General features: G+C 43.6%; 1 protein-coding gene and 2 long non-coding RNA genes across 12 annotated transcripts; 2 read left to right on the plus strand and 1 right to left on the minus strand.

Annotated features, from left to right (window-relative positions):
• Window positions 1–1,084: 1,084 nt before the first annotated feature.
• Window positions 1,085–118,789, minus strand: PPARA (peroxisome proliferator activated receptor alpha). 9 transcript variants are annotated; one of them, XM_039386583.1, is made up of 22 exons: window positions 118,669–118,789; window positions 101,643–101,748; window positions 89,893–90,001; window positions 77,884–77,965; window positions 70,285–70,362; window positions 60,482–60,573; window positions 56,861–56,927; window positions 55,393–56,022; window positions 53,053–53,157; window positions 50,959–51,057; window positions 44,913–45,057; window positions 40,535–40,687; window positions 37,606–37,762; window positions 31,095–36,988; window positions 29,862–30,021; window positions 27,486–27,612; window positions 12,508–12,752; window positions 10,689–10,849; window positions 9,205–9,343; window positions 6,906–7,108; window positions 3,650–4,097; window positions 1,085–3,472 (listed from the first exon to the last, which is right to left on the minus strand). In XM_039386583.1, the coding sequence occupies exons 17-22, from the start codon at window positions 12,713–12,715 to the stop codon at window positions 3,225–3,227; spliced, it is 1,407 nt and encodes a 468-aa protein (XP_039242517.1). In that variant the 5' UTR covers window positions 12,716–12,752; window positions 27,486–27,612; window positions 29,862–30,021; window positions 31,095–36,988; window positions 37,606–37,762; window positions 40,535–40,687; window positions 44,913–45,057; window positions 50,959–51,057; window positions 53,053–53,157; window positions 55,393–56,022; window positions 56,861–56,927; window positions 60,482–60,573; window positions 70,285–70,362; window positions 77,884–77,965; window positions 89,893–90,001; window positions 101,643–101,748; window positions 118,669–118,789; the 3' UTR covers window positions 1,085–3,224. The 9 variants fall into 9 exon arrangements, with proteins under 9 accessions (XP_039242517.1, XP_027598312.1, XP_039242514.1 ...); XM_027742511.2 differs by lacking the exons at window positions 55,393–56,022; window positions 56,861–56,927; window positions 60,482–60,573; ... (3 more) ...; window positions 101,643–101,748; window positions 118,669–118,789 and having other exon boundaries at window positions 27,486–27,608; window positions 53,053–55,383; XM_039386580.1 differs by lacking the exons at window positions 55,393–56,022; window positions 56,861–56,927; window positions 60,482–60,573; ... (3 more) ...; window positions 101,643–101,748; window positions 118,669–118,789 and having other exon boundaries at window positions 53,053–55,383.
• Window positions 97,559–101,855, plus strand: LOC113999270. Of its 2 annotated transcripts, none has more exons than XR_003544795.2 (4): window positions 97,559–97,856; window positions 99,860–100,105; window positions 101,577–101,657; window positions 101,729–101,855. It is a non-coding gene; the product is annotated as an uncharacterized LOC113999270 (long non-coding RNA). The 2 variants fall into 2 exon arrangements; XR_005565543.1 differs by having other exon boundaries at window positions 99,949–100,105.
• Window positions 102,416–107,634, plus strand: LOC120324322. Its single transcript, XR_005565545.1, has 3 exons — window positions 102,416–102,650; window positions 103,205–103,373; window positions 105,895–107,634. It is a non-coding gene; the product is annotated as an uncharacterized LOC120324322 (long non-coding RNA).
• Window positions 118,790–144,179: the final 25,390 nt, after the last annotated feature.

Here is a 144,179-nt window from a genome sequence, read left to right on the forward strand (position 1 = left end):
TCTCTATCCATCTGCTGTCTCTTGGCTTAAGCTGTTTGTGGTGCCTGGTTGCTAACCCGAGCTCTTCTGTGCTATGACAGTAAAACAAGTTATGTTGGTAAGAATCTGATCCAAACTGTACCTTACAAGACAGTAATTCTTTAATACATTTTAAATCCTAAAATCTGATTACTTTATTTCCCTCCATAGAAGGGGTATTTTAAAATACTAGATGATCTGTACACAGGGCAAATGCTGAAGTAATAGATCAGAAATAGATCTCAGACTAGTTCAGATTCCAAACTTTAAAAAAAAGGACACAAATTGAGCAATGTTAAAATCTGCTTGGCCAAAGCCTGCTGCAGACACCTCCTGAAGGAGCAAATGCAATTCTTTAAAAGCGTAATGTAGAAATGAAGAACTTCTTTTGCCCCTTAATGCTCAGGAAGGGAATTGTGTGCCCTGTGTCACTCTTTAAAGTGACTGTGGGAATGTGCACAGGGCAGCAGTGTGGGCAGTAGAACCCACCCAGAATTTTAGGCTGTGTTAACATCTCGTTCATATTTCTGTAATTCAGAGATGTGTTCTTTCTCTTTTTTTTCTCAATAAAGGTCTGCAATTTAATTTAAAACAGAAATAAAACTTCAGTGTCCAAGGAACTAGTCAAACATTGCTTGCTGGTTTTCAAATAACAAAAAAATTATGTGCTTTTCTAATGCTGATAATAGGACCCTGTAACAAGCAGCTGCTAAGGTAGCTAAATGTTAAGTCTTGAACTGAGTTATTCTGTTTTCAATTCTTTATAGCTTTGCTGAGAATTTAAGTATTCTTAAATTATTAGGTTTTATTATTATTATTAAATATTTAAATTATTAAATTTTCCACGTTTTTCAAGTGTTTCACTAAAGTGTTTTAGCCACCTTTGAGAACAAGAGCAGAAAGAATAGTTGTTGGCCAGACTGACTGCGTCTGGTTTTCCTGAGGACCTTCAGTACACCCAGACTATGGAACACAACTTTGAAATCTGCCCTTTGCAAAAATCGAAGCTTTGTGGGAAAAAAAATTCAAGTTACCCTTTTTTTTTTTAGAAGATAAACTTAACAGCTGGCTGCTAGAGTTTCAGTATGCCAGCCCAGAAGGGCTGATATTTGACAATTTTTTGCAGTAGCAATATTGTGTATCAATTCTTTCCACGCAGGATGTTGTAGGCCTAGAGCCCATAGCTCCTCAGTGCAACGGGGCTGACTGGGAGGATGAGGCAGCAGCTTAGCTGAAATCCTGTCTGTGTGTCTGAGGGCACTCTGCCTGCTGCTCTGAGACACAAAAGGCAGCCCTTTTCCCATCCACGGGTTCCTGGCAAGGCCAATGGCCTCTCGATGGAGTGTCTGGGGCCTGTTCTTCCTGCTGCTGGTTGGCAACAGCCAAGGGGAGGAAGTTTTGTGCACATGCATTTACTCTTCCTATCCTGCCCTAGATGGTCACAAAATTTGAGGCCTATGCTTCAGTATTTTACACTAAATATACCTGACACTAAAGCCTCTGCTCATGACCCTCTCCCAGATAAACCCCAAGTTGCCTTTAAACCTGTAATTTATCCAGTGTCCATAGGCCTGGACAGAAACAAGCATTGCCACTGAGATAGGGATCACACTGTGATGTTCTCACTTCGTCAGTCTCACTCAGTTCTTGCAGTGAAGACTCTGGTGTCTCCAAATGTGTACAGTTAAACAAAAACAAAGTGTCCTCCTGTGCCACTGAAAGCTCAGCTGTAGTGAAAATGCTCAGGTTGACTCCTGAGACCTTGGTGCTATGAAACAGAAAGTAAAATTAGGAAATAATAATGTGCAGTTACCATATCAAAGAAACAAAAAGGAACAGAAATAGCAGTGCCTTGCATGCAGCTGTCACTTCTGGGCAGTACTGTCTGAGGAAAGAACCCTTAAAGAAATGAGGACATTTCCTTATGGCTTATTTTGTATCAGGAGTAAGGTGCAATTGTAAAAATCAGCGTTTATCTTAGGAACACGATAGACTTACTCTCAGCTGTGCTGTCTTTCCTATTATCACACAGTCCGACACCTACAGACACTGTTCTTGGTAATATTGTCACCTTATCCCCGAGGACAAAACTACGGAGCGAATGCTTCTATCAACAAGGCCTAAGAAGGAATAGAAAGTAATATATCCAGATGGATAATTGGAAAAAATGAAGCAGTGTATTCATCAGAAAAGCAAACAGGTCCAAACAACTATAATACACTTGTATGTATGTATGAGAAGGTGCTTTTTCTATCTAATCATTCCTTCACAGTCAGCAGGAATCACTGCAGCAGAATGCTGTGGAGGTGAAATTCTCTTTTTTTCTGGGCTAGGATCAGATTTTTCAATCTCTCCAAAACTCTTGCTAATTCAAAAGAGTGTTTCTAATTCAAAACTGCATCTTGAGCTGTAACAAGTTCTCCAAAATATACAGGGTATATGATACATTTTACCTCAGGGACATTTCCACATTTCCTTAAAACACTTCTGAAAAAAAGAGTTCCATCACTTTATCACGTTTACTCTTCAAAGAAACACCCGTTGGAGCAGCTCTGCAGTATTTTAGATAACTATTTGGATTTTGTTTCATTTCATAAAAGAACCATCTTTTAAACATGCTAATCCTAAGGTATGCCAAGGTAACACTATGTGAAGCTGTGCATCATCTAATAGAATTAAAGCAGCAGTGGATCAAAGGTCTTTCCAATCTTTAAGAAGTGTATGGACAGTAATATCCAGCCATTTGGTACACCTAGACTAGGAAAAACTGTTAGCTGGTTTCAGTAATTACCATTAAGGCAAAAGTGCATCGTCTTTCTGATTGTGCATACACCTGGAGGGAGATGGCTGAATTTGTTATATTAATTCTAAAATGACTAAGCCAAGAGGAAATAAAATTTTGTTCATTTCTGTTACTTAATATTCTGATTTATTACACAAATATGTATTCCTTACCAATCTTCAAATTTCCAAATAAAAGTACCATTGTAAGACACTTCATTGAGCACTCTGACCAGCACTTTTTTGCAGAACTCTTTCAAAAGAAGGCAAAAGATCCCAAACCAAAAGAAGTGTAACACTCCAGTTCCCCAGTCTTAGATTTTTCCTGCTCTGGGCTGAGTGAACAGCACGTGACTGTGCAAGTAGTTTTGCTCCCATCTGTATTTCTGTGTCTTTAAATATTGTGAAAAAAATTCTAAAAATCCTTAATACATATCCCTGTAGATTTCCTGTAGTAAAGGGTGTAAATGTGCATCAGATTCAGTCTTCTTGATTATCTGAACGAGCTGAGCGTGCTCTGTGACAAGCTGTCGGAGGTCAGCCATTTTCTGGAGAAGTTTTGGGAAGAGGAAGGTGTCATCAGGATGGTTGGTCTGCAAGTGAAGTTTCAGTACGTGCACAATGCTCTCCTGCATTTTTTCAATGTGTCCTACATTTACGAGACCGGGACGATCTGTTCTCAAAACAAGCAAAAGAATACATGTCATAATGTTATAATGACTCATGAAAGTACAGTTAGAGGCAGAAGTGATTCTTCAAGAAGGGTAGAAGCTTTTCCATTAAAATTATTAATTCATGTGAGGGAAATTGTAAGATGTACTGCCTTAGAGAACAAATATGTAATGCTTACCTCCACAGCAAATGATGGCAGCAACAAAAAGGGATATATCGCTGTCATCCAAATCCAGTGCATTGAATTTCATTGCAAAATCAAATTTTGGCTCCATTATATCACAGAATGGCTTTCTCAGGCTTTTCAGGAACTCCCGGGTTATAAAACCATTCCCATAGGCCACCAGCATCCCGTCCTTGTTCATCACAGAGGCCAACATGGCAAATATGGCTTCATAAACCCCGTATTTTAATAGCGTCACTTGATCGTTCAAGTCCAGGCTGGAGAAGCCAGGGATGGATTTGGCAAACTCAGTGAGTTCGGTGACGGTCTCTACAGACGTGCACTGGCAGCAGTGGAAGATTCGAACTTCTGCTTCCTTGTTCTGAATCCCATTGGCTACCAATTTTGCCACCAGGGTCTTCTCTGCCATACATAAGGTGTCCATATCATGGATAACAAATGGCTACAGAGCAAAAAAAACCCCACTAATGTAGTTATTAAATAAAGGCTATTAATCATTGGCTTCCTAAAGAGTAGGAATTTTGATGAACTTTGATTTACGTGCTAATCTTTCCTATTTCTGCATCAAGAGAAACACTGCATGACAGAACTACAAACTGCAATACCTAACAAGTCTGCTCTGCAAACAACACTGCAAAGTGTATGGCCTGTCTTTAATTTAGTTTGATCTAACAGTTATAGTGAAGCTCCAGCAGTCCTGGGCTTAGTATGCATATACCCACCTCAGAGCAAGTCCCAGAAGGTTCACAAAAGACTTGTATTACCTTCTCCAGAAGCCCAGGCTACTCTGTCTACACTCCTATCGATTCCTAAACTAACTACACACCTGATGCACATCATGATGCTTTCCTGAGGTATCCTAGGGGGAATACAGACAGTCATTTCAATAGAGGACCGGAATGTGAACCCTGCATTACTCCTGTGTTTCGCTATCAGATTTTCAGAAACCATGTCCCAGCTGTCCCACCTTTCTAACTGCAGCTGGTGCTGCGTCATCTCTAAACACAGAATCCCACCAGAATGTCAGACAACACAAAATTTGGTCTTTTCCATAGCCCCCTTTGTTTAGAGAGGTATGTGCATTACAAACTGACGAGCCGCTCTCTCAAAACATCCTATCAAAAGCAGCATTCAGCCTTTCTTCAGAATAAGCAGAACTCAAAAATATTTTGATACAGATCTGCAGAGCAATAATCCAAACAAAGGGCAATCCACTAAAGAAAAACAACAAAGCTCAAAGCTTCCCAGCCTAGTAGAGTCATGGCAACTGACCTTGAACAGAAATCTAGTTCCGTACACACCAAGCACCTTTCCTCTGCTGTTCTGCTCATCTCAGATTAAACACCACGAGAAGCACTTGGTGGTCTGTTAGAAACTCATAGGATTTATTTATTTCACTCAGCAAACTGTCAAACAGGTGAGTTTCCTATGGTTGTCCACTTCTGAAATGCTTAACCCAACTACATATTCCATCTCTCACTAGCACAGAGCAGAACTTTCTTTGGGCCGATGGATATGAGTGCAAAGTGACAAAGCAAGAAACCCAGCACATCTCTAAATCCTTTCAAAGATGTACACTACCTTACACACAGTTTTTGGAATTTATCATCATTTCACTATGCAGAAAAAAGGTATGGCCAAGGACTTAGGAGCTAAATTTAAAAAAATTACACCTTAGTATCACGAGAAACGCTTGTTCATTCTGAAATTAATTGCAGCTGTGCCATAAATTAGGCTTACTGAAATCAGCTGTTAATGTACAGCTTCAAAACAGGTGGGTTGCTAATTACAAGCAACAAACCCCTTCTTTCAAAATTTGTTTTTCTGCTAAAAAGTCGAAAGAAAATTAAAACGTTCGTTTTCTCAAGAGATGATGAAATAGGTTAAAAACCCTCTCCTTTTCCCTGCACATTGAAAAATTTGGAAGCTTAACACAGTAGGTCTGATTTCTCCCTAATTGTTCTGTGTACATTCCCCTGACACGTGAGGCACCACGGGCTGCTCTGGCGTGTGGCTGTGACCACACACATGCAAACACAAGGGCTGGGCTGCAGTGCTCTGGGACCCAGCCCTGCATGTGTGACACACCTTGTGCCTTATGGTTCTGACAGCTGGGGACAAGCAGGAAAGGGACTTTCTGCAGAAACCCACTCAGTGAGCTGTTAAAGGTGGTATTTGCTGTAGCCTTATGGCAGCTTCTACCCCCTAAAATGTTTAAGTCTGTGCTTAATTTTATACATCTCTTTAATCCAATGAAAAAGCCTGAGATAATTCATGTGTCTCTCTTTTAATGCAGAAAGCTGTAAGCTTGGCTAGACTAGACTGCAATATGCCAAATTCCATAATGTAGAAGACAGCTTGCTTGCAATTTTTGTAACACTCATCCCCACACTTACATGGTTTTCATTATGGCATACAAAAACCTCTTCCCTGCAAGTTTTTACTGAAACTGAAGTTGTTGGTAAAATAAGATACTTATCTTCTACATATAAGTAACAAAAACCGCAACCGAACGTAATAAATATGCAAAAAGTGAAACAAGCCAGTCCTTACAATGATTATACACTTTCCTCTGCTACAAAACAAAAAGCAGGTGGATAGCATTAGGTAGACCTTGCCTATATTATCCTGAAACAAAAATAACTTCTACAGCATATGTGTCTTCACAACCTCGCTCCTGCCTCTCAAAGTAACTGTACAGTAAAGAGCAGGAGGGCTGGGGGAGGAAATGGCCAGCACTGGAAACAAAAAACTCACAAACTCATTTTCTTTCCCCTCCTGCTATTAATATGGTTCTGATTACAATAAAAGTCATGCAGAGCTCCTGTACAGCCTACAATATAATAGTATTTATTCTGGCATTTGTGACAGAAAAACATTATAATTTTTTTTCCCACTGTCATAATAGGAAATTAATTTTGAGCCATTTCCCCCCTATCAAGAGCTATTCACATTCAGATGTCACTTTATTTTTTGATTAAGAATTAATTTTCATTCCCTTGTGTATCTGTTACAATTTAATATTATGAGTTTCCACTTACAACTCAATCATCTGACTTTCCTAAAGCTTCTTACTATTCTTTTAGGGGTTAAAAACAACCATATTAGTACAGGTATTCTTTTTGAATATTTCATGTCTGTAGGAGCGTGATATTTATTTTCAAAAAGATTTGCTAAAGAGCTTAACAAATTGTTATGATCACCTTATGTACTTGCTAGCTTTATCCTAAAGTAACAGAAAAGTACTTACCGGATTGTTATTGGTTTTCCCTGCAAGGATGATTCTGGCTTTAACCTTGTTCATATTGAAGTTTTTCAGGTAAGCATCATGAATTCTTTTGGCAAGTGATTTAAGATCTGCCATTTCTGAATCTTCTACGTAATTTTCACCTGTTAGAATTTCTGCTTTCAGCTTGGCCTTCTCAGACCTTGGCATTCTTCCAAAACGTATTGCTGATGGGAAGATACAATTGTAAAACAAACTTCAGTTATAAAGAAATTAAAGGCTTTTACCATTGCTGATTAGAGTAGTGAGACTTCCTGTCTAGAAAAACTGAGGTGGAGGTGAAGAAATCTCCTCCTCTCCAACACAGTTAGTGGTGACTAATACAGTAGGTTAGTGTATTAGGAAATGAGACGTTTGAGCACACAAACTGGTATCTGCAGTGAGGTAGAACACATGCCTTTTCCCTCCTACATTGCCTAGGTACTCGTATTTTGTTTTCTCCTTATTGTGTTCTACAGCTCCCAGCGTGAAACTCAGAGTCCGCGCTGGGAATTGTAAGCAGCTGAGTGAACTCCTGGCAGGAGTGGCAGGGAGGACACACCCCAGCTGCAGAGCTGCAGCAGAGCCCGGCCCAGACCCGCTGCTGGCTCCCAACACGCCTGGGTACGGACGTCTCCTGGTTCTTGGCCAAGTGCTCTTGCCATTTAGCTATAAACCAGGTATGTCCACCTCCTTGGGTTTCAGTTTCAAACCAAACCAGCTCCACTTTAGAAAGGGCCTTACCCTTGGGAGGCGTGCAAGGGTTTGAGATGGCTCATACAGCCAGTGACTCGTTCTGCATTTCAGCACCCAGGCTGGGACCTCGCTGCTTGGACTGAGCCATTCAGGGCACGGGCAGCACTAGGCCTTACACGTGCCCAGGGCATCTTCTCACGAAGGAGGTGACTCTAGACATGATCTGACATATGGTTGTGGACTTCAGTGGAAGTCCAACATGGAAGGCCTGTTTGGAATCTGGCTTAGGTGCTTCCTTCCCCTTAGGGGTGGGTCATCACAGCAATCTAATGAAAAGTGGAAGAACACCTGCTCTAAACCCAAACGTACAGTTTTAAGGTCGTGGCTGTAAATTTAGTTCTAGCTTTTTTCCTGAGAAATATTGCCAGTGTCTTAGTAGAGTGAAACAGCTTCAAATGGATGTCAATGCCTGCCAACTGGCACAGCTCCCTGCTCAGCTCCCGCCCCTCTGCTGGCTGGCACGCTCTCCCCGAGTCTGCTGCTTCAGGATGGTTATCACCAGTCTTGCAGAGACTATCAACCACCTCCCAATGGACCTCAGTCTCAGTCAGGACTCACCACAAGGGAGCAGAACCAGAAAGTCAACTCTCCTGATGCCTCCTGCTGGGACTCCTGACTACAATGTCATAAGCAGCTTCCCCAACCATGTTCCCACCCCAGCTATCCGGACTGCATAGTTTCCTTAGAAGTTTGTCTCCTAACCCACAGCTTGTCACCTAGCCCAGCATTTTCACTCACTTCCAAATTGCACCTGCCCCCAAGTTCAGCCCTGGCAATCCCTGACCTATGTAGGAAAAGCAAACTACAGTCATCTGGCCAACAAAATGTGCTTTCTCATGGCTTGGCCTCTCCCATGTTGCTCAACAAGCTGTGTCCTGCCTCGTGGGTTGAAACTGGCCTGTAAGCCACAGGCTTACCACCCTTATCTTGAATCACTAACACAAACAACAATATAACTTTTAAACTGGCTATCTAAATGCTCTGAATTTTTACCATTCTATTTATCAAACAACCTACTGGATTCTTGTGCCACAGCCAGCACAGACCTTCACCCTCCCACCCCCTCCCCACTTTCTGAACCATCTGCCCAAGAGCTTTTGCACTGTAACCTGAAAAATAATGAAGTCTGCTTTCTACAGATTTCTATCCTACGTCATTCCCTCTCACAATGAGCTAGTTGTTCTCCTCCTACTCCTCTACAAAGCCCTTGATCAGAATTCTTCCAGTACTGAAATTTGTTTCAATTGGAGTACTGGTGCCAAAGTTCTGGGTGAAGAAAGCAAATAAATGAACATTCATATGGACAAACTGACATCCAGCACAACTGTGTAAAGCTCGTAGTGGCACATTTGGCAGCTCTGTACCAACTACATGAACCCACCAGGGAAACTGGTGTCCCCTGCCGCAATCTGTCCCGTAAAAAACCTGAGGTTCAATCCACGTGTATGAGTAAAAACACTATCCAAGTGCCTGCTTCCAGCAGCAGGCTCTGGGTGGGAACAAACAAATTAAGGGCACTCTTACCTACCATTATGTGACATTCCAACTGAAAGGCACTTTTGAAAACGACAGTACTGGCACTTATTACGATTTTTTTTCTGAATTTTGCAGTTGCGATCACATTTATCATAGACGAGTTTTAAACGAATTGTTCTTCTAAAAAAGCCCTATAAAAAGTTTAAAAAAACAATATGTAATGTTAAAGAATGCTGACTATTAAGCTTCAATCATACAGGTAATTTTTTTTCTTTCATTGTTTATTGATGTGACTCGCAGAACAATTCCCAAGGTGTAACCTGTCTAGAAGCACGAACACACGCAGTGCAGTGGCGGTCCAAGGGCAGGTTCAGAGTGGAGAACACGAAAGGAGGGAGCAGCTCTCAGCCCTCTCTCCTGGGGGAAAGAACCAAGAACCCAGAGTACCTGAGCAGATTTGCACTTAGGGATGAAGCAAAACAGTCACATTTTGCTTTTGTTTGTGTTCTCTCAGTGTCCTCTGCCAGAAATACCCTTCATCTTCCACAGTGTAAGTCACATACACACACAAAATCACCTGGTCACAAAATCACCAGGTTTTCTTCACCCAGCACATGTGAGGGGTATGAGGACACAGCACAGGGCACAGAAGTGCCAAGGACACACAGCTGAGTGTTGCAGCACAGCCTCTACCCCAACAGCTCTCACCACGACGTCTCAGTGCTGCCTACAAACTCTGAAACCACGGGGTCAGCAAACCCACAGCCAACCCAACCTTGTGTGTCACATGACAACAACACGGCATTTAGGCTGGGGACACACCTGGCTGGGGACTGGTCCCCCACCTTGAGCAGATATTCTGCATTATTCCCTACCATTTATATTCACGTGATCATATTCTGACATGGTGCATGAAAGAAAACTGTACACAGTATTGTAATGTATTGTAATGCAGAAAAAAATCAAAAACTAAAACATCAGATGAAAAAGAAAATAATTTTATAATTCATGGGCCATATTATCCCAAAAATGATACATTAATGATGAGAGTAATTTGCCCCAGAGACGTGCCCTGGCCCCAAAACTACAAGAGGCACAATGCCAAGTGATTCAGGCACAATGTGGCGGAGATGAGAAATTCGGGACTTGTCACTGTTACAATGGAGCCTAGCAGACTGGCACGCTCCTTGCAGCCATACTGCCAACACAAACCAAACACTAGAGGAGCAGGAAGGCTTTCAGTTTTGGTCACAGTTTGGTGTTTTAAGTTGTTTTAGTGCTTAACTAACTATATCCAGAAAAGCAGTGTTAAAATGACCGTTGCAAGTCGCTCCTACTTGACAAAGGGCTGCTATTGAGTTATGGTGTCTGAACAATTTACTTCGGAAAAAAGATCACAGATATGTTTATATTTAAATAATTGTAATGGCTAGAACTGTCACAATCAAACATTTCTGTGCCAAATGTTTATGCTCATATTACCCCGTAAATAAAGCAACGTGATTTAGGTTCTTAAGAAGAAAATGATGACTGTACCTTACAGCCTTCACAAGCATGTACTCCATAATGGTAGCCTGAGGCTTTATCCCCACAAATTCTACATTCAATGTTTAATGCTCCACTGGATGATTCATCTATGCTACCTGGAGCTGTGGCAAAATTAATGGATGAAGGACTGGATGCTGGTGAAAGGGTGTCTAAAAGAAAAAGGAACACTTCATAAATACTATACTATCCAGGTTGATACAATTTCTAAATTAAATTAAAACCACACAAAAATGAGCTTTTTCTAAAAAATAATCTTGAGTTAACAGTCATTAAATGAACTAATAATTTAACCATAAGTCTTTGAAAAATAATTCATATTACCAGTGCAAACACACACAAAACACAGGGTGTACCTTGCTAATTTTGATGGGACATACAATGTCAACAAACAAAAAGCTTTGCTGAAGTGACTCTGGAAACAAGAACTAGAGGGGTGATAATGGACTCAGTAAATACACACCACACTCAGATATTTTATGTTTTGCTTATAATGGGAACAGCATTTCTTGAATTGTACAATGAAATAAACTCTCCAGATGTGTTACTAGTAGATGAAGATGTTACAAAACTAACAAGTTCCAACCTTAATTATTTCAATTAATATTTCCACCTTGTGTAAGGAAAATATTTTCTGAGGCCAGGATTTCTTCTATCTTCCATCTTGCAACTTGCACCACAAGACTTCGGCAAATTAATGGGTGTGTTATTTTAACAGACAGATTAAGAAACACTCACGAATGTAGGTCAGCAAGTATTATGTTGGAAAAAACCTTGGCACAGAACTGAGAGTCGGCATTGCCAGTGCTGCCAAGCCCACAGGCATCAGAGTCATCAAGAACAGCCTAAGCCCCAGAATTTTTTTTAAAGTGTGGTTTCTTTTTACTTGCCTTATGGAATTTGAGCCTTGGAAGTTTACATTTTGCATCTTCTTTAATCACAAAAATAGAACATTTTGCAATGAACACTGAATACTCAAATGAGAAGGTGACACTAGAAGGTGATCTAAATCATTGTAGTAGGGCTTGTACAGACTTAAAAATAATTGCAAAACCTCCTGTCTGAAGGACTAGGTTATAAACACATACAGACATACATAAAGCACATCATAACTCCTCCTGTCCAAGGAACCCCTCTAATGAGAATGTCTGCAACCAAAAGGGAACCAAATCATAGTTCTACAAACATCCCTTTGGCCAGTAGTGCCAAGAGGCAGCTCCCCCTGCTCCCTTCCAAACTCACACAGCTCTGTTACTGCAGGTATTGTAAGGTGGAACAGGGATCACAGGCTGGGAATCGACTGCAAGTTAAAAACCCCTAAAACCAAACCCTAATGTCAACCAACCAGAAGGTTAATTGTAAACTACTTCAAATGGCTCTACAGCTAAAAGGTTTGCAGCCCCCCAGGTTTAACAGGAACACCTCACTGACATCATCACAGTGTCCCACCCCCTGCAGTGATTCCCGTGCTGATCTCTCCAGCAAAGCCTCTCACAAAGGTTCTTGACTCTGGACTATGTAATGTATGAGCACTGAGACTGCAACTGGCTACTAATAATGATTTTTAAAAATTATCTTGAAAAAGGTGTTGATAATAATGGTAATTTACATCAGAAACTTCATGCTACAGTCATTTTTCAGTGACATTTTTCTAACAAACTAACTTAAACTTAAATATTGAAAGACAATGCTAGAATCAGTTTATATATTTCTAGTGTCTCTTCATCATAAAAACCAATTTAAATAAGTTTTTAATTTCTATCACTATATTTATAAAAGAAAGGTTTGTGATAAACCAAAATTCTCTTACCTGTTATGACTGAACCATCAGATCCTGGACCATTTCCCAGTGACTGGAACTCTGTTAAGCTTAAAGCACCAGAACTATCATCACCTAGAGACTGGGAGAGGTCTTGAATGTTCTCCATATCTTGTAGGAACTCTCCAGATAAAGGGCTGTCTATATCCTCCTCCTCCAAGGGAGTAAGGGGATAGAGCTGGTTTTCAGTGTCCACCATTTTGATCAAGCAGAGCAGTCACTTAAACTTCTTCACACTGGTGAAAGAATAATTTAAAAAAAAATCAGAATATTAATTTTTTTCTAAACACTTGAACCAGTTGCAGCACACTGGATACAGGAATTCTAATCCAACAGTGGAATATTATACAACATTCTGTTGCTCTGGAAGCTTTATGCAATATGAATCATCAACAACACAGGGGAAGGGGGAAATTCCCCAAAAGACTTCAATATGAATGAAAGTTATGACAAGATCAATCTGTAGATTGTTGTTTCCTCTCTATTGCTGAGAAAAGTTACAAACTGTGTAAGAAGGCACTATGCACTTCCCACCAAAAATTTATAACAAACATCAATATTCCACTCACTCTTCTTGAGTAGGAGAAAAAATGAGATGCTGTCACTAACTTGCCATCTCATACTACAAAGACCTTAGTACCAATCTATTTGCCCAACTTCTTGGAAACAGGGTAGTTTTAACTAGAAAAGGAAAATTATTCTGTATCACACAGTGCAGCAAACAAGAATATCTAGGAGACCAATGAAGGGAATTTATCTGTGATTCCCAACATCAGTTACAGACAACAGGTATGTTTCTGTCCCAGCTGTGCTGTCAGTGAGAAGCTTCACACGCCTCAGCACCCCCCGTGCCCTGGGCTGATCCCACGGTTTGGGCAGAGTGAGGGGGGATCCTGCCCCTCTGCCCCCAGCTGAGACCCCCCTGCAGAGCTGCCTCCAGCCCTGGGAACAGCAGCACAAGGACGTGGAGCTGCTGGAGCGAGCCCAGAGAAGGCCCCGGAGATGCTGCCAGGGCTGGAGCCCCTCTGCTCTGGAGCCAGGCTGGGAGAGCTGGGGGGGTTCACCTGGAGAAGAGAAGGATCCAGGGAAACCTGAGAGCCCCTTGCAGGGCCTAAAGAGGCTCCAGGAGAGCTGGAGAGGGATTTGGGACAAGGGATGGAGGGACAGGACACAGGGAATGGCTTCCCACTGCCAGAGGGCAGGGTTAGATGGGATACTGGGGAGGAATTCTTGGCTGTGAGTGGTGAGGCCCTGGCACAGGTTGCCCAGAGAAGCTGTGGCTGCTCCATCTCTGGAAGTGTCTGAGGCCAGGTTGGATTCTTCAGGAATGTATGATCACATACCCAAGGCAAGTGGCACAGATTACTGCAGATAATCTGACAAAGATTTTATGGCTAAGCCTTCTGCATGCATTCAGAACAACGCCTGCAATCTCACCAAGACTCAAGATACAGAGACGTTTGGCAGATGAAGAGTCCTTACAAAACGTTACTTTGACAAAGAAAGAAAGAAAGAAAAGGAACCAACTGCAAACACTCCTGGTTAACATCACCAGTTATTCTCTGGCAATACTTTCAATCTCGAACATCTTTGTACCATTTCTCTGTTGAGGCAGCATGAGTAAGCCCAGTCACACCTGGAACTAGCTGTGCTGTTTGCCCTTGGTTATCTATCAAAGTCCCTGACATAGGCAGAACACACTCAAACTGAGAAATGAGAAATCACCTGTATGGACCTGTGAAAACAAAGTTACATTGCCATCCCCGAGATGGAGCTATTTTGTGACCAGGGAAAAGCACAAAGAAACCTCGATGTACCTTGGGTTTGTGATGATAGCTGAGAACAACTGTTCTCCAGCAATCCAAACGAGACCACCGCATTTGTCTCCCTAAGGAGGCATCAACAAAAAAGGAAGGAAAGGAAAGGAAAGGCTTGGGAGCAGAACTCTGAACATGGCAACAGCTGCCTGGTATCGCCCAAAGTGCACCATCCTTTTCCACATTTACAGCCAGTATGAAAAATTCACCAGCCTTTTGAGCTAAATTTATATAAAAACAACCTAACAGCTAGTGAAACATAAATTAGGTGCTTCTTGTTTTAACTATTACATACCCTTTTGTACTTTCAAACACTACAAGTAAATTACAGCTGCTTAATCATTACAGCTCTTGTCAATGATTAACTGGTACCTTAGCAAGCATACCCATTTCTGAAGACTGTCAAAATACACTCATATTTTCATTACTGAAAAAGCCATAACTGATTTTTTTTATAAGCACAGAAAAACTTTAAATAATATGTCTAGTACTCATGCAGTAAACTGCCTTCTGGCTTCTCTGTGTTTTGGGCATGTTTCCACATGCATATGCTTTCCTTGGCAGGTTTCACATAAAAGGCATTGATCCTTGCTTGTATGAAAATAAAGCTTCTAAAATAAAAGGGGTAGTGAGTATGAAGCTCATGTAAGTAATATTCCCAGAGTGTTTTGCTTTACAAAAACCTGTACGTATTACAACAGTAGATGTGGTAGCTGCAGCGTGATGATTCCACTCAGACACTTGTGTCTTTTAAGTCTTTACAAAAATTCTGTGTCACAAACATATTCCCAGAGGATTTACTTAGTTTCCCATATAATACTTTAGCCTCCATAACCCCTTTCCTACCCCTACATAAAACATGCACAAAGTAAACTGAAAACAAGAGATCAGAACATAGAAAAATAAGGACACAATTTCATGTAATTATGGTTCTAGGGTTAAACAGGCTTTACTGGTGCTCTCTCACATCCCGTTATCTCTGAAATATGCCTATTTTCAAAGGAAGCCTTTCCCACCACCACACTGCAAATACCCACTGAGTAACTTACCTATAAACCTGGCACAGGTCTCACAGAACTCACAGATTATCCCAGAAGAGCACCTAATTGTGCAGCTATCGGCTCTTTGCCTCAATTTTGGAAAGGGATGGAGGGACACTGAATCCCCGGCCCTTCCACATTTAATACTTGCCCCAGCAGGGGTAATCCCTGTAAGGAAACAGGTCTCTGAGATGCAAAGGTCTCTGGGGAGCAGTGCCAAAGTCTGAACTTATTGCATACACAAATTGATCGTGTAAAGGGCTTGCGTGCAAATAGCAAGGTTAAAGTTGAAACAATCATTACCTCCAGGTCACTTGGAGAATGCTGGGGCTGAAAACAGCACATGTAAAACCAGTGATTGCAGTAGATACTTCCAGAAAATTAGGCGAATAGGAAGAGCCCTGAATATGTAAGCTGCAGGATATTTCCAATATCCTGATACAACACATAAAAAACAACTGAAAATAAAAAATTTGGCACCTAAAATGTGACACTCACACTTCTATCTGGGAAAGGATGCACATTTTTCTTCTCTATCATCACATGACAATTGATCCAGTTTCCATACTCTGTAACCTTACATACTAGTAATATTTTATATTTTACAAAGTATTAAGAACCTAAGACAAAGAGAATTTACTATGCTTGTGATGAAAAATTTTCCTAAGCAACCCCTTCATCAAGACTGCCAGTTCCACACCCCTCTCCTGAAAGAACTCACACTGGAAAACTTTGTCTTTGCTCCAAGACAGCATATGCAACTTACAAGTACCCTTGCCTTTAAAAGAAACCAGAATTCACATACCCTAATTTTGAAAATTGATAGTAGAACTGTAAAGGTAAGATCTTAAAAGCTACGTGAGGAAAAGTTCCATCAACTGTGATTCCAACTCTCTCCCCAGTCCCACGGCAGGGCAGGGGGGAAGAGGCTCCGTGGGGCTCGGTTGCCAACTGGGGCAAAGCCACGACAAAGTGCTAAAAACAAGATGGGAATATTTCTTTTTTGGTTTTATATCACTTAAGCAAACCCAAGGAAAACTTATGGAGACAGGAAGTTGCGTTTCTTTGGTCCCAGGATTTTCTGTCCCCTTGGATTTTAAAAGACATTGCCTGGTGTGTATTACAGATCAGTGTCTCTGAACAGGACCACTCATCCCCCTTTTAAATGCAATCTTTCCGCTTTAACTATTCAGCTGCATTCCCAACCCGTGATTACATATACACAATTTCCTCCAATACTTTCTTTTACTTATTTAACACGTTCGTTATACACTAAATAGTTCTAAAAATTGTTTGTTTTGCCAGGATTACTGTTTAAGATGTAACTAATAACAGGACAACAACAAAACCATGCAGGAGATAATTAAACTATTTATTTCAAATATCATATCCTCTCACTTTCGCACAGATGCAGTTACTAAGGGAGCAAAAAACGACAAGGCGGAAATTAATTTTCAGCAAACAGAAATAAGAGAGGTAATTCAGCTCACCTAGTGTCAGACAGCTCACTTAACATGTTTGGGTTGAGCGGAGCTCAATGGAATTTCCAGAGCCGTGACTAATCTTCCAGGCCATGATTACATACTAAAGACGTGGTACTTTTCAATGAGGTCCCTTCCCTGATCCAGTTCACGGCAGAGCCTTACAAATATTAGTGCTGGCTCAATGCAGGGAGCAGAAATAAGCAGCTGGGGAGAGGGATACACGTGCTGCATGGCCAACAAACAAACGTGCATGCGCAGGCTGAGCCTCCCCTGCAGGATGCAGTGATGGGTCTGTAACCCTGGCACCCGCACTGCCTGCAGGAAAGAAGCCAGTGCAGGCTGAGCCTCCCCTGCAGGATGCAGTGATGGGTCTGTAACCCTGGCACCCGCACTGCCTGCAGGAAAGAAGCCAGTGCCTCTTCAGGCCCCGGGGAGAGGTGAAAACTGCTTTGCAGATCAGGCAGCATCTTTATTAGATTAAGTGGTATTATCATCTTTTGACAGGGGCATGGAGGTCAGGATCATGCAGGCTGGTATGGGCACATCCCCCAGATACTCATCATCCTTCCAGCACTAAAACTCCCACAGAAACTGAGTAAATGGAAGCTATGGGCATTTACTCTGAGTTGAAACAACATGCTCCAATAAACAACTGAAGTAAAATAATAGTTCCAATGCTGGAAACTCAAGATGAGACTAGAATCTAGCTCAAAGAAAGTCTTCAGCTGCTTGTAAAGAATAAAACAACATCCTAGCAGCAAATGGCTTTCTAAGAGAGAATTTTAAATTCAACAAGGCCCTCAAGAACCTGGTAACTAGGAACCCAGCTCAGAACTCTTTACATTTACACTTTCTTATTAGAGCAGAAATAGATTTCATCACATTTCATCCACAGCATTAGACTAGTAACTCCAGTCACTCTAGCAGACAGCTCAACTTCAGATGTAAAGGCAGACCACAGCTCTGGGTTATTGGCACACTGAGATCTGAAGCCTGTACTTAAATCAGCCCCTGCCATCCCCCTTAACAACAGGAGCCAGATTAGGCTTCATCAGCAATGGGACAGAAAGGTTGTGCAATCTTTGCCTCCAGGCTCCAAAGACAAGACTTACAGGTCTATCACCTCAAATCTGCACCTCTCTGCAGCCGTGCTTGCTCTCTTCCACACAAACGGCCACCAGATGTATCACACACGGCATTGCTCAGATCTGCAGCGAGCTCCTTTCGGTAACAGAAACATCTTCTTCCTACCTCACTTCTGTAAAGGGTGGAGATGGAGTTGTTGCTTGAACTCAAGCTCAAATAGGTCCAAGTCTGCACAGAACACCAGTAGGACTTGGAGATTTTTTGGTTAGTATTGGGTTTTTTCCCCTCCTCTAAATGTGAGTTTTCATCCCAAGAGTAAATGTTTTGGAGGTTTCTGCAACTGGGAATAGGAAGACTTGACTTCTCTTTCTAATGAATGCTGAACTGAAACTAAAGTCAGAAGGAGTTATATGCCAAAGGAAAGCTTTCAAATCTCTTTTAAATCTGTGTCTGCTGAATTCTTTAAAGAGTTGTCTAGTCAGGACTTCAGTATAAGTCAATAGTAATATTAGTTAACAAACTATATAATACTATATTAGGGTTATTGGCCACCTATAATGTTCTCCTTCACTTTACTATTTTCTTCAAGAATTGTTTTTGGAGCAGTCTTTGTTGCACTTTTTTTTTGTTGTTGGTTGGTTGCTTTGCATTTTTTGAGTTTCTGGGCTTTTGTATTTCTTTAACTACATTATAACTCAGTCTAATCTTTAGATGATTCAAAAACCAAGCAAACACTGTAAAAGACTTAAGTGGAAAACTTTCTGTTAAAGTCTTTCATCTTGCTTCAACTTTTAAAATCCAGATGCATAGAAGTCCTGAAAAAGTGGCAATTTGTAATTGTGTGCCTCTGTTTCCATTTTTATAGTCAATAATGAGCTCTGACACATGGGTCAGAATTGACTAGAAGCTTAATCTATAAATCTATAGAATAAAGATACTATTTTTAACATGGCTTTAGAAAAAAATCAGCCTGGACAACAGTATGAAGGAAGATTTTTCAATTCATTACACTAGTTATTTGCACTTAATGCAAATATTCATATTGGAGTTCATAACATCCAATATTTTTGAGGCACGACCATTGAAGAAAGTATTTTATTAACAAGAGATTTCAAAAAAAGCAACAATCATTTCTTTTCCGCAAGAAACTAAGCCATGGCAACATTGTAGTAACCAGTACGGTTTTGAGTAGTCCGTGTTCTCTGTCATGGGCTGTCTTTGAACTTCAGTTCCACCAGTACCTCTCAAAGCCCACCAGAGTTTCTAAAGAACACCCTTCACTGTTCTATAAACTTTTACACCTGCAACACACTCTCCCTTTTTCTTTCCCCTCTCCAAGGAATCTCCATGTCCAATCTCCAATTTGCATTTCCATGTCAGTACCTCAGGTCACAGTGACATTCCACTCAAATCATTCCATACCTGAGGAGGATTCGAATGGTTATACGTGTTAATCATATCAGCCACGGCAGTTTGTGCTCCAACCTTCTCCAGACTCTAAATCCTTTGTGACAAGCCCTTGTGGGCTGTGAGGCTCCCAGCACACCGCTCAGCACACAGATGCTGAACATGCACACGTGGGGACCACAACTGCTGAGAAGCCAAGATCGGGGGCATCATGTAGGGCTGTTCTCCCTACACGTACATCGAAAGCTGGGATTTGATTCATGGTTGATATTTGAACCAAGGCAAGGTCACATTCAGACAAACATGACATACATGTATTTGCTATTTGATCCAAGACCCAAGGTCACGTTCACACAAATGTGTCATCTGAGTATTTGCTATATTTTTATTACCCTGCTGATGAACTCAAAGCTCTTTCACTTTCCCCATGTATCCCAAAAAATCCTTACCCATTTGTTTGGTGTGCCTGAGAACTCCTCACCCATTTATTTGAAAGTCACCTCTTTTTTCTAAGTTTTGCAATACTGTACAAATGTCTGACAAGCTAATTACATTAACCAAGATTTTGAATTGATTAACAGTCAGGGACACCTCAGCTTCAGAGATCAGTGCTCTGATTGAGGCTAAATCTGGTTGCATGTTATGGCCAGAACTAAGAGAATTAAGAAAAAGGAACAAACCAAACACCCCACAAAAATTGTCTTATAAACTGTACGCACAGATTAGATGCCCTAAACCATTATAATTTTTTTTCTAAAAGTAATATACAAAAGTAAGTTTGAGTGGTGAAGTCAAAGCTGATTGTGACACGTACAGGGTTTACAAACAGCCCACGCGTTTGTCCCAACATGCTGCTCACTGGGAACCAGATCCTTAAGACTGAATTGGAATGTTGCAATTGTTTCCTTACACATGTGATTACAGCATCTCAGATTATGAAAAGTGCCTGCTCAACAACCTTCTAACTATACCCTGATATTCTACAGAGACCTCATTTGTTGAAGGATAAAGACATTTGAGGGTAAAAGGCAAACAAAAATTGTATTTCAGTGTGGTAACTAAATGATTATCTCCAATATAATCAATTTTTGAAGCAAATAAAATGTAAACCCCTTGCTAAGTCTCCTGCAGAGAACATTTTACTACATATGGTAAAAATAAACTTCATAGGATAACAAATTAAAGACATCTGTGCAACTAGAATTGTCAATTAAAATTATAATCTAATACATACAGAGGCAGAGCCAGGCAAAATTTTTGGCCATTTTCCATTAAACATATTGACTGGGCTGTTACATAAACCTCTCACTCAGAAGTTTTACTTGCTCACATGCTTGATTAAAAAAAAATAAAAACAAACAAACCAACACAAGAACATTTACATGACTGTTCTATCAAGAAAGACATCATAATTTTTACAAGCACAGCTGTCTAGTAACTCTTTCTAACAAATATGAAATTTCAGACATACTGTATTTATGAAAAGACATAAAAACAATTGTCACTAACTTAGAGTCAAACAAGGCCTTTAATGCACTTTCTGACACTTAATACTATTTCATCAATCTTTAGGGTTCATGTAAATGTATGGATAACTTAAAATGAGTTCTTATAAACTAGGAGATAAGAATCCCTTTTGTTTTATATCTGCAGACCTTTATGTGTGACAGCAATTGGTATATATTGCTGATAATACCTTATTGGCAGCAACATACTCTTTAGAACTTAGAATCCTTGCTGTGTTATAAATAAAAATACCTGTCTTCAGCTGAAAATTACAGTAAAATGAAGGATAAGAAATAATTACCTAATCTTTTGTTCTCTGAGCATATTTAATATTTTGGTATGATTTCAACCTTGCTTATTTGACAGAAGAGCAAAGGACTGATCCTGTGAAAAAATACTTTAGCTAAATACAACCTAATTCAAGGCCACATATCAGACAGGTGCCAAGTAGTTCTGAGTTTACTGAGCAGCAGTGAAGTTTTTGCAATTGTTTAAACAGCACGATAAAAGCTGGAGAGCATCGAGACAGTACCCAAATTCAAAAAGCAGCATTCATGGGTGTTTACTACTGCCAGCATTAAAACACTGGGGAAAGGATAAAAAGACAAACAAACAAAACCTTAAATTAAATTAAAACTTTGGGGAGAAGGATAAAAAAGCTTTAATTTCTATTCTTTGCTCCCAGAGACACCACATTTCCACAGCACTGGCACTCCTGCTGTGCTGGGATGCCTCCCTGCTCCCCTCCCTGTGCCCCCTCCCCAGAGCTGGTGCAGCCCCTGCTGCTGGGGGCTCCTTGTCTCCTGTGCTGGTTGGCACAGGACAGGCCAAACAGAACCGGGAACTCTTGAACTCCTATTGCCTCATTTCCTCAGGAGGCTCAATAACGGGTTCTCCTTTCTTCTCCCAAGCTACCAACTTCCATAACCATTAGAGGACTTTAATGCCTTTGCAGCCATTCTTGCTTTCTCTGATTTGCCAAGGCTTGCAGGTTCAGAATTACTCTGTAGAGGGAGAGGACAGCAGACCATTCTGCATATACCTGACAGGTAACTAGTCCAAAAGACATGAGAAAACAACCCTGAAAACAGCTTTCGGTATAGCACTTTTGGAGCATAACTCTCTTCCAAGACAGATCTGGACTTTTGCCTTCTTCCCCCCCAATTTTTTTTCCAGTTCATTTTCAGTATTTGTTTTATATTTACTAGGTTTTGTAGAACACATAAGTGCTCAACAGGTGCCTGAAGTTATGTCAGTATTGGATTATTCTACAATTTCCCAGACTTGGAACTCACTTGGACTCCTAATCACATACTTCATTAAGAAAAAGATAATTGGCTTCCTTGAAATAGTGGTGAAATATTCACTTTGGCTGAAAATTTCTGACCCGTGAGCAAAAATACTAGTTCTTACAGACATCTTAATGGCAACATTCTTCCTGAATAAAGAGCTATTGTTCTGGAACAATACTTCTAAATCTAAAAGGAGAGGGGAAAAAAAGAAAAAGATAAGTTAAAATTACTTAATGCAAAAGGCTGAAAGATGGTTTGGTGTGTTTCACATTTGATTTAAGATTGTGAAAAGCTTCAGTTGAGTCTTATCTGCCTTTTAATGATAACTTAGGCCTTGCAACTCTCCATTGTTAGTCTGCCTATTCAGATACAACTTCTCCACCTCACAAACTCCCAAACTTTGCAACCCTGATCTCGTTACACAGGTCATGCTTAGAAAAATTGAAATAAAAAAGCCCACAGCTTTGCATCTGTACCTGTCCCTGCAACAGCTCTCCTACTTACGACCAGCATTCCTTTAAAAGGGACACGAAGTCTCTTAGTTTTCTCTTTTTGTTTACAGCTTCAATTGCTACATCTAAGCTCGGGCTCCTTCTTGTTTTGGCTCGGGACAAAGTCCAGTTACTTTGGTGTTTCATGCCGCAACTTTCATTTCAAAGACCAATAACAACGAAAAATATCTTTCTGCCTCAAGAGTGCCCCCTTTCCGTCTCCCCATCCCAAATCTCAGGTTACAGTTTGGGCTTTGCCCTGGCACGCTCCTTCCAATACTCTTTCATCAGCCATATCAGCCAACCCCAAATCACCTCCTATCACCCCCTGGGGCCCTGCAGTCTCCCACCCCAGCTCCTGCAGCGCCTGCACAGCTGCACCATCTGCAGCCCCCTGCATGATTCATCACCCACCACAACAGACCGGGATTATTCACTGTTTGAAAAGCTACAGAGCAATTTACATCTGTTTCTGGAAGAGATTCAAGAAGCCTGAATTCGCCTTCTTAGCAGAGAACACCACCACTGTGTATTTTCAGTGGTTTTATTTCACTAATAAACTCTATTCCCTTGCCCAGACATAGTAACATGACTGATTTGATAAACTAAATTCAGCTTAACAGAAGAATTTATATCCTATCAAAAAGAATGACCCTCAGACAAGGTATAACAGATTTAGGCCCCTTCTGCTTGCAAGTGTACTTTTGCAAACTGAGTCATTCCAATGGGCTAGCTTTCACATTCTTCTACTAGCACAAAAAAAATCTAATGTCTTCTATAAACAGCACCTGGAGTTGTGTAGTTTACTTGTTCTTCATTGTGCTACTATTTCACTCATTCCTTCAAAGTATTTTTACAGGCTCTTGTTGCTCAGTTATTACACTTAAATAAATACAAAAATAAAACCTGCTAAAAATAAACTAACTTCAATTTAATGCCATGTCACAACTCAGAGCACCCAAAGTGGAATGAGAAACAAAATTCTTTCACTTTTTGTTTTGTTTGCTTGTTTGGGTTTTGTTTTGGATTTTTTTTGTTATGACAAAGGCCTTCAGTTTTAGTCTGATAACCTAGACATCCCTACCTTAAAAAGTTTTTCTTTGCAATAAATGTATCACACAAAACCAAAGTTTACAATGAATTAGCATTGCTGACAAGAGCCTTGGCAACTGGCATGAATGCAATTAATCTACATTTTTTGGCAAATGGACATCAAGTACTTGTACTTGCAAGCTCCTGACACGACAGATAGAGGATATTCTTGGGACACATGACTTCACAGCTCTAAATCAGGTCACTCACTACAGCATGGAGATCACAAGCCCCACGCTCCTGCGAGATCCAAAAGTGTTAAAACATAAGCGATTATTTTCCTGCCATTATTTTCCCGGCTCATCCTCCCCATGCCACGAAGGGTGTCTGGTTACCAGTTTAACGGCAGTACCAGCATTGCCACCCCACTCCATTTAACTGAGGAAGCATCTGAATTGCAGAAAGGTGGAACTAAAACATGAGTCCAGGGAAAGAGCCAGGATAAGAAAGCCTGTTTAAAAAGCAATATATGTACTTTCATATTCCAGTTTTACTTCACTTTGTAAGGCATTTCAGCTGGCTTGAACCACACTTTGAAAGAGCAGTTATGGGGACGCAGCATTTCTCTGCAGAGCCAAACTGAGTCATTGATTGCAAAATAATGTTACCTTAAGGGTACTTAGACAAGCTTAAGTAACGTAAGAGCTCCCTCAAATCACAAGGACATCCCTTCCACAGGTCCCCGCACCTTCCCTCTCGCTCCTCCCTTCCCAGCCACGCCACCACCCCCCGTGCCTGCGCTGGCTCCCGCCCTTGGCCACCCTGCACTAGTACGGGAGCCCAGAGCGGGGCCGAGCCGAGTGTCAGCGTCCTCCGGGACACCACCCTGGGCACACCGGCCTGGCCCGCTCCCAGGAAAACCCCAGGCCAGGAGCACAGCGCTGTGCCCGGGAGCCAGGGGCAGCCTGGGGAGGAGCACGGCTGTGTCCAGCCCCCGAGAACAGTCCCTGGCACGGGTTATTCCCCGGGCAGACACGGCCTCGGTGAAACCATTCCGTTCACTGAGTAACACGGGAAAACCAGCCAGAGATGGTTGAACAGACCCCCCGAGGGGCTGCAAAAGGAGGGACAGAAACACACGGGTGGTAGATGGAAAGAAGGGGCCTAGATCAGACCTATCACGCTCTGTAACCACATTTCTTGCTGTAGTCTATATCTGCAGGGCTATCAGGAACAACAGAGAGAGAAGACATCCTATTTTCTGTCCTTTTTGCATTTATGTGCTCATTCATACACACACACACACCCGCCATGTAAAAGAGAAATCGAATGAATGAAAGCTGCAAACTGAACAATTTTATTCTTAAAGGCTAATCACTTCTACATTTCCACAGGATTTATTACAGGATTTATAATCTTGAGAAAATGCAACTCCTTGTAAATTCAGCTGGAATTATGGCAGCTCAGTATGCTGAGAATCAGGTGCCCAAAATGTACATTTAAGTTGAACATTTGACAGTGTTTTGAAAACATGGGCATGTTTATGTGCAGTTATGTCTGTGTGGCAGCACAGAACACAACAGGTACAGCTGCTGCTTTTTTCAAAGGCAGTATCCTGTGCTGCTTGTCTCTTACTTACAAGGTACCAAGGCTGCTGCCTGATTTGATCAGTCTGGCCTGCTTAATTGCACACAGCAGTCTTTTATCCTGAGAGGGGTAAGAATAAATAAATTTCACTATATATATATATATATATATATATATACACATATTGTAATCTTCCCCTGAAAATTGCCAACGAGGCAACAATAGTCACTATGACCTCTGGGCTGCAATTAATTTTATTTTAACATCAGAGTGAGTGCATTAATGGACATCTGTGCTGGAGCATTCCCCAGCCCTAGGCCAGAAAGCCACCAGGCACTGCCTGCTGATGAATGCAGGAGTCTCCAAAGAAGTCTCCTGACACGAGGCCCACCTTCCCCCTCACACATGCTGCATAAAGATGGGGGGGAGTTCTTTTGTTCAATGGCACCCTGCCCCACGACTCCAGTGTCAGGTACTTCATACCATTCTTGCTGAAGCAGTAACACTAACAGCAGGTTAGGACATATCATCACTAATTCAAGTCTTCACTTCCAAATAGGTGTTGCAAACAGACAAAAGTTCTTCTTACCTTCCGAACATTCACATTCAGTGGTTTGTTCTGTGATTTGTTATATCAATCATTTCCAGTAAATAATTATTTACAACAGAACAGGCATATAGCACTTATTTGTGTAACAAAAAAAAAGAATGGCAATACAAGCCTGTATGCAAATAACAGTATTCACTCAGCCTAACAGCGCTGGCTGCATGGATATATACAACAAAACAGTAATCCTGCCTCCAAACCTTAATCACAGGCTGTGAAATAGTTTCAAATGATCAATTTTTATGATCCTTTTTTTTTTTGTTAAATATAAATAACAGTAAGTTATTATGGTACCATTTTTTAATGTAAAATACATCAAACTCTAAGCTATCCATAATGATACATTCTCTCAGCTCCAGGATATTATACGCTCACAGATGAGTAAGGTGTTACTCAACCTGCACTTCATTTGCACACCAAACAGCATTTCTGGTTTCCTTCTATGTACTTACCAACAAACTGAAAACAAACTAATGAGATACCAAAAAATGAAATATGAAAATATTGGACTAACTCGCTTTCACATGTATTTCATCTGCCTGGAAACAACTTCAGTAGCTGCTCACTCCTCTGAGTTCCTCAAGGCAGACACATTTTTGAACAAGTTTATTTTACTATTTGGAAAGACTGAGTAATTTCTCAGTTTATATATTTTTTAAAAGCCATGATAGTATATCAGCATTTCTAGAAAGGAATGGGTAATTTGCCAAATGCTGGCCACTCTACTTCTAGTGTCTCCACAGGCACAAGACACATTGAACTTAAACCAATAAATTTAGAGGAATATCGTACCAGAGAACAAACTCTGCCTCTTTGGTAATTTGCATCTTTCAATCTCCAAAGTAAAAAAAAAATTCAACCCCATGTGCATTTTAAGACACAGCAAAGACCCACACAAACTACTCACGTAACAACTCAAGCCTCAGTCAGCATTGGAATGCCAATGAGTTGTATTTTATAATTTGTATTAATCTGTGCACGAGAAGCCCTTCACTGGACACAGAAATTACACTTCCTAGATATTTAAAGACACATGCAATGCACTTATAAATAAATACTGTTTCATAAGCAGAAACTATGAGAACTGGTATGAGGAAGTGGAGTCAGACTTGGCAACATCTCAATGCCACATGCAATCTGGTCACACAACAATCTTCTCATATCAATTCAATGTTTTTAAGACATGCCAAATATCACACTCTTTCAGAGATTTTAGTTTTATTTTGATGATTTAGAGCCTAACCCTACCAGATAAGTACTTTTTAATTCAGTGAAAAAAATCAGCATTCTGCTTCATAACAAGTTGTTCAATATTTAATTTGACAGTGAAATCCTGATCACTCTACTTCTAAAATATTAAGAATTCAGAATTCTAATAACTATTGCCTAAGACCATAGTAGATATCAGAACATAAGGAAGTTTTATTTCCTCTGCTCTCCTGATTGTGCTACTACTTTCTGTTTATCAATTATTTATTGGCACTGCTTGCTCAGATTTCTTTCCTTGTCAGTTGACTATACATTCATCACTCCTGACAGTGATTCTACCCCAAATGTTTGTTCTTCCCTAGCTGTTCAAGAACAATGCCAGGACAGCCTCCAGCCCACATATGTACTCACCACTTCAGGTAGTATCTTGCAAGGCTGTAACAGAAGTTGTTTTCCAGAACCTGTTCCCTTTCCATTTCATGTGCACATTGGTGATAACAAGTGGTTCTTCATCAATAAAAAGCTGCTGACATCCTTTCTTAAAAAAATAAAAATAAAAGAGTCAACAAAATTTCCCAAAGCTTACTATTCTGATTTTATATTGAGATGATGTCATTTAAGGCTTTTCAAAAAACATTCCTTAATGCTTCTGCAGGAAAAAAAACACTGTCATTTCACTTGGGCTAAAATTACATTTTAAATGATTGAGGCTTTTAATACATCACTAGTTTTACAGCAGGACCACACTGACATCTAGCTAACTAGGGAATATGACTAGTATATCCCAGTATCATTCTGATCTTTTTTCTTCATACTAGAAAAATTCAAAACCACTCAGCTAAGAATATTATAGTGAAAGCTCTGTGCTATTTTAATTATCTGTTCTAAAGCAAAATACTTTTACTCATAAGGAGCATTCCCAGAAACGTCCAAGTCTTTCAATGGAAAAACTGTTATGGTTTCCAAGGGGCATAAGATGTCTTTGCAATGGGCCTTTTAAGTACCATTTACACCCCCAAAGGTACAGATTTTGCTTTTATATACTTTACAAGGTCCATTAAAAACAACAACAACAAAAACTATACATACCTCTAAAATGCAAAAAATTAAAGATTTGGGGAGATTTTGAAAGAGCAGTCAGATTAAAAGAAAGTTAAAATTCCAAAATTCTTTAAGAAAGTATGCTTGAACATATAATAAATATGCATTAATTTATCTTCCAAAACAAGTATGGTGTCCCCTTTTTTCCCCTTGCAAAAATATGCAAGAAAAACAGAACTCAAATCTCAGCAGGAAAGCTACAATAAACTAAAGAGAAAAATAGTGCTGTTTGCAATTTTGAAGTACAAGCTGTTCTAAAAAGAAAAAATACTAAGAAAAATTCCTTTGCCCTCCTTGTCCATCTTGGGACAACAGTGAGCATTATAATCCATAGTCTAGAACAAGATAAACACCTTAGGCCATATATCCTACTCTCCTGTAGAACATAATTTCCCCTTGTATTTTTATAACACTCCACACATGAAATATTAAAAGCATAACTGGATGAAATCACAACTGAAATGTAACCCTCTCTCCCATGGTTTAAAATTCATTATAGCATTTATGAACACTACAGGATTAACAGGAAATGAAGACCTTAAAGAACCACTGAAAAGCAAGTGACAAAACCACCAGGTGATTGGGATGTGCAGGTTTGCAGTAGGTAGCCAGAACTCCCTGTGCACCTGACTGCAGAGGATGACAGTCAATATAAAGTAGCAAAAGACTGATAAGAATTTTTTTTGGACCACACTAAGAGTTCCTTCCAAACATGGGAAAAGGGAGGGCGCATGCTGCCTGCACAGTTCCACAAACCTCTGATAAAGTCTGCACACCCTCATCCTTCCAAAACACCACATCGTGTTACTCAAAATCCCCAAATCTGCCACTAAATGAACTAGGAGCTGATGGCCCCTTGGCAGCTCACACCAGCTAACAAAGGTTATGACACTGGTTTAGCTTTGAGCAGACGTGTGACCACATCACATGAACCACAACTGCCCTTGGTTCCAGCATGAGACCAGGTAACCTCAGTGCTCAGTCAGGGATTCAGAATTCATAAAGGAAACAGTTTTTATAGCTGATCGGCTTTGCTGCCTGCAAAGCAAATATCTAAAAGTGATCAGTGCAGGATGCCAATGAGAAAATCTGTGCATGTTCTGTAACACAAGTGCAGTTTGACCACCACTTTCCTTCACAACAAAACTTATGTGACACCCCTATTAGCGCAGTACTACTAAGACATCCAATGCCACCAAAGTGCCAGACATTATCATTCCAGATAATCGTGTCTGATGAATCCTGTACTCATACTACTTCCCTCAGCGAGCTTAGGAACAGCTACCCGTGTTACTGAGACTGTGCCAATCTTAATATAAATACAAGGCAATACGTCTTCGCGCTCTTTTCCATCAGTACTTCTGGAATGCCTTCTGAAGAGCAAGTGGCCAGCCCCGGAGGGACAACAAGAACTCACCCAACCAGAGAGCCCCCACTCCTAGGACAGAGGGCTCCCCTCCGAGCGGCCGACCGGGAACAGCACAACCCGCCTGGCCCAGCCAAGCCAACAGCGGGAACCTCCAGGCTCGTACTTTCTGCCCAGTGCCCGAGTTCATTCCAGGTTAAGGACAATCCAGATGTGCCCCATTTAGGACACATGACAGTTGCCAAGCAGCACCCTGTGTGACGGGACATCACACCCCCCCCGTTCCCCGTTCCCCCGGGGTTCCCAGGCTGGCTCTTTACCTCCGCCCGCCCGCGCTGGGCCGGCTCTGCCCGTCCCGCAGCCCTGGGCCCGGTCCCCGCAGCCGGCGGCCGGCGCCGAGCCGAGCGCGCAGCGGGAGCCGCTACAGCATCTCCCCGGGCCGGCTACCTCCGCCCGCTGCCTCCGCCGCTCCGCCGAGGGCTTCGCACCGCGGGGCGAGGGAGATAAGGAGCAGCGAATAGCGAGGGAGGGGAGGAGAAGAGAGGACAGGTCATTAGCAAAGCCGCCGCCGCGTTAGCGAGGCGGGGCCGTCACCAGCCCCGGGCGGGCGCTCCCGCCTCCTCCCCGAAGCCCCGCGGGACTCGGGCACGGCGGGGCGGGGGACGCCCTTAGGGCAGTACCGTGCATCGCTGCCCCTGCGGGCTGCGCTGCGCCGGGCCGGGCGGGCACCGCCGCGTCCCCGGCTGCCGGCGAGGCGGGATCGGGGTCGGGACCGGGACCGGGAACAGGGCGGGAGCGGCCGGTGACAGGTCCCGGAAGTGAGGTCGGCACACACCTCCCGCCGCGGCCGCGCGCCATTGGCGGGGCGGGGGCGGCCCCGCTCCCTTCGCACCCCGCTCAGTCGTCAGACCCCTCGCACCCATTTCAGTCCTCACACAGTCCTCAGACCCCTCGCACCCATTTCAGTCCTCACACAGTCCTCAGACCCCTCACCCTCATCTCAGTCCTCACTCCCCTCACAGCCGTCACAGTCCTCAGACCTCTCGCACTCCTCACGGGCCCCACAGTCCTCAGACCCCTCACAGTCCTCAGATGCCTCACACCCTCCCCTCAGACCCCTCACAGTCCTCACTCCCCTCACACCCTCCCGTCAGACCCCTCACAGTCCTCACTCCCCTCAAACTCCTCACAGTCCTCAGATGCCTCACACCCTCCCCTCAGACCCCTCACAGTCCTCACTCCCCTCAAACTCCTCACAGTCCTCAGATGCCTCACACCCTCCCCTCAGACCCCTCACAGTCCTCACTCCCCTCACACCCTCCCGTCAGACCCCTCACAGTCCTCACTCCCCTCACAGCCTCCCCTCAGACCCCTCACTCCCCTCACTGTCCTCACACCTCTTACGCTCCTCACTCCTCTCACACCCTCCCCTCAGACCCCTCACAGTTCTCACTCCCCTCACATCCTCCCCTCAGATCCCTCACAGTCCTCACTCTCCTCAGACCCCTTGTTGCCTAAAATGGAAGAAAAGAACTCTCAGACCCCTCACTCACCTCACATCCCACCGGCCTTGGGTCCCTTTGCGCCGCTGCAGCTTCACTGAGATCGGGGCGAAGGTAGGCGACCCTGAGGCACCAAGACTTTTGATCAAGTGTGTGCCCGCCTGCCTGAGGGCAGGCGAGGGGGGACCCATCGCTGCACAAAAACACTGCTGGCTTTCCAAAATCATGGAAGCCCTTGTTCGCCTTCACATTTGCACTTTGTTCAGGGAAAAAAAACCCAAAAAACAAACTTACAAGAAAACCCACTTTATCACTGACCTGAGTAGTCAATGGCACAGTGCCGGGAAGGTGAAACATGATGAGTCGCTTCAGATGTTTCCAATGGGAAGTTGATTGAGGCCCAGAAGGGAAAGGAGAGCACTGTCCTGAGGGCTCAGCGCCCCTACTGCAGTGAGCACCACACTAAATTCCACAAATGTCTCATAAATTTAAGCACATGGCCCTGGACACCAGAGCACTCGGTGGAGGAACAACAGTAACAGCAGAGGCTCAAAACCCCCAAAAGCATGGCTCATACCAAACAGCAAAAGGCAACAGAAACACCCCAGAAAACAAAGCTAATGAAAGCCCTCACATTTATTTTACCTTTTTAAGACTATTTCAAGCTGGTTCTGGTCACAGCCCAACTTCTCAATCACTAGTGCTCCTCCAAGGTCTGCTCCAAGCTGGGACAACACCCAATGCCACAAGAATAATTTGATTTAGTTGGTAAATTCCCAATTTTAACACCTATGTATTTCCTCCCAGTCTGTGTGTAGCAGAGATCAGCTGATAACAAGCATCAGGGACTATTTCCATTAAAGATATTATCTGAGAAGACAAGTTTTTCATTCAGTTTGGTTCCTTCCTTCCTTCCAACCTGTTTCCCCTCATGTGTGGGCAAGGAAGCTGTGGAAACTGAGGACATTTGTATGAGTTTCCATATTGAACTTTCCGATTGGGTTTAGGAGGTCTATTTGCAAGCGTGCTCGTATTGCTGGTCCCGGAGGTGACATGGCACAAGCACTGCAGTACAATTCCCCAAAGTAATATCTTGGCATGGATGCAGGCTTTTGCCTCAGGAATATACACATTTTATGGATTCACCACTGTTGCCAGTGAGAGGCCTGCCAGGCTGGCTGAGCTTTATGCTAGCTGCTGAGCTCATCTCGTCCTGACTCACGAACAAGCACATCCAAGGCAGTAAAAACACAAAATATTTATTGGAATTTAAAATGAGTTGTGGGCTGTTTCCTGTTTATGAGCTGTGGGCTTCTCGTCCCACACCAAATGTGTAGCAACCTCCGTCTACAGCACGGTCAGCAGGGAGGGCTGTGTTACCCCAGACATGGAAGAGAGCTCTCTTAATCCCTGTATTGGAAGTGTTTCTTCTGAAGAATTTGGATATTTTTCGTCCATAAAAACTGCTGATGTTGCAGAAAGCATCTGTAGTGAAGGAGTAGAATCTATTCTGCACTTAAAATATTTATACAGGAGACTGTACTGATTCCTTTTTTACTGAAAGAGCTTTTAAAGTGTAGATTACTGACTGGATTGTGTAAATTTGTATCACATTTCGAATCTTAATAACATACTAAATATCATAAACATCCATTAGCTATTTAAATGTGCAAGCTTTTAGAAATCACAAATTAGATTACTTACTAGGCTTTTAGCTGGAATAAGATATAATTAGTGTTATATTCTCTTAATATGCAATAACCTTATTGCTATTGCCTAACAACTCGACAGTTGTGAAACAAGCAGCCAGATTAGTGCAGTAGTTGATTTTCCATCTTTCCAGTAGCCAGCCAGCTTTGCCAGAGGTCTGCACAGCCACATGCAGCATTTCTGTCACAAAATGTTTTCCTTTGCAGAACAAAAATTCCTTTTCCTTTATTTAAAGGCCAGACATGGAGCCTCTCAAAACAATTCTGTGGGAGCAGATGAGCAGATCCAGTCAGCACAGACTCATTCAGAAGCCTGGGAGAGAGACTACACCAGGAAAAACTGCCAGCACCTTCATCACCTCCTCCAGCTACAGGTAACACACGGGAAGTGGGCTGACCCTGCACTCAGATGGTTGCTGTGGTTTCTCTTGCTGCTTTGATGACAAAGGGTTTAGCAGACAATGGGGCCTTGCTTATGCTGGGTCATGACGAAAGATTTTCCCAAGAAGGTGGATACAGCCACAGAGCCTCCCCATTCGGGTATTTGTTTGAACAGGCACTGCAGGCACCCAGTATCGTAGCCAGCCCTTTATCAGCTGAAACAGCAGATATACAGTTCTGTTTGTCCTTGAGTGATTACTGAAGTTTTACAGAGCTAACATGTGCTAAGTGAAAATTAATTTAATACCACTGAATTACTCTTCTTAAATGAGTAGAAGAGGCTGGACCATCACGAGGCAAGAAGTTTTATGAACAGAGGTCACTAGCAGAAGTCTAGAAAACTATCCAAGCATAATTTATGCCTTTTATGTATAATTTTGTGCACACTGAATCCTGCCCATTTGTGCCTCGTCAAAATATGTCAAAGCCAAAAGTCCCATGTGATAATGAACAGGAGATGGTTACTTCTGATTCATTTAATATACACAGTATGCAAATTATTGTTTAAAGAGCAATTCTCTCTAACCAGACCAACCCCCTTAAAAAAAACCAACAGCCAAGAAAACTGTTGGAGCAGAGGAGATCTGTGAGATGTATCCACCCTGAGCTTTCCTTAGGAAGCTCTGCCCCAGTAGAGCAGTTTGGATACAGAAATGTCTGTGCTGCTTTGCTTGGCTGTTGGTTTTAGGGCAGGCTGGATTTGCAGGTTGGCTTTTTTTCAGATGCACGTCTCTCTCCTGGATTAGAACAAAGCTCTAAGACTAAAGGTGATAAATGAAAACATTTAGATAAATCACAGGAGGCTCATCTGCCTCATTTGAATATGACAGGTTTTGGATGGAACCAGGATTCAAGTTACAGGTTTACACAAGTCTAGTGTTCCGCAAAACTATTTAGACATTCTTTCTGTTTTGTTTTGTTTTTAAACCTGAGATTGTATTTCCCAACAAAAGAAGCAATTGAAGTTGTTACTTATAAATTTTCGTTAGAGATGTTTACCATGCCATCAACGTAAGGTATAGACTCAGTCACTCAGATAACTTCTATCTGTATTCGAAAGTTACTTTGTTCAGTACTTCTTCCTTATTAAAATAATTCATTATTTGTCAGAGTGTCAAGATCAAACGTTCCAGGTGTCCATACGTCTCTTCCTGTGTCCAAAAGCCTTCAGACAGTTGCATGTAAGATCACAGTGCTTTGGACTTATTAACGCTTCCTAAGCCAGAATGTTTGGCATTCCTCTCATTGCTCTTCTGGAGGAACCAGAGGGGAAATGAGTGACTTGAAAACAGTTTATGGGGCAAAAGCAATTACTCTTAAAACTCAACTGTGGCTTTTCTTCCCCCAATTTGCCTAACCTTCTCATCTGAGTTATTTCTTCCTTCAGTGTAAGATTCCTTTTCTATATGTTTCTTTTTGTGCTGGACACTACATTACCATATTCTGCAGGATTTAGCAGATTTATTTGTGGGGTTTGGTTTTTATCTCTGAGAACTGCTAAAAATCAGCTAGACTTAATATAATAAAATTACACATTTTTAGAAAACAAGTCACTGCTTGGTATCTTGAACTGGATAGAAGTTTTGTTATTCTGTTACTGGGGTTGATTGCTCCTTCCTTCAATGCACATGGTACATGCCAGAGTGTGACTGAAGGGATAACAGTTTCCTCCTATTTTGAAGTTTTTTCCTATTATCCTTGGAAATAGATGCACTCTTAATTTAATTGCTTAATGCATTTTAATTTATTGATCCCTGTATTTCCAGTCCTTTGAACTGAATACTGTTTGAATGTTTCCTATTTCAAAGAAAGAGTTTCTTTCCTTATCCAGGCTTCTCACTGGCTCCTACTTTTGTTTTGTTGGCTCTGTGAAGTCTTCATTGCCCCTTTTCCCCAGTCTCAGTTTCCCATTTGGTGTTTTATCTGTCCCACTGAGATTCTCTTGGGCAACATCCTTAAAATCTGTCCCTGTTTGTCCCCACCATAACTATTATGATTTGTATCTTACAAGCTGACTATTGCAACATCTCTTTTGGCCTTCATTCTACCCCCTCTCCAGCCAAAGCCATCTTTCACTGCCCCCTCTCAAGTCTCTTTACTATTTACGTCAACTCTGTGCCCCCCTTTGATGTCTGTTTCCAATTCCCAACCCTTCTTTCCTGTAACACCTGTGTGCTCTCTACTCTCCTCTAAGAATCCTGCAGAAAACCTGCCCTTCCCCTGCAGAGCTTGTACGTGAGCATGACCCAGCAGAACACAGAGGGAAGGTAGAATGTTTGGTGGATCGTGTTTCTTAATGCAATTATTAGTAACTTCTTGGTTTTCTCTTAAAAGTGTCTTCCTCTATTTCCCTGCAGTGTGTGTGTTCCCTCAAATGGCTCGATCAGCTTGAGCTGTCACTGGTAAATACTCCCAGCATGCTCCCAGCAGTGCTTATCTACTCTTGTCTGGCTTTAGTTGTAGCCTTAATGGAAGCTTCAGAAGTCTCTGTTTATGCAGATTTCAAGAAGGAATTGCTGTGAAAATGTCAGCTTGCTGCGATCTCATCTCTTTGTAAATAATTCAGTCCAAGTGCAGAAATTAAAACTGACGATGCAACTTCTGTTTGCCAATGTACTCTGCACACCACAGGCCAAGTTCTTCGTGCTCCAAGCACATCTGCTTAGGAGGGAGATGCAGTGATGTTACAGGCTGTGCTGCTGCCAGAGCACCCAAAGAGAGGCAGTGCGAATCAAGTGCTTGTGTGCTCGTTTTGGTGCAAAGTCCAGTGGCTCCTGAGGGCAAGTTCAGAGCTAAGCTGCTGTGCTTTGGTTTGGAGCAAGGCAGTTAAAGGAAAGGACAGGTTGCTGCTGTGTCCAGAGTGGTAGCACGTGGCACTAGTGCCATGTGTCCACTCAGTGCATTCCCAGAGCTCACCCAGTCAGTTTGGCAGTCCTCCAGGATCCTTCATACGAGCAGTTTCTTTGCCTTGTACTCACTTGCACTACTTACCGCTTGTACTACTTCCCCCCAGAGGAAGGGCAAGTATTGTCAAGTAAAAATGTTGAGTTTAGGTGCTTAGGGTGTGTAAATGTGAGACTTAGTCAAAGCAATTAGCTGAGTAACTTCAGCTTCAATTATTTTCCTACCCTGTTTCCAGGCCATGACTAACACTTGCAGTGATACACACCCAGCCTTTTCCAGCGTTCACAACCAGTACACTGAGCGTTGGCCACAACGGCCTGGGATGAAGAACAACCACAGAGTCCATTTCTGAGCTCTTTGCTTAATCATTGCACATCTACAAGTCAAATTTTAAAACAAAAGCAACACACGTATAAATGCTTTGTCGGTACCAGTTTTTCCTTTAAACTTCGACTGTCCATGTTCTGATTCAAGTATTTCTCACTGTTCTTTACACTTACCAGCTTTGCTGTGGGAATAGGAGCTGCCCATAATTAAGTCCTAGATTTTTTTAAAACAAGTATTTCTAAAATTGTTTTAAGTGTTTGATAAAAGAATTTCTAAACAAGATGTTCAATAACACAGAAGAGGGAGGTCAGATGAGACTTGAAAACATATGCAGATTGACTGTGCTATAAAACAGATTAACAAGATCATTAGTGCCTAGAAATTGAGGCTCGCCTCAGGCTGGCAGCAGAAAGGCCACAGTTTTCTGATCCTGTGGCCTCAGAAACATCCCAACACCCAGTTCCACCTTTTTTGTCCTCATGCCACATTGCATCACTCCTCAATCTTCCCAATTCCAGCTCCTGGCAGGGCCATACTGTGAACCAGATCAGGGGACCTGTTCCACTGAAAAATAAGAGAAAAAAGCATCAGAAAATAAAAATCATTTCGCAATCTAATTCATGGCACACACCCCACACCATGGAGGTGGCACAATGTGATGGTGGAGCTGCACCACCTCCCAAATCAGCCTGGCATCAAACCCCAGTCCAGCCCAACCAAGGACACAGAGAAGGTGACTGTAGTAGCAGGGGATCTGAGGGATAAGGAAAGAGGGCAAAGGGCTTGTTTTGCTTAGGAGATGGCTATAGGGAACCCTGGAAAAACAGGCCACTTTCAACAGGATCATGAGGAGCAAAGCCAGAGGATGTCTGTAGGACTGGAGTGAGGACAAGTCCTGATTGTTTGGACATGAGGAATGTAAGCAGTGGCAGGAGCCTTCTGAGCTTGCAGAGCTGGGGAAGGACGTCACCGCAGCAACACCAAAGCATCAGCTGCTAACACTGTATTTATCCAAACCGTAAGGAACAATTTTAAATAAGAAGAGGTTTCAAAGCTGTGTTTAGCTAGAAGATCTGTGTGGGAGAGGGGTGGATACCTTTGGACTGTGTTAATAATTAAGTGGAGGAGTGTGTTAAAGCCTATGGAATGGACAGCATGGTAGTAAAAATACTGTGACTCACCGAAGCTGGAGGTTAGCAAACAGGCACAAGTAAACACAATTGCACATGACAGATCCTTGTGCACCTAGGCCCATCTCTCCTTAGCAAAACCAAGGCTGAGATGCTCCGTTCACTGCTGGAAACCTCACGACCTCATGGAAATCATTTGATAATGAACCTGCAAGAAATAAAAATTGTCTTGTTCAGAATTAGATGAAAATCCAGCATGTTTCCCAAAGCTCTCCTATAGATTTGCAATATTCAGTGTATTTTCCACTTTTTTTCTCTTAATAATCCCTGAGATAATGTCTTGCCAGTTAAAAAAAAATACATGAAGAAACCTTCTTTTCTTGGATCATTTCACTCACTCTAAATGCAGTGAGAGCCAGAAAAAAAATCTGGATACGTGGTTTGAAAGCAGCAACTGCAAGAACTTTTCTAAGCAGCAGGCCTGTGAAGTCTGCTTTTCTGTATGCTCGTGTCATCAGAGGTTTAGTTTTTAACTGAGTTATTTTAAAGGGCTTCCCCCATACCTTAAAAAAGTTATCAGCTTTTGCATATATTAATATAATTCTCTCCCCTTCTCCCTGTTTACCTCCTGTTTATGGCTTGAGGTACATTTGGCTCTAGAAACTGGCAGACAAAATCCATAAGGTCTGAATGTACAGCAGCAAATATTCCAAAGCTGGTCTCCTGCCAGCTGACCACCTCTGGGGGTGCACATACACTGGTTGTCTGGGTTCCCCATTCCTATAGCCAGGGCTGGAGACCCAAGGATTCCCAAGGCACCGGGAAATGCTGAGGACAGGACAGGCAGATCACTGATGCTGTTCCAAACGAAGCCCAGTACGAGCAGCATCACACAAGAGCAGTTAATTAGAGCTATATCACAGCGTTTTGCATCCATTTAGAGTTATGTTACCAATTGCAGTTGCTTTGATTACCTAACTCATCTGCGTGTCACTTTCCAAATATTTGTTAGAGAACACAAAATATTTGCTGTTTATCCTGGGGTTCAGCATTACAAATGTTTGTTTGATGTCCAAACTGGGATTTTCAAATGTATCTGATATCTCAGTATACCTTCAGTTTATTTCTATTTAATCTGGAAAGAAAAAAGGTCTTGTCAGTATATACCTACCCTGCCTGTCTCATCCTGAAATGTTTACATTCTGGGAGCTTGCCTGTTGGAGCTGTGTAAAAGGTAAAGTGCCCTGTCACTCTCCCACGTGTTGTCAGGTTTGTCATCGCACACAGACATGCACAAAAAGCCTCTGATGCCCCATACCCAGAGACAGGTACCTCTGCCACTGAAAACAGGGCTGAAGGCACAGCACTGTTATGCTATTACAGGGCAAATGAGGGCAGATTAACTGGGGGTGTGAGTGTGCTGACATCACCTAATTACTCAGTGGTAGAATCACAAGTGCTGTCTCTCCGCTTTGGATTGTACAGTTAGATTAGCTATTACCTATGACTGTGCTCTAAGTAAAAACAAACCCAAGCCTTTTTTTTTTTTTTGACCCAGTAAAGCTTCAATTACAACACAAAGTGAAAAAACGTCTCTTTTTTTCTTATTAAGGGCAATGCCACAGGCTAATGTTAGGAAACTGAGCCAGGAAGAAATCCTCAAAGTGAGGTGTCACAGGCTACAGATCTGCACTTTAAGGTGTTCTGGCAGCAGCTCAGCACTGCTGAAAATGGAAAATCCCACTCCCTCCTCCTACCCTTCCTTCAGGCACAGGCTCCACCATTTACCTTCTTTAGGCTTTGGTGTATTTGGTTTTTTCAAGCCCCCGAGAAGACTGGCCAGTTGTCTGTAGGTGAGTGAGTTGTGCTGCCTCACCTGGGAGCCACGGAAGACCAGAGGTGGCACAAGGGCGAGGAGAGGACACTGGAGAGGGCAGGAGGAACCCAGACCTTCCCCTGGCAGTTGCAATGTGTTACCTCATTTCACCTGTTTGTTAAACCACAGCTTGGAAGAAGGTGGTAAAGGCCACTCACTTTGGATATTTAAAAACAGATCAGAGTGGTTGAAATCCCTCCTGGGTCCTTTGGTTTCCCACTGCACCAATATTGGTTTTATTCCTCTTTTCTTCCCCCATCTTCAAACCCCTGACTGGGGCAATGTCTCTCTTAACAAGTACCCTCTGTCCTTTCCTGCTCTCTTTCTATCAGTCCTTCAAGCTCTATTTCTTTTGCAAATTTTTTTTTTCTAATTAGTCAACTCTTCATTGACTGCTATAAATGTAATTATACTTGAATTCTTGCTCCTGTTTACCTCACTATTCAGTTCTTTGGGGCTAGATTTTAGCATTTCACTCAATTTTATACAGTGCTGTTTGCCAATGCATAGATAAACATCCTAAGACAGCTTTGCAACTTTCATTTGCTCTTAGACAAAAAATTTGAGTCAGTCATTATCCCACTATCAATCCCATGAACTATATGCAGAAAAATATGATTTATTACATAAATAAAGGTGAACTGTACATTAAAAAACCAGACTGGAATACTGGAATCAAACTGTACTTAGTCCAGGCCTAATGAATCCCTGATTAAAAATAAAATACAATGCTGATTTTTCCCCCCTAAATTCTGTAAAATCCTAGAAGAGCCCATTTGGAACAATCAACAGTTTTTCACCGTTTTTTCTGTTTCTAGCTTTTACATTTTTTCACTCCAGAAATAAGAACTTTACAGCTGGCACGTATATTACACTAATGATGCTTTGATTTAGAAATACAACTGACAGATGTTGAATTAATCTAGTCAGATTTGAGTTACCTTTGAGGCCTAGCTACAGTGTTTGCTTCTGGAAGGTATGCATATTCTTTGTGTCCCCACAGTTGGTGAAAGTCAGGCTGCCTTTCGACAGTGATGTTTTACTCAGGTATCCGCTCCCATCCCTGAATTGGAAAGATGTGTATTGTTCTATCGGAGAATGTACCTTGAAATCAGTCTTAGATTTGGTTGCTAATCTGGTGGCCGGGCTTTTCTCTTCTGTAAACAGTGATAAATAGTTTCCAGTGGGCCCAAAACCAGCAAGGCTCTTCACTAAATAGTCTCCAGGCAGAATTACTCTGTGTTGAAGGGACGACCCCTACATTAAAAGAGAAGTTTGATAACACAAACATATGAAAACACTGAATGCTTCCTGCAACATACCCTGTGTGCAGCTCTCTGAACTGGGACAGCTGAACTGGACACCGCTCCAGCAGGAACAGCAGGTTGTACCCAGGGCAGCCTGTACCTGGCACGAGCTTTCTGATAAGCTCCTGGATACCAAAAAGATTATTGAGCAAATATGTTTGATACAGTAGGCTACTATTTTATATTGTTTTTTCCATTCCTGATCACAAGTCATCATAGCACTAGTAAAAATCAGGTTATTCAATTCTTTGTTGCTTCAAGAGAATGAAAACATAGTTTTAAAAGATATTCATGTACCTTAGGAAAAACCTCCGCCTTTATTGGCTGGATTAATCACTTGGAGCAATGTGCTAAATACACTGAGCCGTTCTTTTTGTGGAACACGAGGATCGAGCCTTGGTTCTTGGCAGCCACATCGTTCATGCCGAGCATACTGGAAGCCACCGCTGTTAATTTTATTCCTCACGGGACAGCAGAGTGCTCCACAGCAAATAAAGGGACAGCTCCTCCCAGAGGGGCTTACGCTGCAGCAGCAGAGAACTCCCAGGAACTGGGGGACACAAGGGTCACAGTAAAGGTCACCATGAAAGCTTGATGTGGCACCTATGTTTTGAACTCTGTGTGAGACCTGGCACGCTGCAGCCATTTTTATGGGTGGTGTTCAGACTGAGGCTCAGGAAAGGAAAATAATGGACTGCTGAGACATACCAGATGCAGAGACATTGCGGAGGAAAGAAAGGGAGACCTTCAAGTTGTACTCTTTGGACACTGAGGAACTCCGAGGGGGGACGGCTATCGATATTTCCACCCTTTTGTGTCCATCAGTACCCTGCAACCTGTCCATCCAATACCCAGGAGCAGGTTCTACCTACTTTTGGGAGGGATTCTGGGACACAAAAGTGTTGGGGTTATTTCTGCCTTGCCAGATTCACTGCTGTAGAAGAGCCTAAGCCAGAAAGCTATTTTATAAAACTATAAAAACCAGCAAAATTCCATTCTTGCTGTCCTCTCATATCGCTGCCAAAAAGTATCCGTGGCAGCAAAACTGCAGCTGATGGGAGGTCAGTTCTCCTGCAAAGCACATAAACCAGTCATATGTTACCCCTTTGTCCCGAGTAACACATATGGATGCCTGTATTTCTTGTATATATTCACCTCTGACTGATGAGCCTCCCCCAGCAACTGGGCGAGAACTTACAGAGAGAGGAAGGCAGAAGCAGGGAACACATTGCTGCATATTAACCCTTCTAGCATTACATGCATTAACAAAGCACTGTTTTCAGAAAAAGAAGAAAGACTAATAACCACCTGCAGTGGCTTAGCTTTACAAAGTGCAGCCATCTGGTGTGAACAGAGCTACTCTTCCTACTTGTCAGCACGCACGGACGCCGTGCCCCGCTCACCCCAGGACTGTACAGTCAGCAGCAGGGTTTTTTAAGGATTCAGCCCTGCAGAAAACAGCTGTAACAAGTGCAGTTCTTTGGTACTCTTCCCTGTGCTGTTACTACTTTCCTTATCCGAGGCACCTTTTTGCCAAGTTCATAGAGAGGAGGGAAAGGGACTGTCTCTTCCTGCCCTCCTGCCTGGATACAGAGAAGGTCACAGAGCGGTTTGGGTTGGAAGGGACCTTAAAGAGCATCTAGTTCAACCCTGCTGCTGTTAGGAAACAAAGGAAAGGTTGTCCATGAGGATAAGCCATTGTTGCTATAAGAGTCCAGGATATACCAAGGTGCTTCTAAACCTAGAAAAATGTACTATTTAAAAACCCCAAACAACCAACCCAATTACAGGGTGTATTGCAGAGATTTCAGGCCTGATGACAAATTAGTGGGAGTTTCATATAACAGGTGATATTTTAGACAGACATCTTAACACTCAATGTATTTACATGACTTTTTTGTGAGCACCATCTGCGTGAAATGAAGATGAGTGCCTACCTACTGCAATTATATTCACCCTTACTGGATAGAACCATTTTCTCTTGTTTAAAATATTTCTCCTTGCATTTGTCTTATGGCATTACAAGAACACAAATAAGTTGTTTCCCATAAACTGATTTTTTTTTCTTTAGTCCTAATACAATTTTGTCTCTACAAATAAAAAATGCCCCCCCGGAAATTATTAAACCTAAAAATGAAATATTTTCTGTTTAAATTACTCTCTGGTTGGAAAGAAATGCTGCAGTCCCTCTTCTGAGCAGACAGAGCTTTAAGGCACAGCAGATCTGAGCAACGTAGTCATCAAAGCCACTAAAGCAAGCCCTAAATCCAGTTTTAGCAAACCATACAGTACTATTCTGAAGTACTCTGGGAATAGTTTCATATTACCAGCAGCTGGTTTAAAATAGTAACTGGACCATTGTGCCATCCTCTAAAATAATGATTCTATCATAACAAAAATATTTGCGTGAAGTAAATGGACATTGGGTAACTGTGGACTTTTGTCCCAACGATTGCACTGTGTGAGGCCATGTTAAAAACAAGGTGGAGAGAATACAAAACGGAGATAAAACTACTTGCACCCCTTTTCCATACTGCTGCTTAGCAGAGTATCCATTTATCCTTTGACCGAAGATAAAAAGACTTATTTCTATTACCAAAAAGAGCCCCCAAACCCACCCTCCCAAGCCCAAATAAACATACTTCTCCCTTATTCCTAATGCATATGACTGGTACACTAAGCTTTGAGAAGGAGCTTAGTGTGTGCTGGGAACTTGAGCTGCTCACCTCCTCTCCCCTAGTTCCCTTAGCTCTGTGTCCCTTGTTTCCAGCCCTATACTGAGCACTTCTTCAGCATCCCTCATCTGGGGCAAAGTAGCTGATTTGTCCCTATGCTCATGCTGCCTGCCCAGCTGGCACTCACTTCAGTGGGAAGAGACCATGTCAGCAGGCAAACACTACCTGTGTTTCTCTTGACTATTCACTTGCCAATTTTAATGTAATTTGTGAGGACTTGATTTCCTTGACACTAATATCCCCCTGGCAATTTTGGTTTAAGTCAGACTGTGGAGCTGCTGGGTGCACATCATCCCACTGTTCACCTAACAGGACCCAGCCTAAATGCAAGGGACAGGAGTCCCCACCACCACGTGAGAAGCACAATCACCTGCTTTGGGCTGGTACAAGTTACAGCAAAAAAACACCCTATACAATTCAAAATCTGCACTTACTGCACCTAACAATTATTTTCATCACCATTACTGACAGCTTCTCTATTGGCTTTGGTGCAGCAATAACTCAAATCAATGAATGTCTCTTTGTGTGTTGAGAAATTCCATCTTTATACAGAGCACACTAAAACCTACAAATTTCTCACACGAAATCCTAACCAAATGTTCTGATTTGTAAAGAGCACATAAGCGTGGTACAAATCTGCAATTCAGCTTTGCTCTGATTTCTGATTTGTACTTCTACCTGCATACAAACACACAGGTCCAGGCGGTGTGCAGGGAGGTTGTTTCCTCAGCTGCAGCTCAAGGGGTTATTTATTGCCAGCAGTGAGGACAACGATAAACACCTGACCTCTAGTGGCAGCTGGGGGGGAGCAGGTGAGAGACTGGAAATGCGGCAAAAAGAATTGATGGAGTCGGATGGAATTGTGAAGTGGAGCCTGAACTTGCATTAGTTGCTTTGTTAGCTTTTGTTTAATTATCTTTTCTACCGAAATCCCAGTTCAGAATCCAGAATATTTTTGTTTCTCAAACTTTTCTTCAGATATATTACTAATTTTAAGAAGTATGTGTGCCATCTTCCAAAAGAAATGCAGCAATATCCTAACAGGTTTTATATCTTCATATAGACAGTTTTTGGTAAGTTTGTTGCTTTGGTTGTTTTCCCTTCATGCACACAATTATTCAACAAGCCTGTCTGGGTCCTCATTAGGCTTCATTCCTGTTCCTCACTGACACATAACATCTCTCCAGTGAAAATACACGTTCACTACTGGCACTCGGGACATCAAAGCTTTCATTCCTACTGGGCTAAAAACACAGAAGCTATTCCATAAACAAAGGTCATAACCTTTCTAATCAAGTAGTTAACCCAAATACTAAATCCCCTCCATGAGAAATAAGAGTTTTGTTTTTAGCCCCTGTAGGATTAAATTTCAAAGTGCTGGTGTACACAAACTTTCTCCTAAGTAAAACACCATTATCCGCAAGCTACGGTTAAACCCACCTTTGGTCACAGCTTTGTGAGGCCTTCAGGCCACCAACAGTCTTTGGAACGGGACAGTGGCAGAGCTGCAGGAGGACTGGAGCAGTGGCAGTCTCAAGGGGTCATTATTTTATGAGCTGGAGTTAGAGTAACTTCTGCTTATTTCCTGAGCCCAGAACGAAAATGAAGTTACGCACGACTCAGATCATTCTGTACGTTAAAGACAAGGCAATACAGATATATGAAGAGACGATTTCTGGGGGGGGGGAAACCAACTGTGGTAGCAAATATCTTACCCATTTAAATGATCAGATTAACTGGGACATAATAGGGGTAAATTTGTGTTTTCCTTACGGCTGCAAGCGCTGAGTTGAGAAAGGCATGGACCCAGTACTATACTGTTTAATTTTAATGCTTGTCATAAAAGAACCCCTTAAATTACCATAGTCATGTCTAATTATTTTTTTATGTTTGAGCCATTCATATGTCTTCTATGTAATATAAAAAAACCCTACAATATTTTCATCAAGTAGCCTCTGAGCATCTGATTTTTCTTCTGTCTGTTGAAACTAGTTCAAAATCCCCATATCTTCGAGGTGCTTTGGCACACAGCTAAGATACCAACGGCTTGTCCTACACAAGATGTCAAAGTGAATTAACAAAAAACATGTGAATTTAAAGTGAATATAACTCAAACATATGTAATTTCTCTATGGACACTCATTTAGGAGTCAGCTGGCCATAATTACCTTAACTGAATTCATGCTCAAAGTGAATTAAACTGAAGTGAACTAATGGTTTATCAACATGCAAGAGACACTGTACAATAAACTCGGTGTAAATTCACAATTCATCGGCTGCTGGGGCTCTGACTTCCTTGTGGAAATGCAGTGTGCCCTCAAGGTGCCTTTGTATGAAGTAACTTAATTTTTTAGGGGAAAAAAAAGCTATATATGGAAGTGTGGGCTGACTGATAGCAGGTGCAGAGGTGATTGGATTTCAATGGTGCTATGCCTAGGAAAAAAGGTCAGCATACATCATCTGTGCAGTTGAAGTTTCTCTGCCATTTTGTGACCATAATGGCACTGCTATAGGGTCTGTTTTGAACTGGAGAAAGCCAAATAGCATTTTTGGTGTTTCCATAGCAGGGGAACAGGTCAGTTAGTACCGAGCACCTGGTATACCATCAACTCATACTTTTATTCACTGTTCAGTAAATCACCACAGAGGAGGGCAGAGAGCCCTGAAACGTTTCTGAATGAAAACATCCAAAAGCAGTTACATACTATACTGCTTACATACTTACACTGTTACCCAATTTGGTTTAACTTGACTATCTTGGTGTTAATTTTCCCCTAAATGATTTCCCACCTTTCTTTATTCATTAGATTTAACAGCATTTTCTATTGGCATAAACAAAGCCATGCAATAAGAAACATGGAGAAAGAAATATCCCTACTTGCAGGACTCCTTCAAATATAACCAGCATCGTCAGGCAGTCTGTCACATTATTATCCAGTTAGGAAAACATGCCAGGCCTATTCATGAGCCATTCCTGCTCATTTTTCCAGGCACAGAACATTTGTGCCATAGCATGCCTTGTCAGACTTGGAGCCCTTCCAGTACCTGATGAGCATATTAACAGTGCTCCCATTCACGGCCGGGAGCTGCCAGTTCTGTCTAATTTTAGTGGAGTTGCTATTTATAGTGGGATGGCTGCGCTCCCTCCTGCGACAGCCTCGCCGCTGCGGGCCGTGGGGGCAGGGGATATTTCGGGGCTGTTTTGGTTGGCTCACAAGGTTCCCGGCTGTACTTTCCCGGAGCCCTCCCCCAGGAGCAGCGATGCTCCACCAAACCCGGGGCACTGCCGGCTGGGTGGCTCTCGGGGCAGGAGGGGCTGGCTGTGCCCATGACACGCTCCATTGCTGTCGGCACGGGGGGAAGCTGGGGTCAAATCTCTCTGTGCCCTAACGCTTGAATTCCTTTGGCCCTGTTTCCCTGTAAGAGCACGTTAATAATAACAGTAGTAACAATACCTACCTTTGCAGCACAGCACTTTGTGAGAATTTATTTGCTAACTTTGCAAGTAGCTTTAAATGCCAAAAAAGTCATGGGGAAGAGATTCTCCAACGTAGGCTTGGTGGTCAAATTTCCAGTTAAAAAGATACTTTTAGTACTTTGGATGTGTTTTAGTAATTGATAATTAATGTTTTAATAATTGATAATTTGTTCCCAGTATTTTTGGTGTGGCAGGGTGGTGGTTGAAAAATTAAATTCATCTTTTGTAAATAGAAATTGGGGTTCAGCTCATTTTAGATTTTCAAAACAAATGCTGGCCTCAGCAGGGGCAGGTTTGAGTCACAGAGTTTCAGTCCAGATTGTAACATTTTGGCTTCAAAACATCCAAAGTTGATGGTGTCTACTCCTGCTTTGTCTCTATATAGGCCTCTGTTATGCATAATATACATCTCCCAGATTTGTAAGAGGTGCTTGCAGGGGTTGTTTACTGTCTTTCTCATGTTGTACCTTGCTTACATAGAATACGTGTTCTGATCATCCCTCATTGTTGCTCCAAAATAAACAGGAAGACTTAGAAGTTGGAACAGATACAACTATGAGAGCAAAAAAATAATCTTTGTACTCATCAATCGTAATTCCTAGTTAATTTGTGTATCACAACAAGAAAAGGGTATTGAACCAGCAAAGATTTTGGTTCAGCTGAAATTCATATTCAGCCTGGCTGAGATTCTTCTGAGAACTGGAAGGGAACCAGAAAAGCAGTTGAAGAAAGCAATAACGGCATAGTTCTGTGGGACGCAGGACAGAAAGTATTCCTTTCCCTGTTCATCTGTAGCTGACTGCTCCACATGATAAAGTCCCCCTGGATCCAGAGGCTGTGGGCTGGCGGAGGACTGTCATTTCTCTGATTTTCAGCGTGTTTTAGCTGCCTGGCTATATGAGTAAGAGTGTTGTCTCCATCCCTCCTCCTCCAGCTGAAAACAGATGTTCCAGGAAAACAACTGGTTCAGATGCTACTGGAGATACAGTCTGCAGTGCTACCTACTGATATCACAGGTAAAGCTGTCACACAGCTTTAAAAGGGCCCTAGATCAACCAGTGTTTCAGTAGTTTGAGGACGATGTATGGTGGCTGAGGATGTGCCCTGGGTGTCACTGGCAGGGTAACACCACAACCCTCGCAGCTGCAGGCGTGTCTGGTTCTCTGTTTTAGGGATGTAGAAGGAGGGGTGACTCAGCACACAGGGGTGACACGAGTCCAGCAGGGTTCAAGCTTCCACGTCCCCAGCAGCCCCAAACATCTGCATGTGGGTAAAGCAGGTACCCGTGTGCTTGGCACTACACCTGTGTCTCACTGAAAAGAGAGACATCTCACCTGTGTCCCAAAACATTAAATGGGACTAGGGGGCAGCAGCCCCTCTGCCAGGTGCCCACAGCACAGGTTTTCCCTTGAGCTCTCCCCTCACGCCTCAGGCAGAACTCCTGCAAGGCTGATTCCACAGCACATCCCTGACTTACTGCCCCCACGGCTCACTGCAACAGATTACTAACCCCATTCCGTAATCACTAATCAATTTATACTTTTTTTAACAGACTGAATTCCTAATGCTCTGATTTAGTCACTTCTGAAAACCTCCTTCAAGCATAGCTTCTCACAGAAAAACTCACCACAGTCTGAGAGACTCCTTACTCATACAGGCTGTCAAATGTCCCTCCTTGCACCACATCAGCCTCTCTTGGTAGCCTGTCTTGTGTTGCTTTACAGTGTCTATTAAGCCAATTAGTTATATTGTCCTCATTGTTTGCATTTTACATGTTTATGCAGCCCTTTCAGAGAAAGCTGACACATTATTGCTGCTTCCATAAATTGTCATTTCTTCCACGTGTTCTTGTGACCCATGGAGACATTATGCTGTTTTTCATTGTTTGATTCAGGCCTAATGTGATTTCTCTCCAAAATGCCTCCAGTGAAACCTAATAATATCAACACCTGTTGCTCTACACCATACAAGGGAGAGTAAAAAATCATCCGTGGTGACCAGTCACAGCAGCTTCTCCTGCCACCACCTGGTCTTAAATGAGGCCCATAACTGAGGAGCTGATAACGCTGGGCATGTAAAGCAACGGGAGACTGGTGCCCTTGGTTAACAACACGTCTTTATGTAGGGTGTGCACAGGCACTGGATACCAGCAGTTGAGAGGCTTCTTAAGGGAAATTGAAGTCTAAATCATTTGGTGTCTCCAGGAAGAGGCCTATATATATATTTCAGATGCAAGAGCGAGAGACTGTATCACCAGATTTATATTTATATACATGTTTGCTTCTGATTAGCCTTTTCCTTGGCTCTGGAGGCTACAGCATTTATTGCTGTATAATCAAGGTTTCCTGCAGTCCCTGGTTGGGATGAAATACGCTCTACACCCAGAGCACTGTTTTCAGGCCTTCAGTATTGATTCAGGGGTATTTTCTGCTTGTAGCTATGAAGTAGAAAACTATAGCTATGTTTCAGAGGTTTTGGCTGTTTCTGGATCTCTTCCACCCCAAGAAGGCAGAACATTTTCAACGTTTAGAATGATGATAAATTTCTGTTATTCTGTTATCAGCAGTGGGGTCTGTCTTTGTGTATATAGGAAAGAGGAGTTGGTTCCCCTGAACTGTGAGGCACAGAGCTACAGCAAGTGCAAAAGGTTCAGTCCCTCGCCTGTCCAGTAGCTGACTGTTGTTACAACATATCCTGGCCGTGCTAAATAGATAGGTCCGGTTTTGTGCCCTTAAACGTGCTAAAGCCTTGGCACAGAAGCACACAGGATGATCCCTGTTCTACACATAAAGACATCACGTGCCCCTTTCTATGCTGGTGCAGTGTTCTGACCTTTCTTTATTTAAATATGCATTACACAGCCCAGCAAGAAGTGCAATACAGTTTAGGCTGTGACTTTATACTTTCATTCTATCATAAAATCTGAGTAATGTGTCCCACTGGAATGGTTATAATTGAGCACACAAATCAAGGGTGAGAGGCTCATGACAGGAAAAGCAGAATCAGAGGAACATCTTCATGACTCTTGCATAAGCCGAGTACATTTTATTATAGAGGCAAGGAGACACAATGCAAAAATTACTAACTAGTAAACTAACTGACTACCCCTAGCAAAGTCTGCTGTTAGCTCAGACTGCTTTCAGCTGCAAGTCTAACCCTGGCCAAACTGGGGGACCCCCACAAATACAGCAGCTTTATCTCCACAACGTTCCTCTCAAGCCAAGTCACTCCTGCAAAGAAAACCTACCAAAGAGAAAACCATCCAAAGGAAAGCAAGTGCAGCACTGTGACAGCTTCTTGCCAAAACTCTTTCAAACCAGTGCTCCTGCCATAAAAAAACCCCCTTCACAACTTCTAAACTTAACTGAAAAAGTCCTTTCAAAAAATGAGACTCTGTCCTTCCAAGGATCCATCCTTAGCTGAGACAGGAGTGCTACATATACTGTGCTCATCCCCATGTGCCCCTCACACTCTGACAGCTCAATGAGCTGCCGAGGGCACCACAGCACATTCCACATCTCCAGTGGTTACCACAACAGCCTGGGCAAAAGCAGCTCTTCTGGATCACTTCAAATCTGCCCTTCTCTAGGCCTGTTACTGCATGAGGCAGGATCTAGTTGTTCCTGCTCACCTTTTCCACACCATCAATAGGGAAAGACTAAGATGAGAACAACCACTTAGCAAAACCACAGGATCTCCTGATGAGGCAAGTCATCAGAACAACACTGAGGACAAAAGGAGGTAGCGTGTTCATATTGTACCAGGTCTTGCCATACGTCACTTTATCAGTGCTACAGCTTATTCAAAAGACACAAGAACTGCCTGATTTAGATGTTACACTAAAGACATGCTGTAGTGTTAATGTTTCCAAAAGCTATTGGTTTTGATGTCATGATAAACAGCACATACTGTGAGGACATAAGCATGAGAAATTCAGTAATGAGTTGAAAAAAGCTGGGGAACACGAAGGTCCCAAGGCTAGTGGGAGGAAAAAGTGACATCACTCACCCTCCTGTGGATGCCACTTTGAAGGAGACCAGATATCTCAGGAGAAGCCCCACAGTGGTGACCTCCTTGGGCAAAGCCCAGGTTTTCAGGAGCTGGCACCTGGGAAAGAAATGGCAGCAGCAGTGGGTGACAGAGCAGAGCAACAAACCTCCTCCAAATTATGTCCAGCAACTAGTTTGTCTTTAACCATAACCTGTGCTAAAAGAAAACTAAAGAGGTGCCGCTAACTTCATGAACATGAATCACCTCTGAACTCAGTCAAGCAAATCTGCCTGCAGAAGAGGAGGCAGTTTTGTGTTGACTGTCAATGCTGATGTCTGTCTTACAGGAGTCCAGACTTGTAAGGAAAAGGTGCTTCAAATGCGGACTAGTAGCCTCTCAAATTCCCAAAGAGCATCTAAGGACTGGCCTGGTTTAACTTCCCTTGCTCTAGAAAGGGTTTACAATGGGACCAGCAACAAGCAGCAGGGGAACTGGAGAGGACGTTGCTCCGAAAATTTAGAAGAGCAGATGAATTATTATTTGAACTGTTGTGTGCCTTTCAAAAAGAACATTTCCCCTCCCCACCCGCCAAATAAACTCACCAAACACCCCAGGCCATGGGAGCCTTGCTATAGAGCCCTAGGCTGTAATCAGAGGGAAGACAAATTTCTTTCCTCAGATAGAGAGATAATGATAATAAATCTGAATGAAAGGGAGCACGCCAGACCTCGTCCTACTAATGGAGGGAATGATACTGTAGCTGGAGGGCATTACTGCCCTGACCTAGGAGAAAAAAACTCCTGTTCCTGGCTTCTGGTTCAAGACCAGGATGTCAGCAGCAGGCACTGGCTCAGGAGTCAGTTGTTGGCTGTAATTACAGCTTCCCTCCCTCCTGGCAGCTGTTTGGATGTGCAGCCCGACCCAGAGTGTTCAGTGTGGGCCACGGTCCCACAGGTGACTCCGTGCAGCTCTGCCCTGTGCTCCAGCCATCCTGCACCTGGGGCAAGGGCTCACTTTATTCATCTGCAGGGGAAGGGCAGGGCCTGTATTTTTCCTCTGTTCTACAGTTTAGGAATAATTGATAATGCTGTAGAGTAGAATTGCTTACAGAACTTCTTTCCTTGTCCCTCAGTCCTATCAATGAAATTAGGCATAGCTTTTGCTCCATGTCTCCCTGAAAGACAAAGGATTCTCCTTCAGCACCAAAAGCAGAGGAGCTCTGCCAGGTTGATGCCACAGCAAGAGATGACACAAGACAGAAAGCCTGCTCGGATCAGTGTGCGGTTCCTACCTACCCTGATGCTGTGTGTCTTTCTGGCACTTTGTCTAAAATTCATTTAATTCACCAATGGCATTTTAGGATTTCCTACATGTGCTAAATTGTAATAAATGACATCCGCTGATGGCAAAGAGGATTATGGAGGGTAGGGCTGCCTGAGACAGCCAAAATCCACTGGAGATTGAAAAGGTGTGAGCAGTAAATAAAAGGAAATCCTGGATCACCATATAGTGTTCAGCTCCCACACTTTGACCTCCTTTGGTCCCTTCTATATTTTGTTAAGATCGTATTTCTTTATGCGCTGCCTGGCTTAAAAGCCATCATAAATCTGTGGCGTGCAGTAAGAATAACAGGGAAGGCACCGTGTAATACAAGGGGCTCTAATTCCATCCCAGGCACTCAGAGGGAGCTGTAAATCAGTGTGGAGAAGCTTTAGACGGGAGAAGTGGGGCCAGGGCTGGGAAGGCAGCCGCAGCCTGGCCCCATCCGCCCTCGGGCTGAGCCCACCTTCCTCACCGGGGCGGGGAACAGCCTTCCTTCCCCTGCTGTGCTGCAGGGAAGGGGCTCACCCTGCCCCACAGCCCATGCCCTCTGCCCTGGCCCTCCTGGGCTCCAATTCTCTCCCTCCCTCAGCCATCAGGGGACCTAAACTAAGGAGAAACTCTAAGTATCCAGTGAGTAACATATCCTCCGTGTTGCTGCTGCTGAAAAGCATGGTCTGCTGCCAACCCAGAGCACAAAAAACCACCAAAAAAGAGTTCTTACAGTTCTTCGGCCTTGAACAGTGGCAAAACTACTTCAAGTACTTTTTGGGAAAAAGTGCACCTACCTACCTTTGGGGGAATAACCTGTGGGATGAGCCACACGGTTCATGTATCACGGCTTGGAGCACAGCCCAGGCGTCGCTCACGTCGAGGTGTTTGCCTCCCCGGCATCATCTGTAAAAACCAAGTCACACCTGCTTGGCCCACACGTGGCCAAACCACAGCCTGTCTCCCAGCTGCCCCGGAGCTGTCTCCCAGTCCTGCCAAGGAGCTCGGGCAGGACCAGCCCTCCCAGAGCCATCTGAGCTGTGAGCTCACCTACTCACCCAGCTCACGCGGACGCAGCTCCGCCACTGGAAACCTGGGAAGAGCTTGAGCTAGGGATATACTATCACATTCAAAACAATAAAATCTTTTTCCTTGCTCTAGTGTGAAAAAGCCTAACCCTAAAGTGGAGGCTTTCTGAGGTGGACTTTTCTAATACTTGTTTTACTCAAGTTTTTATAAAAAAATGTGAATGATCACTTTTTTCTGCCAGACAGCAGAACGTGATGAATGTCTGAAATGTAATGTATTTATAAGGTTTCTTTGTGCTACAGTTAAAACCTATTAAGCTTTGGAAAAGCTGAATTGCAAAGGGGAACAAAATGGAAACTTATTTGTCCATTTGAACTTCCAAACTCAGACTCTAAGATTTGGTACGACGGGGAAATAAAAGGTGAATCATTGAATCCTGGGCCATCAATCATTTCATTTTACCCATGGTAAACAGGAGAAAAAGGGAGAGAAAAAGAAAATACAACCAAAGTTGTGAACATGTTGAAACTTCAGGGGAAATAAGTTACCATGTGGTAACCATGGGTATCCTACGCCGAACCTCAGCAGAGGTCACCAGAACAAGCCAGCAAACCAAACCTAAATAAAAATAGGACCTATGGGATCGCCCATCTGATTTTCACATAGTCACTGCTGCAACACCATTTGTCAAGCTCGCAGGGTAGTTTTTTACCAGATGTGAGAGAGACAGTACCAAACCCAGGCTGAAGCCAGAGAGAAGAGCATGTATGCTTCCACAAGGGAATAATCTGCCCAGGAAGGTCTGTAAAGTCCAGTATTCCACTGAAACCTCCCAGATCCCCCAGTGCTGCAAACTGTGTTTTAACAGTTCCACAAGTGAGATGTTTTTGTCATCAAAAGCGAGATGTTAAAAGGACCTGTCTTGCTGTGTAAAGGAAGGATTAAACTGCCTTTTCTCCTATTTTTGGGTATATTTTGCATGTGGGAGAACAAGTTCTATGTGTGCAACCAGACCCATCACCTTGCCGTTATGTTCCCCTTCTTCCACAGATTTATGGTGTAAGTTCGTGTTCTCAAAATATCTTTAATGGACCCAACATTTTCTGTCCATGGATTTCCAGGTGCGGTTTGTGCCTCTTAGATAGCAGAGAATTCTCTTTGGGGGTCATTAAAAGTCATGAAATGAGCCTGCTTATGAGAAACTAAGGGACCAGTCTGGTTTTGGGTTTTTAGTTCTCATTCTTGATTTTCACTGTTACAGCTTTTTACTTGCAACATAAAGCCTACCTGCTGAAGAAGTCACGTGACTCACCTGGTACTATTTGTAAAACACTGTAAGATTCCTGAGGGAGGGGGAAGTTGAACAAAACCAATGCATTGCTAGTAAAATCTGTTGCACTCAGATGTCAAGGAAATACAAACATCCTGAATGCAACTTTGCAGCATTTTTGGAATCACTTCCCATAATAGCTTCATTCCATTCAAATGAATCAGAAACAAAACAGATTGAGAGCAGACAAACTTTGAAATAATTAAAAATTCTTTAATTCAATTTTTCATGATAAAGACTTTTAAAAGGATAATTATTTTGCAGGCAGTTACTAAAAATCTACATTTAAAATCTAAATGTAGAGCAATTAGTGACAGGATAACAACAACTGTATCTAGACTTACTTTGCTGTCTCAGAAGTACGTCTCAGTATATTTTAGCTCTCATTTCTCTGCGAATTAAGACACTGGTGTTGTTATGCTGCTTATCAGGGAAGGCAGTAGGTTGTATAGTTATCTCCTGATTGGGGCAAAATCACTACCCTGAAACCACACAACCTACTACCTCATCCTGTTAGAGCATCGTGCACATCTTCTGAAGGAAACCAACATTTCACCATTTGCACACACGTCCTATCCCACCCACTTCTGTAACTGTGGCCTGCTGACCCTTCCTCACAGTTCTACTGGAAGTCAGTCAGAATGGGTGAGGTGACTCCAGAGACATCACAACTGCAGTGCAAACACTGTCCCTCCCAAATTAGCAATATGTAACAAAAAGCAAGTGAAATCAGGATCCAAAACTGATTAAAGAGATCTCTCACTTAGGGCTCAAGCATTTACCAGTTCCAGGGCAGAACATGAGCGACTGGAAGATATCCTCTTTGGTTTTTGTCCAGCTCGTCCCTTTGCAGTTTCTCAAACAGCCAACACACAAAGTGGATTTAAACAGCTGCTGACTCCAAAGTGGCATTTTCTGTTGACCATGGACACAAATGCCAGAAGGTAGAGAAGTGGGTCAGCTGTTTCCAGAGGGCCACTCTCACGGCAGCACAGGAACGCTGGGCATGAGCAAGTCCACTGCAGACTGGGAAAAGGGCTCACTCACACCCCACCTTCTCTGAGAAAACCACAGAAAGGAAATGGCTTTTGGGCCTGAATGGGAAATAGAGGAATCTAAACACTGTAAGGACATTTGTGTACAAGAGCCAAATGCAACGTACAGACAGAGCCAGGGAATGTTACAGTTGCAAAATCTCTGTGTTGTCTTTCAAAGGCACATCCAGCGCCGGTATCACAGCCACTTCAGGAAAGACAGTAGATTGTATAGTTATGTGACAGGCAGGGCATAGCCCTAAAACTATACAACCTACTACCTCACCCCAAAGGACAGTCAGACTCTGATCAGATGAAGCACAAGCTGTATTCCCAGACAGCTGGATTGCTTGGTGACAACCTAGAAGACAAAAAGCTCTGGAGACAAATATTAGCAGTCTTGAATTTGAAAGTTTGCTATATACCAGACAACATTCTGCTTAATGAGCTCTAGTTTCATGTTTGAAATGTTTAATAGATTTGCAACTTGTGAAGTCATGTCAGTGACAAGATACACAAGGGAAAGAGGATACAGCATTCATTTTTAATAACTGCACTTGTGTACTTCCAACTCTGACACAACTGTATCCTATCAAACCAGTCTGTCACTCTGGGAACAGGCACTGCTGTGACTCAGAGAGAGGATACTGACTTAGAGGGATTGTACAGCATGCTCCTAGATATTCCTCTATTATCCTAATGGGGAAGAGCTGAGGCTCTCTAACTGAATTTCCTAAGTCCCACATGAGTAAATCCCTAAGACTGAACAAAGGCTTTCTCAAGACTGTGAGGAACTGTTGTGGCCTACTCAAACACCACACTAGTCCTGACTGAGCATAACCCAGCTCTGAATTGAGCACCAGACCAACAGACCCTGCTGGACCACATACACCTTGCTCAGGGGGGTTAGCAGAGCTGCCACTACAGCACCAACTACTGTCACCTCAAACCTGTGCTGCAGTTTGAGGGGGTTGTTATTCCCCACCACATGGTTTGACGGACAACACTTCACATTCAGGGCAGATCTAAAGAAGTGGAAATCTGAGGAATCAGTCAGTATTGTAGTATAAATACTGCTTAAATAAATAAGTAAACCTTTAAAGTAAAAGGTACCATATAATTCAATCAGCTAACTTCCCTTTTGCTAAGTCAACTAAGGAACACAATAACTGATGCACCCATCAGCCCCATGCAGAGAAAGGAAAGCAGATCTTACCCCGAAGGTCACACTGCAGGGGACTGAAGCCATCTGCCCTGGCTTTCAGCATCACTGATGTGGGGACCTGAAAAGAGAGGAGCAAGACAAAACACACCCATCTCAATGGCATTTTGCTGCACACTGAAACGATTATAAGGTGGGAGAGAGCACAGGGAAAAGCCGAGAGCAGCTTTCTTCTCGAGGAGAACCATGCACAGCACCAGCTTTCCCATTCACTTTTACTATCACGGTTCCACTACGGCCCAGGGCAGGACCCTGACTCAAAAGAGACAGGCAAGAGGAAAGTAGAGTGAAAAGAACAGATTTTTTTGGATTGACTTGAGTGTTAAGAGCATTGGAGAGACAAGCAGAGAGAGGTATTAGCTCCTTCAAGGAACAAACACTTTTAAATGAAGCAGAGAAGGAAGGAGAATGCAGATGTCTGACCAAATTAGATATCAATGTGCTAACTATAAAAGCCTGTACCATCAATGTCAAAGATCATTTCACTGCGGGGGCCTGAGACCATGTGCAGAAAGAGGTCACTGGTTGCTGGGAGCTGCACATGGTGCCGTTTGTGCACAGGGCAGGACTGGTGCGACTCTGACCACGCTGAGGTCACTGTGGTGGAGAAAACACTGTCCAACCCCGTATTTCACATCTTGGAACCTCAATGCCCTTGTAGGCCAAACAGGATACACACTGTAATATTCTTTGTAGGCCACACTGAAGGAACAGCTTCAGAGATTTCAATATCTCACCCATGTCAACTGTGCACGACTGGTAGCAGAAGCCACTCCCTGACCACTGTCAAAGAAATCCTTTGGGAAAGCTCTCCAGCAGAAAGCCTGACAGTCTTCTCTATGTACTGAAGGGTTTTAAAGTCAATTGCTCTCAGAATAATCCTCTGAAAAACACCCTACCCCGTGCCTCTGGTTCTTAGATAAAATATTTAAAAATAAACATCATCTTTGTGCATGCAGTCAGAGACCTCAGTGTTCTTCCTAAGAGCCAAGAACTTGCATTGGAGCTTTGGCTAAAAATCTGTGCCATTTCAGCAACCTGTGAGTTGTGCAGTCACCTCTCAGGAAGTGCTTTCTGTGTAAAATAAACCCTATGCTTATATCAACAGAACCATATTACATAACATAATTGGAGGAAAGCTGTGCATTGTGTGATTGACTTCAAAGTGACACTTTTGTAAGCATTTACTTTGAAGTGGAAGGATTAAAACAACATAACTTCTCAGAGTAGCAACTCTTTATGCTGGATGGTACAGCGAAACCAGTTCAAAGGACCAGTCTGGCACTAAAAGGATGATTCACAGTAGTGAAAAGCCCAAACTACCCCACAGACCCAACCAACTCCAACAACAGGGAATTTTGGATGAAGAACCTACACTTACAGCTGATTCCAGAGACTCTAAGAAGAAAGACAGATCCAAATAGTGGCAAGCTTCTGGAAACCCTGAGTATGTTCCAGGGATTTCACTGCCTGTCTTTAATATATCTGGACTTCACTTTCAGTTTCAGGTGCAGTGCTAGGTGAGAGAGCTAAAAATATTCACCCCTGTTGAAAAAAAGGTGAACTTTTATTGACCATTTCTAAAGGATGCTCTTATTTGCTATGATAACGATCTTAAAGACTCTTTTCTCTAGGTGCAGCTGATGTAATGTTGCCTTAATATATATTTTCCCACAAAAATAGTAGTTTGTTAATTCATACAGATATTGAGATAATTATTTGTAAAGTACCATAAACTCTGTGTAATACTATTTTCTGTAAGGTCTGTTATTATGGGTATTAGTAATACTCATTAGCAGACAAAACCAGAAAAGAATGTGTTTTATCCAACACCTAAAATTAATTAGTCTTCTGCTCTCACATGCTGCTCATAAACTTATTTTAATTGACTTAGATCACCAAACAAGGATGAACTTTAAAATACTTAATGAAAGAAAAATGCATGTTCATTTTCCTTCTATGAAGACGACAGGCACAAGAAATAACTATCTGGCAAGAGTTATGCTTCTAGTTTAACAACTGTTTAATACTAGGAAAAATATGACATTTCCATATTCCAACTCTCACTGCTCACTGAAAAATGTCTTGGAACTGATGTTAATAAGTACCTCAACAGTCACTTTTAAAAAGGCACAGGGCCAACCAAGTCTGCTATTTCTGTGATGTTATAGGGAAGCAGACAGTTTTAAAGCAGGGTTGTTATATAATTAAAAGCCTTACTAATGAACAGGCTCTTGGACAGCACAGAACAACCATTTTACGATCTCTGAGCACCTTCCACACAAAGCCTCCGGAGGATTTCCAAAGGCTGAGTGTCCCTGGGCTCCCAGGAGGAAGGGGAATGCCGTGTGCTCTCAAGGGCACTGTGATTCCACAGCAGGGGAGAAGAGGGCCTGGAGCCCCTCCAAGGTGGGGACATTCCCCAGCAAGGTGTGAGGCTGGATGCAGGACAGGTCAGAGCTATCCAGTCCCTCTCCATGTAACAATTACCTTGGCTTCCCAAGTGGTGCAGTCACCACTCTGCTCCCACAGACTGAAAATGTCACCAACGTTTGCTGGCAAGAGCACTGTGGGGCCAATGGCTGAGGATCTGCTGTGGTGGGTGCTGCAGCCAAGGGGAGCTTTGACAAATTCAACAGGGCCTGGATCAGGCAGCAAACTGAATGGCCACATCTTTCTTTCTGGGCAGGACTGTGCCAGAGCAGTATCATGGCAAGGAACTTCCCTGGAGATTTTACATAGAAATTTCTTGGTGGAGGGAAGGATTCAGTTTCCTTGGATCTGTGTATGACAAACTCCACACACAGTGTTTTAAAATATATTTTTAGATGAATATAACAAAAATGACACACTGCCTTGCATCTTCAAGAGGTAAAAAATATTCTACAAACACAGATGCTGTGACGCCTGTGAAGTACAACATGTATCGTGTCTTACCCATCACTTAAATATAGCTGTTCCTAAAATGGCAAACAACAGCTCTTTGCCCAGTTGTGAAACTTCCCTGTAATTTAATGATACAGGACAGATTCTGCCAGAACTTCAGGCAGGCACAATGGGGAAAACTCACAGGACTGAGCCTGCACAGCCTCCTCCTCCATTCTGTGGAGGTGCCCAGGATTTCCTCCAGGTTGGCTCGGGGCTGGGTGTACATGGAAGGTGTTCTGCACCATCACAGGCACGTTCTACATGCATGTGCTGGGCATTCCATGGCCCTACTGCTGTGAATTGCCTTGCAAGTCAAACAGATGCTTCAAAACAGAATGCATTAGGGAAAAGACAGTTTTCCATCAAAAACACACCTAATTTTTCTTGGATGTGGGATCATGTCTTCTGCTTATGCAAACTGCAGTATCTACACGGACAAAATTGTTATTTTTCTATTGCACTCATTTCTGCTATTTTTTGCTTATGTACTATGAATGCTAAAAAAGCCATGAAAGCTGGTATTCCAGAGGATGATGAAACACTCAATACCCCAAAGCTTCCACTAACACAGAAATTACACCAGGGCTAAGCACTGGCTGCTCTGTAGATCGCACTTGTGTTCCTAAGCAAATCAACGTTTCAGGAGATACATGGTTAAAAAACAAACTTCAAAAGTTTATTACTCACTGCATCCCTGAGGTCTCCAAGGCAGAGGTGAGGACCACCAGATCCTAATGCCCAGAAATCAGGGTGAGGCCACAGTCCAGGGGAGATGAAACCTGTGTGCAAATAGAGAATCCACTGGGTAAGTGAGGTGCATCTTGTGAAAAACAAATGTTACAAGTACTCTTGATATCTTCCCATGTGTAAAAGCAAAAGTGCAAGGGCTGGATTACCTGTGAGATGAGCCCAGTAAGAGAAGATGAAGCTGTGACAAATTAGGGATTTTTTTTGTTAGGGAAGGAGCAAAGAGAATATGTCAGTTCTATTTTCTCTTGGCAGTCAGAGATAGGAAGCAGCAAAGGGGCATAGAACACCTCTCAGAGTAAGCATTTGCCACACATTCATCAGTTATCTCCACGCTCTCAGGAGGATTGTATTGACACAGATCACACTAAAATGAAATATTAATCCCGACCCCCCAAATATTCACTCATTTCAGGATGCTGAGCAATGGCCCATATTTTTGAAAGAGTTGGACTCGCCTAACTCAGCTGACATGACCCAGATTTGCCTAAACTCTGAACACAAAGCTGGACACTTCAACGGAGCACCCTTATCTTTGGTTTGATATGCAGTGTCCAGCTCTTCCAAACTGCACCTTTCCCACATCCCCTCAAACCCCATGAAAACAAACAGCTGGGCACAGTCACTGATGCAGAGAGCACTCACGATCACAGTCACCCAGTCTCTCCAGCTAAATACTCAGACATCTCACAAGCAATATCTGAGTAGTGGTTTTCATTATTTTTGGATGGAAACCCCCTTTACTATATAGAGAATCTTAAAAAAGCCCTCTGAATTTTAAGGCAAGCAGATTTCACTTTTTAGTATGTGCAATTCATACAGTGTCACACCTAGCCTATGTGACACCGCCGAGGAAGTGTTATTTATTTCAGTTCCTGACAGAAACCAGTAACTAGAGTCGCATCTTCTTTAAAAAAAACACCATTTCCAATCTCAACACACTAATTCCTTGAAAATTTTCTTTAAAAAGACATGCAATAAACTAGTATGTGCAAGTTCAAACTTAATCAAGCTCCAAGAAGGAATCTCTGTCAGGGTAAGCCTCAACAAGAAACTAAAATTCATTTTGCAGAATGCAGCTGTGCCAATAACTATAGTTGGTAGAAAAATGTCTTCTGGCCCTTGCCCCATAAGGCTTCCATTTTAAATTTTAGCCTTTAGTGACATGGAGCAGCTGACAAGTAGGAATTGGTAGTCTGGGAGCCAGGATTAGACCAAAGCTCTGAATGACCTAGAGTTACATGGATTTTGCCTAAAGTTCTGTATTTACATTAATGCACACTTACATTTGCCATCACCACAAACAGGATGAAGCACTCAAGTGCTAACCAAGAATAAGCTTTGTATGATGGCAGACAAGCAGAATCCATCCTTCACAAACTCCATTTGTCACAATCACTTTAGACCCGCAGCATGGGAAATTGTGGATACCATTATATGGAAAGCTGGCATGAAATCACCAATCTGTGTTGTATGTTTGTTTTAAAATATTGTTACAAGCTTAAAATCCATTTCCATTGCAGAACAACATTCTGGGGTTTGGACTGAATTTGGGCTCAAGCCAGTGGGCTTCGTTCAATCTGACAATCCATTAGCAGAGGCCTGATGTTCACATACATTAACCCAGAGAAGGCATTTGTACAGGTATTGCAAACCCAAACTGCAGCAGCCTGCTTGTTTCTGGTTCCTTCTGGGGGGCAGGGAAGGTGTGAAGCCACAGCCCCGATCAGACAAGGCCATTTACAAGAGCAATGACTGTCCTGTCAGACATTTCCATGTCCCTCACCGAGGGACACGCTCTCCCTGCCTCCCCTGCCTCCGGAGCTGCGGGGCCTCCCCACCTCGCATCCTGCCTGGAATCCCCCTCCTCTGCTGCCAGAACTGGGCCCTGCCTCTTGCACACCTCCAGCTCCCAGGGACCTCCAAGAATTTGCTGTGACAACAATGCTATCAAGTTCCCTTTTTCCTTTCGGTGACTGTTTTTCTGTGGTTACCAGCACCGACTTCTGTGCATGGCAACAGCTTTGTCACCACCCTCTGACACTGTCCCAAGTTGTGTTATTATTTAAGAAGCACACACAAGTCCCTTTGTCACGCTGGCTTTGCCTCTGCTCCGCTCAGTTATTTTCCATTGGGAGCTCTCCCCGCTGCAGGTGACAGGCACGGACAGGGCCCATGCCCAACCTCCTGCATGGGCTAGCGAGCTCCCCAGCCCACACAGAGCCCAGTCACACGATCCTACAGCAAGGGGGAGCCCCTGAAAACGGCCCGATGTGACCGTGTGTGGGCGCACGGGCGGTGGCACCGAGGGCACCGCTGGCACAGCTGGCGCTCCTCAGGGCTGGCAGGGCAGGGCTCGAGTGCCAGACACACAGCACTGCCCCTCTCGGCCCCTCGGGTGGCCAGGCCTCGCCGCAGACTCATCGGGCAAGTCTTTGTACCCGAGGCTGAAGCTTTCGCTGGTTATACTTCCTGAACGGACTCGAAGTGGTGGCAGTGAGCAGATCGCTGCCAGAGCTGAGGTGTGTTAGACTCTCTGTGTCCATTATTCATGATGCTGTTGCCACAGGCCCTAATTTTACATAAGTGAAAGTCACAGGAGAACTGTTAGGATGAGCGGCTGGGAAGAGCCCAGGGAAGGAGTGCCTCGTCAGTCGGTATTAAAGACATAGTTCAGTATTACAGTTTCTGTTTGTGAAGCCTCTTGGGAGTTGAAATATGCAATACATTTTCTCGGAATAGTGACAAGCTGAAACCTAAAATCTTGAAGACAGTCTTTAGAATCAATTTCTTCATGTCGTCTGCACAATTCCATTCTAATTCCCCACGTATGAAAAATACATAACCCCTCATCTCCAAATTCATCTGCCTTACAGTTTCTTTTAGCTCCTATTTAAAAACTCCTAAAATCCTATCTTAGCCATTTCTCTGCGCCTGCTCTGGGATGCCAAAGATTTCAAAATTTACAATCAGTCTGGCAAGGAGCAGATTATACATTCTCTGAAGACAGGAATGTGCCCATTGGCAGCATCAACTTAGCAATACAGCAAGAAGGCCCAGTGAAACTGAGATAATTGATTCCCCTCCCTTATCAACATAAAAAATAGAGTCATATAAAAACACCTGCTTTTCTATCACACAGCATTTATAGCAAACATACTGGACAGTATTTCAATATTTTCCTGTTGGGGAAAGAAGCTGCAGGCACAGAATCCATGACATGTAAATTAAGATTTACTTCACAAGATGTATCTTAGTTGTGAAAGTAGGTCAAGCATTTAAGGCATTTCTAGACTCTGTCTCGAAGTAAACATTCTGAAAACATTCTTATGTGTATAAAATAATATTTTAATTATTTATCAGATTTCATTCTCTAAGAACATTAAAGAACGGGTATTTCTAAGAGTCCTCATTGGGCAGGGAATATAAGTACTTCTCTGCAACCTTTTATAACTTTAGGTAGTGCATGCTTAGTTCTTAATGGAACAGCACGCTTGAAGCACACCACAAACAAGGGTGATGCAGTAGAAAAAGATGATGTGTGAAGATCCCAGGCTGCACACAGAGGGGTCCTGACTAAACCATATCATGAAATTTTCAAACGTTTCCTACCTTGTACTGTTTTGGGACTCTTGGAATTTCCTCAAGACTGGTGTTGGGTATTTGTTCACCTGGCTATGAGCAAGTTATTCCATAAGCAAAGTTAAAGAGAAAAAAAAAAAGGTAGTGAAAGTAAGAAAGCAAGAGAGCCTATGTGTTTGAGATGGGAACTGAGCTTCCAGGCCAGAACATCTATCAAGAGAATCTAAAAAAACAGAGGCAATTTAAGGCGGCACCACTATCAATTTATCCACTAGGTGTCACAAAATAATCATGCAACCAGATGAAAAGCAATTATATGTAAAATGTGTCAGTGTACTACATCAATGAAGTGCTGCTTTGAAAGGGAATCTGTGATAAGAGCAGATGCAGGAAAATGTCATGGCTCTCACGAATATGCAAACTGTCAGCAGTGTATGGGAACCTGAGCCATGACACACAAAAGCTGCTGCTAACCACAGTGTGTCACGGACTGGATTCACACACACGCAAGTGTTCCTGGAAAAAAACATCTCCCCAAATCCTAAAAGCAGTGGTAGCAGCCCTCAGAATGGCAAGCCTTATGTTTCTTGCTTTTTAATGCTCCAGCTACTAGACTAATGTATTATGTCAGATTCTCTACAAATATATAAAAATCCATCACACTACAGAGAAAACACTGCAAGAAAATAAGTTCTGAGGGTTAAAATGTAAGAGGAAGAGAAACAAAACCACATTATTAATATTAGTATAAAATCCACCACAAATGCCAAACACTGAAATTGGCAATAACCTGTGACAGACACTCCTCAGATCCAGATTGTTCTTTTGGAAGGGTAGGCTTGAAAATTACCAAATGGTTCTGTAGCCATTATTTTCCAGAAATTAGCCTCTACTACATTGGCAGTATTTTTGTTCTTAAATATTTCTGGACCATTTTAAATTCATAATTACATGTACACCTGCACTCATCCAAAACACTGAGTGCATTAAAGGATTAAGGCTGGGCTGTTGAAACAGGCCCCTCAGTTTCCAAAATGGTTTTTTAATAACTATTTAGTAACTTTTCCTCAGAGTTGCATAAAATTTTTACAGGCCAAGTGGACTCCAGTGCGAGTTTATCATTATCTATATTCACATATAATGCAGACAGTTAAAAATATTGTAATCAATAGCATATGCAACTTCATGAACTAGAATAGCCTGGTTCCTGAAGAAGAGGAAACATACCCTGAACGTTTTTTATCTCACAAACACAACAGTAGCAGGGCTATATATGCTCTGCTGCCAATTGCCTTTATATCCAGCCAGCCCAAGCTGTGTCAAACCCCTGCCCCCTCATCAGACATGCAGTAAAGGAGCATGTGCCCTACCACAGCAGTGGATGTGTACCCTGCAGGTTATGTGTTTTATCCTGGCTGTAAAAAGCAAGCTTTTCCAGGCTGGAGGCAAGTTCACGTGATAAAGTTTGGATTTTTTACACGGTCTGTCTTTTTAAGATGTGCTTTCTAAATGTCAGAGCCAGTCAACAGTTTCTAAAATTTGGAAATACTTTCTTACTTGGTGATCACCGGAAGGAAGCTTTTCTTTGCTGCAGTTTGCCCTTTTTTTTTGCAGCAACTCAATTAAGTACTTGTGCTTACAGGAACACAGGCACAAAGCTGAGAGGACATACTGGGGTTTTTTGTTTCCAATACTAGCATAACTTCAATGTGTCTATGCTAAAGGAATCTGATATTGTGAAATACACTTTCAGAAGAACTCAAAACATTCTCTTAAGTTCTCCACACATTAAAACCATTATCTGACTTTGAAGAACCCTCCAGTGATCCCCATTTAAGCTGACAGAATGCAGAGCCTCGTGAAGTCAATCAGAATTTTGCTATCATGTAGTGAAGCTGTGATTTCCCTTTAGGCAGAGCCATACAGAAAAATGCTGAGGTAACTATTCGTTACTCGTGCACCAGGACCCCCGGATCCCTCACTATGGAGCTGCTTCCCACACAGTTGCCCCCAGCCTGTTTCTGTGTGATCTCGCTGGTGGCAGTACACACACCATTTCTCAAATTATCCATATTAAAACATTTTTTCTTTTTTTTATTCAAAAGCTCATCTATCCTAGGCCTCACTTGGCCTTGAAGTGCCATAAGTAAAACAGCTTAGGAATGTGAATGTACAGCAAATGTGCTTCCCATTAGCTCTTAATGCCACATAAATCTAAAATCCTTGATACTGCTGTTAGAGCAGTGCTTCCACTCAAATCTTAAAGAAGCTTTAGACAAGATAGTAAGTCTCAACAGCCACATACAAGACACTTACTTCTGCGTAGGAGAGGCTTGCAAATGCATGTGGGTCAGAGGTCCTGCCCCTGTGCATCAGTATTTCACTTACAATGGAATAATTTTAAATTACATTAAGAACTATAATCATATTCTGCTATCATTTACTTTTTCATATCCTCTACCATTAGAAATAAGCTTGAAGACATCCATCCAGCCCCAAGTGCACTATTCTGGGAAAGTTTCCATTTAGATGAGAACATTTATGCTCCTAAGTACATGATTTTTTTTAAAGCTTAATTCAATATGAATAACTGGTTCAACTTGGAGTCTGCTCATTAGTGAGCAGTTGGAAGGAACTGGTTAATCACTGTTTGCCATCTGCTTTGGAGAATCAACACTGTACAGAACCTTTTCTGCAGCCAACAAACCCACAGTGCACAGAGAGCACTAAAGGAAAACCCTGTTTCCAGCCATGGGGTTCTTTCCTGTGCACACTGCAACGATGAATACTTTGTGGCTGACCCCCTCTCCCTCCCTGGCAGCCCCTGCCCTGGTCTCTGTGGGACTCCCCCCCCCACGGAGCAGCCCCTGCACATGCACAGCAGTGGTGCTGTGGAGGAGCCTCAGCCCCTGCACATGCACAGCAGTGGTGCTGTGGAGGAGCCTCAGCCCCTGCACATGCACAGCAGTGGTGCTGTGGAGGAGCCTCGGTGCTCTGCCCAGTGAACAGGAGAGCAAGGCTGTCACTGCACGAGGCCACCAGGCAGGAGGAGCTCAGGAGGCTGCAGGACACATACAAGATGCCACCTGTGACCTGACTGTCATTTACATGGTTAGAATACAAACCTAGAGAAATATTAGCACCATTATTCATTTCAGCTTCCACCCCTATCTGCTGAGGCTACACATCTTAAAGCATTCATATCTGTGCTTCACTTCCACATCTGTAAAATATTATGTTCCTGCCTCCATGAGCTGAGGAGAACAAATTGTAATGTCCAGGAACCAGCTTTGAGAATCTTCAGTGCTAAGACCATTTAACAGGGGCATCTGACACAGGGCATCTGTTTCCTGGGGGCCACCTCCTACTTCTGGCTTTGACAAGAAGGAAACTGGGATTCCACAAAACCCAAACTCACGATCATGAGATGTCACAGATGCCAAGGTAGGCTGCTCTAACCTCTGTGGGGAGTCTGGCCTTCCTTTATGGCAATGAGGAGGGCACTCTTCACTCCTCCTTTCAGCTGAGAAAAGCGTCCCTTCTGACATGTGTCTGTGTGGAGTTCAACTGTTTGCTGTGAAGGTTATTAGACAGTCTCTCATCAAAAAGCAGAGATATTTAGATCAAGATCTGACTTTCTTTTCTAGACTCAGCAATGTTCTCCGGCAGCCACAGGATACCTAACCAAACAATTCAGATCCTGGTTTTGTCCATAGGGACACCTTCAGGCTCCTAAACGTGTCTGAAAATACCCTGCATTTACCATAAACGTCTCTAGCTTGCTTAAAATTTAAGTAAACCACTGGACTTGGATGCAGGATTAATGGACCCACTCAAGAGCGAAGTCCTGGCATTCCAGATCACCCTTGCAGCATTCTCTCAGAAGGAACACAAGTGTTTCTCGAACTTATTTTTCCAGAACAATTTACTTCTTATGAGGGTGAGATTAGCACAGGTGAAGAGCTGAAATACCTGCAAGAGCTCTCTCTTTCATCACTCAGCTGGATCCAGCAGAAGCCAAAAGTCAAAGGCCTTGCCAGCAGGATTTCACACCAACTAATTCCACATTCTGCACCATTTCTTCTAAGAAAGACCCACTAGGAAGACACATCAGTAGTTTTCTGCAGGCACGTAAGAGCAGGAGGAAAGCAGATTATTAATGCTCGAGTATCACCCTTAAGCTGGGCAGGAACTAGGCACAATAAAACATCTGGTGTGAGCAAGTACTTTCAGCCCATATCTATGCCAAGACACAGCTATATGGGGCTGCTTTCTTGTAGACACAAGCCAAGACAGACATAAGAAGTCTATAGTCTGATTTTTTCCAATAGATGTATCCACATGAATGCCTTTGGTTGAGGATCATGTATTTTTAGATATATTTTCCATAAAAATCAACAGCCTTTCTCTAGTATTCAGCTCATTATCGACACTCCCCACATTGCTACACAAGTATTTTATTTGAAGTATCAGTCATAGCATCCCATCAAAATTTAATAGCCACTTTCTATAACTGAGGCATATTAACTCTTGGTTTCACCTATGCTAAGGTTTACCCTTCTCCTTCTTTTAAAATTTAAATGATATTAAAAATAAAATACCTTTCTACAGCATGACTCAGAGATGTGTAATATTCCTTTCTTCCGCTCATGGGACAGAGATAGAAGCAAAGGCAAAAGAATTCTCTATCCTAGTCTACAGCTTCATACTGAATCCTGAGTGTCAAACCAACAGGGCTTCTTAGAAAAATGTCAACAACTGTAACAGTTACATAAGATATAGTTAGAAAAATATTTTGCAAGGAAAAATGACAGTTTCTGTCACTTGAGGAGATGATTTATACTTCAGTTTTAGAATGCAGGCAGTCAACATGTGACCTGACATTTACTAAAGGAAATCAAAGAGACATTTAGCAGGATTACAAAAGGGAAGGCACTGATGGCCCTATACCCGCAGTTCCTCTCAGTACTACAGGAAGATCTGCACAGCTTTCCTCTCAGTGTTAGACAAAAAGCTGGAAAGGGAGGTCACAACAGCAGCTCTCCCTGTGGTCACCTTGTGCTGACCTGCTCCAGTTCCGAGGGCCATCTGGTGCTGTCTGTGCTGGCCTGTTTGTGTTGTGTCTCCAGTTCTTTATGGACGAGAAGGAGCCACAGGTCACAGGAGCTGTGTTTGAAGCTCCTCTGCAGGAGAACTGGATGGTTCAGACTGTGCCCAGAGAACGTGTGGCTGTTGATAACAGAGCACATGGACACCAAGTGCAGGGGTGGCTGTGCAGGCAGGATGGCAGGCCAGGGGAGCTGGGCTGCACTGCTGGCTCATCCTGCACTTCCTGCAGCACTGGCAGGGGTTACACAAGCCCTCGGGGCTCCATTTTACCCCTTGTTAAACAGATCACAGTTCCCTAGCTCACGGTGATATTGTGAAGCTCATTCATTAATGGGTTCAATTCAAGGCTGGGGAGATGGTCAGTGCAAATTTTATGCATCACTGAAGTAACATTTAACCTCAGAACTTAAGTGGCATATAGCCTTGTCTGGTCTCTTAGCAGTCATGGCTAAATATTATCCATTCACTTCACTGAAAATATTTGAGAGGCAGGAGTTGTTGGTAGTGCTGATTTTGCATCCTCAAGTTACAAATCTACAGGATGACAAATGTAAAAGGACACATTCTTTAAATGCAGTGCAAAATAGGTACTAAGCACATCCTGTAATGGTGATAAACGATGAAGAGAAAATGGTACAACTGCTGCACTGAGCATACAGTGATTTAAATGAGCCCATGAAACAAGTATTTTAAAGTCTCAAGAATGACCATTGATAGTATCTGGATGGGTTTCAGTTTAGAGTTGGGAGAACAGTCGTTTTTACTGATCTCTGCCAAAAAAACAACTCATGAATGTGATTCCCATTTACCTGTAGAAACACAGCTACAATTCAGCATAGTAATGAGTTTAAAGGTGTATCTCAAAGATATTTATAAAGATGTAAATACTTACTTTGCTTACTCTGGCAATTGCACAGAAGAAAAAGTTCTCTTCAAAACATCTTTTCCAAGGTTTCTGAGGACTATTTTTAAACTTTATTGCCAGAAGTAATCTACCATGAAGACCTAAGCACCAGCAAAAAATGAATCTCCAGTGTGATTGCTATGCATACCTTGTCATTTCCTCTGCAGAGATGACCAATCTTCACATCTTTCATTTTCTAACTTGGCTCCCCAGTAAGTCATTCTTTCTATTTCCAAAGAGAAAGAAGAAAAAATAATAAATTTGATATGTTATCCTTATGATGGAACAAATTAAAGAACAGACATACAGATACTAAATACAGCCTTTCCTGCAGGTGAGGAATGTGTTTCAGCAGAAGGCCAGTGTCCCACTGCAAAGTTATTTTGAAAGCCTTAACTGAGGGTAAGGGGGGCACGAATGGCACTCTGCAGAGGAATGACTTTACCCTCAGGGAAGCACTAAGACAAGGTTTCTGAAACTACTCAATCTAACTGCAGCAAACCTTGAAAGCTTTGAGTAAAAAAGTCTCCCCTACTTTCACAGCCAAGAGAGTTTAAAGAAAAGTTACCAGAAAAAAATATTTCAACCTTTACTCCTGAGTATCGTTCTTGTTTTCAGTCCTTTAAAATTACTACAGCAATTACTAGTAAAAAGATTAATTGTGCTCAGACTAATCACCCAAGCATGGCCATCAATACGTGTGGTATAAATCACTCTTAGCACACAGCATTCAGCAGTGCAGTCTCAGTAGCCAGGGACACCAACATTCCTGCTAATGCACTTGTGTCAGCAATACCTTTACAGAGCTTTGTAAGCAGGGTCAAGTGTAGAAGCCACTATTACATACAAAAATACACACGGGATGGTGAAATAACTGCTGCTCTCCTGTATGGTGACAGCAATAGAACCCTGGGGAATGTGAAACATTCCCTGCCACGGCCCCACCACAAGAACAGGAGAGGGACTGAGACCCACAGATGCCCTCGGTGTGGATTAAGGTGAGATAACTCCCAAGGTCTGTAATAAACAACAACTCCAATGGCACAAGGACTCTACAAATGGTGACCCTCTCACCACTCTAACATACGTACTCTGAACCAACCCCTCAGGAGCTTCTCTCCTGTTCCCTCTCTGTAGCAGCCCTTTAGGAATAACAATTACCTGCACATGCACCTAAGTTAGATCTAAATGCAAATGAATGTTCTCTTCACTGCCAAGTCTGAGAGCAAAGCCCTGTGAAGACTTAAGCATCCTAAAAGTTAGGTTTGGGTTACCCACTGTGAGGTGATACCTGGCCTTGGAATGAAATGCAGTAAGGCATCAGAGATTCCCACACCATCTACCAGGAGAGGTAAAGACTTCAAACTGGTATTCCCATGCCTGGATATCAGATAGGTCTCCATACCAATGCCTATTCCCCCCTCATCCCAATCCTCTCCTTCTGTGAAGATATCAATCACGTTACTCTTAGGGCTTTCATAAGCCTTTTTTCCTCCTTTTTTTTTTTGCTTTATGTCCTGAACCAATTTTCTGGCTTTTTTTCCTCACCTGTTTCAGTATTGCTCTTTCACTCTACAGTACACCTTTATGCTTGCCCCACAATTTTCCTTTGGTAAGATTTTTCTCTCTTTTGTTGCTACTTCCATAGTTCAGCTAAGCATTAGAACAGTCTGGCTTATTTTCCTCAAAGCCACCATCTTAGCACTGCTTTGTTTTGCTTCAGTGGTCAGAGACCAGCTCCTCTTCCTCAGTTCTGTTAGTGATATAATGCTTTTCTGCCTATTTAACTCACTCTGAAATGCGTCAGTACATCTGGGTACCATTCCAAACAGCTGAAAGAATTTATTTTAAATTGTCACTCTGTTTATTAATAAAGAAGAAAAATGTATGTGTATATTTTTCCTTAAAACAGAATATAGGTACTGTACAAAAATGTACAGGAAAACAATCTTTGGCCTCAGTCAGACATGTGGCCAATGGGAACACGCAGGCAGAAAAGAGTCCAGACACGAGATGGTATAGAAATGCTACAGATAAAGAAACTCTTCAAACTTGACTGCCTTAAGGGTGTATAAAGAACATATACTGTGTTGATACAGTGCCATATAGAGATTTTATAGACATGGTTTTCAGACTATTCCATTATTACAGTAGGCTACAATCCTGCAAATGTTTAGACATGAAGAACTTTACTCAGTCATGTCGTGTTTTCATGGCTGGGTCTTAAATTCCTTCTCCAGAGAGTTAGGAAGAAAACCCTCTCTCCTAGATTGGTTATAGAAGAGCAGCAGTTGCCAGACACTACTGAGCATCAGGTACAAATACAATATTCTCTAGCAAGAACTGTATTTTAACATTGTGAGCAAAAGCAAAAGGAGAGGCAAACAGTGGGAGTGCATTAACTGTGATGCAGTGTGAGAGTCAGAGAACTAACAACAATGCAGCTCTGGAGCAGGTACTCAGTATCCACACACAGAGTTCAGCAAGTCTACACGGAGTTTTAGTCTGTCACAGAGCTGGTGGTTGCTTACTAATGCAACGCACCAAAAGAGGGTGCTAAAGAGAACCTCAACCATCCCTGGCTGGCACTGGAAAGGGGGGTCCCTGCTTTAGCTTAGCCTCAGTACATATTTTTGAAGGCCAATGGGATATGCCAGCCCTCACCATGGAAGTTTCGATACAACAGGATTGCTGTTTTAACTCACGACTTTTAAACTTTAACTCTTACACATCATGACACAGTGCGGTGCCAAACACTGCAGAACTGACATCTGCTGTTCACCAAGATGGGGAAGCCCCAGTTTACTGTATAGCAATGCAAGGTGTTTACTTTGTGGGAAGGAAGGAGAAATTAGCCTTTTAATTGATTAAAACCCCCCACCCCAACAACATGACTGACTGGAACCCTGTTGAAGTAGGATCTTTATGAAGTGGCACCACTAATCCCATTTTAAGAAAGTGCTGGCTATGAATCTCTTTTGGAACACTTTATATTTGCAAAAGACACTGTAGGTGTGGTAACTACAGTTATTTCCTATGCCCATAAGCTCTACAACCTGACCGCAATTTTACTAAATCACTTGAGCAAAATGCAAATTTTTGGGATATAATGCCACTTGAAGTAACAACAGAAAATTGCTTCTACAATCCAAGTCCTCAAAACACCTTCAAAGACTAAAGGAATGGGGTCTATGCTGAAGCAATACAGAAATAATCTGGACAAATCAAATCCACTATCAAAAGAAGCAGGTCACTAAAAGTAATTAAGAGCAAGTCATTAATTGCATTTCAACAGTGCTGTATTTACTGCCATTGAAGATGAATGCCCATAACAAACAGGGGGTTTGTAAAAGGCTGGAACACAGGGATCTCACCCCAGACTTGTCTGGCATTTGACAGGATGTCCATGTGCCCGGGATGTGATTGTGGATCCAACCACACAAACCCAGGCTTTCCCCTCAGAGTGCTCTGACCTGTGACAGCCCCACTCCAGGGGCATTTCCCACATGCAGTGACTGACTTAGTAACCACAGCACTTCTGCCTATTTATTCCATACACTTACCACTGGTATTTTTTCCATAACTACACTACTAATCACTGCTGAAAACAAGACAGTAGGCCAGACAGACCCTTGGTCTGGCTCAGACTGTTAAATCTTATGTTCTTAGGATTTTTAACTGAGGAGACTGTGTTTCTCCAAGTTTTGTTTAACTTATTGAAGCTGCCACATACTTCTCAGGCTACAATTCACAATCAAATGCTGCAACACGGTACTGCAGGAACAACATCACTGCAGACACAGAAGTGCTGAAACTGAAATAGAGCTAATTCAGTTCCTCCAGAGTTTCTGACTGCAGCACAGCGTCAGTAGAACTGTTGCCTACTCTTAGCCATCAATATCTGGTGCTAGGATTCATACCTTATCAAAAATTTCCACGGGAAAGCTTTAGAAACAAACCCAAAACACAGACATTATCAGTTGTGCCTTGTGAAAACAACTGGGAAGGCTGCGAATGCAATCGCAGATGTGGCTGCCACAGACACTGCTCTGCACTCCCAGTGGAACAGGAGCCCCAGCCCTCCCGGAGCTGCTCCTGGGACACACCTGTGTGCAGGTAACACCCGCTGCTGGCTCTGGGCGGGGCCCCAGGACACCACAGCACCTTGGGACTGCTGGGGGAACAGCAGACTTTTTGTGAGAACTTACTGCTCTTTCACACAAAATATGGCAAGGGCCTAGAAGAAGTACTGACACAATTCCCAACATGCTGGTCAGAAAACCAAGCTGGGTAACCACAAAATACACAGCTCACTGGGTATGCCAAAGTTTTGCTCCTGTGCTGAGTCAGCAGTTGTATCTGATATTGGGTTTGACCCTTTTCTTGTCTTTAACAAGGAAGACATGTAGCTCTTGAGGTAAACCTATATTCTAGAAAGTGCTTAACAAATATTTCATCAAAGAGGAAAGGTTTATCTTTTACTGCCAAGTGATTTATTAGAACTCAGAGCCAAAACAGACAAAAGCCCTAGGGAAGTACTGTGTCTTTCAAAGAGTTAAGCTCTAAGAGGACTTAAATGCTACAGACAGGAGGGCTGGGGTTTGGGAGGAAGGTGAGCAGCAGTCTTGCCAAACAAAAAAAGATTTCCCACACATACGTCAATGCAATTCTCTGCATCAACACCTGAAAAAGGAGCAGGCATTAAAGAAAGGCACACTTAAAGCCATGACTAACGAGGATACTTTTGTATCACAAAGTCTGGATTAGCCAATGAATCTTTCAAACTATCTAACTCGGAGAATAGCATTTGGCAAAGTCCACTGACATCTGCCAGCCCTTTCTTTAGCTCTGCATTCCCCGAGGGCGCTGCCTGGAGCTGCCCTGCAGTGCCACGGCACAGCAACTGCAGACAGCAGGGAATGCAGACAGACATGCAAAGTGTTTAAAAGGGGAAACCCGGGCTGTGGAACAGGTGTATCTGTATATTGGGAGCTGTATAAATGAGGCTTCTGTTACACACGGCCGGGCGGCCGCAGCCTTTGCACAAGTACGGGGTATTTTGGTGAAAGTCAGACAGAGTAACCTCGTAGTAACCTCTAGTCTGGCTCACAGCCACTACGGAGGACTCTGGAGGACTGTCCCTTGGTGCTGCATTGATTAGATTTCTTCCCATAATACATCCAGTGTTTTTGCTCAGTAAACCTTACTAACAATTGAATTAAGGATAAAGAGCGAGAGGGGAAATAAAAGCTGATCTCCATGTGAAAATGGGCCATAAAATTAACAAGGTTCTCAACATCAAGTAATTCTGTCTGCTCTATTGTGGCCAGAAAATCAGAGCCTGTAAAATACTTACACAAGCAAGGAGGAAAAAAGAACCAACAAAAATATTCCGGAATTTATACAGCAAGTTGAACGTTTAAACGCACAACACCTAAGAAATATAAAAGTTTAACTTCCCCTACTACATTTAAATATTTCCCTGTCCATATATTATACACGCATCATTTTTGGATACTAGTTATGTTGGCAAACACACATTTTCCACAATCTTTTATGGTGCTGGGGAAATGTTAATATACAAGTCTCCTGATTTCCAAGTCTTGCAGCATCAACACTACATAGAAAGCATGTTTACAAGAACAACCAAAAAAGCCACACAGTGTTAAATAAAATGTGGATGATAACCTGAGACATACCAAATCCACAGTACAGTAATTTTTCCACTAAGAACATCAATGCACGGAGGCATGACAATCCCAGAACACTCCCAAATCTTGCTGGATACTGAGAGTGCCCCACTGTGGCTCACCAGTATTTTTTGCTGGAATGATCCTTAATTGCTGGAAATGGAACCAAACTCCAAATCGTGTTCATTGGAAAGACAACGGTAACACTGAACATTCCAAATGAACAGCCTCCATTCCTTTAAGAAAGGAACACCACTTTCTATCAATAATGAATCATCCTGGCTCTGAATAACAATTATAACACTCACCTACTTGGTAATTAATGTAAGAGAAACTATGATCTTTCTAACATAAACATAACCTACTGCTGAGTATTAGAGTTGAAAGGATGAACAGAAAAGGCTCAGAAAAGGATCAGACACTTGATATACTGCACTGTGACACTCTGCCCTCTACCACTCAAACAAGCAACATATGCCACTGTAGGATGAATTCAACATACACTAACCACAGACCTTAGTAAGAGGCCTATGAAGTCTTTCATTTGTGCCATCTAAGTATGGTAAATTAAACCTCTATATGTTTATAAGTTTATCTGACACATAGATGTGCAATAATTTACAAAAACATGGGTATCAACATCACTAAGAACAAGCTGCTTCCATGAACTGCTGAGAAAAGTGAAAGCACAGAAATGGAGGCTGGATTCTGCAGGGAATTTACACAGTTTCCCATGCACTCCACTGCCCTGCTGTTTAGGGGAACTCTAGGCCTTTCCCTGGCCTTGGGCACAACAACAGTCAACAGCCCTTCTTGGAATTCTTGGAAAGCTGCAGACCTCAGCTGAGAGATCCCAAAAGAGAGTTATTAATGAAGGCATTGTTAGCTGCGTGCTCTGCTGGTGGAATACAGCGTGCCTGCTATTTCAGAACAGAGGATCCTGGCCAGCATTGTCCTCCCCAGTTCATTGTATGTCCCATGTGCCATGAGAGTAACAGAAGGGACAGTGCAAGTCCCACGTTCCTTCCAGTTTCTTTGTCAGCTCTGAACCCAGTTTGTGACACCACACTAATGAGCTGAAGGCAGTTTGCAGAAGGTACGTGCAGACAACTCACCTCAAGCACTTCAGCCACCACACAGAGAAGTCTTCCTTTCTCCTCAGAGTGCCTGTCTGCAAGACACACTCTGGTGGCTCGCACACAGTAATCTGATGTTTGAGAGTTCAGCTAAAAATAGATGGCAATAAAGTTCTGCCAAAAGAGGTGTCTGCTCCGGATCGTTCCACCAGCAAATGGTGTTTCCAAAAACTGTGTGGAACAGCCCACATGGCTGCTCTCCAGATGTTGGCCATGCAGACATCTCAAGGAAGCAGAACATGCTTGCTGCCTGTTAAAATGAAACACGTAATGGGAAGAGACCTAGGGGAGCAGACAAACAGAAAATACAAGCCCTCCTGACTGCTACTTCAAAAAAATCCTTTCAGATATTGACTAAGAGATGGCTTATCAAAGCAGCAAATAATTTAAAGAAGTCTTAACACAAATGTCTTGTTTGAATCCCGCCTGCTAGGACAGCTGTCCCTAGGAAGTATGCACTTACATGTACCCATCACAAAACACAGCCATGAATGCTATGAATGCATAAAGCTGGGAAGGACTATCATAAGCTGCCTGGTACTTTGAAGGCACCTTCAACTTTTGAATTAATGGAAAAACACTTCTTAATCCCCCAAGGAAGCCGGATTTCAGACACCACGTAAAAAAATGCTCTCCTGGAAGAGGAAACCAAATGTTATTAACTTCTAGGTACACCTTCAGAGAATTGACTAGAAATCCAGATGTCTTAACTCTGTAACCTGTGATCCGTGTCCACATCATCTGCGCTTTTGGCTCCAATTTCACCTCAACTAAACTTGCTTTGCACTGAGTTATTTTTTATCATATAAATACCTATTTGTGGAGACTACTGTTCAACTGAAACCAAAAATCTCTTTCAGACCTTCCCCCTCTATCTATCTTGGGGCAAACAAGCATGTTTGAAACTACCTAGTAACTCACATGAGATGATGTTGGGCAGTTCGGTCCAATGCAGTGGTCCTGCCACGTTCATGACTGAAAACATCACTGTTTCTTGCTGATCCTTTAAAAAAAAGCAAAGCCTTTCATCAATACAACCACTGAGGGTCAGTCCCAGAAAATAAGTGACCCAAGAAAAAGCCCACTCATGAGAAAACCCAGAGGGAAGAGAAAATAGAGGTAATATAAAGGTATGCTTTTACTGTACTGGTTATTTGCTGGAATATGGTGCCGATACTTTTATACTCAAGTTGTGTTAAAAACCCTCTCAGTTAATATGCTGTTAGCATGACTGAGTTATGCAGTTCACCTTTTTATCACTAACAACATTGACAGGTATATTTGGAGCATATTGGAGGATCTTCGAAGTAATTTATAAGCACTAATGCTAAGGAAGCATTAATCCTTATTTTGCAGGTGAAGAACAGATGTACAAGACAGTGTGCTTTTGTGTGAATCACTGTGGCAGAGGCAGAAACCCAACCTGAGTTACGTACAACTTCTATTACCCCTAGGGGATATAAACAGCTTTCTGAAAAAGCATGGTAGGCAGGGGAAGCTGTCCTGAGAAATAAACAGAAAGAACCAATTTCCAGTGTAATCCCCTTAAAAGGAAGTCTAGCATCTGTACACAACTCCCACCTCAAAAGCCAAAATCACACCCAAGAACAAACAGCATGTGCAGTATTTTTAGACAGAACTTTAGTTAAGTGGGGCAATTTCTGTGTCCCACCTTGCTCAGTCCATGACAGCAACCCCTACCTGGTAACTGGTCTTGTTTGGAGGATATACTTCTTATTATGTAATTCCAGTTATTTCTTGCAGCCTTAAGCTTTTACTGTACTTACATGGGTGAGAAAGAAAGGAAGAATGACTCTACAGAAGGAGTTTCAGATGCTTTATTTTTACTGCCAAACACACCGTTTTCTGAGGTGTTTGGCACTAAGGGTGCAATGTATTAAAATGATTGATTGATTGCATTTTAAAAATAGAAGTACTGTTCTGATACTGGGATTAACTATTATCATTAAGATATGGCAGAATTTTAAACAGCCTTGAAGCTGCACCCTACTGTGAATGTAAGGCACCCTTCCTCATGTTACATACACAAACCAGATAATTTCATAAAAGAACCAAGTAAATACCTCTAACTTCACTCCTCACATGGTGAGTACTACATCCCTAGGACCACAGGAACAACTCCATTGTGTCCCTTCAATTCCCATGACACATTTTTAGTTTGCTTTCAGCGAATTTGTAGCCTCTCTCCTTTATTTCCAAAGAACATTATGTGTTGCTCCATTAAAGAACCTTAATTATAGCTTTTTTGAAGGTTCTTATTTTTAAATATCCTATATGTTTTTTATCAAATCTTGGTTAACAAAGGGGCTGCAAATAATATTTGGAATAAAGGGCTGTGCTGGGCTGGGGTAGAGTTACATTTCTTCCCAGTAGCTGTAGGGGCCGTGCTTTGGGTTTGTGCTGGATCAGTGCTGGTAACACAGGGATCTTTTAGTTCTTGCTGAGCAGGGCCTGCACAGAGCCAAGGCCTTTTCTGCTCCCCACCCGCCCCACCAGAGAGGGGCTGGGGGGCACAAGGACTTGGGAGGGGACAGGACAGGAGATCCCAGCTGGCCACAGGGACATCCCAGACCATGTGGGGTCATGCTCAGCATACAGAGCTGGGGGAGAAGGAGGAAGGGGGGATGTTGGAGTGATGGTGTTCAGCTTCCCAAGTCACTGTGACCGTGGTGGAGCCTGGCTTTCCTGGGATGGCTGAGCACCTGCCTGCCATGGGAAGGGAGGAATGAATGTCCTGTCTGGCTTTGCTTGTGCACAGCCTTTCCTTTCCCTATTAAACTGATTTTAATCTCAACCCACGGGTTTTCTTCCTTTTACCTTTCCGGTTCTGTCCCCGTCCCGTGGCAGGGGAGGGAGCAGGCAGCTGTGAGGGGCTGAGCTGCTGGTCGGGGTTAAACCACAACAACAGCATGATTTGGTGGCCCAGTACAGTGGAAGCAGGTTCTGATTGAGAGCTGGGCGAGTGACTGCAGCTACAGGGAGACACTGCCAGCAGCACATTCGTGCCAACAGAAAAGAACAGTTGATGGCATCTACCCAAGGTCAGCTCCTCAAATTCGGGAGCTGGTTTTCTTCCAGACACTGTAAAGTCGCTTGTTTAAACGCAGCCAGTCGGCAACAATTAAGTGTCTAAATAAAACATGCAGATTTGGTGCTCCTTTTGAAAGCCCCTCCATGCCACGTTGTTTATTTTCTGTTTCTCACAGTCTTCATTATCCAACAATCAGGCCACAAAATGGCGGTCGCAGTGAGGCAGACATTTTGTGACTGCCTCATTAAAGCCCAGCGCAACAATGGGGACGCCCCGAGAGAAAAGCAGCCACCCCAGGAGCCAAAGGGAGCGTGGCTCTGCAGCCAGCGAGCCTCTCAGCAAACCCTTTACCTTGTTTGTAGCAAAGTTAAAACCAAGCTGCACCGAGAAGCCACCTGAGAGCACTTTTACCACCGTGCAGGCAAAACACAGTCGAGGGTGGCCCTTTCCAACCCTCTCCCTTCGGCGAGTGCAGCTCATGGCCCATCCGAGCAGAGACTCTGCCGTGCCCGTCTACTGGGAGCCATATGGACTCAAGACCACCCATTGACAGTGACTCAGGCACTGTAATCTTAACCACATTCTTCCCTTGAAAGTCCAGACACCAATGTTTTCTATTACAGCTCCACGAACCTCACAGTCTTCAGCACAGCTTTAAAAGCACTTGCAACAGAACCAGCAAAGGAACACTTAAAGAAGGGAGCCCACACCTCCATCGCAGCAGATGACTTCTCACTCCAATTTAACTCTTATGTCCAATAAGCTAGGGACAGCTAAAGCAGAATAAAGTAATACCACAGCTGATAAAAGCAAATAGCACCAAGAATTAATAAGCACAATCTTTTTCTCTTTTAATTGTGTGCCCACCAGCCTCCTCATAGAAGTATTAGCAACTGATGGATCATAAGAAGCAAATATGCAAATCTTTAGAAAAAACTGCAAAGCACATGCTATTCATTAAAGATTTAGGTACCTGCCAAATTACAGGCTTAGAGATTCAGATAATTTTACACTGTTTCCTGAGGAAAAAGATAAAAAACAAACCACCTAAAAAACAAAACTGAAAACCTTTCTAACCTCAAAAAACTATGCTTTTGTCACCCTCCTATAAATAAAATATGGCTGAGGGGATTTTGCTTGCAGTTTTCTTAATGACACAAAATAATCAAAGCCACTGAGCTAATGATATATTTGAAAAGGGTGATAGGTGTAAAAAACCCCAAACCATCCTGGACTTATATAATGAAAGAAAATAATCATTGTTAATTTTAATGCAGCTCTGACTTTGAGTGACCTGTAATATAGGAATAAAACCCAACAAAACAGGTAAGGAATAATGACATAGGCATGCTGAAAACACAGGCATTACACGGGTACACTGAGGCTAGAAGAGATTAGGCTGAAGCATTTCTGTTCCCTCTGTTCCTACGAAGACTCTGCTCCAGTGTGATGCTGCTATCTGATATTGAATGAACCAGGTCACGAACAGGCAACCGAATGGGGACAAAGGGCTGGCCCTCAAAAGCCAAAGTTAGGAAACCCTTGGCAGCATGTAGGTGGCAGGTGAACCAGCTACCTGGGAAAACAGTCCAAAGAAGCTTATTTTGAAACTTTATCTCTTTGAAGAAAGCCTGTGAGCCTGACTGTTGAAAGAAAACTACTCTGAGGCTCCAAAGAGAGCAGGGTAAAACGTTCTCAGAAAAGAGAAGTTAGCCTACAGTTTACATCGGACTGTGGGGCATTTGCCAGTAACCCTCTGCTTTTAGCTGTGAGACATTTCCGAGCTACACACTGACCCTTCTCCTATGGGAAACAGAGAGACACAGCCAGTGCAAGGGGCTTTGTCTGGGCCACCAAGAGCTGTGGTACAACAGGAGAGGAGAAGGATCCCTGCCCGGGACAGGCACACGTGGGATGTTGTTCCCACTCCAGACGGTGCTGGTGCAGGCCCCGTGCCTGCGGAGCCCGGTGGTGTCTGACAGCCCAGGGCAGCCCTGCTCCACGGACACGCTGTTCCCAGGCCCCTGCAGCCCCCAGCCCAGGGCAGCCCTGCTCCACGGACACGCTGTTCCCACACATCCTGCAGCCCCCAGCCCAGGGCAGCCCTGCTCCACGGACACGCTGTTCCCAGGCACCCTGCAGCCCCCAGCCCAGGGCAGCCCTGCTCCATGGACACGCTGTTCCCACACATCCTGCAGCCCCCAGCCCAGGGCAGCCCTGCTCCACGGACACGCTGTTCCCAGGCACCCTGCAGCCCCCAGCCCAGGGCAGCCCTGCTCCACGGACACGCTGTTCCCACACATCCTGCAGCCCCCAGCCCAGGGCAGCCCTGCTCCACGGACACGCTGTTCCCAGGCACCCTGCAGCCCCCAGCCCAGGGCAGCCCTGCTCCACGGACACGCTGTTCCCACACATCCTGCAGCCCCCGGGATGGCTCTGCCAGAACTAAGCACACCTGGCACACTTACCATGCTCCGCTCAGAGGCTGCACCCAGCGCTAAACCCACCAACTCTAAGACAACCTTGACTGCAGCTGTCCTTTGGTTTCGTCACAAACCCCCAAAATCAAAAGAATTCTGAATTTTGTTACAAACTTAAAAGCAGGCCAAGGTTCATGAAGAAGTTCATGGGTCATCACCCTTCAGAGTTAAGCTAACTTTAATCTAAGCTGGGAGAAAAAAATCTTTCAGTTAGCACAAGGTTTCACACTGGAAGTGTGGGAAACTTGTGGTTTGACAAGATTTCCTTGCAAACCCAGGTGAAACTCAGTGGTTTCTGTGATATTTCACAAGGACTATCTGGATGCCTTTGAACTTGAAACTCAAAGCAGAATCCAGCAGATGCAAACTTAAACACAGCAAGACAAAGATTAAGAAAAAAATGCTTGCATGGGCTCCTGGGAAGAATATACTGCATTCCACCTGCTGACAGTGGAAAAAGCAAAAGTCTACACACCCTACAGTTCCAGTTCAATTTAAATAAAAACACCGAGGAGGGATGGCACAGCTGTCACACTTTTGACATACCCAAGTGAGGTACCCGTGTGTGCTCTCCAGAGTCCCTGTTCACACTGCAGCTCCCATGGTTCCTCACACCCATTCCCAGCAGCTCTGCAGTGCCATCCTCACAGCCTCTTTTCCAGAGCCACCAAAGCTACCAAAGCCAGCTTTCAACACTTAGGGTTCTAGCCCTTAAATTTGGAGAACTGGAATTAAAAAGACAAAACTTGTAAGCAAGAGAGGGAAGCAGAATACATGGGCACCGCTGGCCTCAGCAATGTAAGTTATCAGCTTCAGTTTGCTGGATGTTAGAATAGGAATAATCATATCCCATAGGGAATTTATAATATTCTATATTTTTTAAGTTTTTCTTAATAACACTGCAAACAGGAGAATCCACGTGCAGCACATACAGTGGTAGGGGAAAAGGTGAACACGACCTGAGAAACAACTGGGAAACGAAACGAGGACTGTAAGCAGCAAAAGAGAAAGGAAAAGCAAGATGATTACAGACAGATGAGCATAAGGATTAAAAACCAACCAGCAAATATTGGGAAAAAGGTTTAGAAATCAAGAAATGGGAATAAAAAGACTAAGCATGTTAATTATGGCACATTTCTTTGACATGTTTTTTTTCTTAAGTGTAGCAAACCTTTTGAGCAGTAAAGAATTTTGATTCTACTGTTAAATCCTAGAGAAGAGAAAAATTCTAAATTTTGCCATCACACTTTTGGTTTTTGGGGTTCCACTTCTTTGGTGAACTATTCCCTAGTCACATGTAAATGCAGGAAATCACATATGCTGATCCTAGAATAATATTCCTGCCTCCTCAAGCCTCCAATTATCCTTTAAGAGAGTGAAGCTGTAGGGAAAGTAGCCATTTGTATTAAACCAGATCACCTTGGGTGCACAGCAGCATTCTCCCTAATGCTGCCATTTCTGCCTGTCTGACTCAGGGAAGTTTGGGAAAGGAAGAGCAGAAAAATATTCTGGGGAGAATCACTAAGTATCACATCTGGGGTTTTATGACATAGTTCTGTGCCTGGTTTTGACAAATAGATATCCTAACTGAGGAACTTAATAGGTGCATAGACAAAAGAAATTTGGATTGATACAGCTGTGAGCACACAAGGGCTGCAGTTTTTGATTGTGAACCTTGAGAATACTAAAGTTGTAAAAATCATCTGGATAAAATGAGCCACAGCAACAACAAACCCTGGAGTGCTCCTTTGTTAGTTTAAAAAGTATTGGATCCCCTGTTATGACCTAATGTATCAATACATGCACTCCTCCTTTCTTCATCATTTATGTAAGACCAGTTGCCGTGACAACTAAAAGAATTGTTTTAACAAAGCAATGTCCCCCTATATTTTAAATACTGCTAGTTCCTGAGAAAAAGAAATCCATCCCACAACTCCAAAGATACAAAATAATACAACAGGAAAAAAAGCCAAAGGAGGAAAAAACCCTGCACACCAAATGAATTTTGTAGGCAAGTGGTATTTTTGGTTCACAACTCCAAGCACACCTTTACTGCCTTTTATAAGCTTTATTACCCATACCTCCTACATCACTTCCTTCTGTGTCCCTACAGCAAACCAATCCAAACTCCTCTCTCTTAACTGGCTTCCAGTACAATAAGCATTATGATGCACAATGCAAGTATTGCAAGGACACAGAAGGACACAGCTCTGCACCTCCCGAGCCCAGGTGAGACTGGCTGTGAGGCAGCACTGAGAGGGACTGAGGGAGGCAGAGCCTGCACCTCTGAGCAAACAGCATTCCAGGAGGGATGGCTCTGAGGATCAGGCGAGTAACAAGCCCAAAGTTCACTCTTAGTTACAGAGAGATGGAGGTGTATTGCACAGCAGGTATAAACAGAGCCTGTCAGAAATTCTGGGAAGGGAAAGGTGAGCTCTGTGCTTCCCTGCAGTGCGATGCTAACTCTGCCTTCTCTGCTCCTTGGCATTCTTCAGCCAGGGACTTCTGTGCACTGAGGGCTGCCCTGGGGGGCTTCCACCTATACCAAAACCTTACCCAGACCACTAAGAGTGAACAGAAAATATACAAAAGAGTACGGTCGCACAGTGTCAGTGGAGGCGAAAGCCAACATCCCAAGAGACGTTCCTGCTCCCAGGACATTGTGGCCCCAGGATCCCGGACACTGCAGCGATGACAGTGCAGCTGCGTGTCACTGTTAACACTCACTCCAGGGAACCCGACAGAGTAAGGAGTTGGAATCAGCCTTTCTGTTAGCAAGTCTGGGCTGCCAACAGTAACGTCTGGCGCTGGGAAGTGACAGCTGAGAGTTTAAGGGTCAGGTTTGCCTGCACTACAACACGAGGAATTGCATTTCTAACCCCCAGCTACATCATCACTCTCCTGCCAAGCAGAGTGAGCTTTCAGCCACCTCAGAGTGCTTCAAACTAACAAGCACAGGTAGCATGAGCAGCAGCACAGTGGTAGCAAGAGTCTGATCCGTCTGCCTTGGATCCATACAGTATTATTTATTTTCTGAAACACTTTTACAACTGTGTCATTAACACCATGTTTCTGATTTTACATGTAAGTTGCTTTTTAAAGATATTTTGGAGCATAAATTCTGCACAAACTACTCCATATATGTTTTTTACTTTGAAAAGCTTCCCCCTCTGCCACACTACATATTATTGAGTAGGAATCACAGATTACCTAGTTTAGAATCATTGTTAACAGTTTGATGTTCAAAATTTCCATCTTTTATTCCTTCACAACTATGGAAGAAATAATCTCACGTATTAATTGGAGTTTGCCTTAAAAAGAAAGCATTTAAACAAGCCAACAATAATAAGCTTAATGAAGGCCATTATCCTGCCTTTTGTCAATATTTTCATAGCGACAAATAGATCAAACACAAGATACTTTTAAGGCTTTCTTCTCCCTCTTTGTAAATCATAAATACTTTGGTATATTTAATTTCAAAATGAGTTTCCTGTGGATCAGGCTAACACAACGGATTAAGAAAACCTTCCCAAACCCTGCAGTATCTTAGATGGAAGAGTACACAAAATGTTCTTTTGCTCTCTCCCCCTGTTCATTTTCCAACTGTTCCTCTTTCCCCAAGGACCAAGCTGCCTCTGCTAATCAAAAAAAGGTTCTTAGTCCTGTTCTGAGCCTTCAAAACACTGTAACACATAGTTTTCCTAAATAAATGAAGAATTTCAGACTATATTCAGAGGAAGATACTCAAGTGCCTAAATATTAGCTACACCATACAGATACAGCTGGCATATTCAGAGACAGAAAATTCCTCCCTGCAAGATGAAAAGCGAAGGGAATACCTGTGTTTTGTGCCAGTCTGCCCAGGTACTACTTGGTGTCTGTTTTTGAGAAAAAGGTTCAAAACATGTTTGAAGACTCAATGGAGTGTTACTCTCAAATCTGTACCAGTTTTAAACCTTCCTAAGCAAGGTGAGGAGACACTTCTGCCTGGTGAAAAGTATTTGTAAGACTTGACCAACTTTTCCATGCAAGGGCACTGGCCAGACTCAGAAAATATTTCTCTGCTATACTTGCTTGTCTTTTCTGCTGTCCTTCTGTCCGTCCTGGTTCCAGGTGCCCAAGGCCCCCAGTGAAATGCAGAGCACAGCAGCTCACTGCTGGAGCACACGGACCAGCCCTCGGTCCCTGGCCAGGCTGGGGCTCGTGCCCTGCCCCAGCACCCCGTAAGTGCTCTTCTGGACAGAGCTGCAGGAGAACTGCAGGCCTGCTCCAGCCTGGGGCACAAGTGAGGGCAGCAGTGGCAGGGTGGCAGGGAGAGCCCTGTGCCTGTGCCCTGGGCAGAGGGGTCCTGGCCAAACCGCCTCCTTCCTCCTGCAGCTGGGTCAGAGAGTGGACTCCTACAACCAGAAGTGACAGAATGAGCTTTCTGTTTGATAAATAGCCACCCCTTCCAGCTGGCCCAGGCAGCTGGGATGTCCCTCCGTGGAAGCATCCTGGGATCACCACCTCCTTAGGTGTCTGGTGCCCTGCCTGGCCCTCATCCAAACAAAGTGTCCCCTCTAAACATTTTGCAGGAGTGGTAGAAGTAGTGACGAATTACTCACAAATGGCATTCTGAGCTGTAACCAACGTCTTTGGTGACAGAGGCAGTGTGAACACAACACAAGGAATGCTAACCCTCCGAGCAGCAACAGCCCCCTTTTGGTGCAGCTCCAACAGATTGTGAATTTCAGCTTTAGCATGGATGTGGGTTCGGTTACTTACAATGTATTTGAAACAACTGAAATGGGGGTTTTCTGTGTTTATTTTGGAGCTGGTTATTTTTAAGGTCACAGTGCCTGCCAAGGGAGGAAACTGTGTCTCTGAGGTACTGGGAATTAAACAGAGGAAAGAAAAAGGCATAGAGAAAGTAGCTGCTTTAAAGAGAACTCAAATATTTTGTTTCCTTCCTTGTTCAGTCTGTAGTCAAAAAAGAACTTCACAGAAAATGTTAACTCATGTTATTTTAAAAAATGAACATCATTCCAAATTTCACAAGAATTATTCTTTAACTCCCAGAACGCCTTCTGATAAACTGCAACATAAAGGGACATTCCCCCCCAGTGTCAGAGGCTAGGCTGACCTCTCCCCTGTCCGTGGTGACACGCAGTGCCCACCTACGTCAGGCCAAACATTTTGTGCAGGCAGTTTTTGGACTTGGAGAGATGAACGAGGAGGTGCAGGGAAGGCAGCAAATGTTTCAAGAGCCTTGGAAACCCCACTCAAGACAGCAATCCCACACTGCGGAGGGCACACATCACACTGCAACCACAGACTTTTGTGCCAGGAACCAGAGGAAACCAGTGCCAAAGAGATGGTGTGGGAAAAGACGGGAGCAAAGCCAACGGAGGAATTCCACCCTAGGGAAGAGAACCCACTGTCACCAGCCCAAAGGCTGCCCTGGTCCTGGTCAGGAGGTGCCGTGACATGTCAGCACAGCAGAGTTGCACTCTGTGACTGACATCAGGAATTCACTCCGGAGCCTTAGTTCTTAAATAATGCAAAGAAGGATCAAAGCCAGCAGCTATATGAAAAGAGGCTTCTTTCATAACTTAATTGGTCGTTTGCAAAATACCAGTGTTATTTATTTAAGCAACTATGACCTTTTCTGATGCACTGGCAACGTGAACGCTCATGTGTGGGTGTCAGAAGAAATGATAATAAAATACTAATACCTTGCATCAGGAGTTGCCCAGTTGACTGTGCTGGGATAGCATGCCTACAGAAAAGGAGCTGCACTGCACCTTGCTGAGGCAAGGTTACAGCTGCTTCCAACCCTGCCCCAGGCTCTGCCTCTGCAGAAGAGAAATGCATTTGGAGCCATTTTTCAGATGTCTTTTTCTCATGCAAGTACCATGAGAAATACACTGAGACTGTGGGAATCCCAAAAGCACGTACAGGCAGGGAACAGCACGTGCACACCAGTCCAGAGGACATGTTATGTCAGTGAGAACTGGAACAGTTTGGCTGGAACAATATCAAGAAGGCTGAAGGAAGACGCTTCCATGTCTTACCATGGTACAACACTGTACATCATCTGTTCCTTATGAAGACGTCAGTAGACAGATATAATGATTAAGGGAACGTCTCTAGTCTGTACTTATTACTTGGGCCAAAGTGGGATACAGAATACAAGGGAAGTGCAGCAGTTCTTGAATAGCAGATTATAAGAAACTCTGGGGAGAAAAGAGGGGATGGGGAGGTATATACAAGAGTTCGAGGAGTGGAAAAATAAGGAAAAATTTATTCAAGTTACTCCAAGACTGTTAGTTTGCTCAAAAAGGGCACACTCTGTCTCATGCCCAGGTACTGCAGTGAGGATACGCTGCCATTTCAGTTATGTTTCTCAGATTTGTTTCTCAAATATGTTTCTAAAAATGGGACAGGAGCCCGCGACAATATAAAATAATTTTCTCTTCAGAAATTTTCTTTTAGATGCAAGTGCAATTTATCTTTGGGTGATATCTACCCGTTCCTATGCAGCCTCACCTGAGTAGGGTACACACCTGTATCCTACTTTCCAGAGACACTGAAGAGCTACACAGCTTTTTATTTTTATCACCTGCACAGATATTCTGTAACACACATTAAGGCAAGAAAGCAAAAAGAGATCAGAACTAGGACCGGTGTGAGTGGAAACTGTGTAACCTCTGTGTCCCATGTAAACACGTTAGCAGGCTTTAACAAAGCCAGGCAACACTGTGAGCTGCACTTGCCAACTAAAGAGTCCTCGAGGTATGTAAGAGCCACACAGGTAAATGACAGCACCAGCACAGTTCAGAACTAACAGTATACAGCCATGTGGTTACCACACTAAAAAACCAGCTTTAAGGGTTCAGGAAGGAGATTAAAATCTGTAGTGCATATTTAGATAGTGAATACACAACAATTATATCTGTGTTTTGGGACCTGTTTAAATTCTGCTGCAATCAATACATATGGAAAACAATGCCAGACTCCTCAAACACACGATGTTCTTCAGTGGAGCCTGAACATGAGACTACTCCTCCTGACATGCTGAGGTGATGCTTACCAAGAAAGATGTGACTAATTAACTCTGAAAGAAAGTGGAAGTGGCACAGATAGGAAGAGCACTGTGCTACACTTGAGCAAAGCCAGAATGCCACGCCGAGGGACTGTGGAGTGTTCCACGAGTTTGGGCTGTGGGAGGGTGCTCTAACTGAGCATACCTGAAGGGAGGCAGTGGGTTTGGTCTGTTAGCCTTCTGAAGGAATAAACACTTCCCAAAATGTCAACAGCCTACTGTGTTTTTAGTAATGTTTCTTAAAAGCACATTTGAGCTACAAACAGAAAAAAATATCACTTTCTCAACTTCTTAATGCACATTAGGTGACTTACCAAAATACTTTTTTTGAGTCACACTACTTCAACTCTCCTTGTTGGCTTTGACATCATCTCTGGAACAGCCAGTGGTTAACAGACTCTGGTTTCCATGTTATCAGTGAATCTGAAATAAACAACAAAATTTTGTTCAGAATTCTTTTAATCTCCATACATCAACAAACACAAGCACTGTCAAACTTCAGGGTTTTATTACACTGTGCTTTGTTATCTGGCAACAATCCCAAATTGCCCCTCAGGACTGTTCAAAGCTATACCAGAGTTATTCAGTGCATCTGAGATGACAAAAATCTGCAAAGTCTCATTGTGGATGTAATAATGTATCTGTAACTACTGCAAGCATCCCAGCAACAAAAGCAAAGATACACCATCTTCCTCTGCTAGAAAGTTGTTCAGAAGGTAGTTTTAGCTTCAAGAAACTAGAACTGCCCTTATTAAGCAGGACACATGATAATCATGGTCTTCTCTGTCACCCTCAGGTCTGATATCACAAGTACCCAATACCTGAAAAAGGCTGCAAATTGTCACTGGTAAAATATCTTTTAATTCAGAAGGGAAGCACACCCATGATGGAATCTGAACTCTGCTTTATTGCTTTTAGAGCTTCCTGAAGTACTGACTGCCCTGTCAGTAAGAAAGCACCAGCTTTTTAACAGGCTCCAGCCAACAGCAGCTACTGTGCTCTTCACATCTGCTCTCCCCTTGCCCAAGGCAGAGCTCCTTCCAAAGGGGTTCTGAGGGGGCTTTAGTAGCCAGATGGGGGTTGGTCTCTTCTCCCAAGCAAGAAGTGACAGGACAAGAGCAAACGGGACAGGACAAGACAAGAACCGTGCCAGGGGAGGTTCAGGTTGGATACAAGGAACAATTTCTTCACTGGAAGGATTGCCAAGCATTGGAACAGGCTGCCCAGGGTACTGAAAGGATTTAAAGGTGTGTAGATGTGGTACTTGGGGATGTGTTTCAGTGGTGGCCTCGGCAGTGTTTGGTTAACAGTTCCACTGGATGATCTTAGGGGTACTTTCCAACCTAAAGAATTCCAAAATTCCTTAACAACAGAGCAACAAAACCTAACTTCCCTTATATTCCAGCATTTGTAATGACATAAAGTAGTATTAATAAGATACTCTTAAATAGTAGCTGGTCCAATTACTCAGCAAAACATCAGAAAAAACATGTTCTGATATAGCTTAAAACATATTAAACTCATTGAAAATTTGCCTGGTTCTATCCTTCAAGTCAAAGGGAGCAAACCAAGAGGATGAGTTCTCAGGTATAATTCCTGATGCAGCTTTCAGGTACTGAGCAGGCTGGTACCCGGTATTCCTCAAAGCACTGCACTGAGAATGCACAGATCAATGAAAGAATCACACAACAAGATGTGTGTGTGCCTCAGCAGGCTTATCCTTTCTTCCACCTTCTGTCTTTTCCTTATACGTTTCCTGAAGCAGTATCTTTACACTTTTATATTCCTGTATTTCTACAGATAATAACCGAAACAGCTACACACCTCCTTTCCACTGCAACCAAATTGTTCTAAAATAAACCTGCCATATATATGTGTGTGTGTGTGTATATATATATATATATGAAAACACCGGTCATTCAGTGTCTTTTCACTCTCACCTGCCCCATGGGATCTCACTTACCCTCACCTTTGGGGCGGGTCATAACATTTCACTCCCCAAAATTATCTTTCTTGTCATCAGTACAGATTAGGTTCCCAAGTCTTCTTACACACACAATGTCAAATTGAACTGATCTAAATCCATTTTCTTCTCTTCATACATTTTTTTCTACAATGGATGTATACATATTTGTGTAAATCTGTATTCCAAACCTCATTCTATTATTTTAAATAATAAATACTAGTTTTAAAAGACAAGGTAAAATAAAATAAAATACAGTAAATAACAACTTCTTAAATTATAAATAATACATTAAAAAGAAAATCAATACTCAGCTCCCACCGTCAAACCTATCACTTCAAACTGCTCTGCTTCTATAGGGAAATTAAAGTTTTATGCCACCAGTACTGAGAACCCAATAGGAGCCTGATCCTTTGTACCGACAATCCCTTCCTCTTCCTCAAATCTCCAAGTCAGCTCCTTCTTGGTTCTCTCCTTCCCATGCCATCCGTGCACTAAAGATGCCTTTCTGCTTTCCTTGGCCCATTATAACACATTTAACTATGCACATACATATCCATAAAATAAATAACATGTTCCACATTTTTATCCTCTAAAATATGAATTAAGGAATTGTCTTTGGTGACAGTCTGCTCTTTTGTCTGTGCATTACCAGCAAAAGAATAACAATGTTCAATGGATTTCAGTCGAGAATTAACAAGAGGAATGAAAAATATTTTATGCAGTTCCCTTTCTTCACATGCACAACTAAACCAGGCGTGTCTCTCTGTACTCATGCAGACAGACACAGTTTTCATACAGTTATAAATAATCACTGAGTGCATCAGCACACTAAAAATTAGTGGGGAACAAACACAGAAAAAGCCTTTCTGGGTTTGTTTATTTATCACTGTTTTCTATCGCAAGTCAACTGGTTTGACATTGCTGAAAGAAACCTTGTCCAACAACAGCAGGAAAAACAAAAGAAGCCTTGGATTATTTTCTTCCATAAACTAAAAGCAAACCAAAAGAGGGCTCAATGACACTAGAAACACGCATCAGACTTCCCTGGGGGGGAAAGCAGCAAGCTGAGCATATCCCTTTGGCTCTCCCATTCTGTTAATTCTTCACCAGTGCGTGTACCTACAGAAGACTTCAGCTGAATTCCAGTTCAATCTCTCCCTTGACTATCCTGGAGACACTCCATTTAAACATGTTCTCATTTCCTTCATGTCACGTTATGTGTTTCTTCCCTGGAAGTGCAGCGTGTTTTCCTGAGAGGGTGATACAGGTAACATTTAATATCCAATTGTAAAATAATAGTAGCATTTATCAACCCTGAGTTCCACTGGCACTACTAATTCTCACAACACATACTCACGTAACTGGGGCCACAAACTCTGGGACTCCAAAAACCATTTTATCCTTGGGCAGCAGGAAAGGAGGAAAGGCAAGAGAAACCCATTTGCATGGAGACCAGTGACTAAACCAAATCTCTGTCCTGGTTCTGACAGCTGCCTTTAGAACTTACTCTCCCCAAAACGCAGCGCTTGTGCAGTCACAAGGAGGCAAGAAAAGCAAATGATCCATAAAACATACCTGGATTTCCCTTTCAACAGCAGCTCATTTTTCATTTGCAGTGTTGCACTGAGCATTCATTAATTCAAGAGCAGAACAGTGGATGAACCGCCAAGTCTAAGAGGAAGTCTTTAGTTTCAATTTCCTTTGTGTTATCACTGATAAAAATATCCTCAGAGTAGACACTTAACTAGACACTGACAGATCTGCATCGAGCTACAAGGATGTAGATGAAATATGTAAACTAAATTATGTACTAATACACACCACAAATGCAAGTATAACCCTAAAAATCACAAGTTCTGTCTAAAATGAATAGAATTTCTTTTTACAAAAAGATCACAATCTTTGCCAGTGGAATACACCACTTTCACCTGAAGTATCACTGCATTTTCTAGACTTCTTGAATCAAGTGGCTGCCTTACCACGTGCACTCTAACAAATATTATTTCAGCAAGTGTCACTGGAAGAGTCCTCCCGTCACACTCCTGGGTTAAACAGCTTACTGGAGCCCTGACACCCAAGGAAAAGACTTAAGAAAGCATTCCTACAGTTGAACGCATATTTGCTTCGAATATTAATACCATGCTCCAGAATAGTGTGACATGTAAGAAAACTGAAAACATTCTGGCTCTGTGGAAACACTATGCCTGTGTTTTACACTTTTTAATTTTATTTTGCTTTTCGTTTTAATTATCAAAGCATATAGAAGTTCAAGTATTGAAGGTTCTAAGCATAAATTCATTAAAATTCTAAGTTCATTTATCTAAGGAGAGAAAAATGAGAAAACTGAAAAACAACTGCAAAATATTTTCAGTAATCAAAATGAAGTAACTGACACTAAGTAGGGAAGGGAAATTTGTATTTTGTTTTAATATGCAATTTTAATATAACAGCTACTTAGGGTGGCATTTTAGAGCTCACATAAATATTTTAACATTCTAAATTGCATCTTTACTGAACTGTACTTAATGGCATTCATTATTATAATTTTCACTGAAACAGAAACCTGGTAAACACACACTTAATCTCAGTACCTTAATGCAGTAGCAGAGCTGTACCTTTGCCTGCACTCTGTGTCCGTCTGCACTGTGCCCAGGACTGTTTGCAGTGGAACTGACTCCCTAAGCTATAAATGCCCAGTAAGACACAGCACTGGCTGCAGGACTGAACTGGTTCCGGAAGGAGGTGGCACAACCTGAACTGTCACCTCCAGCTCCATTTCTCGGTGACACGGAGGCAGCCTCCCACAAAGAGCTGGGAAGTTATATTAAGATATTGTGTGATGTGCTGCCAGGGTCTTTAACAGGCTTCCAGACTACAAAGGTCATAGATTGCTTATTTATAGATCAGGAGGATACTGTACAAACCATGTGGTTTTAGGAGCTTGTGCTTCTAACCTAAATGATTCTGTGAAACAATGCAATGTACATTGCATTTTGAGAAATGGCATTAATTGAAAGGTGTCCTCTTTAACTAGTATATGGTCTTGATTCAACAAGAAAATCAAGAGACATGCCTAAATCTTGCTCAGCTGGGGCAGAGCTTACCTTGCTGTATGGTTTTCAAGAAATTTAGAGGAGACTTCCTTCTCTTTTAGACAGACTGAGCAGGGTCACAAAGAGAATTCCTCTTATTATGTGTTTGTGGAGCATTTAGCACAGCTGTATCTTTTGTCTTGACACATAAAATTACTTTCTCTTCTGCATTTGACAGTTGGACTTGATAATCCTAGAGGTCTTTTCCAACCTAAAGGATTCCATGATTTGTGTAGCAGCTGTATGAGGTGTTGGAAGTATAACCCCATAGAGTCCATCCTTCTCAGCCACAACGTGCCTCACTTAACCACGAAGGGCTTGGTTCAGATTTGATTCTCACCCCAGTCCTGCCGGTCTCTTGGTCACATCATTCCTGCCTTGCCTCTGCTCTCCTGGGACCAGGCAGTGGAGTGCTAATGTTTGCCAGACAGCTGTTGTGTGGCTTAATTACCTCCACAAAGGGAAACAGAATCCCTGCAAATTCTCCTCCAAGGGCGTGAAATGCACACGTGTCTGCCAGTACCATCAGCAAATCAATCGCTATTCTGTGTACATACACATACAGGCTGTTCCCTAACAAATAAACACTTTTCCCCCTTTTCAGTTAAAGAAAGGACTAAAGTAGCCCCCAGTCCTGTAGTAAACCGTCCCTCCCTTCCCACTCTTCAGGTATTAACAGGCTAGAAAACGAAAGCATATTGTGCCTCCCTCTCCAGACGCTATTTTTATTCGAACACTTCTGATTTTCAAACCTGACAGAGCCTTTAATAAGACATAATAGGCAAGCTGAATGTCAGTCCCAAGAGTCAGAAAAACAGTCTATTTTAACCTGTCTGAAATGCAGCAAACAGCTTCAACAACGAAAATGAGCAGACAGAATTACTCCAGTATTCTGTGCTAAGACATTTGTACTGTATCAGTCCAAACCCCGGGTATACACTCGACACTTCTCCTTTACTGTCTGCCTACTGAGAGAACTCATGAAAACTCAGAAACCTGTGTTGTTTGGCACCGGGTTAAATGCAAGCATCCAGGTTTGTCTCCTGCACTGACACAGATTTTCCAAACAGCTGCTCTGTGTTCCAGCGCAGCGACACCACTAGGTCAGACTGACAAGCGAGACAGCATCAGCGAGTTCCTGCCCCCGTTCTCAGCCTCAGGGCCAGCACAGCTGAGCAGGTCTGAGTCCAGCCTTCTGTCCTGCAGTTTAAATAGGACTTCACAATTTTTGACACGGTGACCCTGATCCTTCAGTGCCCCATTATGTCATATTAGAAAAAAAAAGGTGTATTTGTCTTCTCCCAAGCTTTATCTTTCCATAAGGAATTTAGGATATACGTGGATCAAATACTGTACTATACAGGGCTTGTCTTGAATTTTAACCTGGAACTCTACCATAAGACTCATTTAGGAATACCACTGTTATGTAATGCAATGTTATACATCATATTTACTATAATATCTTGTCAAAAATAAGATTTGTCATTTAAGACAGCTCAGTTTCAGGGGACTAAAATGTGCCAAGTCTGTTTGCATTAAGAAACCTTCTCAAAATGAAATCTAGTAAGGAAAAACTCCCACAAGCAGCAAGACTCTACAGTGATTTAGTTAAAATCAGTCTCTCAATATCATGATCTTACATGTTTGTTTGGCTGGTCATTTGGTTTTACAGGAGTAATCTTATCAGTCTACAAAACTTGGTGAGTAAATAGTCATTTTAATACTTTTCTCTTTCCATTGTTTTCCATTTGAAGCTCTCTGTGTGTTTTTATTTCATAGAAGATGCCTCAAAAGGGCAACCATGTCTGAGGAAAGAGCAGCTCAGGCCATTGCAAGCTACTAATTTCCAGCTCCGTGCTGTTCCCATTCTGCAGGACAGAGAAATCTGCTTGCTCCTTCCATCCCAGGACCTGCGGGTCCCGGGACAGGCAGAGGCCACCTGGGAGGGATCTCTAGAACACGATTCCTGTCCTACTGTTATGCCCGAAAGAGTTTAAGAACAGCCTCACCTTAAGCACATGGCCATGTCCCAACTCCTGAGCCACAGGTGTGTTCATAGAATACTAGTTTTACCAGGAAAGAAAAGGCACCATCAAAGTCTTGGAAAGTGGAAAATTTGACAATTTAACTCTTAAAGTCTTTCCAATCTCCTTTGTCTATTTAAGTAGCTCTTAAAATATTTATTAGCCCACCCTAAGGAGATCAATATGGTGTCTCAACATTTAACAGACTATTTATGGACTTTCTATCTTCTTTAAATGTCAGGGGTTTTCATGTACATACTCTCTCTTCCCACTTTTGTCTACGATCCATCCCTCTTATCACTGGAAAGCTGAAAAATACGGGAACACATTGATCTCAGTAAGATCCCAATCAGAATCGGTGCTCTACCCAAAAGGAACAACATCCAACACAGAACAGTGAAGTCAAAAGTGGATGGTGTTTATCGAGCAAATAAAAACCTCCACTGTAAGTGTTCCAGCAGCATTACACTTTAGAAATAGAGGTACTTCCAGAGTAACACCCAGACTCAGTACCCCAGCACACAGTGAGTCTGAAATGCACAGTGGAGTTACATACATGCTTAAATGCTTCAGGAACTGGAACCCATCAGGAGTTTGTCTGCTGTTACCAAATATGCCCACACTTATAACTGATATGGCTGCTAAGACTCAATTTCTCCTGAAGCACAGACCTTTTAGGGTGGTAGTTATTTCATTTACACGGCGGCGGCCCGGTCCTGAATTACTTAACTGTGCTCTATCTACCACGCTAATCTAACGTCAAAAAGTGAATTATATTTCAAAAATACAACCTCAGTAATCCTGTTCCAGCTTAGCTGTCAGATTCCATAAAGCACCCTTCCATCTCCAGGCAGCACGAGGCCGTTTCCAAGCACACAGAAGGGCAGTGTTCCCTCAGGAACTCCTCTGAGGGCTGAGGGGCCGCGGGGCCTGCCGGGCCCGGCACAGAGACCCCTCAGCTCCCGGCTGGGTGTGCCTGGGGACAGCGAGAGCTCAGCGAGCCCACACCAGGCACACACTGCCCGGCTGTGTGGGAAAGCACAGGGCCGAGGGCAGGGCCGGCAGAGCCGCCCCACGGCCCACCCGCTGCAGGACTCACACACCACCCTCACGGTGCCGGGTCCCAGCTCTTCCCACAGGAAGGGCCCCTCCTCGCCCGCTGCTGCTGGGTGAGGGCAGCGAGAGCTAAACAAAAGGTAAAATATTACACACTGAGGCTTGACCAAAGCAAAACTGCTCTGTTGATTACCTCCAGTTCTACCAATCGGTCACCAAGTTTAACGACTTTTAACTCAATCTGACCACTCGCACAGATGACCCCCTAAGTCAAGTCACAGAGCAAAAGTGACCGAATCTGTGAGAAACACTCCCGTGTTTCTTCTGAATTCCTATCTATTCCTGTCAGAATCAGATATAAGAAGAAACTCCACCAGAAAAGTTTCCTCACGAGGCTGCCAATTGATTCTGCAGACTCAGCTAACCAAGAGACTCCTGTGCATTTCTGCAAGCAGATCCTCCTGATCTCTTTGCACAGGATACGAGAACAAAATTAGAGAAGGGGCAGGGGCTGCAACTACAGTAACACAAACTTCACAGATCTGTACATGCTTTGTGAGCAACCAAGGGCTTATTTTCATCATTTAGGTAGAAATTTTAAGATACTGATTCTTGAGATGGATTATAATTTTGCCAACTGAAATTTCCCCAAAACAGACTTGGCAATCAATTCCACCATTTATAATCCACAAGTGATGGCTTGGTAGCACAGAGGATGCAGTTACTTGGAAACATGCTTTCAGCTTTAGGGATGAAAGCCAGATTTTAACATTTTCAGAAAACTGCTGCATTGTTTAGATTGAAGGTGAAAATTCTGCCTCCTGTCTTTATTTTAAGCAATGCAGCAACTTCTTTAAACTGCTGAAAACTGCCTTGCATTTCCAAAATTGAAAGCATGCTGGTGTGATTTTAGCTAGGTGGGATTACCATCACGGAGCGAAGTCTCCACGTACTGTTGGAGGTTCGGGGTCGGCCTGACTGTTGTTTTCTTTGTGTTTTGAAGTGCAAGGGGAGAAAAATCAGGCCCCTCTGAGGTTTGGGATTTAACCCATCTTTATATCATACTAATACTGATTTTCCTGTGGCTTAAATCAACCCTCCTACTATCCACAAGAGGTTACTGGGATGTGTCCTGTGAGCCCCCTCCTTTCCCCCAGCACAGCTCTGAGTGATGATCTCATTCTCCACTCGTATATCTTCTCATTCCATCTGTGGGCCAATAACTCATAAATCTGTTCCTTCTTTCATGGCTTGTCTCATTTCATCTCATCCTGAATCATGTCTCTTCTTGGGTGTTTTGTTGTCAGTTATGAGTCACTATAACTCAGAGTTAATTCACATTTGAAACCCTCTTCCCTCTCCACATTACTGTTCAATATATGCAACTTAGGTCCCAATTAGGAAAAATTCCTTTTAAAACGCCATCATCTTCTAGAAATACCAACTGTGGTAATACACTGATTTCAAATTTTTCAAGTCCCAAAGTTAAACAAAATTTGTGAAATGGAAGTACTCCTTCTATGAAAACCAAGCCAAATTAAAATCTGCATCTCAAATACAGCAACACCTGTAAGCAGTTTTGTTATATTACAATTAAAATTTATTTAAAAAACAGTGTATCAGGTTGTGTTAGAAACATGAAAGGTTTGCAACAAGCATTAAGTGCAATTTTTTCCCTAAGAAGGAAAAAAAACCTTCCTTTCTAAAATAGCTTGTTACTCACAGTTTCTCAAACCACATATTGTCTGAAATTTCTAAGAGGAAAATTTGACTTCTAGAGTTTTCTTATTTTGAGGACCGATCCCAACCTGAAATTCAAAGTAAAGTCTATCTTCCCCATAACGATGAGTTTTGAGAACATTAAGGTCAGTAACTCATATCTAAAATATGGGATGTTTGTTTGACCACCACCTTTGGGTACAGAATAAGTCCATAATTTCAGGTTATAGAATGTTCTCAGGCACTATTCTTCCTATCTATTGTCAATAAAATTCACGCAAGGCTCATTTCTCCTCTCCATGAGTGTTAACTCTTCTGAAGGAACTACGTAACTGGGTAGAAAATCACTTCTTAATCTAGAGTGTACTTATTTTCAAAAGGCTTGAAAGTGTAAATGCTTTAGATACAATTAATCTTCTTACAGGAAAACAGTATCACTCATCAAAGTTGAACAGAAACCTTTCCTAAATCTACATGAGGAGATTCTGACAGCAGTTTCTTGTTCTTCCAAAGAATACTGTAGCTCCAAAGTGAGACTGAGGATGTTCTCAAGGCAAACGATCTGACCCAAGATTCAAAAACACTTAGAAGGAAAAACCAAGAATTTTCACCACTGGATTTTACTTTTTGGGATGCCACTGTGAGCAACTACTTGCACTGGAGGTCCAAGGTTGGTAAAAAAAAAAAAAGGCCACTGAAGACAAAACACTGAAAAGTACTAACAGTGCTACACCATCAGTCACTGGTGCCACGTGTTACATCTGCATTATGTGCAGCAAAACCTGGTGCTCTGGGATTTAATACAAATTTTGCATGACTTATCTGAGGTTCACTCAGATGAAGCAAACTGCATGAAGTCACAGGAGCACTTTGGTAGCAGAATCTGAAAGAGTACATCAACACTGTCTGTGAGCGCACTGCCAAAACCACGGGAATGCACACATAATAAAATATCAACTTGAATAAATATCTGGAAGCTGATACACTATGTAAGCTCAGGAATTAAAATAATATTCAGAGTGACTTTGCTGTTTACTCATATTTGCTTTTCAGCCAGTCACATATGGTGTAACATTTAAGGAAAGTGATTTGTCACATGTCAGTGACATAACCATGAAATATAAACCCTTAGGAAGTACCTTTTGTGGGTTTGTTTAAAATACTTAATTCATGAACAACAGTTTGCAATGTTAATTGCAACAGCTTAATCACTGCAATGAGATAACATTGCAATGACTGTCCCAGTAAAAGTTTTTCTCTGCCCTGGTAGTGACTGAGGGACTCTGCAAGCACAACTCTCACCTTTATGCCCCTCAGTAGCCCATTTGCCTCCCCAGCTGATCAGCTGCAAAGGGACCAAGCTGTGTACAGCCAACACTTACATCATCATACAGACACGTACGGGATTCCTTGTTGCTGCTAAGTTGTCGCTTTGCACATCCACAGTACGTCTGTCACCACCCGCTCACGAGGAGTGTGGAAAGGGAATCACCACCCAAAGTGTTCTCCTTCCTCCAGAGACACAGAACACAGGCTCAGCAGGCCTTGCTACGTTTTCCTCTATGTACCCCTAAAACAAAAATCTATTTCCCTATAATCTGGATTGTTCCTGTTGTCCAACTAGAAAGTCTCATTTTGGCACTGGGAAGAACTGTAAACATCTGGTCTTCTCTCAGCTGTATGCAAGACATACACACAACTTAAAGCTCTCTAAAATCCTTGAGGCCTGGCAAGTGGTACATGGGATGTCCGGGCATCCCTGGGAACCAAAATGCCCGCACTGTAAGCCTAAACCAGGACCCAATGCTTGAGGTCACTGGGAGTTCTGCAGTGCCTTAGCCCGTCAGCAGAGACTGTTCCCTTTGCTCCAGTGCGTGCCAGAGAAGAAACCTCTTTGCCCCCCACTGCCCAGATGGCCATCGGTGCTCTGGGGAGTAGCACACGGGAGGGAACCTTCAGCAGCATCCATGTGTGTTGAACCTGGAGCTCCAACAGCCACGGCACCTTTTCAAACCTGGCTCCCTCTTTAAGTTGCAGGGGGCATTCTCACTAAACAACTTTCATCCTTGCCCTGACTTTTTATTTTTTTACAGCATTTTCTCATCACTTTGTGTGAGTTAACAAGAACATTTTCCTTGCAGTGCAGGAACTGCAGGGCACACCACGTGTGCACCAATTGCTGGTGTAGGATATGAAAGTGCAAATACCTGAACACCTTGCAGGTTAGTCTCCAATGGCTCCTCCTTGTGTGTTTTGAGTTCATTTTGCCAGATCACTGCTTTGTCTTTTTAAGGGCAGTCCGAGACAGATGTGCTGTAACAGCAAAAGAAAAAGCTATCTGAGTGTGAATTTAGCCAGAAAACGCAGAATAAACACAGCAAAAGCCAAAACATCATAAAATAAACATTTAAGTACCGTTACCCCCTACAGTCTGTTTTATTGATAAATGTGACGTACCATGCAGAGCAGACGAACAAGCAACAGCAAACAAACCATGTCATTTCATAAGAAAGGATGGGAAATATTTGCACTGTTCCTTTAAGCAGTTTTGGACTTTCTGAACTGAACCCCCCTCAAGACTGCTGGCAGTGCTCGGAGCTTTCCTTCTTCACCAAGCCCTCTCCTCCTCCCCTTCTTTAGCTGAACCAGAAGAGCACACTAGCTCCAGTCCATCTCCTTTAGGATACACACACACCTCACAGGCTGGGGCCGACTCACCCAGAGCGTGCACCTTATAGGAGAGCTCCACTCCAAACTTGGGAAAACTTTCCCTCTCTTGGTTACTCAGGAACTGGGAACAAACCATTTGTAGTTCACCAAAGCCAAAGCACCTGCCACATAAACGTATATGCTTGCTTTGAATAGAGTGATGCTGTGCCAGTGCATACAAGCAGAGAATTTGGGGAAATGTGTGTGAAATATCTTTAAATTCATCAGAATAAACACCAGAGAATCATTTTCTCTCCAGGTCAGTAAGAAAATGTGTCTTCTATCTTTGTGGAAGAGTCAGTTCACTGACATTAATGTGGAGGTAAATCAACATAAGTGCACAAATATTCCAACTTCACATAGACCTGGAGAGAACAGAAATGTTACAGAACGTCTGAAGTGTTCTTCAGTTCTTCTTCAGCACTGATCCTTCACACCTCCAACAAGGAAATCCAGTGCCAGTAGCAGGAGACCAACATGCTCATCCTCAGTTTCAAATGCTTCTGGTTGGTAACTTTTGCCTTTTTGCTAACATTAGGCTCTACACATTCATTTCAAAGAGGTTATAAAATGCACCTACTGTGCATGTAAAGTACTTTCCATGAAGGTATTCTTTAATTAAGTAGTGCTGAGCTTGGGTCTCTTATGAATACTGATGCAAGCCTTACATTTTCAAAACTTAGGGAAATGTGATTTTAGAAGATGCAATCTTCCATAACAGCAATTTCTGAAGATTTTGGGTCCCTCTGAAGGTTGCTGAAGCTGATCACCCAAAATCACTAATTATTTCCCAATCTTAAGGTGAGGTATATTGTGAAAAGTGATGGAGTGGCCACTATTTGGAAGATATAGGACGATTTACACATCAGTAACATCCCATGGAGTTCAAAACCATGTTCTTTGCTGGTAGCCAAATTCTTCCAGTAGCAGCAAGAATATAATCTCCCCAAAGTAAACTGTAAGGCTAGAGTAGAAAATGATAGATAAAGTAAATTGTGCACTGAGTAACTGCAGGGAGTCTAAAGGTGAGGATCTAATAATTAGTCTTATCTCTATCAAGGTGCAACAGGAATAAGCTGAGAAGTGCAAGAATGCCTGAGAAGGCCCCAGGGCTCTTCACAGCTACAGAGAAGCCTCATTGCTCTGGAGAATTTTAAGGCTGATCTCACGTGGAGAGAACATGAGACATTCCTTTTTCCTGCCACGCCACTGATGTGGGTGTCTGCAAGGTACACTTCTCCACACATTTCCCCTCACACAAGCCCCGGTGATGCCACAGGTTCACTGCTAGGTTCCTTTTTTCAGGGCTGCACAGGCACAGGGAGCAGCAGGCGCACAGAGAACAGGGACAGCCAAACTCCTGCTGCCTTGTGGCAGGGAAACCCAAGGGAAAACTCACTTCAAAGAGAGACCTGTTTTCCTTGGAGTTCTTCCATTTCAACCTCTGCTTTGCACAAGACTTACTTAGGATGCTCTAGTTCACTGACTTTGAGATTTCCTGGCGATTATTACACATTCAAACAGTAGCTGGACACTTCACCTTCCAAACTGAAGGGAACACCCCAGACAAGGCGGTCCCTCCTTCCCTGTGCTCTAACACACACTCCAACAGAACAGTAGCAGGTCTGAGCGCAGTCACTTCTTTCTCTGCACCACGTGTGAGAGCCTGAGCAACAGCTTTACAGGACACTTCCTCCAAAACCAAAGCAGTTTCTCTCTGAATTGTGCAAATGAAATCGCATGAAATTCATTCATTTTACATTTCCTTGGTACAATGAACTCACAGGTTTCTTCTGCTCTGATAGAAATTGCATCACAGGTCTTTTGCAAATTCCCACTGAAAGCAAGTGGAATCTTGTCACTGGCTTCAAGGAGAGGTGGAACAGCTTTTGTGTTATTTTAAAGTGTGGCAAACAGTATCCTTTTCCTTGGGCAGCATAAAATATTGCACTTGGCATATAAAAAATTGTTTGACTAAGAAAAAGGACCCCAAACTTCTCTTTTGAATGCTGCAGCCCTTTCAATGCCTGCAGCCTTCCAGGGAGCTGCACTATTTTAATGGAGCAGCAGTGAAAGAGAAACTGGAAAAACCCCATAAGTGAAAGATGAGCAAATGAGCAAATCTGCATCCCACAGATCTGCAGCAGGCACACCTCTACTCAAGGTTACAAAGTGTCAGCACTTGGCAGTTTCATAGAGTTCAAACATGTTGCCCATAGCTGGGTCAAGTGAGTGGTTGCGTCACATGATTTTTTTTTTCAAGTTTTCTAATGCTCTCACAAGGTCCAAAACCTTCCTTTTGCAGTTTCTGATAGACAAAATAGAAACAGCAAAAGGAAGTAAATGGGAAGTTTGGGTTGCCTTACCGCCTCCTTTCTCAAGCAGAAGACAAATTTATGGTTCTTACTTCATGATTAAGTTTTATTACCTGGGATATGGTTGAGGCTTTCAAGGCTGACTTAATTCAACCTGACATCAACTGACAAAGCAAATTCCAACCTTGATTTACATAGCCTGCAAAAAAGTATTACTGAAGCACACAGACAGAACCAAATACCTTTATGTGTATCATGATCTGCACAAACACCCCCTTTGCAGCCTGTGAGCCCACCTGGCAATTCTGAATATCCAACAGGGGCACGGCACCACTGTTATTTGTACCAGACTGGGGACGAGATCCACAAGGAATACCATTTAAATAGAAATTCTGCCCCATACAGTGACTGTGCTACTCCATAGATCTGTTCTCTGCCAAGTGCAACTGGTCCAAGTCTGCCATCCTGTGTCCCATCTGCCTTCCCAGTGACCCTGTAGCAGCAACCTCACAGGTAAATCCCCGAGGAGCTTGTTCCAGGAAGGGCCTCCAACGCTGCATGTGGAGAGGGCAGATGGGACTTGCAGCAAGCCACAGCTTGATCATCCTGGGAAAATGCCACTCCTTAGCCAGCCCCTTTCCTTTAACACACGGAAAAGGGGCTCCAGCCCCTCAAGCAGAGGAACAGCTCAGCCTCACGTGGGACTTCCAATGGCTGAAACAAAAAAGGTATTTAAAGGCGGTGAAAAAATCAAATGCTACATTGACTTCTAGTAAAAATGATCCAGAAATAATTTCAGCAATGTAAAATGCCTATGCTGCTCTGGCATGTTCCATCAAGAAACAGTTCACAAGATTCTGCCTTGAAGGTTACACTTATTACTCACATGTACAGAAACCAGCACTTAGGATGAACCATCTGTATTTTTAATATAGGGGATTGAGGCATGGAAAAAGAATAATGTCCATCCTCTCCTGTGAAACAGTGCAAAAAGCTATCCAAAATAAATAAATGATTTGTGAACTATTATACATTGGGTTTTTATTTTCAGTTAAATGTTTCTCTCCTAATCCTTTTAGGACTAGAATATCATTAGTCTAATTGAAGGTTATGTGCCTTTATTTCCTCCTTCCCCCTCAGAGCAAGGCCACACCAATCAGCGTGTGCTCATCCTGCCAATCAGTCTCTCAGAGAGGCTGGATGCACCGAGCTCCTGCAATCACCTACACTGCTCAGGAGAATCAGCACAACACAGGTCTAATTAGAAACTAAACACTGTGTTATCTGCAATGATTTGGAGATGGAGTAAGCTGATGCATGTTTTAGGAACCTCTTTTGCTGCACAGTAGTTCATGACAACACCCACCTCACAGCTCATTAGCAAATCAAAATATTATACTGTATAAATAATACTTTGTTCTTTTCCATTTTACAGAAGCCCCAGGTCTCAGAAGCCTCCATTACCAAGCACACATGACTTAGTTATATTGGAACACTGTAGGAAATGGAAAGCAGCCCTGGCTGTCCAAAACCAGCAAAAGAGAAGCCAGTATATTGTATACTTTGGTCTGCTCTCTATAGAAGTAGCCCCAACCAGCCTCAAGACATTTTACACTGAAATACATTTTGGCAGAACACAAAGAAACTCCCTCCTGCGTGACGCTGAACATGGACTGTCAGTCCTCCTGCACGGGACCGATCCCTCCCTCTCGCTCTTCTCTGCAGAAACCCTAAATCCACTACTGCAACCCTCTACCCGAACCCCACACGAGAGCAGGGGGAGCCTGGCAAAGAACCGAAGGGGGAGATGTAAATGTTTACCAGCACGAGGAGGATGTGAAGGGCTGTGCAGCTGTTCCACTGCACGGCTTCTCGAGGGGGAACTGGGGAGCACAGACAGACCAGTTCTCACTTCCAGCTGAGATAAACATTTCCAAGGCACTCGTTTCAAACAGGAAGGCACAGCCTCGGGACACGAGCTCACCCTTCACTGAGCCCCCAGCCCTGCTGCTCTGTCTCAGCCCTCCAGGAGGGGGGCACACTGTGCCACTGCTGTTATTACAGCTGCTGGATGCACAGGCAAGGGGGAAGGTGCAATTTTATGGCTGTGTGGAAAAATCTTTCAAATGCTGGTGGGAGGATGTCTGATGATGCCAGACTGGTGCAGCAAAACATCATATGGAGATAAAGCACTGGAGAAACTGTCCATGTGCCAACGAATGAGGATTCAGGCAAACAATTCTAAACCATACATGCAGACTTGGTGTCATTACACTGCTATTACAGATGCCTACCCTGCTTTTCTTCTTTTAAAAGGGTGCAGTTCTGACGCTTTATCACTAGCTTTCTAGCTGGAAGCTAGAAAAGACACCAACAAAGGACACTGGAAGACTGATCTACAGAGAAAATCCGCGGATTTTGAAAAGCCACGATCCAGCTGTAGCTTGAAAGGTGAAACACACTTGTTTGTACCACATTCCCTGAGTTTTCCATACAGATGTACACACGCAGACAATTTTTTACTGTGGAAAACTATCAGATATCACTTTGTATTATTTGGCAAGTATATATTTATAGCAATTTCTCATAAAAATTGAATTAGGTCAAAGGCTGAAAGGTGACAAGTTTGGACTTTTGTATCCCAACCTGAGACACTTTATGGGTGGATCTCCTGCACAGAGCTGAACGCTTTGAAATCTTTGGAAGGGGTATCAGCAAGGCCTCAAGTTTGGTTCTCTGACACTCTCGTTGCCAGAATTACTAGTAATTTTAAAACCTTGGCTCGCAATCTTTAAAAAAAAATAATCATAATATCCATACAGTTCATGATAGAATCTGATCATTCTGCAGAAAATACACAAATATTAAGGGCAAAATTCTTCCCCATTGTGTAACTGGCTTCCCATCATTAAAAGCCTTAAGTGGCCCCTCCCTCTGACTTAAGTTATCATTGCTTTCCATCAGGAGAAGACTGAGGAACCCTTCAAGAGATTTAGTTCAGGCTTAGAAAACAATCAGTTCCAACACAACCTGCAGAGAACCAAAGCTCTGGAACGTGCAATTCTGAAAGCTTAAGAACATTTTTAAGGAAGTATCAAACACAACCATGATTTGAAAATAAAAACTAACCGTACTAAACTAGAAAAGGTCTTTTGCATTGTTTAAGAACCTGGAAAAGTACTAATGCTGTATTATATTTTTTAAAACTGCAAATACTCTCTACTGAACAGGGAGTGAACTGTTTCTGATGAGACAGATCCGCCGTGCTTTGTGAGGTTCTGTGATTTTCACACAGGTCACTCACATAAACGTGATTTTTACTAGAAAGCTTTTTTCCATTCTGGAGTACTTTTACTGCCATTTGGTTTTCCTCAATAATAACATGTGCAAAACATGTATTTCCCATGACTGTTTTGGACACTGAGACTGGGATTGCAATCCATATCCATAACACACTGCACTGGAACCTCAGAGCCAGAAGCATGCATTAACTTGAAAACCAGAAGTAGTGCTACTCTCCCATCAGATCAAAACCAAATAATCAGAAACACGCTTTAGAGTACCAGGTTGGCACCTCACTGAAAGCTGGGGTGCAGATTTTAACTTCAAACAAAACTCAATTTTACATAATTCTAAGCAGGCACAGAATTACCTGGAAGCTTCTGCTGATTTTCAGTTGACTTCCAACTGAGCACATGCAAGAAGTGAAACGACCAGGCTGGCAATATCCTACCTACGAACCGTTGAAGAGAGTAGATTTTTTCACATGGTTCTACTAAGGGAAAAAAATGAAGACAAGAATCCAAATTTAAAGCAACATTCAACTGCTGTGAGCCTATTTGTAACCATTAGGACAGCAAACATATCAGCATTAATTTATGATTAAAAATTTAGGAAAAAGTAAGGTGAAAAGAAATAAAGAAAAAGACTTTGGGAAACACATAAGCCACAAAGTTTGACTTACTCTAATTAAAGAATGGTGCTGGCTGGCATTGCCTAGCTCTGCAGTGGCATGCTTGATTTTGCTGTAAAATTCTGATTTTACTTTTGTTTCATTAAATGTACTGTCCTACATGAAAAGGTTTGGGTTTTTTTCATAAGAGATTCATTTTTTATTTACGCTCAGATGAAAATGATTTAACTTGAGATGGATTAGTCTCGTGAACAGAGTCCAGAGACATTTAAAAAAGGGGGTCTCTTTTGTGCAGGAAACTAGTAAAGTCCATTTGCAGTTTAACAAACCACTAGGATCTTGGTGCAAGGTGTATAAAGCTGGATGTTTTTTCAGTTCTAAGTTGGATTTCAGGTTATAAACATTATGAGCTGTTTTCTTCTGAGAATTAATTGCTGTAGATCTAGACCAGTCTGGTCAGGTAAAAAGCAGCACAGGGTAAGATTGAGAAATGAGAATTTCAGTTAAGCCTCAAAACTCATTAATAAAGTTACAGTCTTAAAAAAAAATAAATGTCATACCTACATAATGTATATATGTATGATTTAGATTGTTCTGTATTTCTGGTAATAACTGTGGTTATTGCAGAGAGAACAGTAATTTGTCCAAAGCAAACCATAAATAATTAAGGCCAGGATTTTGACATCGGATCTGTGTGGGTGGATTTTTGCACCCCCGCAGATTCAGTGGCAGGATCAAAGCTGAGGAAAGCCAGAAATACCCTCCGAGTGTGAGCACTGCTGAGGTCCAGCACCTGGCACTCCCAGCGCGGGGACGGCTCTGCTTTCACTGCCACCCTGCCAGCCCCGGGCCTGGGAGAGCAGCACAGCAGCACATTCCTGTCCCACCCCGCCCACAGCAGCCAATTCCTACCGCAGCCCTCTCTCCCAGTCGGGGGGCAGAGACAAGGAGACACAGAGCTGCCACTCCGAGTTTCACTTCCTCGCACAATTCTAATAAAATCAGTTTAACCTAAACCCCTCCTCCCAAGCCATATATCAAGCTTATATTATAAGTGGGTTTGGGTTTTTTTTGACTTCCTAAAAACCAGTGTTTATTTTTATTTCAGCTGTTCTGAAAGTCATCAGAGAAAAACTACACCCCTTGCTAGTGGTGCTGGTATGGGGCAGGGGCAGAGGAAGTCGTGGACAGCTGATGATGACAACTGGCCAAGAGCTGCCCAGCAACCAACCTCCCACTTGTGGGCAGAATCCCAGAGAATTGCCAGGTTCACCCCCGTGAACAGACCCCCAAAGGCCAGGCAAGGAGGGAGCACAGCTCCCTGTCACTGCCCTGGCACCCTCCCGAGAGCCTGCCATGGGCACCTTGCAGTGACAGCAGCACATCTGCCACTCTGAACGCTGGGCAGCACAATTCACTGCTCTCTACACATCTCAGACTTGCTGACTTGCCTTTTTTCTTCTAGAAATCTGGGGGAAAACCCCTGGTGATCTCTTGGACAAGTCCTGGGCACCTTGCTTTTCCTCCTGTGCGGAGGGGAGGTCTGTGTCCAGTGGGATTTATGTGGGTGACGAGCAGCTCCTTTCAGCTCAAACATCTCTGTCAAACACCCTCATTGCCCTTGATATGAGTGAACTCACTGCAGTAACATTGGGAAATCTTGACTTCCACCATCACTGAAACACAGTTCCCACTCATATGGAATAAAAGGGAGAACACTATGGCCAACATCATGTACACAATTGGCCTAGATGATATCCCTCAGTTGCCTCCACTTGTGGGAGAAATTCAAAGCTGATCAACAATTCAGCTGATTTCCACAGCAACAGGATTTCAACTCATGAATCAAAATTGCATGAGGGCCAAAAATGCCAAACAGATTATAAAAATATTTTTCCACACTGGGATTCTCAAAGTAAGAGGTAAATAGTTAAACAGAATAGAAATAACGAATTCAGAAGGGACTGACTTTTCATCATCTTTTTGTTGCATAGTGCGTGTCTACCTCGTGTCTGTGCACTTACATGTTTTGAATATTTCATTAAATGCCCTAAATATCAACACATTTTCATGGTTTTAATATCTCCACCAACTTTTAAGCAGAAAGTGCCTCTATGTGGAGAAGACACATCAGTGTTTAGTTCAACATCTCACCACAGGCCATGCACGATCTGGACTTAAACTTCGCTTAAATTTCATGTAGGGGAACAGCTAAATGCATTTTTACTGTGTTTCCCAGTGGAAACATTATCAATAGCATTCACTGCTTCAGAACTATCACTTCTCCTGAATACCCACAAGAAGTGTGTGATTATTCCCCCGGAACACACTGGGAGTATGTGGTTTCTCTAAGCAAACAAGGCTCACTGTTGTACTTTTCTCTTTGCAGTAACTGAGGCTCTTGCAATAAATACCTGCAGTAACATTTAACATTGGCAGTGCCAAAGCTATGTAAGAATCAGATTATTTTGTAATTCTCCGTATTTCACTGACGGAGGTTTTACAGTCCTGTTTCAGTTTACACAATTTCTCATAATCTAACAAAACAAACCCAAAAGTGCAAATATCCAGTTCAGCTCCAAGGATACAAAACAGCGTGTGGTGTTCTGCATTAGACCATAACTGATGAATTTGTTAATATCTTACTGTCTAGAAGAGCTTTTTCAGACAGCATAACTTGGAGAAATTTTAAATTCTCTATAAATACTGTGCAGTGTTATGGACATGATACACCTCAGATTTTAAAGATATGAAAACGAGAAAAAGTTTGGCAACTTTGTTTTTCAGCTCTTAAAATAATGAACAGATTCATTTTCAAACTGAAGAATGTAAAAAACAATTAATTCAATAGCTTTACCTGAAATTACCAGGAGTCCTTCCATTCCATCTTATGACAATTTTATCCACCACACAGGTAGTGGTTTGTTAATTTGTTTTTTTCTTCCAAATATCTTTATTATTTGGTCAGCTCTTTAAGACAGTTGAATATTTATCCATTAACTTTTCAGTTTTGTGCCCAATTTTCTTTTTGAATAAAGCACATGCACTGTGGATATATAATGAAACCTAGAAGAATACTTCAGAACTGTGTATTTGTCCTGCTGGGTTTTATTTATTCTTTCTATATAACCCTGGGTTTAAGAAACCTTCAAAGCACTCCCAAAATAAAACAGCAATGTTATATGTAACTTTGTAAGCCAAGGAATCAGGGTTTCCTAAAGATAGCTTCTAATGAAACTCGGGGCTTTTTTTACACCACCTTTACTGATGCAATTACATTTAATCACTTTTAACAGTCGAGATTTTTAGCAGCTAGATGAGGTATACTGGATTAGCTTAATAGCCATATCTTTCTCACACTTTTTAAAACCTGTTTTTCTTTCCATTGAAGCAGAGAGCTAGGGGATTGGAAACTTCCAGTGACTCTTTTGTAGACTAAAGTGGTTTAACTGTGTCTGCTCATATAAGAAGACAACTCTAATTCTCACGGGTCAAGAAAGAGAACAAACAAAATCTACATTCCCTCTCTACATTAGCCAGAAGCACGTATTCTCAGAAAGGAAATGGGACAGAAAACATTAGCTGCTGTACCAAAATATACAGGCATAAAATAAAATCGTTCTGGAAATTTGAGACCCAAATCTCTTCAAAGTTTTATGAAAAAGAGAGCCCACGCATTTAGAGCTAAACTGGATGAATCCATCACTTGACTCAATACCCCAAGGAAAATGTGGCACATAGTATATTAAGTTAATAAAAAACAAACAAATGTACAGCTAATAAGTCTGAAAATTCAAACCTTAAGTTCCTTATTATAAAAGCCACAAGTGACTTTCTAGGTAGGACTACTCAAACCACTATGCTGCATCCCTTGGGACAAACAAGTTTTCCTTCTCATCTTCTTTGCTGCTTTTGTACTGATGCATAAAAGTTCAGTTGTCTGGGGCCCAACCACTTTCAGGCAGCTTTGAGCAGTCACCAGCCTAGTGATGAGATGACCATACGTGATGAAAGGACAAGTTTAACTCGCAGTTTCAGAGTTAGCATTGGTGTTTCATGTGCCACATGATGAATAACAACATGAGAGGCCCCTATTCTTCTGAAAAATAATTGGCTTTTCTTTAGAGAACGGCATAGAGAAACAAAAAAAAATGGGGTAACATTCAGGTCACGCTCAGACAGATTAACTTCCTGGTGCCTCTTTCAAATATTATCTTCCTGCTTCTCCTCTCTCGGAAGTGCAGACAGGTCACCCCAGCTTTCCTTTGACAGTTCTGCTTTTCATGCAACATTTGGTGACTGAGCAGAGGTTGCTAACCCAGAGACACCTAAAGGCTGGCAGCTTGATTTCATATTCCTTCAGACATGCTGAGCTCCAGAACAGCCTGCTGCTTCCTGTTCTGCTGAGACAGAGCAGGTTTCCACCTTGCTGCTGCCCCACCACACCTGGCTGGGCGCTTTTCCTTCTGCCTCCTCTCTCCCTGCCGAGGAGGGAGAGCCCGCGAGCGTCAGCCAGACACCACGGTCCTGCTGCTCAATGAACCCTGGTGGCCCTGTTCCCAGCAGCCCCAAATGGCACTCCCCTTTTGTGCCCTGCTCTCAGATTCATCCCTCCCAAGCCCAGCTCTTCCCTGTCTCCTGGACTCATTTTAAGCACAGCCTGTGTCCTGTAAGAGTGGTCGCCGTTTTGCTCCTTTCCCTGGACAGTTCAGCTGCTCTTGTTCTTTGATTCATTCCTTTAGGGTTGGATGTCTTTTTTTCAGCAATTCCTCCTATAAACTGGAATCACATGTCCCACAAATGATCCTGTCTCTAATTAGGAGATCTTTTATGTCTCTAACGTACATGTGCACACCAGAACTTTCTGCAATACAATGCAAGCATCTATGCTCTTCTCTATTTCTTGTTTTTGGGATTTAGAGAAAAGTATTCCTCTGCTGCCTCCTGTACATTCTCCTCAAATATTTTCCCCAGCTCTTTCAGGGTTTGTATATTCATTCCTGGCAATTTTATTTCACTCTTCTGTTTTATCCTGTGAAAACATAAAGCTGTACCTTCATTCTGTCATTTTTATTCCCTTTGTCAGGCTCATATACAGACACAGCTCTTCCATATGTGCCTCAAATCTCCATGGCCTGGCAGTTTTGCATTCCGAGGGGTCTGGTTCCTTGCAGGGGGTTACTCTGCCCATTTCTTGGTGCTATTAATCAGATTTTTTCCTGTCTGTGGGTCTCTGGGTCTGCTGGATGCTAACCACGTTTCTGAGCACAGTATGTCAGGTAAATAACATGAAGGCTCCATATTTTTGCAGTGAACTTTAATATGGGTATTTAGAGAGCTTTACTACCTGCGATACATGGATATTTCAATCAGGTACAATGAGAGTAAAATATCCAATGTTTCAAACTATGCTCCTCTTTCCAAGTTCCAGTTGGGTTGCCACAGCCACTGTGATGGGAGGTTGTTCTCTCAAGCTTGGCAGACACCTCCAAATCTCGCACACTATTCTCCCTCACCTCCCTCCTGCCTCAGCTGTGCCTTTCTCTTCCTAGACTTCCAAGGGCCATGTTTAGGAAAACTACAACATCCTCTAGCGGCACGTTTCCTAAGAAGAAGTGATGGTGTCAGTCAGTCCCAACTGCAGATAAACACTGTTGCTTGAAAACTTCTGGAAGCAATGCTTGAACCTAACAAATCACCTGGCAGAACGATTTTTCTCCTGTGAAGCACAGCTCCTCAACTCCATAGCAGACACAACCTGTCTCTCCATTAATTCATGCCTCTAAGAGCTTCTAAGCTCCATGAGCTGAAGGGAAATGATGTTTTAATCAAGTACATAAGCTGTGAAGAAGCCCGAGGCTGTGCTCTGGGAAGATGCTAAAGCCTGCAGGAGCAGAGTCCTGCAGAGCCCCTGGCTGTCCCAGGCTCAGGAGCTCCAGTGAGTGCCCTCCAGGGATGCACTGGCCTGGCATCATGGTGCTCCCTGATGCTGGGGAGCAGGAGGGCACTGAGATCCACAGCACAGGCAGCGCTTCCATGGGGGTCCCACACGGCCCCAGGGCTGACACAGCCCCCTCAGGGCACTCCAAAGCACTAACAGCTCCTTGAGAGCCTTGAGGAGAGCAAGGGAAAGTCCTGCAAACAAAGAGGCCAGGCTGGAAATGGCTCCGCGAGGGCACCACTGGGCCCCAGAGAAACCCTCGAGCCCCAGCAGCCAAGGACCCTCCCGTCCTGCTGCTCCTCTCCCAGCACAGAGGTGCTGGGCTTCAGTCTGCCACTGCCTCTCCCGGGGGCTCAGCCAGAGCACGGGGTGAGAGCACAGAGTTGGGGTTGGTGCAGGCCCTTCTTTTCGCAAATGCGACTTTAAGGCTTAATGTAATTGTTGCTAAAAATAAGGTAATAGAAGGGTTCCGGTCCTGCACGATAATGAACTGCAGGCTCAATTGTTTGAAGAAGGAAAATTACATTGATGCGACTGGATCAAAGACAAACAAAAAATCAGTTATTTCCTCTGCAGGGTAAAAATTTGAGGAGGTTCATGCTTTTTCAAGCAGCCCTTACTGCAGTTTAGAGGCAGAGGGATCTTGTAGTCAGATTTAATTTATTAACAAAACAACAAGAAAAAAAAGAGAAGTGGGCACATGAAAACTCCAGTGCCTGAAAACACTCAAAGAAAACCAAATGTAGCAGTTCCTATGACAAAGTGGAACACGTGCCCAAGCTTGCTTTGTTTCAGAAATGAGCTGCTGCACAGTCAAGGGAACGGCATTACCAACAGCTACAACTGCCTGCCATCCCCAGGCAGGAAACCTCCCGCTAAACTTCAGAGCCGCCACCATTTTTAATTCCTTGCCAACTTATACACTTGTCATGACTGCTGGGATGCCAACCATTTCATGACAGAATCCAAACAGCAGGAATTTTTAATCCAGGGAATAGTCAGGGCAAGTTATGTCAGTCCCAGCGCCTCATTCCAGAGCTTGAGAATAATATATTGCACAGTTGGTACATTTAAATCTAAAATACATTTAAAAATATTTATTCTTTCATGTTCTTTTTCAGTAATTAATTGTTTATTTTTATTGTTATCAGTTTACTAAATCTGAACTTTGTGGACACACCATTTCCTTGTCCAGTGATACTCCAGAGAACTGAAATTCTAAATAAAAAGAAGAGCAGAGAGGCCAGATAAGTGCTTGAACCCGGTTTTGTAGATATCTGCCCTGATAATGCCAACCATCTCAGGAGGCCCAGCCTTGCCTGGGATTTGTGAAGCTCTTCCAAAGAGAGCTGAGTGTTCAAATGGCACTGTCCCCTTCCTGGACTCATGGCTCATCAACCCAGTTAAGGCCTGTGTACAAGGGAATCTGCTTTCTGCAGCTCAGGGAAAAACCAAATTCCACACAACCAAAACCTCTTTCTTTACCTCAACACATCCAAATAACTTGGCAGAAAATTAACGGGCACGGGGCCAGCCTTTGCCCTCGGCTGGGTTTGAGAACACCACACTCCTTGGGCCAGAACTGACAAATCAGGAGTAGGCAAACCACGCTGGATCCTGTGCTTGCATCTGATTTTAAAATGCCTCATTTCTCACTTTGCAACAGGTAATACAAGGCCCGATTTACTGATTTCTCTTTCTATTTCTGTCTGGAGCAATGCAGCATCAGCTGCCAGAGTCACTGCACACACCCAGGACATGGGAAGCACGGGAGAACGGCTCTTCCTCCCTCTGAGAGTATCCAGAGCAAGTGTATTTGAAAGAAGGTTTACTGAGTATTAAAATACTTTTCAAGTATGAGTCAAAAAATTCTCACACGAATACATTAGAACCAACAGAATGAGAGAACAGTCAAGAGTATTCAAGGTTTGTTAGTGAAGACACAAAGGTTAGTTTTTTTCCAAAATAAAGTATATTATTACTGAGAAAGTTGTGTATCAACACACCAATAAAAAGAGAAGCTAGTATTTTTGTATACATTGAAGATGTTCTCACTACGAATTTATTTGAATTAACTAGTTGTTGCAATATCATTGGGTGTTACCTGATTTTACTGTTAACTGTGTTTCTTCTTCAAAAAATGAACTTCAGCCTGCAGAGACTTTAACCTTAACAAGACTTCGTATATTAGAGTTCTTGGAATAGACCACTTCCTTAAAAATACATGAGGATCAAGTTTTAGAAGATTTTAATTTAGTTTCTGATCTTGAAATTTATTCTGAGGTCAAGTCCTAAAGAGATATATGTATTACTAGATTGATGTATGTCAGAGGTAGCAATAATAACTCACTGTTTTCTTAATAAGAACAACCACCTCTTAACTGATTTCTCTCAACTTTTTATAAGAAGATTCTTATGGTGAGCTGTTTATGTTTTAAATTCAGTATAAAATATACGGACACCCAAATCTCAGTTTTTCAGCACCACTAGCACACAATGAAAGACATAAAAAAAGACAGAAATGAGCAAAGGGGTAACATTTCCTCAACAGAAGTTATCTTTCTATATAGTTATTTAAGGCCTTGAAAGTCCCAACCCTCAGGTACCTTTTCAGCAGATCTGCACAGCCCCAGACTGGCATCCCCAGGTGAAAGCATGAGATAAATGGGCTTTACAGCCAACAAACACATGCTGGCTTGGACCAAGCTGTAAGAGGAATCCAATCATGGACCCCAAGGGCCCTCAGAGAAACTGGGATCATGGCAACTCTCTCTTACCCACCAGTGACCCCCTAGGACTGACATTTCAGCTGATCTCCACTGCCTCAGAGCCGACACAAAAGATGCACAACTCCTGAAGTTAAAAGGTCTGTCACACATGAGGCTTTGCCCCCAGACACAGGCAATGCAAGCCACTTTACATATTTATACACATGTATGCAACACATATATTCACCCACATACATGCTTCCTATGCAAAACAAAATAATATCCCCCCGTGCCAGGATTCCTGGGAGGGTTTTTCACGTTCCTGCTGCAGTGCACAGGGGGGCCATGCAGGCTACAGAGCAGCACGAGGGCTCCATCCCCAGTGCTGATTTACACGAGTCACTGCCAGAAATAAGCCACTGATGTCATGGTTACATAAGGCTCTGCCTGTGTTCCTTAATGCCTCTGGTGCTCTGGGGTGCACAGTGTGGTACCAGTGCCCAGCCATCGCTCCCATCCTCCAGCATTTGGAGGGAGAGCAGACAAGGAAAACACACATGCTTTGCCTGTCCTGCAAAGGCACACACCATGGGAGGATAGGGGATAACCAGAGTTAACACATACAGAAATCTCCACGCTGTTGATTCCCCCACACTCATTACTGACTCCTATGCATTCTACCACAAGTATTCTCTTTGATGCTAACAAGAAAGAGGAGCTGCAAAGGCTGCAAGAACACTTCTGCTTGTTACTGTCTTACTTGCCAACTTGTCTGACTATAAACAAATGTAAAATAATTCTTTGTATGCCCTGGCCAAACTCCTAAGGCTATAAAGTGAGCTTTCCATTATTTGTCAGCAGCAGCACTTTATACTGCCCTGGATGTGAACCCCTGCACCACTAATGGCTGTGCCCAGCATTTAGAAAGCAAGGTTTCTGGTGTGAATTTTAGTTATATCTAGGACCTGAAACAGAAGCAGGAGAAAAGGAGTCCTGTATAACAGAACGTACTGATAGCCTCTGGAAAATGCTCCATACAAAATCCTATGACCACAGTGATGGAGAAGGGATCCTGATGACACCCTAACCACCTGTACTACATTGACAGAGCAATCAGGAAATACAGTGGAAGAATTTAATTCACCAAATGTAAGAGAATGGATACCACTGCTGAACGCAAAACAAAACCACTAAGGACAAGGCAATGGCATTAACTGAACACAGTGCAAATATTGCAGCTATTTCTCAGGAGCTAACCAGGCCAAAATACATTGTCCTACTCAGCAGTTCCTGCTTGTCCTGCTTACACTATCACTTATTTTTCATAGTTAAACATTTCTGTACTTTGACATATATTTTCAAAAGAATAAAGAAAATATAATAGAAGCTTTCATTTTTAAATACTAAGCAATTCCTTCAAATATATATATATATAATTCAATCCTGGTAGTAAACTTAGACTTATTCTTTGTGCTTTGATTACTTAAACAAATATTGCATTGAAATTTTCTCACATGCCATTCCTCCTACAGACATCTCAGCAGAGAGATCAGTGCACACACAGGATCTTCTCTGCCCTAGAATTACACCTTCGCATCAGCTTCTACTTTACAGCTAAGCTGTTTGCTCTCTGTCTCTAAAACTCACCGCAAGTTTCAGAAGATTCTTCCAGGAGTCCTGCAGACAGTGGGGTAGAAAACTTCTCCTTGGTGATTTTCATTGTGCATTTTGAATGACAGTTCAGATGAGGGAGAGCTTTTTTGGTGTGAAATTAATTCTTCTGCTGTAAATTTCATACTTCTGACAGGGTGACTACATCCAGGCAGATAGGCTGCAAAAATAATTAAAAAAACCAACTTTCACCATGCAGAAATATGCAAATATGTATCAACTGAAGCACAAAATGTCAGGGTTTTCTTTTCTCTGCTTTTGTAACTCTGGGGCAGCATATCAATATTAGCTGTGAAAGAAAGGCTGCCTGAACACTGCATTTAGATCTTGAACACGCTAAGAGGTGTGTACACCAGTGAGCATCTAGAAGTTGGACTTTCACAAAAACAGTCATTTTTTTAACTGGGTCCTATGTTGGAGCATAGGCAGGGAAGAACGAGACATTTTTTGTGCACACGTTTTAACTTGGCAAGGGCAGCAATTCTCAAACAGTTCCCCAGACAGCGACTCTGTTCTTTTCGCGTCCTTTTCCTGCTCGATGCTCCCCTCTCGCAGCCCCCGAGACCGCGCTGCGCGGAGCGACGCCCTTAGTGCGGAGCCTGCAGTGCCCCTGCAGGAGCAGAGCACACCCAGCTCCCGGGATCCCCGCCCTCCCCGCGGCCGCTGCGAGCGGGGCACGGGGCACTGCCGCGGGTGCCAGCGCTGGGCAAGGACACCCGCCTGCCCCTGGGCCGGGCGCGGAGCCCGCACCGCACGGAGCACAGCGCGGCGAGCGATGCTCCGCGACAGCGCTGACATCAGCGCCTCGCCAGCACCTCCGGGAACGCTCAGTACAAAGTTTGTCTGGCAGGCAGAGCACGGTGGCGCAGGCAGTGGTGGCACCTCACTTGGTAACTGCACAGCCTGAGCCTTCCCTGAGCACACTGTGGCTGTCCAGGAAGCCGGAGATGGAGCCCACACTGCAACCCCATCAATGGCTGCAGAACTATCTCAGCAGCCACGGGCCTCCCCCGGGAGCTCAGCCCGGCACAAACCCACCCTGCAGCGCTGAGGGCCGTGCCCGGCGCTCCCCAGGGACTCACCCCATGGCACAAACCCACCCTGCAGCGCTGAGGGCCGTGCCCGGCGCTCCCCAGGGACTCACCCCCCCAATACAAACCCACCCTGCAGCGCTGAGGGCCGTGCCCGGCGCTCCCCAGGGACTCACCCCCCCAATACAAACCCACCCTGCAGCGCTGAGGGCCGTGCCCGGTGCTCCCAGGGACTCCCCCCACGGGCAGTGTGGATGTGCAAACCTGGTTGGGGTGACCCCTCTGCAGAGGCAGGAGTTCCTGCTGCCCCGCTCACACAGATGCCTGCAGACACCTCAATGACCCCTTGAGCAGTATGAGTAGCTTGACAATTTAATCCTTAGTGGTTGTTACAGTGCAAGATTTACCTTTAAAAACACCTGTCCCAGACCAGTTCAATATGTAAATAACCCCTACATATCTTTAATACAATTAATTGTCTTTTTATATTTTTATATGAAATATTAGATTTAACGGTACCCATGCACAATACATGAACACCAACTGTCTATAGCAACACATATGCTGTTGGACTCAGCAAGCAATTTCTATAGTGGCAGGGTGATTAATTTCAATCCATACTTCTAAACACGTGTCTCAGAGCACTAATGTATACTTTAATTACTGTGCCAAGCAGAGGAGCACATAATAGCAGCTATCATTTCAGAACTTTACAGATATGGTTCACTATTTGAAAAAACCCTTCTTAGATGAACATTTGCTTTACAAAAGCAGCAGACTCCTGATCTTATAGATGTTGCTTAATTTTAAAATCAAATCACAAATTTCATGATATTCAGTATTGTTCTTAAAGCCTCAGCTTCTGCAGTTATGCAATTACACGACACTTAACAATTTTTAAGACTAAGTATATCTCTAACCCTCATGTTCTATGCTTAAAACATGTATCCTAGCAGCTCAAAAAGTCAGTCAAGCAATGGAAGGGGCTGCACAGGCAGGATATGCAGTCTCCACGCTCCGAGGCTTTCATGATCCAACTGGATGAAGCCTTGAGCAGCCTGGTCTGATCCTGGGGCCGACCCTGCTTTGGGCAGGAGGTTGCACGAGATGCCTCCTGAGGCCCCTTCCAGCCTGGAGGATGAGTCTATGACCATCCTGTGCTGCTGACCACTGCTGTCTAAGTAACATCTTCTCTGGAGCTTGTCTCTTCTCAAAATATTTTATTTGCTCTGCTCACTCCTTAGAGCCCCTTACTCTGACATCCTTCAGGCCCTGGGAAAGTGTCTTATCTGACACCAGTGGGGTTTTTTTCTTATAGGAGCTGGCAGTTTCAGACACTTAAATCTCCAAGTACTTTAGCAAATACTGCACAGTCCACAAGTCAGTTTTGGACTGCACTAACATGAAAAACAGAGGAGTGAAATACCTGGAAAAAACTCTTCCTCATCATGAACAAAATCCAACTTCGTTCAGAACATTTTTCCTCTTATCTTTTAAAACACACAACCCCATATCTGACCTTGACATATCCTTTCTCATGGGGTACAAATCAGCTGCTAAAAGTGCTGGTATAAGTGTATTTCCACTATTTTCTTCCTGCATATGTTGTGCATTTTCAGCTCCCAAAGCATACTGCAGAGATCAAGAACAGCCCTGTGCAGGCAAGCAGCTTCCACACAGAACAGAAAATCAAAGCCTGGCCCATGAAGCAGAACTCTCCACATGGGTCTGTTTTTATGGCTCCTGGAGTGCTGAGTGTGACCCTACCAACACAGCACCACACAAAGGAACTAGAAAGTGTTGAGCTACCTAGAACCCAAACCATCTGACATTTGAAAATGCTCATCTGGCTCTTACATGAGGTCCTGGGGACATTTTGGTACCCAGAATTTATTACTCAAGTCTAAAAGCAGTGCAGAGTGAACTCATTGGAAAACATTTACTAGGACTAGTAAGAAATACACACCTCTAACAGCCTACCCCAAAGCAAGTCCCAAACACAGCTAGCACAAACCTATCATACCTTTATTAGAAGACCACCTTCCTAAAGCAACCACTTTAATTCCTGGAATGCCTCTGCTTAATTTCTTTGTCTTGTCCAGCTGGGCCCTAACTTCATTTTGCCTATGTATGTAATTTCCTCTAAGAAAACATCAAGTGGACAAATCAGGTTCCTACTTCTGGCACCAAAACACTACTGAGCTCCATTAGCTATTAAGGGGTTCCAAACTATGGCAGACACATCCCTCAAGGCTCACTTAGAAAAAAATATAAAAACACAGGTCTAAGCTTGCCAGACTGTCTGCCTCTCACATTCACAGAAACCCTCCTCAGAAGAAAAAAAAATCTTTATTATGTATGAGGTGCAGACCATCTGCGGCGGGCGCCGAGAGCCAACTCCAAGGCAGGGGGAGGAGAGTGTTCCCAGCTCGGGCACGAGGAGCTGGAGCCTCAGCAGCTGCCTGCGAGCAGGGCAGAGGTGCTGGGGCGGGGGGAAGGAGGCTGCACCAGCCCTCCCAGGGCCAAGGATGGAAAGGCACATGGTTACACACAGACTGTGTGTAGGGGCATAGCAAGAGCCAAGAAAACCTGGTGGAGACAGTAAGATCAGCCAGTAAAAAGAGTTTTCTAGGAGTGCTGTTTCCCTGTCACTGTGGTGGAAGGAGCATATGGAAAGGAAGGGATTATAATATTACTACTCTGGTTCTAATGCAGACCACTGAACTCCTCACGACATAGGAAGCAAGAATGGCAACAGCAGCAAACTGGAAGCAACAAAGAATACAGGAAGGCTGTCTTTTTCACTCTTAAAAGAATTAAACACATCTTTCCATATTAGTCTTCTAAATTTTCTTAATTCTCTTGACACCTCTTTTCCCTACTTCACTGCTCATATCTGTATTAACTATTTACTGTTATGCATGCCACACAGCTCAATAACGTTTCATTTCTGAAAAGGAAAAAATAACCTTGTTTTTTAATTTTAACCACTGAAACTAGAGTTACATTTCATCCTCCCACCAAAAAAAACCCAACAAAACCCCATGAGAACATTTTCTAAGTAAACCCATGAGAATATTCTCTAACATCTAGCGGCTTGCTATGCCTTTGTGTGTTTGCAGCCCAACAAGCAGGAGAGAGTTCCAATGGCTGTAAACCAACCGTGCCCAGGTAAATATGAGTAAACCTTTCCAAGTGACTGTTGCTGATTCTGTCAGGAAACAAATCTACTCACAGCTCTCTCAAGCCAAAATCATCCCAAGTATTTGTTCTGTTAAGTAAAAGTTTGCTGTTTTTTTAAACACTACAAATTAAACCCTGCTTTCGCTGATATCCCTGGCTAAAACTCCACTCATCTCCCTGGGGCCAGGAATCACCTGGAATCTGAGTCTATGTATGGGTTGATCCGGTAAATACTTACCCATGGCGGAAGGGGCACTGACATTTGAGCTCTGTCCCACACCGAAGTCCCTTTTCCCTGGGTGTCTGCTCCACCTGGCTGCTGGAGATGGGGCTCTCCACGCTGGATCCGCAGGCACAGGCCTCGGGAACGCCGCAGCAGCTCCGCAGGGAGCGACGCGCTTCCAAGGGCTCCAGCTGGACCTGTGGGGGGGGACACGAAGCAGCTCAGGAGTGGGCACACGCCCCCCTCACAGGCTCTGCTGAGGAAGCCCCAGTGCCCAGCACAGGGTGGAGTGGGGAGGCCGGGGCAGTAGCAATTCCAACCACTTCCAGAAGGTTTGCCAGAGGCTGTCGGTCCTGCGCGGAGCCCTGTCGCCTTCAGTGCCACCCACACCTGCAGCGGAGCCCGAGTTCTAACTGAAATATATATATAGTGGCCAGTCTTCGCGAGCGAAGATTTGGGAAAGGTCATTAACCCTTCCAGCCTGCGCAGTGGATTTTTAGGTGAGACACAGCGTGCGCTGAACTGAGCCCACCCTTTAGTCCTGAGGTTCATCTGCCGGGGCCGAGCAAAGCTTGGACAGTGGCAGTGAGGTCCCCAGGATGTAGGTTTGTTTTAGAGTGACCTTCTCTTAGGTGGATTGCCTTCCACGGCTGACGAGCTCCACCTGCCCAGGGGGCCGGGAATCGAACCCGGGTCGCAGAGGTGAGAGTCTAACTGAAATATGCCCTTTTCAAATGGGCACCAGGACATCGCTTCCACTTGGCTCAAGTACTACAAAGACTAAGAGAAACAGCATGGAATTATTGTGCTTAAATTTGCTTCTTTATTTAAATTAAGGTCATTTCTGCGTACATGCACCAATCTCTCTAGAAAACCTATGGAGCGTACCCCTGCAACTCCATGAGGATCTGCACTCACCAGCAGAAATCTAGACGAGCCTTTGCTGAAAGCCCTGCCTTTTGACCCACGGATCTAGAATACCATAATGCCTAAGCAGGGAATTTTCCCAGTTTCCCAGACTGTTCCTGTATCCAACTGCAACCTGTTTATTTTGACCTCAGTTCTTAGAAACTGTTGATGCCACGGTAGAAATATGCTGTGTGTTCCAACAGGCAACAAACAGTCCTAATGACAGCACACTCCATCTGTGCTGCCAGAGCACACAAGCTCAGCCTATAGCTCGGATCTGCTCCCGGGTGTGCAGGGACCAACCTGTGCCGAGCCAGCGCCGCGCGGGACATCCTGGCACGGCTGAGCCCCCCGGAACAGGCCTCTGCAGGGAGCCCAGGGCAGCCAGGGAACACGCCAGCAGCACTTGGATTCTCCCCTCCCTGAGCTGCTGAAAGTCAAGCTTTTAGGGTTTTTTAAATGTTTCAAAACTACAAAGCAAAGAAAGCTGACTCAAGAAGTGCCCCATGCTCTCCAAAGGTAGGAGTTAAAGTGTGCAGAACATATGGCACTATTTACAGCCCTCTAACACACTGGATTCAAGGGAATTTTCCATCAGCCTCGGACTCTGCAAAAGGTACATTACAGAAAAATGCATGTGGGGATCCTTTAATTTCTCTTGCATCTTCTCTTCTTATATGATGCAGCTGTGGAGCAACACCCACTGGTACTGGTAGCATGGAACTGCGATCCTTCCCTGTTACCGAGGTCTGCTACCAATTACCATGGATTTAGAGGAACTATATAAAAGACAGTGCTGATTTGTTTCTAAATTTGTATCTTGATTAAACTGTCAGGCTATAGCACAAATGCAGAGCTTACCTGACTTTAAAATCCTACTACAATAAATTATCCAAGACGTGTAGTACAATTTAAAAATGCTTATTAATGGATCAATACTGTGCATTATGGTTAGAATTTACATTTGGTCATGTCAAATTAAATAGAATAGAAGCAGCATTTTATGTTAAAACTGTAAATTCAGTGTGTTCCAAATAAAAACTCTATCTTAGAAGAGACTGTGAAGCAGGATTTTAAAAAAAATCATGTTGGCCACCAGAATAACAACTGCAATATTATTTTCAATATTATTTTCAAAACAATTTTTAACTGTATTTTGGTACACAAACCAGTGAATACAAAAGGCCCAAACTCTATTCTCAGGAACACACATGCAAACCCTCATAGGTCAGATTAGTGTTTTTCAGCATTTACCCCTGTAAACAAAGCAGCATTTGGTCTCACCCTGTTAGAGCAAAGCCACTTCCCCCAGAATAGCTTCACTGATACTGAATATATTTTAACTATCCAGAATGTCAACATTTAGGATTAGTGCTGTAAACATACACAGACATTGTGGCCTAATGAAAGAAAAAGTCAACATAAATACGATGCAGCAAAAGTGAGATCAGCCGTGCAGGACTTCCAAAAAGCAGTTTAGGAATTAAACTGCCATTATTAAAGCTGCTGCAGTTATTGCACTATGAGTTTTAAAACTCTCACAGTATACTGAACAGTTCTGCATAATGCAAGTAATTATAAAAAAATAGATTAGTTTTCCATCATGATTATGAGCCATCGCTGTTCCTAAAGCTTCTGCTTTTAAAACCAACGTTCTTGTATATTCTAACACAAACTTCCTAGCTTGCTTTTTCATGGTACTCATGCAAGAAAACAGCTATTCTAAATTAATTAATCATCATGCAACCTTCCAGAGAGGGAATATATGATAAAAGTATTACATAGTGAAGTTCAGGCATATTTTTCTATCCTCAAAAGAGGGTAATTGATCCTCCCCTCTCCCCAGTTTCAAATGTGGAACTTGGCTGCTATGGATTCTTTCCCACACAAATCAAGCCTTAGCTCTTTTGAACTGAAACAATATGGGATGAGTATTGTGGGAAATTTTTTACTATTACTGTAATTTAAAACTTTCTGTACCCAATTTTGCATTTTCTATAAATCAAAAACCCATTTCACTTAGGGCTACAATTAAACAGAGGAAATCAAAGACTAACTTCTAAGCAAGTCTTGCTATTAATCATAGGATGAACTAGTAGTACAACTACTTTTACTGCAGTTCCTTTCTGCCTGCATTTTCATCTAAAGCTTGGCTCTTTAGAAAAGACAGGGCCGCAGACGAGCCAAATTAGCTGAAGGTGCCCTGAGACGGAGGGAAACCCCGCGCGGCAGAACCCCACGGCCAGCCCCGCACCCACAGGACAGGCCAGCCCGGCAGGCAGGGCACACAGCCCTGTCCCCGTGCCACAGCCAGAGCCTGCCCGGCTGCCCAGCCCCACACAGGGCTGGCACAGGGACTGCACGGCCATCCCTGGCACCCACAGCACGGGCCAGTCCAGCAGGCAGGGCACACAGCCCTCTGCCCTGCCCAGCTCCACACAGGGCTGGCACAGGGACTGCAGGGCCATCCCTGGCACCCACAGCACGGGCCAGTCCAGCAGGCAGGGCACACAGCCCTCTGCCCTGCCCAGCTCCACGCGGGGCTGGCACAGGGACTGCAGGCTGGCACAGGGACTGCAGGGCCATCCCTGGCACCCACAGCAGGCAGGGCACACAGCCCTCTGCCCTGCCCAGCTCCACGCGGGGCTGGCACAGGCACACACAGCGACTGGGGTGCGAGGCTGCCGCTCCAGGAGCCACCTTCCCCCTCCAGGAGCAGCCACGGAGTCACGGCTGCTGCCTGACCCAGCTGAACTGAAATCACTGTTCTTCTCCTTTCGAAACAGAAAATCACAAAAGCGGTGGATTCCAGCATCAAAATTTAAATTTCAAATATGACATACGAACGCAAAAATTGAAAGAGGAGTGCAAAATGAAACTGTGTGGAATATGTAAATGTAGGGCTTCTGTTTTTTCAAACTGGAAGTCAAAATGATGTATTTTTATTTTCTAAAAAGAAAAAATGCATCTTGATTGCTAGACAAAATAAAATATGAACTCGCAAACCAACGGAAACATGTTTCACCCAGCTGTCCTTATTTTTTTCCTCTGTCTCTGTTTCTCAGCGAAGATTTTTTTATGTCGTTTCATTTTTTTCATATCCTTATGGAGAGGTTTAATGCCTCATGGTGTCAGTCTTTGTAAAAATCCTACAGAGGTACAAGTCACCGCATTATTTGCGGTAGTACATCTACAGTAAGAACAAGTGATAATAGTAACTTGTTCATAAAATATGTGCTCAAAATAAAAATTGGCTTCCAGTTAAACCACAATCTGAAATTTATATATTCCACGTTTAAGAGGAACCTTTTACTGACTGCAAAGTAAAATTAAAATGTACCTTGTAAAAATTTCCATTTTTAAAAAATAAGCTGTTTTTTAAAAAGAAAACAGCTGTGAGGAGTTTGGGGAGTTACTGGAAAGGCTTCCTACAAAAACAAAACAAAAAACTTCCCAAAACTGACTTACTACTCAAATACCGTGATTCAATAAAACACAAATGGAAAAGTTTTCACCTCTGAGAAGAATTAGATTTAAAAATTAAATTTAAATATTTAAAAATTAAATGACTTACTGAGACTATAGATTGAAACATTGTTTTACTATTGATTTTCCTCCTAATGAAGATTTCTCATGTACTTGCAACTCTCATTCTCTCTGACAATGATCTCCTGGAGCAATCAACACCTCTGTTTCTCAAAAAGTGCACCGAGACCATGTCAGTCCGGCTGTGGCACAAGGAGCTCCAGGAACCTGCTCATCCTCTTGAGCAGCCCTTTCCCGAGGGGACAGGGGAACTCAGTCCAGCTTCCTCCGACCTGCCCATCGGCCAAAAGCAGGCTCTGACTACACAGCAAAACAACGCCTGCAGCCACAGCTCTGCCCACCAGGAATTTGGGAAAGACTGGATGTGAACTGACCTACAGAGTAAGGAAAGAAAAAGTGGGGAAAACCCAAAAATCAGACACAGAAGTTTGGAAGTCTTGTGCAAACAGCATGAAAGAACTGGAGCCCTCACTTCATGCAGATAGCCACAAACCCTGCCCAGCTGCACAGTCTGAGCTGCAGCAGCTGAACCTTCTCTTTTTCTGCTCAGGTTTATCACACTCACTTCTCCCATCTGACCTCAGCCTATACTGCACACGGGAGAGGAACTGCCTGCCCCGGCCAGCTTCCATCCCTGTTGGTGCTCCAGACATCCACACGCAGCTGGGCCTGGAAGTGGGATTCCAGGACCCCGATCCCCGAAAGAACTCCTGAGCCAGCGGGAGACGCTGAAGGAAATGCAGGCACCAGAACTGACTCAGGCCCCGCAGCACTCACCCCAAGATTGTCAGAACCGTTAATAATCAGGCTAAAAAGCTGCCAAACTGAGCAGAGGATTACCAGGAAACATTTCAGAAAACTGTCTGCAGGAGTCCTGTATTTCCACTTTTGGCTGGAAGCACTGGTTTCCCACACAGTCCTGAGCAGCTGCGGACGTGGGGAGAGGGGATGCAGTGGTAGGAGGGGGAAAGGATATGGAAGCAACACAGTCTGTGACTACCAGTGAGTGCAAAAGTCAGTTCTATGCATAAGCATCTGCAGGATTTGATTGTCACAGGCACAGTTATTAAAAAGGTAAGGAAAACTAAAGCCAAACAGCATTTCCAATATTCCTTAAGCACACTGGCCTGCTGAAGTGCCCACGTGGTGATATCAGTGTGGTTCCACGTGCTCAGCCCGACGCTGCACACCACGTGTGTGTCTGGGGCACCCAGGAGAAGGAACACTGTGCACAGGGTGCCTGAGACACCTGCTCACCTGAGCCCACTGCCTGGCTCCGAGGACAAACGAAACCAATCCTAAACTCAACTACATTCAGGCAAGCAGTAAGGTAAAAAGAATGGAATTGTCAGAGAAAAAAAAAAAAGAGCCAGCAAACAAAAGATTTAAAATATGCTTCTGCCTTTATTTTTAAAAGCTCCTGCCCAGCTTTCTATTCTGCAGGGAGCACATAAAATGTTATGATTTGTAAGTTTTAGTTGTCATGGTCATTGTTCAGTATTCACTAAAGGGGCAGGTTGGTTTTGGTTTTTTTTTAGTCAATGATCTAACTAATTTCTCCAAAAAATCTTAAGATGCTATCAACATACTGGATTTTAATTACTTGCACAGCACTATCCTAAACTGGGAGGACAACAGACCAGGCAATTTCACAGTATCTTTCTCTTCAGCTGTTCTGATCAGACTTGGACTCTGATTTGGGGTGTATTCACGCAGATGCTGAGTGTGTTGCAATCTCTCCAATTACTTAGGGACGCATAAAATGCACAAGATGGTGGTGATGGAGGAAACCTGACGGCAGGTAAGAGAGAGAGCACATAACCTTTCCACTTAGGGAAAGAATACTACCAAATTTTGGGAGACAAGGAGTCACCTCCTACAGAGTGAAGGTCTCTGTTCAAAGGCAGGCAAGGACTAGAAGAGCAGCTGCAGCCCAGAGCTGGACTGTGAGATGGCCCCTGTGCAAAGCAGTGTCGAAGCCCTGCAGCTCTGCAGGCACTGCACGGCAGAGCAGCCCACAGCTCCCTCCCAGCTCGGTGTTCTCTGCTCTGCACGCTCTATTCATACAGCCATTGCTCACAGAAGGAATCTCAGGGGAGAGATTCAGAACCAGAGTTACCTCCAACTTACAAGGGGAGGTGCTGAGGCACCGAAGGAGGAAGAAACCTGAAGAGGTTCTTACTATTACACCCAAAGCTGAGTGTAAAAGAATCCCGACTTCTCACTCACTTTTCCAGACAAGGGCACCACCACAACTCCTATGTACAAATGCTTCATCAAGCCTAATTTCTGGACAGTAGTATGTCTAGATGCGTATTTTACAACTTAAAGGATATTACATTAAAGGATAGAAGAATGACTAGAAAAACTCTCCAATCAAAATAATCTGCAGTCCCAAAAGTGTTAACCCCATTGATTCTGATGGCACAACAGAAATTACTCTTTGTACCCATTATTTCTCCCAGTGGCTCATGGTACATGAGGGCCAGAAAAAAGCTGGAGGTTGTCTGAAGTGGTTTGAGTGGGACTTAAGCTCCATGTAGGCCTTGCACTGCTCATCTGCACTCCATAAAGAATGGCTTTACTCTCATTGATTGCTGTTAGGAGCAATACCCACCAGACAGCCACTGGTCACCTGGAGAAACCTTTTCGTCCTGAGTGCTCTGCAGAAATGCTCGTACAGAGCTGGAATAGAGTCTGCAAGTGCACTGGCAAAGTGATTTTTCACTTTCAAGCTTGATCTCTTGATATTAATTGAACTGTGAGACTTTTCTATTTGTTCTTCCACTATTTGCAGCCTTAGCACTAATACATACAGCAAAGGCGTAGGCCTGTTTTTTCACCAATTAATCTTCAGGAGAGCTTTTTAGCACTTCCTGCTGACCCTAATTGCTCTTCATTGCAGCATTTTAGGTTAAATTGTATCTCGGGAGGAACAGGCCAATGACAAGAACAGTTACAAACCCCAGGGACTGGATACAGGCACCCTCATCCCCTTCTCCAGGTGAAGTCCAACCCCCCAGCAGGCGTGCGTGGGCCCTTCGGCCCATTCCACTTGGCAGGCATCGGAAGTTAAAAGGCTTGCAGCAGTTATTTCCACAATAATGGAATTTTAGTGCTACTGTGTCCAGCCCTGAACCTTATATGGGTGCAAAACAGCCGTATCCAACTGACGGTGTAAAGAAATCTATTTTGGGAAGGAATTATCCTCATCCCCCAAGTTCCTTGGAAGTTGGTAAAGCCGACTGCCGGATGCGGCCCCGGTGTGGCAGGAAGGTCCCCAGCAGGGCCGTGCGGGCACAGGGCCGTGCAGGACCCTCCCCAGGCAGAGCTGGAGCTCCGTCCTCCCAGAGCTCAGCTCTGCTGGGCTCGCTCCTCCCTGCCACGGCCTGCTCTTCACAGCACCACAAACACCCTCTCTCTGCCAGACCTGCCCTCTCCTTCTCGGGACTCCAGGCCACCCTGTTCCCAGGTGCTATTCCTTGGCTGCTTCCCTTAAGCAACACGGTTAAGTTTTGATTCCTGAAAGCATTTTGGGGAAAAAAAATACAAGCACCTGATGGATACCATTTTTATCCTGTTAAATACCACCTCCAAAAGCAATTTCTGTTACAGAGAAGAAAATAATTGCTACTCTAAGTAAAGTGCTAAACAGCATCTTAAACGTCTACATGTGAATATTATATATTCAACTACACTTCTATTTACACAAATAGGAGTGTACCCATACAAAAAATACTCAGATCTCATATGTGAAACATATATACATATATAGTACAGTGGGTTATACTGTAAATGAAATAATTTTATAGGAACATTCAGAAGGCACCAAGAAGACAGTAGAAATAATTGTTTTAGTATAATTTAAAATGTAAATGTCATGTAATATGTAATTTAAATGTAAATCTGCACCTTAAACCTTCAATCCATCAATGTAAATCTCCATTTAAGAAAAAAAATTTCCATGTGATCATGTTAATTCCTCCTTCTATAATAATTATAGAATGAGAAATGTATAACCTTCAATTAAAAACTAGTAACTATCTTCACAACAGACTGAGTAGGAAAACTGTTTTTAGAAAATGGTTACTAATAAAAATAGATTTTAAAATGTTAATTATTTATTCCCATAATAACTAAGCAATCAAAAGAACCCTATATTTCACACTGCATTAAAACCAAAACTAAACCCCTATGATGAACCCCTGCAGCAAAATTTGTATGTGCAAGGCCTTTGGGCCTGCAACAGAGTTCCCATCCATTTTGGCATAATGTGATCGAATCCTTCTGTGCCCCCTGCAATTCCTAAGTGGACGCTGGAGGAGGAAGAATTCTGATGCTGTGTCCCTTAAAACCAGGCCTCTGACCCTCCTTGGGTTAGCCTGGACAAAGCAAGAAGGTACAGAAGCTCACTGCCCAAGCCTGAAGGTCGGGCACAATGTAGTGTTCTCTAAATGTACTTTAAGAGCCATTCGAGTTCAGCTTCCTGCATCAGGATTTTAAATTACTGTTACTTTGGTTTGAGAGCACAATCCAAAACTCTCTGATATCTGTGGGAGACTTTCCACCAACTCAGGACTGGATATACTTTTTTTGTTTCCTATAGACAAATAAGACAATACATCTCATCTGCCAAAGGTAACAAAAGTATCATGAGAACTATCCTTTCTTAAAAAAAAAAAATCTGCAACCAGAGAGAAAATAAATATTAAAAAAATCATTTATCAAAGAAGAAAATCTTTTGAAAATAATACTTGCTGTATATATAAATGTAGAAGTAAATACACCAGAGCTCTTTGTGAATGGGTGGCAAAACAAATACAGCGATCAAAATCTCTTGGATGCAACAAAACAGCCTTCCTACCCTTCTGCACGCTGCATTCCAGTGAAAAGCAAGAGCAACTCTGAAAAGACTGCCAGTGCATTTAAAAGTCCACGTCAAAGCCTTGTGTTCACCAACTCAGAACGGCCTGAACTGGAACAACTGTCCATCCCAGACACTGGCAATATCTGCAGCTGCTTCACGACTCCTACGTGAGTGCCCTCTCACCCAGAGCAACCCCTCCTGGCCCAGCTTTCCCCTGCAGCCCCCCGAGCAGTCACTGTGAGCAGGGCCCAGCAGGGACACCATGAGCAGGGTCCAGCAGGGTCACCATGAGCAGGGTCACCATGAGCAGGGTCACCATGAGCAGGGTCCAGCAGGGACACCATGAGCAGGGTCCAGCAGGGTCACCATGAGCAGGGCCCAGCAGGGACACCATGAGCAGGGTCCAGCAGGGACACCATGAGCAGGGTCCAGCAGGGTCCCATGAGCAGGGTCACCATGAGCAGGGTCCAGCAGGGTCACCATGAGCAGGGACACCATCCAGCAGGGTCACCATGAGCAGGGTCACCATGAGCAGGGACACCATGAGCAGGGACACCATGAGCAGGGACACCATGAGCAGGGCCCAGCAGGGACACCATGAGCAGGGTCCAGCAGGGACACCATGAGCAGGGCCCAGCAGGGACACCATGAGCAGGGTCCAGCAGGGTCACCATGAGCAGGGCCCAGCAGGGACACCATGAGCAGGGTCCAGCAGGGACACCATGAGCAGGGTCCAGCAGGGTCACCATGAGCAGGGACACCATGAGCAGGGACACCATGAGCAGGGTCACCATGAGCAGGGCCCAGCAGGGACACCACCACCATCACAGACCCCCAAAGCCACTCGTGCCAGAGCAATCCCCTCCACTGGGGAGCACCTCGGCCTACAGGGCTGGGAAGCACACCACCACTCATGGATTTCCCTGAGCTACTACTACTCAGTGCCTCCCCTGGCCCCCCAGCATTAAAATAAGGAGACCTGAAGGTGCTGCTGCTTGTTTTATAGCTCCTGAGATCAACTGTTCGCAGCATATTTTCCTATTTTTGAAATTACCTAAAACAAGGAAAAAAATAGAGAAAAAGAAAGAAAACAAATAGAAAACTATTTTTTTCTGATTTGGCACTCTAAAAATATTTGCGTCTGTAATTATAAAACCACGTGAACTCTTTTGTTATTAAAATTAAAGCTGCTTTCTCCTTCTGGAAATGTCTGCTTACATTGACAAAAGAACTTCAGGAGCTGAATGAATGCCACAGCAAACATACCCGTGTGCAGGTATCCGAGTACATGGGCAACATGCTAAGTGTCCCTCAGACTTGAAGTGTGGCAAAATATCAGTCAGCAATTCAAATGCAATCAATCAAAGGTTGTAGAAAATGATGACTTAATTAATATTTGATAAAGGTATATTGGTTATTATAATAATAAATTCATTTTCCCTTCGCTCCTCTTCCTTCCCCTTTGCAAAATATTCTACGGGTACGCAAAGCAATTTACTTTTCTATTTGTGCTTTAACAAGTTTGAAAAGAGCAAATCACTTTGAAACTCCAGAGAAATTGGACAGGAGCTAAATGTTTTCCTTGGCAGATAACAGGCTATGATGGTCGAGGTTAATTTAAACTTACGTGCGTAAAAATAAATAGGCAGCACATTGCCATCTCAAATCTATAGACTCCTTCCAAAAAGACTCCCCTAATTTAAATAAAGAATGCATAAGGTAATGCATCAGCTACACACCAAATACTGACCCAACATTCCCTCTTTTTTATTCATAGAACTCACATTTGGAGCACCACCGAGATGAAGCTTTTTGCAGCCTCCTCCCCTCCCCCCCAGCTTTTTTCTTAAAGCAAAACAACAAAACCTGATCCACGCTTAATGTGTATTTTGGAGCATCCTGCCTGGACAATTTTTACGAGTTTGGAAAAGTTTTGTGGAAGACCCTGAAAATCCCTATAGCAGTCAGATCATCATTGCAAACTATTATGTACATAGGCTTAATCCAAATCCCATTTGAAGGCAGTAGAAAACCCCCCGTCACCTTCAGAGGCCTTTGGATCAGATCCTTTGTTTCCAGAGGTACGGAATAACAAATTTCCAATGTATGCAAGAGCGAACAGTATACAACTGCTAAAGAAATGGTCACACTAATCTGTGAAAAAAGACAGGTTTTACAAAGGGCAACTCAAAATGAGGAGATCTTGTATTTGATGGTATATATTTCTAAAAGAGAGGCTGCAAAGGGCCTGATCCTGGGCATTTTATTCCTACATATCCATCTACAAATGAAAGCATCCTGAGCTGAATTATGTACTATTTTGGAGAACACAAGTCAAATATAATGAAATCCTACTGGTACTGGAGATTTAAAATATCCCGTGTGAGTGCAGAGGAGAAATCTCTGCACCATTCCTAAGGAAATGATGAGCTTGTTTGCTCACGAGTGAGAAGTTCCAGGCCAGATCCATCAGCGATTTCACAACGCGCACACGGGCTGTGTTAGTGAGGATCTGGTAGAGGAGGATTGCTCCAAAGCCCCTCAAACCCGACAGAATTCAGCCTGTTGTGGGTCAGGTACAGGGTCAAACACACAAACAAGTCCAGATTTGCACAGCCACTACAGTTTACAGTGGGATAAGCTCAGGACTCGCAAAAAGCGCGTGTGCACTTGAAAACATCTCCCCATCCACTCTCCACGTACTGGGCTCGCTCTGCTGTGGAATGTCTATTGTGCTGGCTACAGGGATTTCAACTTTCTGTCTCCTGGCTGTACCACTGAGTCTCGCTAGCTGCAGGCCCCGCACACACGAGCACTCATCTCTGCGAAGATCAGACGCGCTTTCGAGCACGCAGGCTGTGCCAACACCCATGGAGCCACGAAGAGACACGCTCTACCCTGCGTCTGATTTGGGAAACAAAGACACGCCGGCGTACCTCTAAATTATCCCCCCCCGGACAGGTACAGGCACCATAAATCCAAATGAGAACCGCCTGGCAGTGGGGCTTTGTTGTGCATCCTGGACCTGCCCGAGCACCGCCAGTGCGGGGGGAGGCGGGAGGGCTGATCACAGCACCTGCTCCCAGCTGTGGCCGGTGCAGTTTGGAGGAAGACGCCTCCCAGGAGCGCGTTTGCACGTTCCTGAGGGAAGGTGCCTGCTCACAGGCCTGCCCTGCCCCGCGCACCCGTGTGCACGGCACAGCCCGCCAGCCAAGGCCTGCGAGGCCGCGGTGCCACCGGAACGTGCGGTGCCACAGGAACATGTGGGCAAAGGCCCAGTGCAGCACAGAACCCCTCCTGCTCACAGGGGAGCTGCTGAAGTGCTGAGTGGATGGGAATTACACACCCCATCCTAAAAAAAAGAATTTTTTCCTTTCTTTTCCAAAACTGGATAATAATAAGGCATTCCTTTCACTCCTCCTTTTGTTTCTCCTTAGCTGCTACAAAATGTTTATGGATACTTGGCACGTACTTGGAGAAGACAGTGCTGTACCCACACGCCACACAAAATACAACCCAGCCTTACAGTTCTATCTATTCACTGTATTCCAGGAAGACAAGAACTCGGGACGGCACCCACAGCGTATCTGAAAGTACTAACTCCAGCTCCACTCCCTTTCCCTTTCTCTTCTGCACCTCCTCCCTTTTCCCTCTCCTTTACCCATAATAAAATCTCTCTTACCCTGATCCAAACCTGGCAGTGTGCACCCGACAGAACTGCAATTAATTTTAAAAACTTTCAGCAGACGCCCCACTTGCCATCTCTGACAGCAAGGATGCCATGGCAGCCCCCCTGCCTGGGCTGTGGACCCGCTCCCCCAGGATCAGCCCGCTCCCCAGGGATCAGCCCGCTCCCCTGGGATCAGCCCGCTCCCCCGGGATCAGCCCGCTCCCCCGGGATCAGCCAGCTCCCCAGGGATCAGCCTGCTCCCCCGGGATCAGCCTGCTCCCCCGGGATCAGCCCGCTCCCCCGGGATCAGCCCGCTCCCCCGGGATCAGCCCGCTCCCCCGGGATCAGCCCGCTCCCCCGGGATCAGCCAGCTCCCCAGGGATCAGCCTGCTCCCCCGGGATCAGCCTGCTCCCCCGGGATCAGCCCGCTCCCCCGGGATCAGCCCGCTCCCCCGGGATCAGCCCGCTCCCCCGGGATCAGCCCGCTCCCCAGGGATCAGCCCGCTCCCCCGGGATCAGCCCGCTCCCCCGGGATCAGCCCGCTCCCCAGGGATCAGCCCGCTCCCCCGGGATCAGCCCGCTCCCCCGGGATCGCCGCTGTGCCACGTACGGGCACGGCGCTCCTGCCAGGCCTGGAACACATGGACCTTGCCCTCGTGTTCCCCGCTCACTAGCGCTCGGTAAAAGACAGATTTTTAGTCAGGATAGGTGGGAGGTTAAGAATGGATAATTCACTTATCAGCAACACCTAAAATATCCGTTTGAAGGACAACTATCCATTTGGAGGATGAGGGAGAAAGACGGAGCTGGGAGCAAAACCAGCGCATCTTAGATTATTTTCACTGTTTCCCTCAATTGTTATCTGAAAATATGCAAAACTTCATCCTAGCCAGCTATTAAAAAAATTAATATTTTAATTAAGCAAAGTATTGTCTATGCTTCTAATTTTTCATTCCGTGCACCAAACATTTCGTACGAGAATCTTGGCAGTCCAACACAAAACACTTTCAAAATGTAAATGCTCCAGCTCACGTGCATAATTCCTGAAGGCATTCATCTGAGGGGCTGAATAGTTCTATCTGCAGCTATATTTCACGTTACAGACTAAAAATAATTTTAATTTTGAAACCTGGAATTCACCAATCTAATGAACAGATTTTAATCCCTCTTCAATTAACACGCACATGGTCTTTCTGCACTGCTATGTTCACTTTTAGCATGCTTACAGAAATCCTCCCTGCGAAATGAACCAGGCAATTCTGCTCATTTTATGCTCAGAGACATCATTTCTAGCAAGTCACCACAAAATAATGAACTAATACACCAGAAGCAATTTTATATTCCTTTAACTGCTAGTCCTCAGCAACAAAACAGCCCCCCAAGTATTACAACCTAAGGATGAAAAAAAATCCTGTTTAGATAAACGGCATCATTAGGAGCAATACCACCGAGCACTCTGAAATTTCTCAGTGAGGAGTGTTCAGCAGTTTATGATTTTGTAATGACTGCGAGTTAAAACCCTCAACTAATATTTTATCTGCACTGTACTGGGTAGCTACTACAGGCCTCTAAAAACTCCTTTGAAGAAATTAATTTTAGCTATCACCAAGCCATATGCTCCTAAATTCCTTTCTTAATCTACACAGTTCACTAAAACATTCTCCAGCTACTTTTAGAGTGATCGGCCAATAAATACTGTTTTACTACTTACAGTTATGAGTTGTATTTCAGTTTATGTTGCCATAAAACACTCCTAATGCAAAGCCACTACGGAGATGATTTTGATACAATGCTGTCAGTGGCCTGAATTTAAAACTATTTGTGTATAAGCACCAGGTATTTTCCAATTATTTTGTAGGGGTTAAGGGTTTTTTGTTTGTTTGCTTTGTGGACAAAACCCCCAAACTTATTTGCATTTCTTTAGTTATTTACTTTAAATCCTAGACATAAATAAAATTAAAAGATTAAAATAATTTACAGAAGTGTCCCATTTTTTTCCAGTGTAGAAAAGGCATTTTATTTTAGAAATATATACAAAAGGAATAGATTCCTTGTAAAGTATCTTTAAAATATATTAATTTCCAGGTACTTGAATTTGCACATGGACTTGTCTATATAAAGAATTCAAAGTAAGTATTATCATAGGTCTGGCAATTTCACAGTAGTAATAAATCTAAAGCGTTTAACCATCTGTCAAATTGCGCCTAACTCAGAACATCCATGTCCACATGCTACTTTGGTCTATAAATGGCATTATTCTAATATTTAAGTGTTCTACTTAAAATAAATTCCTTCATGAACACCCGAAGAGAAAGAGAGTGGGAGTGCGCGTGAGCATGTGCCCGTGTGCGCACGCAGAAGATAAAGAGAAAATACACTTATGGCACTTACGGACCTTTAAAGGCCTGGAAAAATAGTTTTTAAAAAGATCTGATAAAGATGGCAATTATAAACCGATCCCGAACAATTCCAGGTATTACAAAATTTAAATATGAACCCTGAAAATACTTATGTTCAAACTCACGTTGCTAGGAAAATCGGGAAGCCCAACTGTGATGAGGTGCAATGACTGAAGATCATCCCATAGTTACCTGCAGAGCCAGGAGCTGAGCAATGCGGCCGCGGCCCCTCTCTCGTGTGTGCCCCTACAAACACACCCCACGCACTGGCTGGCGGCTGCCTTGGAGCTGCTCAGCACAGGGATGCTTAAGAATGCTCCACACAGGCTGAAATATTAAATAAATGTAAAAACTTGCACCGCCCAACTTCGCTTCTTCTCTGAAGCTCCCTTCTATTTTTTTTTCTCGAAGGGAAGGGGGAAGCGCCATTCAGGAAAGCAGCTATATTGTGCTCAATGAAGGCAGGACTGGCACAAGTCCTAGAACATTTGCATTCAGAAATAAAAGCTGTGAGCGACCTTTGTCTGCTAAGAAAATGAAGCTTGCTGGTTTTAAACAGGCCAGCGAAGGGAGGGGCAGACTCGATAGAGAAGGAGAAGAGAACCTAAAAAACAGCAACAATAGCAAATATTAGTCTATCACATCCCTAATCGCCAGCAAAGCAATCCTCCCGCACGAGCGCGGAGCTCGCCGGGCTGATCCCGCACTCCTGGTTAATCATAAATGCGCAGGCAGACGCGAGCCAATGTGCCGATCCCCACGTAGTTCCCAAACTTGGTTCTCCCGGCTGGCATCCCCCGCGCCCCGGCGGGAGCAGCTTACCCGGCAGGGCTGGATGCGGCTCCGCAGTCCCCGCGGGCGGCGCGGCCGGGCAGGGCCTCGCCCAGAGACCCGCACCGGCCCCGCGGCAACAATGGGCGGCTGCGAGGGTGGCACGGACGGCGGAGAAGGGAAGGGAAGGCAGCAGGGCAGGCAGGAGGGAAGGGAGAAGCCAGAGGAAGGAGGGAGGGAAGGAGGGAGGGAGGGGGAGAGACGGAGGGAGAGAGGAGGGGAGGGGAAAAAGAGAAGCGTGTTAAGCTTGTCTGGTAGTTAACAAGTCTTGAATGAAGAATGTTAGCAAACAGACAAACAGCATGTCTGATGCATGCTAATAGTCCTGGCTTCACCACTGACACTATGAATAATTCAGTAGAAAGGAGGGAAAAGAAGAAGGGAGGGAAAAAAAAAAAAAAAAGGCGCCCTCCACCCTCCCTTCACGCTCCCAAACGTCTGCAGAGGAGACGGGAATAAAAAGTGTGCCGCAACTTTCTCCTTCCCACCCATCGCACAGAAAATATTCAGCAAAAAGGCCGATCGGGCACCAGCTCTTTTGCCAGCGCTGCACTCAGAGATTTTGACTATTAATCTCCCCCCCCCCCCCCCCCTTTACCGCCTATTCTACTTCTTTTGTCTAGGAGCTGGCACCTGTCCCAGAGACGGCATTTTACTGCACATCCCCTTTTCCCTCCTCGGCAGAGAAGAGAGGGGGGGAGGTCTGCAAGGACGAAACAGCCTGTGCACCCCCTATTCCCCCCCCAATATTTCCATTCCAGCCATGGTCCAATTACGAGGGGTTGGAGGGATATCACCCGCCCTATTTCACATGGCGCAGATACCTACAGCCATTAAAAATATATTTCTATAAAAGAGAAAGAGAAAGGCAGCGAGAGGCTCGTTCCCCGAGCAGCACTGCGCACTGGGAGCCGGGGGAGGAAAATCACAAGTAAAAGCCTTCATCCTCAGAGCACACGAACCAGCAAAGCCCGAGTCATTGCTCAGGCAAAGGAATCCATTTCCTCAACGGAGGGAAAAGGGAGAGAGGGAAAAGGATGAGCAGAGGGCGAGCCCTGGGCGCTTTGCCCTCCGCATTGGGATGTACAGCGCAGGAGAAGCGAGAACCAGCCCCACTCGGGAACGCTGGGAGAGGAGAGGAGGGCTCAGGCAAGCAGAGAAAAAAGAAGATCCTATTTGCAGCGTTTTTAAAAGTTCTGCTCTGGCAAAGGCCGTCTGAAGGGGAGGCCCTTGCAGCAGGAATGCGAGCAGCGGCCGCCTTTCCAGAGTCCGGCCTCCCCCTTGTGAGCGACTGGAGCAGTCTGGCGGAGGAGGAGGACGTGAGCCAGCGAAACGCAGCGGGCTGGAGCTGATGATGAAAGCGGCACGGCCCTGCGCGGGCAGGCTCCTTCCATCCCCCGCAGCCACGGGCACACGGACGGCACCGAGCGCGGGCCGCGATGGGACCCGGAGGGAGGGAGCGGAGGGAGCAAAGGCGCTGCGCTGGAACGGCAGTGCAGCCACGCTACGGCAGCGTGCTTGACAGGGCAGCGCGGCTAATGAAGCTTTGCACCGGGGGAAGCTGGGGCGGTTTCTACGGAAATACTGCCGGGATTCATACGGAGAGGAGAGGCTCCCCTTTACACTCACACGTACCTCCCCGGCTCTGTGTCGCACAGCAGTCCGCAAGGACCGCGGACTGCAGCGCACACACACACACACACACACACACAAAACCAGCCCCAACCCACCGAGCTGAAAAGGGCTATTTGAAAAAGTAAATACTGCATGTGACAAAAAAACTTTGTGATTTTGTTTTCTCATGCCCTTACTTCCAAACCAGCTGCACAGCCAAGCTCAGGCTGCTTGGCCCTTATAACTCTCTTGGCACCGAGTCAAAAGCTGATAAGCATTTGGGCGAGACAGCTCAACTGCTGTGCTGGAAGAAAAACAGCTGCCATGATTGCTGTTTGATTGAGAGCGCTTGCACACACTCACAAAAAACATACCGGGCTGCAAGGATGGGCCACAAATGCCTGAGGATTCGGCTTCAGAGGATCAACACACATTTCCTTAAAAAAAAAAAAAGTTTTATATAGTTTTGCCTCCATTCTCCCCCCCTTTCAAAGAAAACGTACCGCATCGACTCGCTTTTCTTCTTCCCATCCCCCCTCCATAACCTCAAGCAAACTCAAGGAATTGTGCCAAAAGTCCCGTTGCTAGTTACCAAGTGCATTTTTTTAAACGTCCCTTTGATACTTCTTTCCCTCGTGCTTGCCATGGAATATGCAAGTAAGATAATCTTTCCATTACTTACAAGCAGTAATTAAAAAAGGAAAAAGAACCTCTAGCTCAGCGTTCCTTTCCCTCTTTCTCTCTTACGGGGCAAGAGGAGGCAAGCGAGGGGGAGAAGGATGTTTTTGCTCTTTGCCGAGTCCAACATTTGGCTTTTTCCATTTGTGGCAGATCACTGTAACGCTATTGTAAAACAACTTCCTGCCCCTTTTGGCTCACGTTCCAGAAGCTGCTCGGCTAAGTTCATAGCACAAACTTTTTTCCCCTTTGCCGAAGAAGAGAGACAAAAAAAAAAATTCCTGCAAATTATTTTCCCCCTTTTCTGGCTAATGGACTCAAAGGTGAATTTATTGCAGCTCTTTAAGAATGTTACACAAGAGACGTCGGTATCCCAGCTGGATAATTCCTAAGATGAAAAGGTGGGGTCATTATAAATATATGTCTGTGTGTGTCTGCATTTTAATTCTGTCATTTTGAATTGTAAGTCTCAGTACCATCAGGTGGATAATGAGCTAAGCTGCTTCATCTGCGGTACTAATTTGTGTATCTATCATAGCACAGATCATTGGCTCGGTACATACAGCCTCCTACTTTCCAATTGCTTTTGTACTCTAAGGTGACCTGCATCTCTCTTGTCAACCTCCCTTCCTCTAAATGCTCAGCCTGATGAAAATACCCACTGGAAGCTCCTAAACCCTCTCTGCTAGGAATGGGAGACGCTGCAGCCTCTCTGCTCTAAGCCAAAAAGGAAAACTAAGGCCTCCACAAGTTGCTCTCTCACGGTCTGTCCCTCCCTCCCTCCCTCTCCCTGTTTCTCTCATAGCAACAGCATTTCTTGGTGCGCCTGCTTTGGCATACATCAGCATTTCCACCGTCCAAGTGTCCTTCTGCGTCACATCTCGCCATTTCACCCAGCCAATGAAATCTCCTTCTCGCAAGAAAAATATAGAGACTTTTGCTGTTATTGGTATATTCAAAATTTTTTTTCGTGTGCTTTCCTAACAAAAAATGTTGTCAAGCATTTGATTTGTCCTACATTGGAGGGGGGGAGGAAGGGGGAGGGAGGAGACTGTACTGGATTCAACCTTGAAGAGTCTTCTTTGTGGAAAATATGTTACTGTAAGAAAAAAGGGATTACATAGTTACTTAAGGAAAGTCATAGTTGTCCCTCTTACTTCCTATTGATTTTGCTTATGCTATCATTGCTTTCCTGATGCACTTTTAAAGCATCTAGGCAGCTTCAACTGATCAGAAAAGTCAATACCGTGTGTTTCTAAGAGTTTGTAAAATATTCTTCAGGAAAAAGAATGTATTAACTGATCTTTTATTCCACTAAATACTGATCATTAGGTGATAGGAAAAAGTGCAATGGAACTCACAGCCGCGAGTCTCCATCCCACCCAAAGAGGCTGCTCTCCAGCACAGAGCCCTGCGGAACGGAGCAGAGAGCTCCAGGGTCAGAGACTCTTTCCGGGATGCACTCCCTTCTCCCACAGCCTCCTCGGGCTGTCTGAGTGCAGCAGGGAAATGCCAGCCGTGGCCAGGCTGCTGACAGAGGCTCCATCCGTGCCCGAGGCGTCCCAGGTGGCGCCGCGGGCACAGCCTGTGGCACGGCTGGAGCAGCACAGCCCCGAGCCCAGCTCCCTGTGCCCGGGCCTGACTGCCACCCCTCTGCTCCCCCAGGGCACAGCACCAGCCAGGAGGCACAGGGGCACGGGTGGCTCTCCTGGAGATGGCTGTGCCCAGCGTCCGTGATTCCTGCAGTGCCACAGTGAGGGAATCTTTGCTACACATTTCCCTCCAGCCTCAGACCTCCAGAAAATGCTCAACCACTGGCATTCAGAGGAGAGTAAACATTTCCTTTTGTAAGCCAAATATATGTTTTATGGTTTACCCTTACCGACTTTTTTTTTTAATGGTGTGAAACCACAAAATGTTTTTAATATTTATTTGTAGGGAATTATAGTAAAAGCATACTAAAGATTATCAGGACATAGTTGACAAGATATTTAAACAGTAACTTTCCCACAAATTTTTATTTTGGTAAAATGACACCTAGTAATTCTGACCTCTTCTAATAACTTCGGTCTCTATTGCATATAGACTGTGGATGCAGAGGATATGCGTGCCTAAATTCTGGGTGGTTAAAAAGTAAAAGCAAGCAAAATTTCTGCATAACAGCCTTAGCAGCAGACAGCCATAATGTCCAGCTAAAACTCTTATCATTTTTGTTTAAAAATAATGGCATGACATTCCTGATAGTATTTATTTTAAAAGAACATGCACAAATGAGAATGTTAACCCTGCACAGAAAAAAAGAGATTACATGCGAGAGTGCAGGCAACAACTTTTAATGCCAATGCAAAATAACAGGCAGACCTAGTTTTTGGGGAAGGATTGGACTTAAGTATACAAGGAGCTTAGTTCAGTGTTTCACTTGTACTTAATCAGCTTTCTGAATGACTTTCTACCCTGTTTATCAGACACTACCTTTAGCTCCTTATTTATTTGTATGCTTTCTATATAAAATATCGATCTCCTTTTTCTTTCCTCT

This window comes from Pipra filicauda, unplaced genomic scaffold, assembly GCF_003945595.2.
Source record: "Pipra filicauda isolate LSUMZ 115617 unplaced genomic scaffold, ASM394559v2 scaffold493_size893225_pilon, whole genome shotgun sequence".
NCBI lineage: Eukaryota > Metazoa > Chordata > Aves > Passeriformes > Pipridae > Pipra > Pipra filicauda.

Coding starts and splice junctions, on each gene's coding strand:
- PPARA (XM_039386583.1), bottom strand. CDS start 12,715: ATGGTGGACACTGAAAACCAGCTCTATCCCCTTACTCCCTTGGAGGAG. Junction 4,098..6,905: donor GGAAAACCAATAACAATCCG/GTAAGTACTTTT, acceptor TTTGCTCTGTAG/CCATTTGTTATCCATGATAT. Junction 3,473..3,649: donor TGCCATCATTTGCTGTGGAG/GTAAGCATTACA, acceptor TTTTGAGAACAG/ATCGTCCCGGTCTCGTAAAT.